Here is a 120,354-nt window from a genome sequence, read left to right on the forward strand (position 1 = left end):
GTTTTATACGCCTAATCCAAGTTGTATTGGATGACAGGTGCAAAAATGAGTAAAACCACAACAAAATAAGTGTATTGATGTTGTCTTACCTACTGTCTCCATCATGCCTGCAGCCTGTTTCTCTCTGAAGCTCTTATGATGGAGGGGTTCAATCTGTCGCTGTGTCTCCTCTCTGCATCCCATCAACTCCTCGGGGCTGAAGCTCTCCTCCTGCCGCTCCTGCAGCCCTGAGGGTGTGTCTCCTCTGAGCGGGACGGGGAGCCACAGCCTCCTCTCTGAGAGGGACTGCGTGCAGAGCCGCTTTATTTATCTGGCAGGGAGTGATGATAAGGGTTATCCGCTTAGAGAGCCTTTGTTTGGTCCTTTTTTTGACTTATTCTGTTCGACTGGTTTGATTCTGGAAGACCCTTGGGGCAAAGTTTACGCAGCGTCAACGCGGCTCAGTGGGGACAGGGCGCCCCCTGGTGGCTGAAACGACAGCTGCACATGCGAACGATCTTGGCACATCTAGACAATGATGTTGATCCCTCCTTTGCCAAATAGCTCAAGCTCAGGTAGATTGGATGGAGAGCGTCTGAAAAGCATTTTTTTATTTTTCATTTTTGATACAGATTCTTAAATCTGGCCAGTGCGGTTGCTGCATTGAGGTTCTAGTTTCTAGGTTCTAATCCGGCCATGCGATCTTTCTGAAATGTCAATGATCTCGGCACTAGTGCTGGTCTGATTCTCATCTGTCACACCAGTACAGCTCTGCCCCCTGTTTCTCATCAGTCTTCATCAGATCCACCTGCACCACTGACTATATAACCAGTCACTAGTGCCAGATTATTACGAGCCACGGGTGAGTTTAACCCAGCGTTCTGAATCCTGTCTACCTGCTGTGTGATGTATTAACTTTAATCCGTTTTTATACACTGTTATGAAGGTTCAATATACTTTTATATGCTTTTATTTGCTTTTATATGCTGTTATATGCTTGAAAGTAGAATGTGAATAGATTAGGGCAAGATGCACTGTTGCTGAGCAAGAAAAGAGAGTCTCAAGGCCAGGTCAGCAATTAGCAGAAGAGAAGGTTTCAACGGAAGGAAAATACAAATCCATAAAAGGTAAAGGTAGCTGTTAGGTAGTAGAAACTGATACTGTGTACGCCATTTGCTTGTGTGACTCTGAAATCATCCTTTGAAGTTAATAGAACTAGCCTGAACGGGGAGAGAGTCAGAGTTGCTGCCCGCAGAGGCTGGCAGGAGCATCTCTCCCTTCGCGAAGGTGAAACTGAAATCTGCGTCCTGGCTGAGTTATTGTTTTAAGTCCTGCACAACGAATTAACGAACCCGGAGAAGCAAGACGGCTTCAACACTGCCTGCCTGTTTCCTGACCTGTTCTGCCTCCTGATTCTCTGAGCCTGCCTTACCCCTGTTGGACCTGATTGGCTGCCTGTTACCTGACCTGTTTCTGTGCCCTGCCCCGTGCTCTGCCCCGGACTCTGTTTTGGATTTCCCTGGACCTCTGATCACCCGGCTTTGACCCTGGACTTACTCTTGGAATTTCGGATTCTGGTTATTCCCCCTGATAATCCTGCCTGAGGTTGCCATCACGGTTCTGACCCTTTGCCTGTCCTCTGACCACCAAACTCCTGCCGGTTCTTTGAGAAACAACCTGAGAACTTCCCTGACCGGAGTCTGGATCGCATTAAGAGTCATCAGCATCATTCACCACAAACTGGAGCCTGCACTCACTTTCCCCGCCTGTTCCCAGATTGTGAGAAGTTTAGTGATCATAGAGTCGGTGACTGCAAAATCTATCTGGTCACTAACCTGTTGTCTCCGTTGCCAGTGGTTCCTGTCCCTGACGATTCACCAACAACCCGCTGCAGTTTACCCATCATTTAACTGTCTTTAAACGTCCTCTGTTTTGTCTGGTTGAATTCTGGGCCCTCTGGTTCTGGTCATTACATAAAAGGAGTTTGCATGTTCTCCCTGTTCATGCCCTGTTCTCTCCAGGTACTCCAGCTTCCTCCCACAGTCCAAAAAACATGAGTGTTAGGTGAACTGAATAAATTACCCTTAGTTAGTGCCTATGGTTGTCTGTCCTGTGTTTCTATCTTGGCCTGTGATGGACTGGCAGTCCGTCCAGGGTGTACTCCGCCTCTCACCCAGTAAACACTGAAGTTAGCCCTCCACCCGCGACCCTACAAGGACTACATTGGGTATAGACAATGGGTGGATTGATGGATTCTTAAACAGATTAAGGTCTCTAGGCTTTGACTGCTCTAACGCTAAATGCTTTAGCTACTCTAAACCCTTTCATTGTTTCTTGGCTGTATGTTTATGGTTGTTGTCCGGCTTTAAGGCGAGTCTCCACCCTGGTCTCAAGTTTTGCTGCCTTAAACAGCTTTCCTTCAAGGATTGTCCTGTATTTAGCTAAATCTATCTTCCCATCAACAAGCTCAACGCTGAAGAAAGCCTCCCCACAGTATGATGCTGCCACCACCACGGTTTACCATGCGGATGCTGTGTTTGAGTACCTTTGGTCTCACCTGACTACGACTTATTCTGTCAACTGGTCTCCTCCCTGTTGGTGTGCAGAGATTGTGATTGCTCTGTTTAAGAAGCTGGTATTAAGGCTATTATAGATTTGTATATAAAAATATGCAAGGGTCTGAGGACATTGATGGCCAGTTAACCAGTTGGCATAACGTACAATGGTGGATTACATCCAGTGATGAATCTCAGTGCCCTCCAATAAACAGTATTCAGCATCTGCAGAGAGACCACAGGAGCGTTTGTATAAATAACCTCACTATAGCCAAGGTGAGGTAAGAAGGTGGCTGCAACAAGTTGTTTTTCACATTAAATGAAAAGCAGATTTATTTCTGTTAAGTGTTTGTTTTATTTCATTGTTTCTATAATATTGTTTTCAGTTTAAAGAGCTCCCTCTATTAAAATACAACACTTATAAGCAGATTAAATTTCAACAAGGTTATCGTGTGCAGACAACTGTAGAGAGAACAAGGACTTTTGTTTTGTTTTTTTCAGCAAGTCCCAGGTGGCACAAATTGGACTGAAAAATGTAAGACGATCAAACACCTGGGCAGCTGTTGCTCAAAGTAAACAACCGTGTCTTCGGTATAAAGATAAAGCGATTAATCAGTTGGATTCTGACCCAGATTCTTGAATAAAATGGTAAAAAGCATGGGCCCTCACACAGCGCCCTGAGGTACACCTTTTCCCACATTCAGATAACAGGGAGAAAGACCACTGAGTTAAACACTCTGCTCATGACCAGAAATATCATTTGGAAATTAGCATATATTTACAGGTCTCTGGTACAACATGTAATGAGCTAGTGTAGATGCATTGTATCAATTCAAAAAAGGTTAAAAACAACAACAACTGGACTTCTAGTCTGAAGCTGAAGAAGTTTCGCTTCACCTGGAACTGGTCGCCCGTCCCAATGGAGAGTCGTTAGGCTCATTGTTAGCCTGGCTTACAGGAGAAATGTTGTGGTCACATGAGTGGAGGCGTGAATTGGGGTGAAACTTGGCCGGAATCAAACCTGTCGCAGTGTTGTACGTTTTTCAAAGTTGAAACCTGAGCCGTCCTCCTTTGCTTAAAATTATTTTCTCTCGCTTTATGTCTCAAACCATCCGTCTTTTCTGTCCAAAATGTAAATATTTTGGTCCTTAAACGAGTGTCCTTCATCCTTGAGGTGTAGGTGGACAGCAGAGTCTTGTGCTGAGGAGGTAGCTCTCCTGTGTTGAGCGAGAGGTGGTTTGGTTTCTCCAATATAAAGATCATCTTAGGCTCCGGGGTTTTGTCTTTAGGATGGACCAGCCTCTGTCTGAGGGTCCTGTTGGGTTTAAAATGCATGGGGATCTTGTGTTTAGAGAAAATCCTCCTCAGTTTTCCAGAGATTCCAGCAACATACAGGATGACAATGTTTCTGCGCTCGTTCTTCTACCCGTTCTGTTCAGCGGTGCGTCTTTTGGATTTCTTTGCACCAGCATAGACGCAATGCACTTTAAATGCAATGTGACAACATGTGAAAAGGTTTAAGCCGTATGTAAACTTTAGCAACGCCTTGAAATTATGTGTTAACACTCGCTACAAATGGGATTTACTACCCGAAGGCTACGCAAATGAAAAATCAGTCAAGGAAACACAACCAAAAGTTTAGAGAAGGATAGAAATGCCTATTTTTGGCCACAAACAGACGAGCCGTTTCTGCTTTTTAGATGTTTCGGTCCACAGAGGGCAGCATCAGTTCACTGAACTCATCCACACTGTGGGATGTGTGTGAAATATTTCTGAGGTGGTTGAAAGACGTAGAGCAGATGTGGATGACTTTGACTAAAACATACAACCTGGCTACAACACTGATTTACTTTGAAAATGAAAGAGATGCTTCTGACAAAAATCATAAAAACCAACAAGTACTGTTTTTTTATTGAGATGCAAAAGACAGAAGAAAGTTTATACAGTTTATACAATGATCAGTGATAATGAGACATTTCTGATCTGCTACAAAATCAATGTAAACATTTCCTGGTTGGTCAGTTAGTTTTTATTATTCATGAGAAAGCAAAGAGTCCGGAAAAGTTCTTGTAAACAGCTCCCAACCTTCCTCACTGTAAATAAAACACTGTACAATGGATACGTTAAAGGCAGCCAACCAAAGCAACGAGGATACATTTATCTGTTAAAATAAAGCTTTTTTTTTTTAAAGTAACTTTTGTTCTCTTTCCTTCTGCACATTGTTTCTTTAGTTTATAGAGCCTTTCTGTACATTCACTCAGACACCAGGGGGCAGCAATGAGCCATTTTGGTGCAGCTTCACTTAGGCAGGCAGGTCAGTGTTTTAAATTTAAAATGTTAGAACATGAATGCCTGTAAAGGAAAGAAAGGCCACTTTAAAGGAGCTGGGGTTTAAACCTAAACCGAACATCTCTGGAAAGACCTAAAAAGGTCTCACAACCATCTTTATCCATCCGAGCAGATAGAAATTCAAAGTATCGGCAGAAAAGACTTATAAAAATACCAGGCTTCCTACCAATTTCCAGAAAAACATTTGGGGAACTTTTACTGTGGGTTTTATCATCAACATGTTCCGCAAATCATTAAACAACACCATGCTGAGTACGGCTTCCAATTCGTGATTATTTCAATGCTTTTCTTGACATCTGCAACAACTTGGATCCGTTCTATTTCTTTAGTTTTACGGCTCAGACCGCTCAAATCTGGACCAGATCATCATACATCCAGAGCCTTCAAATCACAGTTTGTTATCTGTGATATCTTTATTTTGTTGGTAAAAATTCCCCAAAAGTTCAGATAGCAATTCTTTGGCATCTAATCTGGGCCAAGTTAAAGAATCTCAGATGAAAAAATGTCTGTAACTTTCAAAACAAATCAATCGAGTATAAAAAATAATCTGGTTTTATTGTGAAAATAATAATAACATAGTTTTTCCATACCTATCCAGGCTTTCTATCAAATTCTATCATTTTACAGACTTTTCAAAACTATGTAGGAACCTTGAAATACCCCAAAAGAAGCGTGTAGGAAGACTTGAGACTGTAATTACTGCTAAAGCTGCTTTAACAAATTACTAAACCATGGGTGTAAATACTTAAAAACAACCTGGACCAAGAAGTGTTTGTAACAAAAATAAAGGCACATTGTTCTAAAAAGCTCTTTTTTTTTTTTTTTTTTACCTCGTTAAGATAACGTACTGCATGTGGATCTTTGAGAGAAATAAATCTACTGTAGAAAAAGTCTGTTGCGCAAAAAAAATCAAGTTAAATAAAAATAAGGGAGTAAGTGCTGAAAGTACCAAAGGTCTGAGATTACAACACAACAAAACGTAAATCTGTCCACGGTCACTTGTCTGCTGCTGGATTTTTATGTCTGTCCGCTCCGATCCAAGTTCCTTTATCTACTGTTTCTCCTTCAGTGAAAGCCTGAAGAAATTTTCTATTTGGTAAACAAATGACCCAATTTTCTTTTCGCTGCACCATTTTCTCCTGTCTTGTTTTAATCTGACTTCTCTGGTTACATTCATATGTTTGAGAACATTCATGCTGGGGGGGTGGAACTCCAGCTGGCAGATCATTAATCCATTTGATTGGATGAAGAGCGACACAAAAAACGTTGATTGGCCGCTGACGCAGAGAGCTGCGCCTCAAGGAGAACCTTTAAGTAACAAATTAGAGAAGTAACGTGGAAGCTAAAAGCTTTAGGACACACACATTTACATACATACTCATCTGTCCGCCGTCCCTCGCCATTTAAACACTGAAATTAGACTTAGACAAAAATAACAACCCCAAATAAACTCAAAATGGAATGGGAATGCTACAAAACAAACAAAATTCAGACATATTTTATTAGAGAACAGATGTGATAATTAATAATTAATGTTTTCTGGATCTACACCTTTTTCCTGCAGTTTTGTTGGGGGGCGGCGCGCCCTATTGACATGTCTCCGCTGGGTGGGGATACTCTCTGGTGACACTGAATTTAGTTGATATTAAGTGGTTCTAAATATCCAGTTTGGGATAAAGACCGTAAATTGATTGAAACAGCTTTTGCGTCAACTAAACCGTTGATATTCTGCATACTTTATATTGATGATAGTTGAGAAGAATTACAAGCCTTAACTACTAAAATATTTAGTTTTTATTTAACCTGGTCAGGAATTGGAATATTATTGGATGTAAAAGGAATATCTTTTTTAAAAATGCCAACTTTCTGTTAAATTTGCACTGTGTTTTCGCACAAGTAGCAATTAACCTCTTCTGGATCGGTTTTACAAATACAAACTAAGCCTTCTTTTCTCAAAACGGTGACCTAATACGTCCTATTTCAGGTTTTCTTTGCTTTTGATTCCCTTATAATGAGGCTGTTAATGTTTGACCATCACTCTTCATCTAATCAATCATATATTTATTTAAGTTCTTGATAGGACGCTAAACACCCCCTGACTTTTGTTATTATCTGTTGACAATTATGTATTGACCCCAGCTGCAGAAAACCTATGTTGTGCTGCAGTTTATGGCGTTGTGCAAGCAGAAACATTCACAATAGTTTGGCACGGCTGAGGGAGGTGGAGATGAATATGGAGCAAGTACTGTAGCTCGTTTCATCCAGATAACAAATGCTTCGGTCATCTCTGAATACAAAGTTCGCTGCTATTTACATCTGTGTATTGTTACCAGATGTCCTGTTTTGGTCGTTCCTGTGTGCCAGTTTGCCCCAAAAGTTTCCTTCTCTCCAGTTATTTTTGTACCATTAAAGGAAAAAAAAAAACGATCATGATAAACTCCTCATGGAGCTGCAGCACATTGTACAGTAGATTAATGATCCTTTATGCTGCATTTCGTTTGGTCTTTTACGCACAATATGTTCAGTTTTTCATCATGAATCCAAGTAGATGGAGTAGATCTGGCTGAGGCAGCGGTCCACACCTCCGCTCTGAAAGAGGAAGCTGTCCTCTGGGCACGGAGAAGGGGAGTAATTGTCCTCGACTTGGCCTTGCATGTCCTGCAGCAAGTCAAAGCCTGTGGGAATGAGAACGGGAAGCTTAGCCTTTGTGTTGTCGTAATGATGCTCAATCACAAACAAACAAAGCTGCGAAGTTTCCCGATGAGTGGATGGAAACAGACGTCTTACCTGCACAGAGAGAGGCGGGTGGGTTTGTGAAGTAACTGGCAGGTTCAAATCCGCCGTTGATTACCGGAGGAACAACCTTTCCCTCTTGATAGACACATTCTTGGAGAGCCACACAGTAGCAAACGAAAGGGTTGAGCTAAAGAAAAATATTTTTGAATTGCCTGGAGATAACAAAGCTGTCATTACCTTGTTGCTGCTGCTGCTGCAAGAACCCCAGGTGCTGGTGGTCGAAGGCTTTCTGGAAACCCTGCAGCTGAATATCGCATCTTTCTGAGGAGGACGTCACTGGCCGCAGGTCAGCAGACTTGAACATGGGCGTCGATCTGTGTCTGGTGAAAGAAAATATATTTACATTATTCCAAATATAGATATTCATATATATTACCCAAGTACAGTACCCTTCCATACATCAATTGCCTTCTGGGAAATTGATCGCCCCAGTTCATTCTGGTAGATCTCGTGATTTTGTTCATTATCCATCTTTCATGCCAATAGGTGAGGGTTGGAAATTTTTGGCTATGTAACAATTAATGGATCAGACGCGTCGTAATATGTTTAAAGTGGGTTTGCTCCACATGGAAGGGAAGACAGTTGCAGCAGTGAGATAATCTAACTTTATTACTTGTTTTAGAGTTTATATAATCATACTGTTTTACCAGAAACATTCAAGAATCTCACCATAGCATTAAGTACTGGTCAATCAGTTTAATACATAGACTTGTTTGTTGGTTGCACTTTATGTTCAACAAGGGTTGATGTCCAAATCAATTAAAAGCTGTTCTCTTGAACAATACTCTTAATAAAAACATTAAAAGTTCTTGTTTTAAATAGTCCTTGTTTACAAACATCTTTATCTACAGGCGATTTTTGTTGCTTGTGGTTAATGCAGAGAAAATTCAAAATCAAATTGCAGTTTTGGTTGAAATATATCGTAGACAGAACGCAATCATTTCTGCTGCGAGTTTAGACGCAGCAGCTCTTTTAGCACCTGATCTGCACAGCGATGAAACAGAATGATAAATTAAACAGAAAAAAAAAAATCGCATTAATTCGCAATATTAAGATAAAAAAAAATCGCAATTAGATTATTTTCCAAAATCGTTCAGCCCTACTTGGTTCACCTCTTTAGTCTCCACAACAAACCTGATCAGCGCCCGCATTACAGAAGATGACGCCACCTGATGTTTCACCTCTCCATCCAACCATCAACCGGAAACAAGACACTTTATCTCTTCTCCTTAAGGTAGACTGACCATCAGCCCAGAAGGAGAAGGCCGCAGGTCTAATCTAATGCCATGATCTTCAGTGGGGCAGATCGCAGCAGATCAGCTTGGATAAGAGTCGGTCTGAGGCTTTTGTTCTCGGTAAAAAGTGGAGCGCTCCCTCCAGTTTGAGGTGAGTCTATGCCTCAAGCGGAGATTAATTAATATGATGGAAAAGGAAAGGGGAAAAAAATCCACATTCAAAAATGTATTAATTCAAGTACCTAAATGTAAGTTAAGGTTCTAATTTTGTATTTTGCAGACTGAAAAAATAAATTGAATTGAAATTAGGAAACTGCAGGATAGAGCTGCTCCCAGTGGAGGTACTCGCCGAACAGAGTGTGTCGCTGGGGGATCTGGTGGACCCAGGGGTGCTGACGGCATTTTTCAGTGTCATTTACATCGCTGACCGCTAATTCGCCACTGAATTTGCCTTTTACATAGAAATGACATGTGAATCACTCACTTCATTCGCCTTGTTTGTATTTGGTGTGAACGTACCTTTAGTCTTTACGAATCCGGAGAAAGGTAAATGTACATAAGCGCAACCAATGTTGTTCATTTTGGCTTAGCTTTAGATTAGCTTAGCTTTAGGTTAGCTTAGCTTAGCTTTAGCGTTGCTGTAGCTAAGGCATACCAGTGGGAGACTGTCGCATAAAAACTCATCTATGTTTCTTAAGGACACAGAACCACATTGCCAAAACCTGAACCATCACTTTATTTAGTAAAGACTTGCCAGTTATTGCAAGAGCTTGTTGGCAGCAATTGTTTCAAATGTTGGCAAAATATGTGATTTGTTCACATATTTTGGCTGGGCTAGGCTGGTATGGATAACTTTTTCTCCTTAAGTAAGTGATATCATGGCTTGAGAATGGTCTTTTATCTTCACATGTTTTCTTTGTTATTTTAAAATTTGTTAAATGATGTGTGACCAAAAAAAACAACGGCAAAAAAAGTGGGCAAACATTTTTCCACCGCACTACATATTGATACATATTTATTCATCATAGATTTTGCTTCTCAAAATGGACTTCCTGAAACGCGCCCCTCAAAATGAAAACAGCCTGGCATTTCATTTAACGTAGGAAACCATAAATCATCTTTTTTTTTTTTTTTTTTTTTCTTAAGAAACACTTTTAATCTACAAACAGCCCGGAGCGTAAAAAAAAGCGTTTTCCACCTCAGAGAGCGTAACGTAGACACCCCCTGATGATTTGTGCAGAGCTGTATCCGTTGCTGAGGAGCAGGAATGTGCTGACTGTGCACAAACACCCTGACTCAACATGGAAACAAATGAGTCAGTGCAGCCAGTTCGACAAGAAGGAAGAAGGCAGCTGGATATCTCAAAGGAGATATGCAGCTGAGCCCCCTAGTATGGTATTTCACTCCCCCCTCTTCAAGAGCTCTCTCTCTACATTTCATGAGTCCTGGGACCTCTCCTGGATGATGTACTGTAGCATATTCATCCCCAGGGAGCCGAGTGGCCTTGGTTTCTTCTGGGAGGCTTTTTAGTGGGCTTCATAAACAAGCTGGCCTTTGTCAAACACACCGATGGCTTCTGGCCCAAATACAGTCTATATTTGTATCTGACCAGCTGTAAAGAAAAAAAAAAAAGAAAGAAAATGTTTGGAGATTTCTTTTTGTATCTCCCATTTATCATCCCCAGAGCACTTTATTATGGATTTCCCATGTCAAATGCTATTAGATTTAATTTAACAGCCTCTGCTTTCAGTGGAGAAACCCAATAAAAGCCTAAATTAATCAGGAGGACTTTCTGAAACCCAAACTGATATAAATCACAGATGGCTGCGGTTTCTTGAGGTAATAAAGACCATGCTTTGTATTCGATTATGTAAACAAAGTAGGCTTTGATATAGTGGGACTGTTAAATGCGCTGCGATGACTCTAAGCCCCAAAAATCCAACACGTCTCTGGATTCCCCGCCGTGGCCCCTGAAAACTTAAGGGCTGACCTTGGCTATAAAAGTCTGCTCCACAGCTTACATTCCTGTAACGCTGCAGCAACATAGCTGAGATGTTTCAGCCGCGCTGGGCTGATGTGTCGCTCTGCGGCCGCTCCGACGCATACGCTTAACGCGGTATGAGCCCATGAAGGAGAGCGCGGCTGTCAGCGGGACCTCAGGAAAACGGGCCCTTGGATCATATATTACCAGCTAACCACCCTCTCCCTACGTTTTTTTTTCCCGTCTTTAACTAGAGCCAGCTGTAGTACACGGCGTGTATCTCAAAGAGGAGTGGGCAACACTTTGTTTTTAGTGACTCATATTGATTTAGTTACAGTATTTGAAAGGTAACACTTTAAAATGATATATGGGCTTAATATGCTGTCCATTTTTATTACCTTTCAAAAAATGTAAAACTCACAACAGGGCTTGGAGTTCTGCTTTCATGACAGTAAACTCTGGCTTGCCCATACTTTTTTGGCAAACTGATAAAAAAAAATACATTGCTTAACGTTTTAAGGATCTAATGTTTAACTTATGTCATATATTGCACTTAAGTACAGAGAAAAGGTAATTACCCCCTTACAGTTTTCTTTGCCACGCTCAAATGGTTCAAGTCCTCAACAAATATCTGACTAAATAAGTAATAATATATATATTTGCTATATATATATATATAACAAATACAAACTGCAGTTTTCAAACGATGGTTAAATTTTTTAATGGAAACCAAGCGCTATCTAAACCAGCCCTATGTGAAATCAAGAAAGCATGTTACAGTAGTGAAACCCCACCAGGAGTGATCAGCCAATCAAAATTACTCCAAGAGGTCATAAAAGAAGACAGAACATCTAAAATAATTTCTGACAAGACAAAAAGGTACTTTTTTGTAGTTGTGTGTTAAATACCATCTGGTGTAAACCTAACACAGCATTTCAGAAAAAGCATGGTAGTGGTAGTATGACGGTCTGGGACTACTTTGATGCTGCAGGACCTGGATGACTTGCTGCAGTTGATTCAACCATGCATTCTGCTCTTAATTAAGCAAAAAATATTTAAAGAACATTCCTGGCCATCAGTTTGTGACCTTAAGCTCAAGAGTACTTGGGTTATACGGCAGGACATCAATCCAAAAGAGACGAGCAAGTCCACCTCTAAATGGAAACTGATGTGAGTCACAGGGGAGATGGTTTCCCTCTCTTTACAGTACAGTACAATAGATGAATAATGAATGGATACAAAAGCTTCATCAGTTCCTGTCAGCTCTGCTTCTGCTTGTTTCTCCATGATGTAACCCCACTGCCTTCACTAAACCATTTTTTTCTCCACTTTTATGGTCTGCTTCTTCTGCTTGACCCTCAAAAGCCACTGTACTTTTATAAAAAGGTAAAAAAAAAAAAAGGTAATAAAAACTTATTCTTGTTTGCTTCAGTTTCTCTCCTAACATATGAGATCGGCCATGAAGAATCTTTAATTTTTCTGGTGGTAAAATAAATTAATAGCTTCATGCCAGAAAATGAGTGAGAGAAATTTCCAGTCAACATGGAGGAGTTGCTGCTTTTTACATTTACATGTGTTGTGCTGCTTTTACTTCCTGTTTCTGCTTAACATGTAAGCAGAGGTGGGACCAGGTCACTGTTTTGCAAGTCCCGAGTAAGTCCCAAGTCTTTATCCTCAAGACCCGAGTCAAGTCAAGTCCCACATCTGAAACTTCAAATTTCAAGTCATTTCGAGTCTTTAATAATGTTGAAATAATGTAAATAACAGAACATGAGTTCTTAAATCAGTATTTATTTCAAAACGTGATAAAACCAGTGCAACTGACCTTACAAAGCAGTAAAATTAAACTTAGCTTCAAGAATAGTCCTCCTCTGAACTATATTTTCCAGAATATTCAGTAAAAAATGCGACAGCAAAACTTCATATTCAGAGCCAAACAAAATTATTCTAGGAAGCATTTTTGCCTTTAGCTTTTTTCCTTTTTTAAATATTTGGTTAATTTGGTTGGCTGTGCTGCAACTCAGGCACACATATGTACAGAGTGGGGAAAGAGAGAGACGGTCTGCGTTTGTTGATGCTGATTGAGTTAAATTAATTAATGGTGCGCACATTTTAAATAATAGATGCCTTAAGCTTTAGATTTTGGGTAAAATATCAAGTCTTTTCAAGCAAACAGGTTCAAGTCTCGGGTAACTGGTGTTAAAGCCCAAGTCAAGTCTAAAGTCAGTGAATAGTGTCATGATATGTGGTTGATTTCCCTGCATTACAACCCAACTATAAACAGAAGGAAACCTTTAGGGTTTGTTGATGCTACATTGCTCAGTTTCTTTAGGTGTGGTGAAAAATAATGAACATAAAAGTATTTTTGTGAAGTCAAAATTAATTAAATGATCATAATCAATTAGTCCCAAGCTGCAATGAAAAACTAATCTGACTAAATGAATGTTTATTCTAACAATTACGTTCTTCTTTATGAAATTATAAATAGAAATAATAAACCACAATTAAATGTTAACTAAAGATAAAGGTTTTTCCAATTTCTGGACTTACCGTTTACAAAATTAGTAACATTTGTGTCCAAATACAAGAGTAGTCTAAAGGCTTCAGATTGGATGTCGAACATGTTTTATTCTGGCCTCTCTTTTGAAACGACTTCAACACTCATTCCTAAAATGTTTGTTTACTATAGTTCAAGTTATCTTGTTTTATTTGAGGGCACCGTGATTATCCAAAGGACGCCAACTTGCCCCGTCGGGTTTTTATCCATCCACATATTTAAGAAGTTGCGGTTTTGCCCGCCCTGGAAGTGCTGCAGCAAACGCTCAGCAACATGTCAACAAAGATGCAGAACTAAAGTGAAACGAGCATCACCAATGACGGCCCTAAGAAAGCTAATTTTGTGTTGTAGTTGAGTAAATAGAAAAATATGCGTATGTGTCAAACTTGAAGTCTTGTGTCACTGAGTTTCTGCAAAGTAAACTTCACCACTTCTCTTTCCTTCGACCGGCATAACAGTGTTTCTGTGCGAGGGCCATCCTGGTCACTGCCTCCGTCCCACCCTTTTTTCCCCTCCACCGCAAAACACACAAACACTGCACATCAGAAATATTCGCTGATGGACACGGCTCGGTGCAGCCGCTGAATCCTGCGAGTATAAAGGAGGTCGAAGTGGCCCCGCTCCAGCCAGAGTAAACAGTCGCCTTGCTATGAGGTCAGAGCGGGATGCTGGCTGGGCCGTGGAGCAAAAGATGATTTACTTTCACGTGTTTAATGTGTCGCTAAGTTATTTGGAGGAAAAACAAGTGCTTGTCTGGCGTTGGCTTTGGCAGGCTTGTGGATACGATGGGCACCGGGAGGATTAATTGACTTTCATAATCTGCGAAGACACATGACATGACGCGCTGAGCTAAACCTTACTTTGGAGGAGGATGTGTTGTTGTTGTTTTTTTTAAAAAGTCGGCCGTGGCATCAGGATTCCTAACATGCTTACACTTAAAAGTTTGTCTCGAATACCACTGGTGTGTATGCTGGTCCAAACATGCTGTTTCAGTATTCAGAGCCTTGCATTAAACAAGAGACTTGTGCTTTCCTTTAAACAGCCATTAGGCTTTCTGGTTATTTAAAAACGCATTTATGAGGGTAAGTGGCTCACTGAAGGCGAAAGTAGTTTCTTAAACTCCTTCTCTATTTACATTTGCATCAAACATACCAACTCAGAGGTGACATGTTGGGCTCTGAACCGAGTTGCCCCTTTTGCAAATTCTTGCCCTGATTTCATGACTACACCTTTTTTGTTCCCCTGTTATTATTATTTTTGTTTCTGTATTTTTTTTGTCTTTGTGTGAATCTGCATGCCTCCATCTGTCTGTCACTGCTGCTACTACACCTGAACTTTGAGGCACAATGAGGGTTATATCTACTCTAAACAAACAATTTTGCAACCGTGTACTGAAACAGTGCTTTACGAGTGTTTTTCAATGTAGGTTAAATTTGTTTTAATCATTTGCAGAGAGAGAGAGAGTGCTATGAAAAAGTTAAAGAAATGCCAAATAGCTAGAAAGGTCCGACTGGTATATTTGTCTCTGCATTAGACTGGTTCTACTACAAACTGTCACTTTCTATTGGGACAGACAGGTTCTGGTCTGCTTCAGCTTCTGTAACCTGTTGCATTCCACAAGGTTCTGTTCTGGGCCCATTACTGTTTTCTATTTACATCCTAGCTGGCACCATTAAGTCTTTCTCTAACGCCTCCTTTCTATGTGGGTGACGTGCAGCTGTGTGATTTTTAGCTCTCACCGGCTGTCCATCCTCGTCCGGTTTTTACCCTGGATCAGTGACTTGCTCTCAAATACTTTTCTTGTTTCAAATGCCATCAAGACAGAGATCCCGATCTTGGCTCCTAATCTGTTACGTTTTGAAATCAATGGTCCTTTTTGTTCAGCGGCCAAGTCCAGTTTAAGAAATCTAAGAGTTTTATTTAAATTCTCTTTAAGTTTTGAATCATGAAGCATATCAAATTTCTTGTTTCTGTTTCTTTGATTTAGAAACCATTTCTTATGACATGTGGTTTCTGCTACAGATCAAAAAAAATAAATAATCTGAATGCATTCATGTCATCACGATCTGATTATTGAATTTTTATGCTTCAGTCTCGATAAATAATCAATTTTCGTGTCTCCACGCCATTCAAAATGCAGCTGCCAGACTCACTACATCAAGTAGTCAAACAACTGTTAAACACCTGTTTCATACTCTTTACATTGGCTCGTCGTGGGTTTTAACGCAGGTTTTAAAGTATTATACTCACCTATGACCATCTGTGGAATAGTTTTGCCTTTGATACTTTGTTTTGTTAACACAGTGAATGTTTTTAAAAGTTAAAACTTTTATGTCATAATTTAATTCTAAAGGGTTGTATTAGGTTTATACTGTTTGTACTGTAATTGTTCTTATGTTGTAAAGCGCGTTGTGACTTAATAAATGCAATTTATTCTTTGTGTAAAGCACTTTTTGAATTATCCTGTCTGAGAATGGTACTAAACAAATGAACTTGACTCGCCAATAAAGAAACTTAACGTACTTACTTTGTTCCCTCACATTTCTTTCTGTTTTTGTCTCACTCAAATGTTTTAGATCATCAAGGATGTTTTATATCAGATAAAGATAACCCGATTAAATACAAATATTGGTTTCCCTATGATGATTGTGTTTAATAAGAGAAACCATTGTTCCATGTTTTCTCTATTTGTGGATAATTGTTTCATGATCTGCAGGATTTTGAGTTAAGTTTGGTCATTATTGGGCCCTTTGTGGCATCCTGTGTCTCAGTGGTTTTCTGCTAATACTAATTTTCCTCTGTGCCTCTGCTTCCTTGTCCCTCACAGTTGTTCCTCACCTTTTAATTTATTCACCTGTGTAGCATTGAGTAACAAACTCCCCAGTTCAGATAGTGCTTGGTTGTCTACACCCTGTTGTTTTGCTGTTACCTATCATCTTTATTCAACCCAATCTCAACGTCCTTGTCTCTGCATTTGGGTCCCCACAATTTTATGACTTTACTTCTAATCTTTTCTTAAATCTCAGGGAATCAGGGCATGATGTGGTGATTTTTATTTTTCATTTTATTTGCCCACTACATGTTGTCAGAAAGGTTCTTTTTAAGGGCCAAGTTTGTTTTTACCCCCTGACTAAATGAAATCATGATTTGAAAACTGCATTTTATATTTTCTCTGGTCATCTTTGTATAAACTAAACATTCATTCGTCTAAACTATTTAATTGTGACAAAAAAGCAAAACCAGACATTTGTAAGAAGGTAGTTACTTTTTCACAGCACTGATAGCTCACCACCAATTCACCAGCTAATATGATCTTAATACCCTCTCAGTGGTAGTCTATAAAGAGCAGAATAAACAATATAAACAGTATATTCTGTACAATATAAATAGTATATTCTGCACAAGAAGCACATTTACTTGAAAACCACAATTTTTTTTGTGTAAGTCTACGCATCAAATCAAAATAACAAAGTTCAATATCAAGGTCATGTTATTATGCCATATAAACAGCAGCAGGAATAATGTTTGCTTTTCTGCCTTAAACGCATAATAAAAAATTGTCTGTTCCCTGTGTTATAATGACACTGTGGTGTTTTTAGGAAGATTACATAAAATGAGAATCTCATACTCACCGATGCATATATATATAACTATAAAAATAATTCTGTTCTCCTTAAACAGCTTGGTGTCATTCGGCATGTCGTTAACTATAAAGCTATTAATGCTAACTAAACTTAGCTTCCTTCCAGATTTATTTTGCATTCAGCTCTGCAAAGCTGTATGATTAACATCCAAGAAATGCACATTTTTGTTCCCTCTCTGTAAGTGATACAGAAAAAAACATAAAAATACTAATAGCTCTGCATAGTCTGTATACAACAAAAAAAAAATCCCCACAAGGATGGTAAATGACGTAGGATTTAATGAACTCCCTGACTTGTTGCTTTTAATGACGACGGCCGAGAAGGTTCTTGGATCTGTTACCTTTTTAAAGTGCCCAAATAATGAACAAATGCTTTCTGGCTACAAAGAAAAATACTCAGAGAGTGCTAAGGGTTATTTCCTGAGGGGAAAATAAGTTTCCTGAAAATGTATAAATTTCATTTCATGGAATTGAAGCTTTAGAAAAATTCAAACATTTGTTAAAATGTTATGTGGTTAAGTTCTAGTTCACTGTAAAAGTGATTTATTTTGCAACCGTGTCTCAGATTCAGATGTTTTATTGATAATCTATTTCCGCCTTTTTCTCCTAAACATTCTTTTTAAAGAAAGCCCAAAAACACCATCTGAACTGCATATGAGATTACGAGAAAACGTCATGATTTTATATTAGTTAGGCTTTTAAAATATTCCATTACTTGACAAGCTGCCATTACTAATCCTATGTTGCCAATAAAAGTTAGTTTACATGCAAAGCTTCAAGAAGCCCAAATTTAAGACCACAATATCCAGGAACCGAACCCCTGTAAACATTCAGTTGTGTCTTTTGAGGACACTTTCACACGAATCGTTTGTTTACTTTGGTCAGAATCAGTTGTTAAGTTTGCTTACTTGTAACTTTTCTGGGTGGTTCAGTTTCTTTCCACAGAAAAAACTCCAAACAAACCAAAACTACAGCAAACTACGCAAGGACATTCAGTCTGTTTATTGATCAGGTGCGTCCAGGTTGGAGAAATAAAACATAAATATACAGAAAGCAGATTATGTGTTCTGAGCTTGTAGAAAACTCTGATAATCCTTTCATTAGTGTGTTTCTGGGTACAATTTTAGGAAAAAAAAAAATCACAGAAGTATACTGAACGTTTAGAGACAATATCTTTAAAGTTACGTGAGGCTTTTGTTCGTTGTGTATTAGTTTGTTTGCTCTATTTCATCCCACATACCTGGCCATGAGTAAGACGTTTGGCTCAATCTTGCAGCATTTACCTGATGGATGTGTCACATCTGACTTGCTGAACAAAGCATACTAAAAGGGCAAAACGGACAGCAGTTTTGGGGAAAAGTTTCAGGATAAGAGACTGCTTTAAATAGAGAAACAGGGGGGAACTATTTTTATGTTTAGCATAAAATAGCTCTAGATATCAATTGCCAAAACAAAGCCCAATTCAGCTCAGCTGTATCAGGTTTGCAAAAGAAATCCCTGCAACTTAAAACTTTGCCAGACACAACAAGGGGTAAGAGGCAAAACATGTTTTTTTCTTTATTTTTGGGGGGATTTGATTGAACTGAAGATTTAGGGTTACCTCTGGGTGCATGATTAAATATCATTAAAGTGTTCTGTTTTCATGGGAAAAACCTAAGATAATAGTAATGAAATGTTAAAATATCGTGACATTTACCACGTCATTCATGAGGTTTACCCAGAGGAATAAAAAAAGTTTTTTACTGCAGCTATTACTGCCAGTAAGTCGAATCTTCAGCATCTTAAAATTAATAAAGATTTGGTCATTTGAAAATGAGATACAACAAAGGCCGTTGGTTCTGAGTTTGCACTCACCCATCTATGATGCTTCCCAGGCTTGTCATTGAAGATACTGGACTGTTAGCATCAAAGTTGCCCTCCGAACCCGGGTAACGAGAGTGGCTATCTGCAGATAGTGGCATCAGCTCTGGATTCCCACTGTTGTGTGACGAGCTTCTGTTTGAATACAAACCTGAAACAGAGCCACAGATATTTTTAAAGGATGTACATAAACTGAATCTAAAAAAAAGTAAAATCTAATTATATTTTAACAACATTAAGGTTTTAGCTTACCCAAGTAATTAATGTCCTCCAGTCTAAGTATTTTGTAAGCTTTCAATGTTATGGTTAGCGGCTAAATCCACTATTTAAAAATGGTATTTATTAGTTGTGTTAGCTTTCACCAATCCTAACAATTGCCCACTGTGCTAGCAAAAACAAACAAACATGGTATTTCTGCTGTTATTTTTGACAGTGCTAACAACTAGCTAACTAATCTAATAATAATTTTTCTGTCAGGCTTCAACAATGCTAACAAATAGCCCAACTGCTAACTGCTTTTGCTATTTCAGTATTAGCTTTCAACTATGGTAACGGTAAACTGGAAGCTGTATTGATGATTAACTGTAGGCTATTTCTGTTAGCTTTCAACAATGCTAACAGTTACCCACTATGCAAGCAGAAAACCCCCACAGTATTTCTGTTGCTGCTTTTTATTACGCTAACATCTAGCTAACTGATCTAATAATAATGTTTCTGTCAGGTTTTAACAATGCTAACAAATAACTGCTTTAGCTATTCCAGTATTAGCTTTTAACTATGGCAACAGTAAACTGATAACATTATTGATGATTAACTGTAGGCTATTTTTTTAGCTTTTAACAATGCTAACAGTTACCCACTATTGCACATCAGTAAAAAACAATTTCCATTCATTTCCAATGATGCTAGCAGCAGACCGCTTACTGCATTATCTAAAGATTGAATTTCTTTTTTTTAACGATTGTCTCTTGCACTAGTGGCCTTTATTTCAAAGTGGACAGACTGGAAATAGGCCTACGGAGGGAGGGAAGACAAAGGTCCAAATAATTGACAAGTGCATTAGAAAGAAACAGTATTTATATTTTGATTATGTTGGTCAAGTCAACAAGTATAATTTGCACATTAAAAGCTAAAATATTCAGTATCCAAGTTTTATATCAACAATCCTGTGTGCAGAATGTTGTTACGGTTGCTCATGTTATGTGTAGTTGGGGCGGGTTGGCTTGCTGCTGCCTGGATTCTGCTACCTGTCACTCACATTTTATGGTGGCTGTCATATTAGGTGAAGATTGGCATAGCAGCAGGGGTTGGGACAAGCTCGCTCGCTCTTCATGCATTCTGTTTGAAGGACAGGCATTCAGCGTCCAGTTTTGATTGTTAGAGGTGTGAACTGCAGTCTTTGAATAGCAGCTTGTTGTTCAAAATAAACCCTAGCCAATGGGACCTCTATCTCCGTGTTTGTGTAATTACAATATTAACAATTAAATGCTGATTGCGTTATCTAATAGTATTCTTGTTAGCTTTCAGCAATGCTAATGGTTAGTTGTTAATTCCATTTACTATTTTGTGTATTTATGTTGCCTTTCAACAATACTAATAGTTATTCATTACACGGTAAAAGCTAGAAACAGCATTTCTGTTAGATTTTAACAAATAACTGCTAACCACATTAGCAAGAAACCAAATTTCTATTAGCTCTCAACAATGTTAACAGTCACCAACTGTTTTGGTCGGCTATTTCTGATAGCATAAAATTGTATCAACGTGTGTGACATTAGATATAATTTTTCACTTGAAGGCCTTTGGCTCGTTTTTTACTCCTTCTGCATTTAGTTACTATTTTTGGATTTCAGACATGTAAATACATTATAGAAGTCACCTCAACCTTTGTGACCACAATTATAAAGAAAAGCTCTGGTTTTTACAGTAATCTTTTAATGTCAACCAAAATTTCTTCTGGCTGGAAAATTTTGGAGAGGCCTAGCCAGAGCTCTGCCTAAAACTGAGATTCTCCAGAGAGAGTTCAATATTAGGGTGATGGCAAGGAGGACTTTCAACTTGGAGCTCCAAATATCAATGGCAAAGTAGGCAAATAAAGATTTTTTTCATGTATTACTGAGAAGGGCATTAGTAAATATTTGTAATAAAATGTAAATTAAAGCACCTTTTTCATTGTTTTATTATATTTTAAAGAAGCTTGTCTCACTTCCTCTCAGAAACAAAATGTTTTGGTACAATGAAAATTACTTTACACCTAAATCTAAAAGGTAATGTGAATCATTTTGGGCTTAGCTCTTTCTATTGCAAAACAGTTGATGTCAGCAGATATAATAAAGAAGCAATCAGAAATAAAACATACAAAGCAAACATTACTCAATGCAATAACGAATGTGCTAATTAGCGTATGACTTTATATAGCAACACCAAGATTTAATTTTAATGTGCTTTGATTTCCTGCTGTAATTGAATGGGAATGGTTAACGATTTTAAAGAAAGAAGCAGGCCTCAGGCTTCAGACTCACCTGTGCAGCCTCCTTCAGCCAACTGGTAATACAAAAACATATTTTTTCATGTTTATGTAAAGCTTAAACATAAGCTGGCTCTTCAACACTTCGAGTTCTTGCAAAGTTTATGATAATGACGTCTGTCCCCATGAAGCCAGCAAAAAGACAAGCAATTTATTCAGAAAAATGGTTTTGTGACAAAAGTTTGTCAATTTTTTGATAAGGAGGGAGTCCTCATGGGGTAGTTTGAGAATTAAAACACTGACACGCTTGTTTCACTGAACAAACATAGCTTGCAGCGAGCTGTTTGAGGCTTTTCCCTCAAAGTCCTCGCAGTGAAACTGCAAGTAGTCTGAAGTAATAGACATGGACAGCTCTCCTGGACACACTCTCCTTTCCTTTGCCAACTCAGCCTCAGTATCCCTGACAGCTTCTTGATCCATGTTCAGCCATTGAAGGAGGGAAAAAATAGAGCTTGGCCCAAATTCTGGTGTTGAAGAAGCTGAAAGAGCGGGCGGAGCGAGGGGGGCCAGCTCGCCCGCATTCAGTGCCCAGTAATTGGACAAGGTAAACACCGGCGCAATGAGCTATCGTAGAAGGAATGAGACAGGAGGGAGCGGAAAAGGAGCAAATGAGGCCATGGGAGAAAATGAAAGAGACAGCTTAAACAGCCCAGGTGTTTGGGTGGTTACAACATCTCTTTGTTGGAGCGTAAACGCAGACATTTGCTACTGTTTAATACCTGTGAAGTCATCTAAGGCTGGTAGAGGCGAGCTGTTTTCCTGGTGGGAACAAGCCGAGCTGTGGAGATGCTGCCTCGCCAGACAATCACTCAAAATGTCCGAGTCCAACACGGCATGCACATGAGCCTGCAAGCAAGACAAAATACAGATGTTCGTCCTTAAATGTGGAGTGGTGCTTTTATGTTGCATGTGAAGGAATGAGAATAATTGCAGTGCCTTGCCAAAGTATGCTTTTCCCTACGCTGTCACGTTATGACCACAAATATCAGTGTATTTTATTGGAATTTTATGTGATAAACATCATTGTTAATAATTAGGAAATGAAAGCAATATTATAGATGGTTTCAATTTTTTTATGAATGCAGAAAAAAGGAAAATAAAAATCTGAAGAAATGTGATGTGTATTTATATTCCGCCCTCCCCCTGAGTCAAAGCTCTGCAGAAACACATTTTGATGCTGTGACGGCAGGAAGCCTTTTGAGTTTGTCTCTATTAGACTTACACATGTAGAGACTAAAATGTATATTTTCAAAACAGCTCGAGAGCTCTCAAATTGGATGAAAAGTGTTTGTAGACATTTATCTTTAAATCCTGCCACAGATTTTCTGTTGGATTTAGGTTTGGACATTGACTCGGCCTTTCTAACACATGAATACTCTATTGTTTAAATTCGGCATGCTAAAGTCCAGTCCTTCAGTGCCAGTTTTGTGCAACTTGTAGATGTGTATCTGCTTCAAGAAACCTGAATCAAATAAATAGATACTAACAGGACACTGTAGAAACTGATGACATGCTAAGAAGTTTAGCCATCATCAGTTGCATTGGAACAGGGATGGATCTAAACGTTACAGGAAGCTGACCATCGAGGAGCGGATTTTGAAAACTCCTGATTTAAATCATTCCAATATAGTTTTATTTTGTCCCATTGTACTTTGTTGTTGTTTTTTTGTACCTCTGTACAGCAATTTGGTTTTTGACTTTGCTATATAAAATTATTTGAACCGGAACTCTGTACGTTAAGGGTATCTATCTCCCAGTTTTCTGGGTGCTTTTAACACTTTCTCTCAGGATGGCCCTGTATTTCAAACCATCGGTCTTCCAATCAGTCAACTCTGACCACCTTTCCTGTCGCTGCTGAACAAAGACAAAGCATCATGCTACCACCACCTTGCTTCACTGGAAAGAAGGTGTTATCCGGTTGATATGCAGTGTATGTTTTCTTTCAATCAAAAAGTTCAGTTTTGGTCTCATCATGATCAAAGAACCTTTTTTGATGTGTTTGCTTTATCCCTTACATGGATTGTGGCAAACAGCAAACGTGACTCCTAATGGTTTCACCAACGGTTTATTTCTGACCGTTTCTATTATGGCCAGATATTTGGAGGGCATGACTAATAGTTTTCTTGTCAACAGACTCTCCCACCTGAGCTGCAGCTCTCTGCATCCCCCCCAAAGGTACCATGTGCCTCCAGGCCGCTCCTCTGATTAATGCGCTGTCATTTAGGTAGACGGTCATGTCTTGGTAGGTTTGGAAACTTTGCCATAGTAGTTTTATTTTTCAGATGATGGTTGAGCTCTGTCAGAAGTTCAAAGCTTGGGGTTTAGTTTTACAATCTGACTGCTTTGAACATCTCTGCAACCTTTGCCTTGGTGGCTTTTCATTGATAATATTCTGTAACAAACCTCTGAGGCACAGAGCAGCTGGATTTATACTGAAATTAAACTATACACAGCCGGCCTAAATGTCCATATGGTTCATTTCTGGGTATGATTGTTTGCACTGGACTTTGTTTTGGAGTATCAGTGTAAAGGAGGCTGGATGCCAATGCACACCACACTTTTCAGATTTTCATTTGAGAAAAAAAAAGTTTCAGAACCAGGTATCATTTTCACAATTATAAACTAAATTAGTGTTAGTCCATCACATAAAACACTACTGAAACACAAATGAAATGCTTGTGGTTGAAACTTGACAAAACGTGTGAGAGTTTATGGGGTATGAATACTTTTACAGGTCAGTGTATGTAAACCCTACAGCTTAGTTTTCTTTCTTATTTTGTGTTTAGGTCATGCTGTTCCCATGCAGCTCCAATTTAAAAGGACTGACTTTGATTACATACAGTAGATCAATAGAAAGCACATTTATTTCTGTGTTCTACCGTTCATTTTTCCACGTATATGAGGCCTGGTTCTTATTTCATGTTGTGCTTCAGCCTCACGAGGAACAAAACCCCGAAATCGTGTCGGGCAAGTTATTCCAAGATGTTTAGGTAAAAGAAAAGCGGGACAATTTACTTTATTATCCTCTGTTAACAGAACATCCCCGGGGACTTTCTAAAACATTTAACTGACAGAGGAAGCTCTCAGCGGCTGCCAAAGAGCTAAGTATGTATAATCAGCGGAGAAAATTTGCCCAAATCAATGTTTATGAAGATGCAAGCATCAATAGCCCCGGCCACAAAAGGTTTAAGAATATTCTAACCGTAGGGTAGTTTTTAAAATGAATGTTTATGAAGTGTGTGTTTCAAAGTTTTATTTAGCCCCAGAGGGTTTACTGCAGCGCAGGGTGTGTTGGCTTTGTCATAACACATGAAGCACATGTTGTTCTGTTTAAACCAATGATGCATCTGAAAACGCACCAAATGCACTGTCACTCATGGCCCATAGAAAACAAATAAGGCCCAGATAACACAGAACAATAGCTCCACTATTCTGGACTTCCAGTGAGTTTGTGTAATACTTCTGTTGTATTTCATCCTACTGAATAATAAGCGTGATCACTTTTTCCCCCCGTGTTGTTGATCTCCATCTCCTTGGCACAGGAGGAAATCAGACCTACTTTATAGCCTGTTAACTTCTAAATAGTTTTTTCCCCTTGAAGAAAAATAATCTTGGGGAAAGGAGATGATCTTTTTTAACCTCTTGAGATTTAAAGTGGCTTTCCACTTGCCTACAAGCCAAATGTTGAAATTTATCAGCTAATAGTCAGAAAATAAAGCATCCAGTTTCCTGCTTCTGTCACAATCTCCAGGTGTTTGAACCTTGAGTTTCTTTTCTGTTTCTTTGCAGTTAAGTTTCCTGTCGTGCTTTTATTCCCTTATGCTAATTATCTTTAGTTGCTTGGGTTTCTGTTTTTCTCCTGGTTTCGTTTTCTAGACGCTCCCATTTTAGATCACACCTTTGTGGATTAGTTGGTGGATTTAGTTCTAATTTCCTTCTTCAGTTTCTGCTCATTACACTCCTCACCTCTGCTCTCATTGGTTTCAGCTGTTCCTCATTTCCACCTGATTAGCTCTTCTTTTGTCATTTCTCAGTATATTTCCTCCCTGCTTCTCTTTGTCCCCTGCTGGGTTTATCCGTTTGATTTTCTGCTCCCTGTAGCTTCGACGCTTTGTTGCTCTGCCTCCGTTCTCTGCCAAATCTCTTTCTCTCTGTTTTGCAATTTCTTCATGCCGAGTCCAGTTTCTGTGCTTCCTCCTGGATTCCCTTGCGTTTGTAAGTCTTCATTTATTATTAAGTGTTTGCCATTACCGCGCTCTGCGCCTGGGTCCTCCTTAAACCCCATCATGACAGCTTCCTTCTGTTTGTGGTCAAGTCCCAGGCCGCAATATATAACTCAATCATTCTTATTTGTACATAAAAGTTTTTTTTTTTCACTGAATGTTTATGCAGCCAAGTGTTGTTGATGTTCCAAGATTTTAAAAAAATAAATACATGTCATATTTATACACATTTCAATCTTAAAAAGTTGATTGAATTAATATTCTCTCTGCTCAAAATATGCTTCAAACGTTGTTTGACTGTTTCTTAGGAAAAGTGAAGGAGACTGCGCACAATTATGAAGGAATGAGCAGCTTGTCAGGACCGGCCTGACGGTTGAAGGCAGCACACTGTAAGGACGAATGGATGGACAAACAAAATTAGCATTATGGCTGTTGTAGGCTATCATAATTATTAATAAACCTTTATTTATACAGGTAGTCTCATTGAGACACAGGTTCTCATGTACGAGAGAGACCTGTTAGGAGATACAGTATCTAAAAACTCATACAGAACAGAAAAAAACACAGATCACCTTAACAGGTGATTCACCTGCTCTTTAAACCAAAGCTAGTAGAGCACCTATGAGAAAAGAACATGAGTAAACCTCATCATGTTAATTTGATTTAAAAAAAATACAGTGACACATATTAAAACTAAATTTTCAGTGTGTCAAGTCTGGTTCTAAACGGTGCAACACTGCATTGGTCCAGACCTTTGCATTTTCCACCACCAAAAGCACCTTTTCAAAAAACCGACCAAACCCAAAAGAGCTAAAGGAAAAAAATCAACACAACAGTAAGGATTTATTCCAGAAATTGAACGCAGCTCTACAGAAACCAGCAGCCAATTTGAACATTAACGCAATGTTTCAGTGAATGCTGATATTAAACCTTTACAAGGTAACTATTATTTGTTATTTCTTGGCAAAGCATTCCAATAAAAACTCAGAGGAAAAAAAAAATTCATTAGAATAAACAAAAAGGATTATTCTGAAATATTTTATCATCAGGGGATTAACTGGTGTGAGAATTGAGTTTAGCAACATCGTCCATTAAAGGTTTTCAAGGGACAACAGCTTAACTTCCTTAGCCGTCATGCACATCTATCCAGAAAGTTAACCTTGAATTGTATTATGCAACCATATACTGTTAAAATGAGATGTTTACAAGAAGTGCATAAAATAAACCTTTCTGTTCTTCCTCTGACATCATATCAGACTAAACTTTTGCCTTAAAATACGTCCCCAGGTGTTTCTGCTTTTAACTTAAATGTTGTTAAATGGCTACCAGAGGCTTACAAAGCCATGGCATCACAGTTTTTGGCTTTTCCAAATGGTTAGAGGAAAAATTAACTTACTGCATTAAACGTTGTGGATTGTAAGAAAACAATAATAGAAAAAAATCATTATTTTTCTGGCATTTGATGGAAATACTTTTGGGTATTCCGACTGTGCGAAAACTTAAATCAGACAAGATATGAGCAAGAAAACTACACCAGTCTGGTTCATCCTTGGGTATAATGTAAATTTCTTATTGACTCCTTAACGTGTTAAACAATTATTCACATATATAAAAATATTTGGGATGTCCAGCTAGATGGGGGCTGATAAGAGAGTACCATTATGAACATTAAAACATTAAAGTCCTGGACAGACTGAAAGGCCGCTCAGCGAGGAAGAAGCCATTACTCCAACAGCAAGATTAAAAAGTCAGATTAAAATTAGCAAATGCACACAGGGACAAAATACTTAAATTTTTTGAAGCATATATTGTAGTATGATGAAACAAAACTTCAAGTGTTTGGCCAAGACGATGATTTAAAGGGAAAAATGGGGGAAGCTTGCAAGCCGGAGAACTCCCTCCATGCTGTGAATTACGTGGGTGGCAAAATCTTGTTGAGGGGCTGTTGCAAAATAGATGACATCATAAAGAAAAGACCATTATGAAGAAATAATGAGGCTCCTTCTCGATAAATCAGACAGGAAGTTAAAGCCTGGGTACATCAACAAAACACTCATCTGGCAAAATGAATAATAAAGGAGAATATATCAATGTTGCAAATACATCACAATCAGAATCAGAAATACCTTATTGCCAGAAACCATTAAAATATTACAGGATGAGGAAATTTCTGCTAGTTGGGCCACGGTTCAGCAGACTGCCTGCAGCGGGGAGGCAAGGCAAGGCACATTTATTTGTGTAGCACATTTCAGTACAAAGACAATGCAAAGTGCTTTACATGATTAAAATATAGGAAAATAAAACAAAATAAAAAAAAACTGTCCTGGTTTTGTTCTGGTCCAGAGGGCAACGACTGAAACAGTCTGTGTCCAGGGAGAGAGAGGGCTCAGCTGCAATCCTGGCTGCACATCTCTGGGTCCTGGACACTTCCTAGAGAGATGAGAGGTTGCAGCCAATCACCTTCTCTGCTGAGTGGATGATCCGCTGCAGCTTGGCTTTGCAGCAGACCAGACTGTGACAGATGATGTGAGAATGGACTCAACGATGGCAGAGTTGAGGTTCACCATCATCTTCGCCGCTGCCGTAGGAAGTAAATCCTCTGCTGAGACTTATTGGTGATGTTTTGCTCCATCTTGAGCTCCTGGGTGGTGGTGGTGCCCAGAAAGCTGTTGGGCTTTCCAGATTTTACCCGGAGAACCAAAGAAGATGACTGGGGGAAGCGGATGACTGCTGAAGTCCAACATCATCTCATCTCCAGTGTCTTTAGAGCATTTTCAGGTGGTTGCTGCTGGACCAGGACACTGGACGGTCCATTTCACTCATGTAGGCTTACTGAGGCCGATGAGGGCGGTGTTCTCCACAAACTGGTGACCAGATGTGCAGCTGCTGATGTACGGGGAGAGTAGAGGCGGAGAAAGAACGCAGCCTTGGGGGGAAACCCACTATTGATGCCTCACCGGCAGGTTTAACATGTAGTATTCTAATGGTGCGTTCACACCGCACACGATTCTAGCTAATTTTTCACTTCTTTCACTTGCTTGACATTTCCCAGCAATTCACATGGCGAACGGGGACAACGATCCACTCGCGTCACCAAATAGGAGGAGCTTCTATCTGCTTGCCTGTGGTCCGTTCAACTCAACAGGGCGGACTGGGATTTTACCCAGCGAGTCACGGTGCTGTATTTAATGTGGAAAGCTGAAAAAAAAACGGTGCAGGCGTTCCTTGGTCCACCAGATCCTCCATAGATGCTCCCATTTCTGGAGCATCCGCTGTGCTCCTTTACCCCTACGTCACAACAACATCCAGTCCCTGATTGGTTGACGCAACGCTGTTTGACAGAAAAGTTCAGATTTTTGAACTGCAGGGAAATTCGCGTCCTTCGCATCGTGCCTCTACAATCACTCGCGTCATTGGCATCTAGTGTGAACGCACCATTAGGAGTTAAGAGGCAGGGTTATTTCACCCTCAGATTTATAGTATCTTAAAATAATATCCTAATGCAGTCAGGGTATCATCTCTGAGATTAGAGGTGATCTAAAGTCCCCGTAAAGACAATTTTAAAAATCCCTTGGTGAAAGAGGTTGAATGTGCTAAAAGGTCAGATTTGATTTGTGTGTACTACAAAAAATGTATTCAGCATTCAAAAGATTTAGGTGTTTATGCTATTTTCTTAAAGACAAGTTTCCACTTGAATCTACACGACTACCGCCATGATCTTTGTGCTTTAAACATGCCTCTTAACATTTAAATACCTGGCGCCACCTTTACTCTTTACAGAGGTTTTGGTAAAGATGTGTATTTCTCATGTGGATGATCAGCGAGGTAATGTGAGGGTAGCTGTGGGTACCTTGACCTCCCTCTCCTGCAGGCCCTTGGCAGAATGAGCTTTGACGTGCTTCCTTAACGAGCTGGGATCTGTGTAACGCTTGGTACATCCGGGGATCTGACAGGCGTACGGCTTCTGTCAATAAAGACACAAAGAGGAAAACTCAGAAAACTACAGCAGGAACGTTTGCCTTACATGATAGCTTTACATGCTTCTTTATTTTGCTTTTATATGTTTAATCGTGCCTATAGTTGCACCAAAACCTATGAGCTGCGCAGCATTTAAAATATGGCATCTCATTATAATGCCAAATATATTTATGCATTAACCAACTGAGCCCCATCCTCACATTTCATGTAAAAGTTTAGGACAAATTTGAGAATTTTGTGGAGATTCCACAGAGAAAGGAAACATGAGTATTATTCACTCCTGACCGGAGAATATTTACCTCTCATCTGAAAGCTTAAAGGGAGGAAAACAAGAGAGAAATTCAGAAACAAACATATTTAATGTGAAAATGAGCAACAAGCAATTTATTCCTAGCAGAAAAGATGATTTTAGACCTTCATTTATGTGTATAATAGAAGTGAAATAAAGCAAAAATCTATAAGAGTGTAAAACAAACACTGGAACAGACACAAAACAGGCTCTAAAGTTTTTGTTTTTTTTACTGGAGAAATCACTCAAATATTTCACATTTCTTATTCTGTTTTAATTTAAAAGTCAGCATTTACTCAGAAAAATGCTGCACAATATATTACAACAACATCAGTGCGGGAATGAATGACTGAATATATGAAATCTTTTTTTCCAAGCATATAAATGACAAATGCCAGCAGAAAAACAATGTAATAAGAATAATAAAATAAAATAAAACCTTCATATTTCCCATATTATGCCTCTCGGTTTAAAGTATCTAAATACTTTCCACAATTAAAATTCTTCTGCATATAAATTATCTTTCATTTCACAATTGCCCAGTTTAAATTACTCACAAATATACTTATACAATGTGTGCATTATTCATATAGCAAAGAACCATTAGGAGTGCAGTAATTGTTGGCTAATATATTCCAAGTGTTTTGAAGTTGCATTTTACACAGTAATATAATATTTAGCCAGTTGGACAAAGTCTCACAGCAGCAGCAGGGCATCACTCAAAATGCTGCACTGCAAACAGGGAATTAAAAAGAAGTAACACTTTGTTGAAATAAGTGCATTTGTCCCTGATTGAGCAGGCAAGTTTAAATGATCTGCCATTGGAATAAGTTTTTGCACTTAAAAGAGATATAGCTCATCTCCATCATCTCAAAGTATATTTATTTATCTTATTTTGCTTTTTTCATGGGGAATAATTATACGACAAGCAGATGTTTGAACTTATTGTGGATTTCTTCTGATCCATGCAGGGTCAAGGTTATTCAGACCGACGAAAATATATGAATACTCCACCACCAATATTTGGTTAAATGCTCCTTAGCCCCTGGCAGGGAAACTAAGGGCTTTTAGTAGACTTCTGGGGTAGTTTGACCCGTCTTCTTAGCAGAAATAATAAAACTCATTACCATTTGTTGATTTGCTGTCACAGACCCAAGTTTTAAACACAGTCCGCCAACGTTTCACAGGGCGGAGGTCTTTGCCATTCCCTGAAATTAAGGCTAGGCTGCCTGATCCATGCCAGAAGCAGCTTTGATCTGTGTTTGGGATAATTATCCTGTTGGAACACCCAATTATGCCCGAATTTAAACCGTCTAGCTGTTGATTTAAGGTACGGTTGAAGAATTTGGACGTGCTGCTTCATTTTCTTTACTCGACCCACTTTGTCCAGTGCATCATCGCCATTGGTGGCCAAACAGATGCTCATCACTGTGCTACCTCCACCGTGCAGCTCTGTTAGGTTTGTCAGGCTCAATCTTTGTTTCGTTTGAACATAAAATTTCCCCTGAGGGCACGCATCTTGTCAGTGTGGGAATTTGCTTGTTTATGTCAAGCATGAAGGTGCCAGTTTTGCCGTGGGGCCTTCCCTTGACTTAACTCTAACTCTACATTTTCTGCCAAAAAGTGGCATACAAGGTAAATTTGCGTTTACAGTCAAATATGCTTTTTCAAACAGATCCGGATAATTTTTTAAGTTGACCAACTCTTGCATTTTAGTCGTATGTTTTAATCATTATCGATGTGATCCTTCCCATGACTTAACCCACTGTAATCGCAGGCATATGTTATTATTTTATTTGCATTACAGCGAAATGATTCGTACAAGGAATTGCTTGTGTTTGCTAATATGTATATAGATTTAATCAATATTATTTGACCAGTTAAACCCCAAATGCAGCATATGTTTATTTTGATTACAAACATACAATGACCAAAGAATATATCCCCAAAAAAAACACCAATAGCATAAAACAACTAATGATTGCATGTGGTTGTTTAGCTTCATTCGACTCCGTGACCACACACCATAGAGTAGTCCTGAAATAAAAAATTGGACTATGTATTAAAAAAACAAAACTTTACATCTTTTGCATCTGATCGGAGATTTCTGCTCTTTTCAGCTGGCGAGAAATGCAACTGCTGGGCCATTATTATAATTTTTATCATTTCCAACCCACTTTCTCATTTTAGATTACCATATGTTGTTATTTGACGTCAAAATACAAAACAACAGGTGGGGAAAAAGACACAATTAACAAAAAACTTAAGTGAAAATGATATGAGCTCTTTCCATTTGAACATGCGGGAAAACAGAGGATAATTATAGTTATAAAACGCTCTGTTGGTACCAAATATAGCAGAAACCTGAGTAAGACGAGTTCTAATACTTCTGTGAAAGTCAAAGAATGAAGCAAATTTTTCGGGCTTTCTGAGCCGCAGTTTTTTGTTTATTTTACATTTCTGTGTGCCCTTAAATTAGAGGGAATAAAAATCCCCCCATCCTGAAACTACAGCAGCGCTTTTCATGTTGTTTTATCAAACTTAAATGAAAAAAAAAATACATTTTTAGAGGTCGTTATGTTATATTCGGTAATTACTTACATGCAGACAGTCCTTTGCTGGGCCTCCAAAATGGCGCCAGAAGTGTCTGATTCCTGATTTGTGACGCAACTAAGAAATTGCCATTAACCAGAGGGAAACCACAAGAGGGAGAGACCAGCTCTCCGCTCCTGTTGTAATAACAACTGAGTGTGACATCTCATCCGTGTAATAGGAGATCTGATTCGCAGGATTACAGCTAAATCCTCATTGCTTGTCAGCAGGAGCAAAAATAACTGCGGGCTTTTGGAGTAAATCCACAGAAAGTCTGCAATCCAACCGTTCCACTGAAATGAGACTGTATATCAGGCAGAAAGGGGAGTAAGAGGAGCAAAGGCTCTTTAAATTAAACTGGTTTTATGTGCGTGTCCTTGGATAAGCACTCACAACTGATTCGATAATAATTTATAAAATATTTGGAGCTATAAAACAAAGTTATGTGTGAAAACATACACTTTAAAGCCCGTAGGACGTTTTGAAGAGTCGAAAAAACTACGGCTTTCGATCATTTGCACATGTTTAAATGATTGTTTCCTTTTTATGAGGGGTCAGATATCTATGGAGCATGTTTTATAATTAGTTAAGCAACAGAGCGTCTTGTCACGTGAGTGCATGTGTACACTGACTGTGTCCAGGTGGGTGCGCTGGTGTTTGGCCCGGTCGCTGGAGTTGCTGAAGGCCTTTAGGCAGCCTGGGTGTTGGCAAATGTATGGTTTTTCTCCCGTATGGCTCCTCAAGTGGATCTTCAGGTTCTCCAGACGTGAAAATGCCTTGGAGCAGCCTTCAAACTACAAAGATATATGACAAAAAAAAAAAACAGAGGTGGTAATATTATCAGCGTCATACCTGCATTTCATTTCAATGACACCATAGGAAGATAACACTCCAATATCACTTTATTTTTAAAAGGGACATGTGCAAAATACACTTTTTAAGCACTTAAATACATATTGCTGTGCACTTGGGAGTCTCTATGGATGCAGAAAAAATTAATGTAGTCTCTCCAGGTGCTGAGTAGATATCTTTATATTCTGTTTGGGTCATATTTTTCAATCCGGTCAGTTTTCTCTGTTCCCAATCAGAGAATATGCTCAGTATGAGGGATTGCTGCAAAGCCATGGACAATGCAGACGACTCTCCCTGTAGCTCTACGGTTCTCCAGGAGTGAATGCTGCTTGTCGGGACTTTGAAGCAATCAAACTGGTTCCCTTATATAGAAAATTTTTGACCAATCTGTATAATATGATTGATTTTGACTTTGTAAAGTGCCTCGAGATGACATGTTTCATGAATTGGCGCTATATAAATAAAATTGAATTGAACTGAATTCAACATGTAAGGCTAGATCGGCAAATCTTCCTTTGTTAACATATTTTAATCAATTTACGAATTAAACGTTTTTGCTTCACTACATTATCGTATTTCTGCTATCAAACTACAAAAATGGCTGAACAGGGTGGAGTGGAACGCTGTGCAACCTGGAGGAGGGCGGGATGTGAAGTACTTTTACATTTAAAGAGACAGTACCAAAATTATTTGCTCTCAGACGGACCTCAGAACAGGGTTAAAAAGGGGAGCAGTGGGGCAACAATGACGAGGAATTCAGACCGAAGCATTGCAGTTCCACTTTATAAAACTGAATCATTTAAGTGTGAAAAGGAGGAACTGAAAAGTATGATATGTCAACTTTAAAGGTGCGTTCACATGAACTTGAATAAGGTGAATTATTTGAGTTGATACCCTGTCGTTGGTCGCGCTCTCACAAACAATTTGCACTGACAACACAGAGAAATTTCCCCCAGCTCGCTTCACGTCATCAAGTAGGAGGAGAGTCTATCCACTGATCAGCTCACCATGGCGGACCTCGAGTTTACAGAGCGAGTCATGGTGCTGTAAGTAACTTGGGAGCCAAACAACAGCGTTGGTGTCCCTTGGTCCACCAGATCCTCCAGAGACACACCCAGTTTGGCAGGTTTGGCTAGGACCTGCTGTCCCACATCGGAGGACGGATCATCCTCCAGGGCACCCGCTACAGGCGCTCTATCCCTGCTGCAGAGCGCCTGTCCATCTGTCTTCAGTCAGTAAATCAATCAGTGCTCAATAGAAATTTATCTTCCATTTTGAATGGAAAAAAAGCTTTGTGCTTTTTTACCCTGTCACAACCAGATCCGGTCCCTGAATGGTTAAGGCAACAAAAGAACGAAGATTTGGTTCGCTCTACTGGCCCAATTCGTGTCATTCACATCGCTCAAAACACGTCGTTTGCATCGCCAACCATTAATTCGCTCTTAATCACGCCTTTACATAGGGGATAACATGTAAATCAGGACAAGGCAAGTTTATTTTATAGCACATTTCGGTACAAAGACAACGCAAAGTGCTTTACGTGATTAAAACATAGGAAAATAAAAACAGAATAAAATCAATCAACATAGGAAACTAAAAGCAAATATTAAAAACAGTTGGACTACAAACTTAAACTAATGTTTGAGTAAAACTGTTTAACTAAAACAGTCAAAGGCAATCCTAAACAAAGGTGTTTTTAATCTTGATCTAAAAGAACTCAGGGTTTCAGCCCTTTTACAGTTTTCTGGAAGTTTGTTCCAGATCAGTGGAGCATAGGAACTAAATGCTGCTTCTCCGTGTCTGGTTCTGGTTCTGGTTCTGCAGAGCAGGCTGGAGCCAGAAGACCTTAGTGGTCTGGAGGGTTGATACACTGATAACAAGTCTGTGATGTATTTAGGTGCTAAGACATTTAGGGATTTATAGACTAACAGAAGTATTTTAAAGTCTATTCTCTGAGATACAGGGAGCCAGTGTAAGGACTTCAGAACTGGGGTGATGTGCTCTACTTTCTTAGTCTTAGTGAGGACGCGGGCAGCAGCGTTCTGGATCAGCTGCAGCTGTCTGACCCACTTTTTAGGCAGACCTGTGAAAACACCGTTGCAGTAATCAATTCTACTAAATATAAACGCATGGATTAGTTTTTCCAGATCCTGCTGAGACATTAGTCCTTTAATCCTGGAAATGTTCCTCAGGTGATAGAAGGCCGATTTACAGTAGTAACTCTCTTTATGTGGAGGTTCAGGTTTGCGTCCATCATGACACAAAGATTTTGGTTCTGATCTGTGGTTTCCAGCTGTGGTAACTGAAGCTGTGCGTTAACTCTTGATCGATTCTACTTTTGACCAAAAATTATTACTTCAGTTTCATTTTTATTCAGCTGAAGAAAATGATGGCACATCCATGTATTGATTTGTTCTATGCATCTACTGTAGACACAGTTTTCCAGACGCTCCAATCAAATTGAGTGATTAACTGTTGAAACGCAGCTTTGTCGATAATCTTACTGATGAAGGGGAGGTTTGAGATGGGCCTGTAGTTCTGCAGTAGCAACTTGTCCAAATCGCTCTTTTTCAACAATGGTTTAATAATTTCCATCATTCGCTCCATTTAAAGTTCTCATTGGGTGTGAACACACCTTAACAGTGCAGGAATAGTAAAGCAAAATATTAAAATAAAACGACTGACTTTAGCAGACGCTTTTAGGCCTCAAACGTCTGAGAATATTTTGGCCATTTTGAGATATTATTGATTATCCTTTCATAAAACATAAAATTATTACCATTTTATTTATTTATTTGTTGTTTTATTTTATAAGACTTACAACAACAAAAAAACAACAACATCATGTTCCCAAGTCAATGAGGACAACAATTGGTATCATAAACAAAATACCAGGGGCTCGTATCATTACTTGTGCACAGGGGATTTTACGGACATGGGCCAGGGATATTTAATTTGTCGAGAAATGTTTTTTCATTATACATTACATTAACACGCGGGGAATAAACTAACATGGTAACAATGTAGATTGACATAATCAATAAAAGAAATACTAAAAAAACCTGAACAACAAAGAACACAGAAACCCAAACACCTGGAGATTCAGTGACATTGTAACAAATCTTGTCAGTAAACTGAACCACTTTGTAACTTGACGAAGTAAACAGATGTTGCAAACATGCAAAATAATAAGAAATAAAAGTGAAATTGATACAGCACAGACAAATGTAAACCAACAATTACCACAGCAATCTTTATATTTATACATTATTTATATTTATATATTATTTAAATCTTGCCAGCAGCAGCTCGCCTTATGACATCTTGAAGATTTGCTCAGTTTTTAGTAAGTCTTATTTAGTCTTGTGGTAAACTTATGTCTTTAATACAATAACTCATAAAGAACAAGTTTTTTCCCATTACGTTACATAAAATCTTGTTTGTCCTCATAAAAAACCCAAAGCACATAAAAATGCATTTTATGTTGTGCTAATGACAAAAACAACATTTTTATAGGAATGACATAAGATAAAACCTCACAATTTATGGTCCAAGTTTTATCCTCTCTTTGATTTTGTAAAATAAATTAACAACCAACTTTAATATTTCAATTTAATTAACAAAAAACAATCACGTTTTTCAAATTAAAACTCATTTATTAGCCATATTAAGGAAGAAAATGGATCACCACTCAAGAGCAAAATAATTAGGTAATCTTTTTCCCAAATAATCAACTAAACCAAAAACACACGTTGTGGTGGCTTGTTGTTACAGGACTCTCTGTTTTTGGCAAAATCCAGACAAGAAGCAAACATCACCATCAGCAGTTAATATTTCATACTTAAGGTTATAATGAAGAACTTTGTTAGGCTGACATGAAAGTTAAACAGCGCTGTGTATTTGCTTTTGAAAACTACTCATAAGTTCTCAGAATAAGGGCTTCAAACCTCTTCAAGGTGTGAGTCTAAGAGCAGGAAGAACGACTTTCCTCTAAACTGTTTTCCTTCCAAACATTCACTCCAGGTTTTATTAGTTCTCGCTAATGAGTCTGTAAATGTCACTCACCTCATTTATTTTAATAAGTCTCTGCGTAAAAAACATCCCACTACATCATGATGATTAATTAATGCAAGGCTTAAAAAAAAGCCTCAATGTAAAAATACAGTTCAGACCACATGTAAACATAAGAAATCCTGAGAAACGTCCACAATCAAGAAGGTGCAGCTTTGAGGCTCCCAAGCTGAAAAAACAAACATGACTTTAACTTATAAATTAACAAAGAAAAATCTTTCATTACACTTAAACTTTAATTCTAAAAAAAAAACACTTTTAATAACCTATATGTGCAGTGTGTGTGTGCGCCAGACAAACTTTTAATTGCAGCACTGCAATTTTTGATGTATTAAATGATTTTCTTAAATTCAGTCATCGAAAATTTTTTTGTTTTCTAATAAAGATAAAAACAAAACTTGATAACATTTTGACTTTTTCTACACTTTCTGTAGCTTCTTCTCATTAACTTAACTCTTCCTGACAAAGAATGGCTTGAACACGTAAACAAGTACTTTTATTTTCCAATCATTTTTAAAAAAAATAAACAAACTAATACATAAAAATAAATATATAGGAATGTAAAAAAAATATACTAATACATAAAATAAGTAAATAAATAAGAAAGTGAAATAAACAAACTAATACATAAAAATAAATACATAAATAAGAATGTGAAATAAACAAACTAATACAGAAAATAAATAAATGAATAAGAATGTGAAATAAACAAACTAATAAATAAATTAGAATGGTACATGCAAAATACCCAGACTGGATGGACGGGTATGTTTTTCTTTATCTGAAAACCCCTGTGGAGGAACCCAATTCCTCCCAGAAGAACTCACCAAGACCGTTGACTTGTTCTGTGTGAACTCTGACACCAAAGAACAACCGTAATCCTGCATATTTAAATGGTTCCAAGGATCAAGAGCCATTAAATGATTTCCAGGCAATTCATATTAGTGCACATTTAGTAGAACTTTTTATTACAATGTATTTATTTTGGCAGAACATTATCAAGGAAACCAACTTGGACATTAAAAACTATATTGATGCAAAACTGCGATTCGGTTTCACTGAACAGAAAACCTTCACTAAATGTTTTATTGTGTTCATGAACACAAAAATTACAGCATTACAGACGAGAATAATAAAGCAGTTTATGGAATTCCTTCTTCAGGAGGAGCGCAAATCAGTTTTATTTCGCCTTCAACATTGTTATTTTCTCACCAAATGCCGTAGACTACTCGGTTTTCTATCCTCAGTCCCAAACCCTTAAAGAAAATGTCATCTTTCTTGAGGTTTAAACACAAAGGGTGTTGGATCAACACAGAGAGAGCTTACAGTTTGGATACAAGCATTGACAGTTACAGGTGTGAGCAATCTTTCCCGGCCGCACAAATCTAAAATAGCCTCAGAGATATTACTCGCTCATGGGATAATTGCTGCTGTGCCCTCATGGTAATCTCACCGCAGCCCCATAAATCATGACAGCAACATGTTGGATTCAAACACACTTTGGGGACTCGTGTTTACGGCCTGAATAACACCTGCCGACGTTACGAGCTGGTAAATAAATTCAGAATACGTTAATAAACACTGACCGCATTCATGTGAAATATTCATTTTCCACTGCGGCACCAGCAGTGACTTCACCGTCGTGTCCGAGTCGGAGCGCTTTATTAAAATGAAATTACGTTATCCGTCCAGTCCAAGTGTGACTTTTTGGTGTTGATGTTGATTTAATATTAATCCAGAGTAATACGTTTATGAGCGGGCAGCGGCGCGGGGCGCAGTAACGAAGTGATTCGGTTAAATGGGAAGCGTGTGTCCCCGAGCGAAACCTTTTAAATGAATTATTAATCCGAGTTCTGGGCTGATGACAGAGGGGAATAACAGAGGGCTAGTCACTCTCAGAGACGGGAATTTGGCTCCAAACAGAAGGCCGTCCTGGTGTGGATGTGATGAGTTGAGCTTCAGAGGATGACTGCTGACATGAGTGATGAAGAGTGATGCTGCTCTGGGCTCTGATGCGATGGGTAACGCAGAAACCTTATGTACTTTTCCTAAAACATCTTGAGGTTTGCTTTATTCTTTATCTTAAAAAAACCTTTAACACATAAAGTTATGCAGCTGGTTACCCTTGGCTAACATTTCTTTGTATCTTGGCTGTATGAAGCATTTTGTGGGATGCCAGAGGACGTTTCTCTCTCACGTTGCGTGTAGTAAACCAGCACAACCCCTCCCCCACTTGTTACTGCTCAACCTTTACTAGCTGGCCTTAAAAAAGGTTAAAATCTACTTTGTGGAAATATTTCGTCTTGTTAAAAACAGCAAGGGGAAACTAAATAAGGGCTCCCCGTCATTGTTAATTAAAACATTTTTAAATTACACCTGTGAACCTATGGGCAACGTATTTGTTAAGCAGCTGAATGCAGGTTGGCTACCTGAGTCCAACTAATTAACCAGCTAGTGTTCTTCTCATTCTTGTGTTTTACTCTATAAAAGGAGCAGAACATCAAAAATGGATGCAGCACCCCTCACAAAATACCCTGAGGGACACAGTCGTAGGCCTTTTACAGATCCACAAAACAAATGCTGTCACGATCTTGGCACTGGTGCTGGTCTGATTATCCACCTGACACGCCTGTACAGCTCCGCCCCATTTCTCATTCGTTTTCACCAGCACCACTGACTATATAACCGGCCTTCAGACCAGTCACTGGTGCCAGATTGTTACAAGACACTGGTGAGTTTAATCCAGCGTCCTGAATCCTGTCTGCCTGCTAGCCTGTTTCCTGACCTGTTTCTGCCTCCTGAGCATGCCTATCCTGTCTGTCCTGTATCTGTGCCCCCTCAGAGTCTGATTTGGACTATTCCTGGATTTCTGATCACTTGGCTCTGACTCTGGACCGGCTCTCGGATTACGGACTCTGGTTTATGCCTGTTGACGATTTACCTGCAACCTGCAGCGTTTTATCATCTAATAAACTGTCTTTAAAAGCTAACTGTCTTGTCTGGCTGAATTCTGGGTCCTCTGGGTCTGTTAATCACAAATGCAGACCACAAGAGCATGACCCCTGCGAGAGTAAAGGTCTGGTCCACTGTTTTAATGGTCAGGACGAAGGCCTCGTTGCTCGTCACTGTCCTCCATGTGACAAAGCTCAATGCAAATATATTATCAATGCAAAGGCACTTATTCAACAACATATTATATATTCTTTGGAGGCTGATTTGCTTCTCTCTAGAACTTGGAGAAAACTGTTCAATTGGAAAAAACACAATAATTAAGCTGCATTGCTCTGCAGAAAAGGAAGAATCCTCGTATTTACTATGTCCTTAAAACTGTTCAAACTTCAAAAAACAACCTGTTGATAGTTGTTTTCTAAAACTGTGGAGTACCCGTACATCCCAGATTACTACATTATGTCAGTGTTATGGTTCTAATTTTGACTGTATTTTTAGATTTAACACCCGGTGGATCCGCACGTCTCCAACTGTTTCAGCGCTGAAGACACATCCTGCATTCATGCGTTCATTCAATAAAGCCCTGTTTCTTCCTCTGCGTGCATGAGTAAGGGAAACATGCTGCGTGGCAGAGGAAACGGCTCGATCATCTGCATGTCTGACAGACGGCCTGATCAGTCTGACACAAATCGAGACGAACTGAAAGCAGGCTCAGAGCAGTTCTGCTAAGTTTTTAAAAGACCTGACGTAAAGGTAAAAATTATGAGATTTGTTCGGGATAGCTCGCCTTCACTTACCCATTACTTTCAACATCAGGAAACTGTGACAAATGTTAGCTGTACGTCCCTTAAAATGGCCCCACAGTGTCAATATGACCTTTAGCAAGTTTTATCAAGTAATATGATGATGTCTAATGCGTCTACAAGCCATCACTTGTTTGGTGGCGTTTACTAACACTTTGTTGTTAGATGCTCCTGCCTGTAACACATCATTCTGCTCATGATGCCCATGGTACCAATGCCAGGTCCTGAAATTTGAATAATTCACAGTCATGTGAAAATCAGGGCAGCCTATCAATGCCTGTGTGTTTTTCCGACACATAATCTATAAGGACTTCCAGTTCAGGGTAGACGTAGACCATCTATGTCACTAGAAATCCACAGTATACCTGCTGTAAAAATCAGAAACTAGCTGGATATTTCTATTTTCGTTGTATATATTTATCAGTTACAGAGTTGTTCCTGAGTTTGAAAAAGATAATTATAATCAGATTATACTGAGCTTAATTGGATGCTTTTTCAACAGATTGTGTTTCATTGGTAGTCAACACACATGATGACCCTAAAGCAGTAAAAAAACGGGGTACATCGTTCCCATAAATGATCAAATAACCTATTCACGTAAAAAAAAATCTTTTGCTTGCTAGTGCAGACCTCTGTAACGTCTTTGAAATATCCCATTAATAATTTGTACAAATTTATCCTTTTTAATAGATTATATACTGTTCAATTTTATTCCTTTCTTGATGCATGACTAGATCTGGATGATAATTTAATAACAATATATATCAATATCAATGACAGAAAAAAGGGTCAATAAAAAGTTCAATAGAATAACTGTTTTCCTTCCTTTTTCATTCTAGCCAATCGTATAGGTTAATATTACAGTCACTACATCCTCCCAGCCAATCACAACAAAGACCCAGGAACTAAGCTCCACCCCCTTCAAAGAGTTCAGAGAGCGTGTGTTCTTTTTAATTTTTTTAAAACTTACTTTTGGTAAAAAAAAGTTGGTTGAATAAAGGGTTGAGTCTAAATTCATTGTTTGTGTGTTCTGTATCTAAAAATAAGTCCCTAAGCAACAGCATAAAATGTCCAGGGCTGCACTTAAAATATATGTTTTGAATTTGTTGATAATTATTGATATCGAACAATATGATTTCTATTCTGTCGATAAGGTTTTTTCTTCAATATCGTCCAGGCCTATGCATGACTTAGGTTAGATTTCCTTCACAGTCAGCATATCTCTGTAGATGCAAATAGGTGGTTGTTGAAATTATCCAATCTAATTCAACCTTCGCTGTTTAAAGTCACTTTTCCAAGAGTTCTGGAAATATCTCCAAAATCCCAATCTAGGACCCTGTGGACAGCATGTGAGAACTCATTAGTGGGTTAGACAGAAGAGAAAACCAGATGAGAGAAAAGATAACCTGACAGCAACAGAGGCAATCAGCAACCTATAGGGGAAAGCCCAATACATAAAGTCTGATTGGAGGATTTTATTTATTGTACTCTTTTGAGATGCAGCCTTAAAAGGAGCACAGTGTCCTCTGTCCTGCAGTTTGAACTCCCAGCATATTTTACATTTTCCTTAGCAGACACCTGCAGGTGGAGAGAAAGTCCAGCTCATCAACAAGGTTGCCAACCTGAAATGTTTAATCTTTGTCAAACCAGCAAATATCCATATCATGCTTTTTAATGCCTTCCTTTTCACACTTAAATCAAAAAAGTGGCTTTTGAATGATATGTCCCCTGTAACATAATTTGAAATTATACAAAGAAATGTTTAATCTTTTTGTAAAATATAATAAGACATGTGTATTAGTAGTAAAATGTGTATCCCTACGCACATTGACTTCCATCAATTTTAGTAAATACATTTATGCCTAAACCCAAACCATCCTTAACTCCAATGGCTACCAGTAAACTTTTAACACAATTTTATACACAACATACTTCTAAGGGTGCATTCACACCAAGAAAGTGTTTGGGTCCACTTTACCAGGCTTTATTTTAATTTTTTGTGTGTGCTGCAGTTTGTTTGACATTGTTCTTTTTGCAAGTGAACTATAATTTGGAAGAGAGCAACGTGTGTGACAATTGTTGGTGCCATATTGGACATAAATAACTAGGACGGGACATTGCACAGACCAGGAAATGGGGGGGGGGGCTTTTATGGAAATCCTGCGTGCACCACCTTGCACCTCTGCATTTTTGTACTGTTGCTACAGCTGCTAAATCATTGGGAGTGGCAAGAGCAGCTCATTCACTGCAGGTTTTGAGACATTTGAGACATCGGGGAGAACGCATCCTGCAGGTTGAAGGAGTCCCACAGCATGCTGGCAGCTAAGCAACATGTATGATTTGAGCACTACAGTTGCGTGTTTTGTGTAGTTGGGTTGGTCAGAAGTGAACTGCACCAGAGTTCCTTTGGAAGCAGACCCACATTTGGAGACGGTCTTGGCTCAGTTGCTTGGTCCAAACCTGGGGGAAATTACCTCTGGCCAGCTTTAGGTGGACCAAACATCACAGGTTTGAATACACTAAATCTAAAGTAGGCAGCAGGTTATTAAAAATACTGGAAAATGTCCTTAATAAGTCATATAAATGGCTCCTCCACACACATACATTTATTACCACCTTAAATGGTTAAAACCACAGACAGATGCACCACATCAGATGAAAATGTTTAGGATATTACTATGCAGTGTTTTGAAGGAGGTTTAAACTTTTTAGTTTGGTGCGCTCCTGACTGTTGAAGTGAGCATGAACAACCTGGTGAGGTCAAAAGAGCTGAATGGGGACTTCAAAACAGGGATTGTTGAAGTTTATGAGTGAGATTAGGGATTTAACAAGGTCTCAAAATTATTTGAAATTACACTGCAAAAATGGATCTAAAAATAAGTAAAATGTTCTTAATGTTAATGTATTTATCCTTGATTTGAATAGGTAAAATGGATTATCTGCCAATGGAATGAGCATTTTGACCCCTAAAATAAGATAATTAGACATCCTGCACTTAAAATAAGATGATGGAGATGAATTGTTCCTATTTTAAGTGCAAAAATCTTATTCCATTGGCAAATGGTCTTATTTACCTGCTCAAATGAAAGACAAATACACTCATTTTAAGAACATTTTACTTATTTCTAGTTCTGTTTTTGCAGTGTAGCCATTTGACTCTAGGGGAAACTAGTTCAGTGGTGAGGATATTCAAAGCACCTGCAAGCTGCTAAATGAAGTCTCCAAAAACCCTGAATTGTCGTCATGATACCTTCAGAAGGCTCTTGCCACTGTTGATATGAAAATGCATTTCTCCACAATTAGATAGTAGCCATGTTTGCTAATACCTGGGGTAATGCACCTCTGCTTGAGTTTTACAAGGTCACTGCTTATCTGTGCAATTATTCTAGGGAAATAATGATATGATATATGATATGATTTAATTATATCCAATTAAAACTCAAAGATGTGTTAATGGGACAGATGGTTGACATTCTGAAACTGGAGAGTTCTTGTAAACATAAATAAATAAAACTGGTTTTGCAATAGATAAAGCAAGTTAACATTAATTGCCTGGCACCTCAAAAATGCAAAAAAAGTGTATTGAAATTCAATTAAATGCTGTTCTTGAACCCTTTGGTGTAGATGCAAAAATCTTGCTATCTTTGTAAAGGTAACACTTTAAAAAAAAATAAGTTGAGCTTTTTCATAACTGTTGTCATTTTACGGTTTAATATTAAAATGTTTTAGGGGAAGATTGCCACTACTCACCATGCATTTATTGGGTTTTTCTCCAGAATGGACCCTCATGTGGATGAGCAGCTTGTAGCGAGCGTTGAAGGGTTTGTGTCGTCTGACACAGCCGGACCAGAAACATGCAAACTCCTCCCCTTTACGCTGATCGATGTGCACCTTTTCGATGTGCCTCACCAGCTCCTCCTGGCTGCTGTGGGTGGCGCTGCAGTCGATCCAATGGCACGACTGCTCCTGTTGGTCCAACATGTGGTCTTCTCCTGCTAGGCTGTTGAGGCTGGGTGAGGGAAGAGGGGACTGGCTTATGTCCTGAGCGTTGTTACCCCGAGGATGCTGGCCAAGACGGAACAGCTCCCCCTGCTGGTTATTTATCTGAAACGGCTCCCTTTTACATGGCGAGAAATTGTCCGAAGGTTCTTGTTTGATTGCGCAGTAATCCTCGTGTAGATTGCGTTGCTGTGCAGACATTTTGTGATAGTAATCAGAATAAGGCACGTGGGGCGTGAGAATTGAAGACGACGAAGAAGACGAGGAAAGGGATGAGGGTGAAGATTCAAAAGATGGAGACTTGGCACAACTGGTCAGCATGAAGGAAAGAGGAAGGGAGGGCTGAGGGTAGCAGCTGACCCTCTGAGCGTTGGTCTTTAGGTCTGTTTGACCTGTAATGACAAAATCCTCCACCGTCTTTTCTAAGTGGGGTCCTGCTGTCTTACAACTGAGCAGGGAATTGGGGTTGCAGCCCAGGGAGATCCTGGGAAGAGAGGACAGGCCTCCTGAATGTAGTGCCGGCTGGCAGAGGCCCCCAAAGGACTGCGGCGCCTGGAGCTCCTCGGCATCCTCGAACACACTGCCGAAACTGGGAAGAGTGAGCTGCACGTCTGGAGGGCCGAGGTCAGGGGGCCACATACCAGCCCCTCTCTACCGCCAAGAGACCCTGCCGATAAAACCCCCGATCTTCTTAAAACCACCTTAACAATCCTCTGGAGGCAAAACCTTCCATGGCATCCTCCAGACTTGGTAAAAGTGCAGCGGATGGCATCTTCTAGAGAGGTAATCTTGTCTCATTTGCTCCGAATGGCAGCTTGGTTAGTTATCACCCAGCTCTGTGGAAAACAGAAACAAAAATGATTGATCAGTCCCAGCTGATACAGACAGATCTTACATCACACTGATGTCTCCAGCTCTGTGATTTTAATCCAACAGGATGGTACGCTGGAAAGAGTAGGTGGAAAGGCAACGTTCAACAGATTGACGCCACAAAAGTACATTTATTGTGAGGCAGGAGCCAAATGAAGAAACAAAGCCAACATTTATTGGAAAGAAACCCGAACAGCTGCAGAAGCAAGTTGAATTTGAAGTCCGAAACATAAAATTAGACGCAACAACACTAACTAAAGCGATTGACTGACAACGACAAGGAGCTTGCAGTAAACAAAGCAAGAAAGACATATTTAAACTGAGAAAAAACAAACTACAAACAGGTGGGCTCATCCAGGCCAATCCAACTTGTAAAAACACTTTAAAATTTACCAAGGACCAAAGTGCTGTACAGTAAACAACAGAGTCAAAATAATAACATATACAGACTCAAAGACATAAATTAGATACAATACATTAAAAGTAAAAAATATAAACATTAAATATGAGCTTCAAAAGTCAATAACTTAACCTCACAGGCTAAAAATCAACATCTCACACAGTGTCAAAAGCAAAGGCAAAGAGATGAGTTATAAGAAGCGATTTAAAGCCAGAGAGAGACGTAGCGTCTTTAATGCACCTAAAGCTACTTCTGGTTTTGGGGTAAGATCAAACATACAGAGTTGATCTGGGATCGAGTCATGAAAGTAAAAAAGGAAACCAAGTTTTTAAATTAAGACAAGCTAAGAAATTGGCCAACGAGCGACTGTCCAGTTACAAATTCAAAACTGTTCTAAACGTTTTTCTGGACATGGGTCCCTTCATTGGTCCGGGTCAAGCATGGATTCCTCTACCGACCAAAGCTTTCTACGTTCAAATGTGTCTGACAGCTAAAGCTTGGCACAGAGCGGGTCATGAACAGGACAATGATCCCAAACAAAGCAGCAAATATACAACAGAACGACTGAAAAAGGAACAAAAAAATAAAATCAAGGTGTTGCAACAGTCTGATCCAGAACTCTGCAGGCTTGTCAAACTGTGCTTATATTTATATGTTTCATAGACTAAAGACCTGGTGGGTCCTAATTTCTGTCCAATGCTTCCAGAAAACAACTGCTTGAACTGATTTCTACTAAAGATAGTTGAAGAAGTTGTTGTCTCATGGGGTGTACTTTTTCAATTTGGCTTCATCTTTGTTGAATGCATAATGGCAGCAGGCCTGGGCTGGTAACTGGCATCCAGATGGGTCAAGGTTTTTAAAAAGTTAGGCTTTTAAAAGCTGCTAAATCTTTCCACCATGCCGGGTCTTTGCTTTAAGGCAGACTTATCATACAAAATGTACTTTTCTAGCTCTTAGAGGAGCAATAACTAAGAAATGTACTGCAAAATTTACCAAAATCATTCTCATTTCTCACCCAGGATGACAGTAACATTCCATATAAACAATCGGTCCTCTCCATCAACAATGTCTTTGTCACGTTTTCCTCCTTTCAAACCTAGAGGTACGGTCCGAAACGACTTCAGTTCAGTGTAGCCTGTTTTTACTTCCTGGTTCCTGAGCCAATCATATCAGAGTTCCCAGGGTTCCCAAAACAGAGCCAGCATTTGGTATTTTACTTAGGCAAAAGAGCTGCAGCCTGCTAAACATGGCTGCCACCAAGAGAAGCGGACCAGAAATAGAGGAGAATACAAGGTTATATATCTATCCTGTGGAAGTGAACATTCAATGGAGTTTCACAACAGCAGAAACAGCTTATTAGATTCTTGTCATTGGCCAGATGTTATACTGATTTGAGCCACAAGGGGTCGTTATTACTTATTGCTCCTTTAAATACATTTTTTTTGTACTTGGAGTCTCTTGGAATGCAACACTTTTAATGTAGTCTCTCCAGGTGCGGAGTAGATAGCTTTATATTCTGTTTAGGTCGTACTTTTCAAGCTGTTCAGTTTTCTTAGTTTTCTGTTACGTTTTTTTGAACAATTACGTTACAGTATTTTCTGCTGAGTTGCTAAACAAGCTCATGGACTTCTGGCTTACTGATTTCTCAGTAGTCCAAGCTGAAGGATGCCAAAACTATAAGTGGATAAGGGAAAACGTTTGGTTGTTTGGTGTATTAACCCACATCATTCAGTACACCGTCCCCCAGCATAATACAAAAGTGCCCAATTGGGTTGGAGTGCTCTGTGGTGGGGTATGAAGTGCCTCATTTAGATTTAAAGAGACGGCACCAAAATTAGTTGCTATCAGAACAGGGGTAAAAAGGGGGAACACGGGGATAAATTAACGAGGAATTCAGACCAAAGCATTGCTGTTTCACTTTATATAGACCACAGCTGGATGACTTCAATGTGAAAAGGAAGAGTTTTAAAGCACGATACGTCCCCTTTAAATCTAAATATGTCAGACGTATCAGTGAATGCAGTGTGAGAATCTCATGCGTAAATGAAAGTGTGGCGTCCATTGTGTGTTTTATTACACTGGAGGTTTGATTTAGATATACGCAAAACCTGGTGAAGTCCAGATCATTTCGATCACGTGTCAAGGCCCGCGGGATGAATCCGCCTCGTCAAGGTAATTTATCCGTCCCTCAAGAGCCAGAAAATGCATATCATGTCATAAAGTACAGGCATATATCCTTTTAAAGTGTAAAAAGTGGCTGAAACTGTGCCTCCTGTTAGCGAATGATTTTTTTTTAACTGTGTAGTAACAGCATCCTGCCACTAGATGTCGGTTTTCCCACAACACATTAAAACAACCCAGAAAAGTCCAAAAAGAGAAAAAGTGACACAAAAATTAATGAGTTTAAAGTTTAACTCACATCAATATCAACTTTGTTTGCAGATAAACTTTTAAAATGGGCCTACGGGTGCTAATTTTATGTTACTGTGAAGTCTTTTTACATTTTTTATGTGAATGAAATTATGAAATCAAAAGTGTCATCTATACAGGTGCAACCGGCCCTTTTAATTACTTCAAAGTGGCCCAATATAGGAATTAGTTTGATGCCCCTAATTTAGATCATGTGCTGTTACATAAAATCCTGCAATTATAAATGGGTGTACATTCTTTCTCACAAGACTGCCCCTAAATTTTTTTTTTTTTTGTTATTTATTTAACGCCATAATAGAAGTTAAGAGTATAAAACTCTAGTTTAGTTTTCACCTTTCTTTTTACAGTTATTTCACACAACTGCCTCAAAAGGGCTCAGAAGACAAATGTTTAAAATGTGTTTAAAGTGGTGGACTGAGCCTTCAAAGCGCCGCATTACTCCATGTCGGCCAGACTGAGTCAGGATCTTCAGAGATGTTGTGACTCAGCTGGTGCAGCGGTTTAAAATCCCCAAACGTGCAACCTGACGTGTTTCACTCTCTGACTTTTAAACCTCTTATTTTTTCAGTTTGACTTCAGCACCATTTAGCGCCCAGAGTTGCACATTTGCAGCGAGTGTAGAGACCACGCTGGCAGCCGATTGCCTGAAATTAGGATTAAAGCCCCGCCGTTGCAGGGCAGGGAAACCGGGCTGAAAATGAAGTTCTCCTCGCCCCTCTCACAAATACAGTAGCTCTACTGTCCTTCACTGGTTATTGGCAGTGACTTGTTCTCCTCCATCTGCCAGATATTGATGATCTAATTTGCAGCCGGATCCCTGCCATGTGCAATTAGTCATCGGAGCGCCTCAACAGGAATCCATGCTGATGAAATCCCGTTGATCCTTTATGGGCTATAAACCATCGCAGCTAAGAGGATGAGTAAGTTCACTTCTGTAGTTATATTAGCTGATGATGGAGTCACAAAGTGTAGGTTCAGGCCCGTGTTTCCTGGTATGCTCTGGTTTACAGTTTTATGATTCTTCCCGTAAATCGCTGGAGTTCCCCCCCCCCCCCCCACTTCCCCCCACCGGAGTCGTGTACCAGACCAGTCATGGGAACTGTGGTTGGATCTTAATTAGAGAGACTGCGATGTGTCTGTGCCTCAGCAAACTCAACGGGATTAATAGCAAAGTGGTTTGGTGTGACTGAAGAATGATAATTGCAAACCACTACCTGCTGGCTTTGAGAGCTGGAACCACTATTAGCCATTTGACAGCAAATAAAACCATCAAAGACCAAAAAAAAAAAAAAAAAAACCCAACCATGTATATAATAATCACCCAATTGTTCGTAATCGCATCCGCTCTTCCACAAATGTATCAGATTTCCAGCTGTAAGTGCAGCTGTCTGTTCTCAAAAAAACCCTTTGGTCGTGATCCAGAAAGAAGAGCCAGACAGTGAAACTAAGAAAAGTGTCCCACAGACCTTGGAGCGAGCCAGCGAGCGCTGTAAAATAGCAGCCTCATCTCTTTTGGTCTCTTTTAAAGATTCACTTGCTGAGGTTAGCTAAACACAGCTGTGGCATTTCAGGACAAGCTAATATGTACTTATCTCAACAATAAGCACAAAGGATTTTTTTTTTACATGCCTTCTAGTTTAACTGCAACGTGGGAAAGATTTTTTTTTTGTTGTTGCTTTATTATTGAAATGAGCCTAAACCCACAAAAACCAACATTTCCAATTATAGTCCTCATAAATCATACTCTATACTAATAGTTATACTCTTATTCCTCTACGTGTTAGAGGAGATCAGTGATGCTGGATGTGATTAATATCGACATGTTTAAGGGTATGTCCTCTTTCCCTCAAACGTTTTCATGTTTGTCACATTACAGCTACTAATTCTACAGGATTTTATGTGATGGACCAACAGAAAGTAGTCCATATTTCTAAACGGGAAGGAAAAAGAGAAGTTTTGTCATTTGTTTTTTATAATCTGAAGCGTGGAGTGCATCATATTCAGCCCCCATCAGCTTTTATACCCTTAAAGGAAACGTGTGTGTCTGTGAAGGCAACAATACAGCAGAAAATCCTTTAGAGTCTTTAAGAAACTGTTTTATAATGATTAATTTTGTTTTTGCCATGGAGTTGCTTAACCACCAAAACAGCAACCGTAGCCAGGTTTAGGTTTTTGCAACAAAACCACGTTGCTGAAATGGAAGATGTTAATTTCATGTATTTATAATACTTGCAAGGTCTTTGCAACAAGCTAAAGACATTAACACTGTCTTGTTAAGCGTTTCTTTATGTTTCGCCCACATTTATTTCATAGTGCCTTAAAAGCAATTGTTGAATGAAAGCCCTCTGCTCTGGTCAGATTAACTTTTTGGCCTCCAACTAATATTGCACGTCAAAAAGAATACACCATCACCATAGTAAAACATAATGGTGGCAGCATTATGCTGTGGGGAGGATTTTCTATGGCAAGGACACAAAAAGCCAGTCGGATCTTTGCTAGGAAGATGGATGGAGCTAAATACGGAGCAGTCCTGCAAAAAAACATGTTAGAGGTAACTAAACATGTAAGACGAGTGGAGATTCCCCTTCCAGCAGGAGAACTTTAAACATGCACCTAGAGCTACAACTGAATGATTTAGATCAATGCAGACTAGGCTGTTCTAACATGAAGTGTCTGAATGGCCCAGTCAAAGTCCAGACATAAATCCAATCAAGAAAATGTGACAAAATTGAATAAATGTGACTTGTAGACCCTAGTTTGAACGTTCTCTTGACTTGGCTTGAGCTACTTTGCCAAAAGAGGGTACACTTTTAAAAGTAGATGTGCAAATATGGAAGAGATATACTCCGAAAGATGTGCAGCTGTACTTGCAGTAAAATTGGTTTGAAAATAAAAGTATGTCACATTTTTCTGTTTTTAATTTGTAAAGAAAATTCTGAAAGTCTTTCATCGTTTTCTCTCCATGTTTCCACAATAAGGCTACACACTGCTTTGTTTTAGACCCTCAAACAAAATCCAAGTGGGATCCACTGAACTTTTCCTAGAGGTACACCTTAACTCAAGCCAACAATAAATAACGCAAAATCTGCCTTCAAACATTTAGAGAAATTCTCACTATAGAGTCAATTTGCCTTAAAAAAAAATGACAGGACACGTGGTGGGAGCCCAACAGATTTACTTTCACCAATGGAGCCTTACTGCTTTCGCCAAAATCGGTTCGCTTGATTTCTGTATGCAAGAAGCTTTACTGGATTTTATTCTGGTACTCTTTCATGTTAAATGGACCCAAAAACGGGAAGGTAGAATAAAGAAGAGAAAAAGATGAGACAACATGGCAAAAGTGAGAAAAGGTGAAAAATAGAGGAGAGGAAAAGGAGAGAGCAATCTAACATCCGATGAGTCTGCGTCTACAACTGCAAACAGAGATATAAAAACAACAGCAAAACCAGCCGATAAGCTATTACAGGTACAAACAGAAGAATATGCAGTATTATTTAATATGAAGTGTATAAAGTGACAGCTAAAGCTAATAATAGGGGTTTTTCATGTATAGAAGTGAGTCTGTAAGTACCCGGATCCAAGCACCTGTACGTGTTTGTGAGAGTGATTGTGTATGTAAGATTTATCAATGAGAAAAATGCTCAATAGTGGTTGTGAAGAGCCAAAGACCCGCCGCCCAGAGCACCGAGGCAGACGCCAGGGGAACCAGAACCCCAGATGCCCAAAAGGACCCCCAGAGCAAAGGTGCCCAAGAGGGACCAACAGAGGGAAAGCTGCCTCCCCATCCCAGGGCAGAGCAGAAATGAACCTCAGGAAACCCCCCATCAGCCACAATGTCGACACCACCGGCACCCAGCTTCACTCAGGTCGGATCCAGCCATGGCCCCAGGGACCCGAGGCTCAGGGGCGGCCCCCCACCTTCTTAGGAGTATGTAAGATTGTGACTCCAAGACCACAGTAGCCAAATTCCTGCTGCTTTACAAGCTGCTGTACTAAAGGTTTTCCTTTAAGGTGTTAAAGACAGACAGTAATCACCCAACACTGCAGTCCTTTAACGCTTTAAGTCTCTGTATCCTCAAACTGAGGAAACAGGGACCCAACATACTGAGTAAAGGGAAATTAAACACCAATTTTCCATATTTCCAAATGAAACAGGCTGATTCAGCGGAATCTACAGCAACAAAAAAACATGTTACATTTTACACCCATTTTGCAGCCCTCAAACTTAAATCATATTTAATCCTGCCTTTAAAACAAAAAAAAGCTGACTTCTCTGTTTACAACGCTGCACAGGTGCAATATATCAAAACAAGAAAGCTAAACCTCATAAAGAACTCTTTGACTCTGTATCAGAGAAAGAACTCGGATTACGCAACTTGTTCAATAACATCCATTTGTGTGTCTTTTTAAGAGAACACAGGAGACCAGTTTCCCAGTAACAAATAGTCGGCTGAATAGTGAGCGTTTACACTTCCCCAAACAATTTCTGCAGCAGGTTCTCCCTCAGATTACATTAATCTGTTGAAACTAATTCAGTGGGCTCATGGTGCTCAGTATTTAATCTTCTATCAGATCAATTATCTGTATGTGTCCATTTCAAATGAAAGGATTAGTGTTTATCTTGCTGTATCCTGCTAACCTTTACACAAATTTACACCATGTCATCCTGTTCTGACAGCTGGTCCCCTCCAGCTTAGATCCTGGATGAAAATATTGTAAAACAATGTGTAAAAATTTAGGCTAAACTGTCCTATATGTAATGATCAGAATATATAAGTGGGCACAGATGGGTCTTCCAAATGTACAATGACTCAAATGAAACCGTCAATTCAGTCAAAAGGTGTCTTAAGGAAAACAAAGTCAAACATTTAAAGTGGACATTACAAAGCGTCACTTTCAATCCTCGAGAATATGTGTGGACCGAGGTGGAAATGTGCAAGATGTGCTTACAAACCTGACTTAGCTAAACCAGTGAGGGGATGTTCTGCAGCTGCCCAAAACATATTTTCTAAAAAGCTTTAAAAATCTTTTTTTCTCCTCTACACTAGTTCTGTCAGAATGAATGGGACCAAATGCCAATTAACTATTTTGAGAAGCTTGCGGGAGGAACCCCAAAGTGTTTGGCCCAATTATTCAATTTCAAAGGCAATTCTACCAAATACTTTATAAATCTGTGTAATAAAATTAAAAAATAGTTCAAAAATAAAAATCTTAAATAATCTTTCAAATGATTGGGCCATTTAGCAAATATAATTTTCTCCCAGCAGCTATAAGACTCTATAACCATCCCTGATCCCAATAAACTCCATATGTTGTTTACATCCCTGGTATTATTTGTATAATTCTCAATATTCTCATAAATAATATTTTTTTTAAACAGAAAGATTTTTATATTTATAAATGATTACACATTTCTTGGAATCTAAATTTGCTACTTTTATAACTGTAGAAGTTTTCCAGTATATCTCAGTTTCATTATTATTCATCTTTATGTGTCTACGCGCTTCTGTTTGCCTTTCACTTTGCTGCTGTAATACATTAATTTTCCCAACAAAGAACAATAACAGATATTTCTATTCTATCGTAACCCTAACTGACCTCAACTAGGAAAGATTGAGTCTGATTTAATGTCAGACAGTGATAGAAAAGGGTTATGTGTCTAAAGAAAGGTTAAAAGAAGGTTAAAAAAGTAAAGAAGAGTTCTCCGAAATGAACGAAGCTGTTGCGATTTTTAAAATGAGAACATATTGTGAGTTAAATAGTGGAAACGGTCATTATTTATGACTTTATCATTGATTAGCTTATCATAAGATCAAGTTCAGTCTCATCTGAGGGGCTTCTACTGTTCAGTTCAACAGGTCCCCTAAAAACTAATATCCTGAATGAATGTAGAAAATTAAAGACAAATGAGTGTGGCTGTCTTTCATGACGGAGAAATTACGTTATTAAAACTAAATACAGTTGTGGACCAATTCATTGACAGCACTGGCAAAGATGTGCGAAGAAAACACTCTTTTAAATAAATGATTTTTTTGCCAGAGTATATTCTTCCATATTCCAAATAAAATAAAATAAAAACTGTCATTACAACTTTACCACTGGCATTATTATTTGTACCCCTCCCAATCCATTTAAAATAAATGCAACAGGGACATTTTTTAAAATTTATTCATAAACGTTTTAGGTTGATTAGAGGTTCTAGGAACTTCCAATTTTAAATTCTGTTTCCCAGGGGTATAAATATGACGTGACACAGTGACCCACTGGTTTAGCCGCTGGCCGCTGGGCTGCATGAAGCCCCATATTTATCTTGTCACCAAACACTGTGAGCTAAGTGAGATAAAAATAAAATCACCAAAGCTCACAGTTAGAGAAAAACCTTCTAGAAGTTAGAGCTTTTCAAGACTGCTTGGGTTTAAAACAAAGGATGAACATTTGGAAGAGTGCCCCCCACCGAGGGATCTGTGTTGCTTTGGGTCTGTTTCTCTTTCCAATGCTGCTTCATCGTTGCTCAGGATTTACTCTAAATACACGCAGACCCAAACATGGCCATCACATCCAGCAGATGCAAGCAATTAGCAATGTTTTTTTTGGGGGGTTTTTTGCATCACTTTGCAACTTTTCCTCTTCTCCCTAATAGAAAATATTTTCTATTAGGGAGATTCAGGCCCTTAATTTGACAAGGCACTCATAAGGAACAACATCAGCCGGAATCAGTGACAGATGTTTCTGATGCACAGCTGCAGATTGTGAAAGATGATGAAATGATTCATCGCTTTAACTGATTCATTTGGAGATAAAACAGATTTTATTGTGATTCTAAATGATTACATGTGGTTTGTGTAAATATGCCAGGTATTGGACTAATTTGTGATAATTTATCTTGATATGGTTGCATCCTGTTCTTCTTAGGTTTTCTTATTGAAAACACAATTTTAAACATCTTAAAGAACTTATTTTATTGGACAGATCATTTTAAAATATCAGTTGGTCTTTGAGAGGATTTTACTTTGTGTGAAATTCACCCGGTTAAGTTTTTTTTTTTTTTTTGTAAAAAGAGCAATGCAGGAGGTCACTTTTTTCTCTTTTTATCCTACATCTATTTTAGCATCATCTCTCACCGCATCATATTTATTTCACCAAATCTAAACGTCACAATCAGCTGTGGTTTTTCAGTATCCAAAGGAATTCGCTCTGGCTATAATTTACATAAATATCCATAAATCTGGGTGGACTTTACCCAAAACGTATGCATAATATCTGCAAAACTGTTTGAGGGCAGACAGCTGCTATCAAAGTGGTGATATTTTAGGACCAGTTCTGCCTTTGGGGGAATTTGAAGGACGTGCAAACTGTGCTTTACACGCATTTATAAGTGAAAATATTGTCAGGAAATTCCCCTCGAAGTTTTGCAGGTTGGATCTCAGCCCGGTGGCTAAACAGAAAATCATAGCTTTCATACAACATCACTGGTTTTAAAACAAGCACTAGCATTGGGAGTGACTGTGTGTGACGGGGAAAAGCAACAAAAAAAGGGAAGTTTTTAAGAAGGAATAAACAAAATAAGCAGCAACAATAACAATAATAGTTGCATTTCTTTTCCTTTGTAAAAGCAATGAAATCATACTTTTTTTTAAGTTGTTGTTTCTTGACATTTAAAAAAAAAAAACCTGTTGCATATTTGCTTCAAGTTGTCATGCCGTTAGAGTCCAACATCAAACTAATTTAAACATAAGATTTAACTAAGATGTAATTAGATTAAATCTAATGATGTGTGCATTTAGATTTAAACCTGAATAAATACACATTTCAGTTTTAAAATTATGTTTTATTAGTTTTAAGGGAATAAAGTTATCTAAGCCTTCCTGGCCCTGAGCTCAAGTTAAAGCGTGTCGTCAAAGCTGACCTGTAACGTGTGCGCTGCAGCGCTGCCAACCAAAAGGTGCACAGAAAATCTGGAGACATTCGTGCCACAGTTGAGGACCACATGACAGGAAGGTGGCACCTCGTTTCTGGGCCGTTTGCTGAGCTGACGCTCAGACTGCAGCCAAGTCAGGGAGACTGAGTTAGTTTTTCTCCAGACAGGAAACCTTAAATCTTTTAAGTGGCTGATCAGCTTAATGAAGAGGGCCAGTGTGGAGCAGCAGCTGAAACACCTGAAGAATGAGACTTTATCTAAAGATGAAGCTTAGCCAGGTGACAGAAATGCTGATGTGTGCAGAACCACAGCATGATACTGGACTGAGAAATCACAACAAATAAGAAGAACCAGAAAACCAGGAGTGAATGCTGCTTGTCGGGACTTTGAAGCAATCAAACTGGTTCCCTTATATTGGAAATTTTTGACCAATCTGTATAATATAATTGAATTTGACTTTGTAAAGTGCCTTGAGATGACATGTTTCATGAATTGGCGCTATATAAATAAAATTGAATTGAATTGAATTGAATACCCAGCAGACACTTTGATCACAACGCTGTTACACACTGAGACACCTAAAAAAAACCTGACATGGTTGCATATGGGCCTGCAAGATTAACGTGAGTTGAACTTCCAGTTTCCAGCCGTCACGGTTTAGAGACAGACACCCAACCCTTTTCTGATCAGAATTGTATAAAAGCATTCTGGATGTTTCATTTGCATCAGAAAAGAGACAAATATTAACAAGTTAATAAGTCGAACCCACTGATTAAAGTGGTTGCAAACCGTAGATTTAAACCATTACTTTAATAACAGCAATTGGTGTCCTTTCTTTAGTTTTTTACTCTGTGTGTTTTTCTGGATATATTTGCAAACAGTAAATGTTGTCTTCTTATGCATGACGCTTCTTGCTTAAAAATAGGGCGTTTTCTTCTACGTGGTAGAAGAAAACGTGCAAAAGCACACTGTGGAAGAAGACGACAGTGTTTAAAATGTCTTATTTTTGCAAAGTAATTCCAGTGTGCAGAGCCTGAACTCCGGTCAAAAAGCACCCCGTCACCAGGGCACTGGGTGTGGATCAGATTCAATACAATTCAATTCAATTCATGAACCATGTCATCTCAAGGCACTTTCCAAAGTCAAATTCAATCAGATACAGATTGGTCAGATACAGATTGGTCAGAAGCAGGTTGCATCAAGTCTCTCCAAGCAGCATTCACTCCTCCTGAAAGAACATAGAGCCACAGTGAACAGTCGTCTGCATTGTTGATGGCTTTGCAGCAATCCCTCATACTGAGCATGCATGAAGCGACAGTGGAGAGGAAAACTCCTCTTTAACAGGGAGGAGAACCTCCAGCAGAACCAGAACCAGGCTCAGTGTGAACACTCATCTGCCTCGACCAACTGGGGTTACAGAAGACAGAGCAGAGACACAACAAGACAGACAAAAAAGCACAGAAGCACACATTGATCTAGTAATCTGTTCTACATTAGATGGTAAAAGAGGATGATCTGTCTTCTCTGGATGATGTCTCAGCTAACAGAACGCCAGACCAGGTGTACCTACTATGAAGAGAAAAAAGAGATTCAGCCTAACATTCTGAAAGCTCTGGACATTGTTGGACCGTCTAGATTGACATGTCTCTTCAATGTCGCACAGAGGACCAGGCCAGCAACGTTGAAGTAGCAGACCTGAGGCGCTGTCTTGTTGTGTCTCTGCTCTGTCTTCTCTAACCCCCAGTGGGTCGAGGCAGATGACCGTTCATACTGAGCCTGGTTCTGGTTCTGCTGGAGGTTTTCCTCCCTGTTAAATGGGCGATTTCCTCTCCACTGTCGCTTCATGCTTGCTCAGTATGAGGGATTGCTGCAGACCCATGTACAATGCAGACGACTCTTCCTGTGGCTCTACGGTTCTCCAGGAGTGAATGCTGCTTGTCGGGACTTTGATGCAATCAACTGGTTCCCTTATATAGGAAATTTTGACCAATCTGTATAATCTGATTGAACTTGACTTTGTAAAGTGCCTCGAGATGACATGTTTCAAGAATTGGCGCTATATAAATAAAATTGAATTGAATTGGTCCCTGAAAGCTTACTCTGGGATGTTGTAGAGGAGGCTCTGACTGAGAGTCGAACCTCGGATCCATAAGGAGGAATGTGGATCTCATCCTGGTTGTGCAACGCCGGATCAGATCTTTACTTTTGCAGAGTTGGTGAAGGGCATCATGGGAGTATTTGTGATGCTCATGGACAGGATGTTAAGGAGCAGTCGTGGAGAGGAGGGTGTCTCAGCAACTCATCTTTACTTGATGACATGGTTCTGTTGAATTCATCAGGCCATGACCTCCAGTGGGAGGTTTGCTGCTGAGGCAAGCGGCCGGGATGAGAGTCAGCTCCTCTAAGCAACGGATCAGGCCGTCTTATAGACACCTTCCTTTTAGAAGCTCTCAGGGAAAAGTGTTAAACAACCATCGCTTTATATGTAGTTTCCAGATTGGGCCTTCCTATCATCTTTGATAGAGTTGTTTTTCGATATCGAAAATGTTCTGAACGTTTGACTTCTTTCCGGTCTAATCCTTGTACCTGATCAAGAACAGGATTTTGCAGTAAGCGAAATAAAATGTATGTTTTAAAAGCCATGTGCAGTAAAGTCACATATCTGAGAATTATTAATACATTCATCAAAGATTTACCATAGGTTCCCTCAGATGCCTCTTCCTTCATCTGCTAATGGGTTGATTTATAGGTCTATAGGCTACAGAACTATTATATTTCATATTTTCACGTGCCCAACTAGAGAACAGCGGGCACAAATTTTGTCCTGAAAAAACTGACCACAATGGGGACACGTCTGTCTCTCTCAAAAGATGACCCCCAGGTCCTAATTTATAATTTTGTGTTTTTCACAGAGACGTCACATGAAGAAGTAACAAATGCTGCTACAATTATGACAATTTTTTATTCTAATACACTCAAAAAAGTCTCATATTTCGACCAAAGATGTCGCCACTACCCGAGCGGATGTGCCAAGGCAAAATATTTTCAAGCAGCTGTGGATTTGTCCGAAACTTTCAGGAATTTCACCTGGAATGAATGGCAGAGGTTCAGTCCAACCCACAAGAGAGAGTCTGTGGACCAGAGACAGCGGCGGCGGCGGAGGGCCGATGGACCGGGTCAGAAACCCGAGCGCACTCACGGGGCATCTGTTAAATCTATCCTCTGACGGACTTAAACTGCTCTGATGGGCCCTGACTGCCTCTTTCCAAACAGCTTTTGGGTGGCATTCGGCGAGAGGGGAACCCTGTGAGAACAGAGTACGTTTCACCCGCTGCGGTTTATAGGAGGCGATGTTTGGTGGACCGTCAGGGTTTCAGGCGGCGGATCCGTCAGCTCAGCGTTGAGCAACACTTTCCAGCTCTCCTGCGCATGATATCATAGGAGGCAGTGAGTGATGAACACAGGAAGGGGTCCCTGGAGAGCCCGAAATTTAACGTTTATTTTTCCTCTGCAACATTAAATTATTAGCATCATAACGAATCTGCCTTTGCTGCCCGAATAAACAGGAGAAAGTCATGATGTCACATTGGGAACAGCCTCTGTCTCCGGGTTATTTAACCCTGAAACATACAGAAGACCCTTTAGATATTTCCATTGTGCCTTCTTTGTCAAGAATTATACTTGTTTTAGCTATTCTCAACCGTTTTCTAGAAAAATAAGCTCTTGTGTTTTTGAGTTGATGAATGAACCTCTTTCATGCAGGTTATTGATTTCTCCTTTTACCTTTTTTCGCTGCACCTACATGTTTCAGATCATCAAAACACATTTTAATATCAAAGATATTCTGAGTAACTACAAAGAAAACAGTTTAGAAATGATTAATTTATTTATGTAGGGCAGAAAGAAAGTCATATAAGTCCACCTGGAACAACCCGAAACCTAAAAAACTGCTTGTGTCCCTCCATGCTGGCAGCTACTATCATCAAGCATTTGTGACAAATGTCTATGTGTGTTAGGGCTGGACGATATAGAAAAAAAGCATGTTGATAAAATAGAAATCCTATTGATCGATATTGATAATTATCAACAAATTCAAAACATTTATTTTAATTGCAGCCCTGGCCATTTTATGCTGTTGCTTAGCGACATATTTTTAGATAAAGACACAAACACTGAATTCAAACTCAACCCTTTATTCAACAAACTTTTTACCAAAACTACAACGATTTGAAAAATTAAAAAGAACATGTGTTCGCTGAACTCTTTGAAGGGGGTGGAGCTTAGTGATGGAGCGTTCCTGGGTCTGCGTTGTGATTGGTTGGGAGGATGCAATGACTGTAATATTAACCTACATGATAGAATACAAAATAAGTTATTCTATTGAACCTTTTATTGACCCCTCTTTTTTTCTATCATCGATATGTGTTTATCGATCGATATATATCGTTATTGAATTATCGTCCAGCCCTAATGTGTGTTTTATAACAATTAGAAGGAGTTTGTCTCTCTCTTATCTGCAGAACCGTTTTAATTCAGCCACGTTGGAAGGTTTAACTGTTGCGTAATGCATGTAAGCTTGAGTTTAGAGTCACAATCTGATGGCTACACGATCTCCTACAGGATTTCCAGCTCAAAAACAGGAACCAGCCTTTAAGAAAATGGGACGGGGGGCCTTCCATCATTCGAGGAGAGCTAAAGGTAGAGTTGCTGCTCAGAAGGAGTCAGCTAGGGTGGTTCAATCATCTAATTTCTCCTGAGCACCTCCCTTTGGAGCTTTTATGGTTCATCCCACTGGGAGGAGACGCTGGGGAATATCCAGATTACGGAGGGGCTTCATCATAACCCATCTGGACTGGAAAGGTCTTAAAAATCCCCCGAACTGAGCTGGAAACCTCTTACCAGCCTCCGACCCAATCTCAGCTCAGATGAAAAGGCTGGATGGAGAAAATACTGTTTATTGTATTACTAGATGAAGTTGAAATGGGAGAAAAGGGTTCCCACCGGTGCCAAAGATCACTTCAGGCAGACAGCTACAGCTTTCTTTGAACGCCTGTGATACTTTTGAGGTCTTTTTCAACACGAATGCAGGGGAAATAGAGAAAAAAAAACATCAAAGGAAGTCTTCTGAGTTAAATAACACTGTAAATGTGGTCTTGTTTCAGGGTTTTCTCAGCACTTTGCAGCTAGTATTTAAGCTAAACCCACATTCTGACCAACAATTCCTGCTCAGCATCATTTCAAACACATTTTTTGTCCTAATTTTACCCCCTGCCGTTTCATCCGAACCTCTCTGCAGCTTTTAAAATGTGCGTTTTGCTCTATGACGTAAATCAGCTACCCTTTATTGAACGTATGAACGCTGTATACCTCTGCTGATTCTGCAATGTGGCGTCATTAATCTTGACATATTTTTATAATGTTTTACCTGCTATGTTTATTATCCATGCATGTTAGTCTTAGGTCGCTCCCAGGAATAATATTTAAGAAGAAATCCCTCAACACCAGGTCTGGCCTTCTCGTTACTGTACCTGTCCCAACATAAACGAAGATAAAAAAATAAAATAAAAATAGCACCGTGCTTCTACTGACCGTTGCAATATTTCTTTAAAGGCTTAACTTCAATTGGACCAAATACTTTTCTATTTTCTGGTGTTAAACCTTGAGTTTATTAAATAATCTGGTTAATGGGGCATTTTATTTCCATGCAGCTCCATAAATAAAACCCTGGGTACCAGCGTTCCTTTCGGTGCCACAATACAAACCTCTGCTTCATGGCTCCTGACCTTTTCATAGTTAAGTAAATATTTACCCTATACGGTAGAGATCCAAAAATAATTTGAAAGATGGCTCAATATTTATGGCAAATATGGATATTTGACACGTTAACGTCACATAATAGCTGTCACAACTATGAAATTTACCCAATCTTTCAGAAATGTTAAAAAATTATTTTAACACTGAAAGAGCTGCACGTATTTCTGGTTGGTGCTGTTGTATTCAACAAGAGACAATAATCTGCTGCATTGTTTGTGCTCTATGTCTAGATTAAGGAGTAGAGTTGAAGGCCAGGAGCCTTTTTTTTTTTTTTTTTTTTTTAAAGAAGAAGAACGACACGCCTTGCAAAAATCTCACAGGACGATAACCACTGATGAAACCAAGCTTGAACTTCTGGGTCACAATTCCAAAAGATATTTTTAGCCCAAAAACACACAGTGGGGCATGGAGGTGGCAGAACGATGGTCTGGGGTTTACGTTTATTCAGATAGAATTACCATTACCATCTAATGTAGAACAGATTACTGGATCAATGTGTGCTTCTGTGCTTTTTGTCTCTTTTTGGGTCTCTGCTCTGTCTTCTCTAACCCCCAGTTACTGGGTTTTCTTATATAGGAATTTCTTTTCTACCAATCCGAATAATCTGACCCAATCTGTATAATCTGATTGAATTTGACTTTGGAAAGCGCCTTGAGATGACATGTTTCATGAATTGGCGCTATATAAATAAAATTGAACTGAATTGAATAGAACCAGAGTTTTTGTCAAGGTGGATTAAATCATGACCGCTTTTAAATACCAGTCAGCTTTCATATAAAACCTTCAGGTACCTGCTGGAAAGCTACAGATGAAGAAACGTTTTATTCGTCGGCATCTCTGTTGGTCCAAGCATACATCCAAATATTTATAAAAACATGATCTCACGTTCTTAAGAGACGTTGAAGACGTGCGGTCAAAGTCCAAAGGCTGGGACTCGAACCCGAGACGGTAGCACCAAGGACCGAGATACATGATACATACTGTTTGTTTGTAGATATTATCAATATTATGTTGTGATATTTTAAATTACCCTCACTTTAATTTTTAGAGGTACTCTTTAAAAGCCCATCTAGGGACAAGTGCTGCGAATTATTGCACTATGACACAAACATCTCCCCCGTTCAGGCTTACAAGCTTCTGCGTTACATTAACGCACAGTTTACTGAATGTATATTGCTTCTGTATATATATCCATTTTATTCAATTTTATTTTATTTTATTGTATTCTTATTTTTGTCTGCACCATCAACATCAAGTCAAATTCCTTGTATGTGCAAACCTACATGGCAATTAAACTTGATTCTGATTCTAAAAACATGGGAGTGCTGTTTTGTTCAATTTGTCTCTGTCGATGTGCATCTGTCCCTACCAAATAAACTTTGAAATGAAATGAAATTAAATGGGTCTCGTGAAACACCCCTGCACCACCAACGTGCCCACGAATGGTGAATCCAGAGTTCAGAGCTAAATCTAACAAAAATCACCTACGGTTGGCCGTGAGCAAGAGATCTCCTCACAATACGATCAATTTTGAGATCCTTTGCGAGGTAGAGAGGGCAAATACAGCCAAACATAGATGTGGGACCCTGAGAGAGACTTATCAAAACAGAATCAATGCTAGCATGATACTCTATCCGCACAGGAAAATGGGAGCCTAAATGCGAAATCGTTCGAAGCCGGAGGAGCTGTTATAGGCGTTGTAATACTTATGCCACACCAGTGAGTGGCGCAGTAACGCTGCCACAGATGTAAAGAAGGAGGAAGAGGATGGTGAAGACAGAACGCAGGAGTAAAAAAAGTAGTGTTTGCGTGGACCACCTGGTCATCAGTGGAGGAGTAAGATGTGTTGGTGTAAAATCGGTAATAAACTGAATATTGTCTGAAACACAAGCGCACATCCGAAGTCCGCCATTGTTTGTGTTAAGGGAGAGGTGAGGTCTACTTTACCTCACATGTGCAAACACAGCAGTTTGTAGGCGGTTATGGGGATGGGGGTGTCCAGATAAGGACTCCGCGGGGGGGGGGCAACTTCAAACTTTCCCACTCTGGGAGTTGGTTTCACATGTTTTTTAGGTTTTGTGGTCGCTCTGTCTGGACAGGACCCCCTATCCACCTAAATATTTTGTCTGATACAAACCCGTCTTCGTGTGGACGGCGCCTTGGTGGAGATTTTTATGTTGTAAAAACTTGGCTACTTTAATGTTGAGTTAAAGACGTTTTAGACCAACTGTAGGATCACTATTATTTAAAACTGAGAATAGCAAGGCTTTGGATGTGAATGCCTACTACTACAGTGGAGGTGATGCAAGGCATTTCACAGTTTTATCTATTTAAACTCTTATAACTCTTAAGAACTTCCATATAGAAGAAATAATAGGAGGATATTGTATTCCATCTTTTCTATTATTTTTGCGTAAGCTGAGAAAAGTGAAGTTTTTTCAGGTCATCCTGACCTGATAAATGCTGCCAGATCTTTGGTAATATCTATCTATCTATCTATCTATCTATCTATCTATCTATCTATCTATCTATCTATCTATCTATCTATCTATCTATCTATCTATCTATCTATCTATCTATCTATCTATCTATCTATCTATCTATCTATCTGTCTATATATATATATATATATATATATATATATATATATATATATATATATATATATATATATATATATTCACACCGTCATTTATCCTCTTGACATCAGAAAGTAAGAAGAAAATCATATCTGTGTCACCAACCTAACAACCTATTGTGTGGCACAATTGTGGAAAATAAGCTTTAAAATATTTAAACTGGACGTCGTCACAATTTCCAGCTGTTTGGGTTTTGATTTTCGTTTGCAGATGTATTTTCAGTATTTCTTTGCTGTTTATTTATACTCATTTTGACAGTTAGGTCTTGTCATATTATTTCATGCGTTTCTGTTTTGGGATTTTCTGTTTATCTTTCCTCCTTGGTTTGCAGGCCTTTAATAAGGTTTTCTGCTAATTAGTCTCTGTCATGCATTCAGGTTGAGTCCCTGTGTGGCGTAGCGGTCTGAGTCAGCATCTTTGTTTTGGGTACCTGGGTTTGAATCCTGGTTGCGACCCCTGATTAAGGAGCAGCCAAAACTACTCATGTGCAATCAGGTGGTTTTTGTTTTCACAATATTTTTCTTCTTAAATATATGTTTTCTTTTCAGTTTAACTGTTTGGGGGTGTATATAACATTATACTGTATGTGAAAAATGTTTTTCAAACAATTTATATGGTCTTATGTTTGGCTCTGTGCTGCAGGACCATTTGCACTTCTCAGAGCCACAGCAGATTTAACATTATACCCCCTATTTAACCCTCTTTTGCACTCCAAATTTCATTAAAGGGTTTGAGCAACATTTCAACAAAAGTTGGACCCCGTTACTGATTTTAGATTCAAATTTAAACCATGGGGGGATAGATACACATAAATAAGTTTCCTAAATAAATTAGTTGTTCATTCATCTGTTGTAAGAACTGTACGAAGCACATCAAGTGGAGGTGAAGAACCCTGCATATATTACCCCAAAACTCATCCAATACCACTAATTTACTCCATTGCGTAAAAGAAAACAAAAGTTCTTGGACTTTCAGTGATTTACCAAGTAAAAACAATTTATAAAAGCCCCGGCTTTCAGCTATAATGCACCCCAGAAACGATGTTGAAACAGTTACCTCTGACACTGGCAGCGGTTTGTGTTACCCAGCTGTGTCACCCTTGGGTGTTGCAAAAGAGCAGGCACCCCTAGCCAGGAATAATATTTCTGCACCAAACCAAAATGAGCTCTGCCTATGGCCAATCACTGTTAATGTCCGTGAAATATATGTACGAACTGGGCAGCTAGGGAAAACGTGACAAACCATTTCATCGGTGTGGCGCGGAAAACAGCCTAACTTTCATAAACCGTCCATTCGAACTAGGAAGACAAAAAATGTGACAAATTCAGACTCCGGGCTGTTTGTTTTTTTGTCATGGTCACAAATATTTACATGAGCCAGCAAATCATTTTCTTTTCTCTTTTTTCCGTAATGAATACCATATGATCCGAGTTGTTTCTCTGCGGCTTTGAAACCTTAATTAAATGCATTAGGTCATGCTGTGCTACGTAATGTAAACACATGTATTAAACGCAGCTTAGTAACAAAGATGTTGCAGTAAATTAACCCTACTATCCACCAAAGAGAATGCCAATAGGGAGGTTTTTTTTCATTTATGTATTGGTTAGACTGAATAAAAGTTCAAAATGATAATTTATATTTAAAAAGAGTAGAGCCGTGCATTTCTCTATCAGCTGCCTTGATAGAAATGTTCAAAACTTTCTGGATCACATCTGCAGAATTAAAAACATGAAAAATAAAATTTTCACAATGGATTCACATCATGTGTTGATTTCTACTTTCTGTGATTTTAATGCGAAGGGTTTCGTTGCTCTTTTCCAGCTATTTCAGGCAGTCAAGGTGAGATTTTATTAAATGGTAAGAGTACTTGCCTTACTGAAGGTGTGTTGCATGACATTAGAAACCCTTTGAGGGTTGCTGAACGCCCTCACCTCAAGATAACACTGAATCTGTGATAGAGCTGGACGATAATTCAATAATGTAAATCGATCGATGGAATTATACCAATGATAGAAAACAGAGCATCAATAAAAAGTTCAATAGAATAACAGTTTTCCTTCCTTATGCATTCTAGCCTATCATGTAGGTTAATATTACATCTTTACATCCTCTCAACCAATCACAGACATAGACCCAGGAACGCTCCGTCACCAAGCTCCGCCCCCTTCAAAGAGTTCAGAGGGCATGCAAACTTTTTTATTTTTAAAAACTTGTAGTTTTGGTAAAAAGTTGGTTGAATAAAGGGTTTAGTTTGATATCAGTTTGTATTTTGTATCTAAAAATAGGTCGCTAAGCAACAGCATAAAATGGCCAGGGCTGCACTTAAAATATATCTTTTGGATTTGTTGATAATTATCAATATCGATCAATATGATTTCTATTTTATCGATGTGCTTTTTTTCTATATCGTCCAGCCCTAAGTTGTTATGTGAACTATAGCAAACATTCAAAATTGGAGAAATAAAACACGATATTATTGCACCACAAGCAGCCATATAGCATCAATGTTGAGTTTAGCAGTATCCATTTTTAAAAAAAATAGTTATGTTATGTTGAACCTTTTTCATGGTTGTTATGCAAAATGATACATTTTTATTGCAAAGCAGAAGCGAATATGTAACTTTGAACATATAATGAACCAAACAGCAATGATAGTCAGCAACATTACAAGCTTGTACATTTATATTTGGTTCATTTTGCAGATCCTACCAGTTCATAGTCTTGTCAGGTCTAAAAGGAGGTGAAGAAAAGGTGCAGATTTTTAACTGGTACTGAAGACCCAATACATAAACAGGTTTGGCAGAGGGAGATCCTTTCTTGTAACATTTCTATTATAAAAGGGACCAAAAGCTTCATGGCTTTCAACAGGAATCCGTCAGCTCTGCGTCTGCGTTTTTCTCCATGATGTGAACTAACTGCCTCCAATTCACCGCTTTTGTATTTTTTATTATAATCAAATGTTAAGGTTTTGTGGTTTAGCTTGTACGCCTTGATCCCGCATTTGAGCCTCCGCCCTGAGGACCTTGCAATATGATGATAGCATGATATACCGTGATGATTATGCTCTACCAGGGGTCCGTTCTTCGTACGTTGCTTAAAACATCCAAGATCAAATGAGACATCCAAGATGATTTCATCCGGCTAATCATGATCCGGCTAATTGGGTTCTTCGAACACACCTGTTGTTTACGATTAGTATCACTGGATTGAGTTATCTGAGACAACTGAGCGTTCATGCGTTTGTTTAAAAGGGGAAATGTATCGATAGTAGAAACATTGATCAGCAACGCTGCTATTGGCTGTTCAGCATGGCCAAAGAACGCCCACAGTTTTTTTCCCAGCAGAACAAAAGCTTTTAATGGAAGGTTATGCCCAATTTGAGTCATTAATTAAAACACCTAAAAATCTGTTAAAGCCAGGAGAGAGGGCTGGCAAAAAGCAGCAGACAAATTAATGTGTAAATACTGTCCATGGTAGATGTTTCTATCACTTTCTACAGTATTAATTTTTGCATTTTCATAATCTCATATTTACTTTGTTCTTTTATGTCAGAGCCTCCACGGGACCCACTAGAACATGGGGACAAGTAAAAGGGAAATACAAGAATATTCTACAAAATGATAGCCTTTAATTATTATACTGTATTTTAAAAAGGCACTTGTTATGTCAAGAGATCCAAATTTCAGTGTCATTCCTTAGATACGGGAAGTAAAGGACACGTGCAAACTGAGAATTTTAACAAAAAAAAACAAAAAAACAATCTTTATCCATAAAAAATGAAAATCTTCCTTTTCCAAGTCATCCACAGTTTACACGGTAAAACTGTATTGCTCCATGTCTAGATAATCCATCCATAGTTTTTTCTAATACAATATACGGCTCGACAGGAAGCAAGCATTTCAAAGTAAACTAAACTTCACAATAAAATGGCCCGAACAAATATTCTTACTGAATAGGATAAAAATAAAAAGCAAACCACCATACAAATAACTTAAAATTTTAGATTTATGGCTCCAACACCACTTCTTCCTCTTTAAAAGCCACTGTTAAATGATGTGTTTGTCTGTTTATAACAGCCACCAAGAAAAATCTCTACACTGTCGCGCTGCTCTAAAGGATCCTGTCTATTGCGCAATACGCGATTAATTCGAAAAAAACTGCAAATTATTCTTGCACCTTCCGCAACAGGTTGCAGTCGTAAAAATGGACATAGCTACGGCAGACTTCCCTATCTCCTCCGCTTATACAGCCGTGATCTAATCTTGTTTACATGAAATAAGCCTGCTCTGGAGCAGGCTCAAGCTGGCGCACTTGTTGCTATGACAACAAGTGCAGGAAGTCTTTCGAAGAACCAAACGATCCAAGATCATGCCAAATCGTCAACAATGAAATCCTGCTAACTGAGTTAGCGACGTACGAAGAACGGACCCCAGGGGATACCTGGATGTTTTCAAACAGTATTAGCAACAAAATACTATTATAAAACGTTGCGTCTACTGTACATCACACAACCTTATTCGGGATACACTATTCTAGCCATGAGTTGGTTACCAGTGTCAAAATATACCAAGTTTATATAAAGCTGTGGTTTAAAAACTACTGAAGCTTTCAGTTTTCAGTTTGTTTGGTTAAAGTCCTTTTGTTGCGGTGCCAAAACAAGTGATTGGCATTTTCTCTGGCTATATGGAGCATGGAGTAATGCAGCACCCCTCCCCCACCTGTTGCTGAGCACTGCAGACATAATGCGGTCAAAGCCACGTAAGATATTTTGCAAAATACTAATGATTCCTTGATGGCTGCTGGTAATTTTTTTTTATTAATTATGCTTAAATCTATTTAGAAAAATCTAAATAACATCAGTCGTACAGATACCATTATTACAACCGTAAGTATGGTATTATGTTATTGTTATATGTGTGTTGTTTGTGTCAACTTATGCTTGTGTTACTATTGATCTGTAAGCTTAAATATTACTAAAGGGCTGTAATGACGTCATAACTTCTAATTTGTTATTTACATTTAACAATGTTTACATGCTCAAAAACAGCCAACAATGAAACGACAAAAAATTCTTCACTTTGTGAAAATTGCATTTAAGTGAGTAAATACGACTGCTCCCATTAGTATTTACAAAAGCTAGAACTTTGCTGCATCTATAGACATTTTGGCCAAGGCGAAGACGTTTCTTCATCACTCATTATTAGGAAACTGCTTTAGATCGCAGGTTATTAAATTATCATTTCCACTTTTCTAAGTGATGAAATCAAAGGAAACTATTACAAAACTGTAAGCACATCCACACAATACACACATCTTGCCAGAACACGTCAAAATTAGGGTCTACAATAGCAGTGCCAGAGGGTCTACACTTTCTAGTCACATGGCTTTTATCTGTGCACCACTCAGGTTGGTCCAGCCATGTTGCAACCCCCCAACACGCAGTTTTGTTGCTTACATTTATATAAAAAGCCCGGGATTAGAAAAACAATCCACTTCGTCTGAAATGCTTTTGTTATTCTCTTTTCCTGGCATGCAGCTGAAGCGAACATACAGAAGATCTGCCAATCCAAACAAATATTTCAGGTCGACACGAATCTTGGCTTGCTGCTGTTTCCCGCTCCAGCTGAGCACTTGACCAAACAGTTTGAGCATCTGGAGAAATAATTGACCAGTCACTGGTATTGATCAACAACCCAATCAGACCCTCAAAGGCATATTAGGCACGGGCTTTTAAAAACACTGTAAATTTGGTTTTACAGCTCTTTTTTTTTTTTTTTTTACAGCCACACATTTAAGACAATATGAAAGCGGATAATAAAAATCAAATGTGATTTACCTCTGGCTCCACACACACCTCTGTGGCACAGCATCGCAATCATAAACCACAATCCCTCTGCAAAAGCATGCCAGTGATATCATGAGACTAATGATTAAAACAATCCTCCTCATCTGTTGGACTTTCAGTAAGCCAGATTTCCACCCCCTGCGCAGCACTTTTCATTCCAGCAACATTACATAAATCGGTGAACTGCAGAGGAGTGGAAAGGAAGAGCCCCCAAAGTAATAATAAGAAGAGAGGGAAAAAATATATCAGACCAAACCATTTGGGGATGATCTCACCCCAGTGTAGCCTATAGCATCCACTCCATTAATTTCACAAAACTTTCTTGCACAATCAAGGCGAGTTCTTGTGTAAGTCATCATATGGGAGTAAAGTCAGACCTGAAAACTCCTTTTTTTCCTCACCACAGATTTGTTTTCCCTCATTAATCCTGAAACAGACAGTTTTCTGGACTGCGCGTTGCTTCGTTTCTCACCTGGAGTCTATTTATAGAAACAGATGTATCCTATTATAGCAGCTGTCGCACCCGAGTCACTTTATCACCATAAAACAGGATTCTTAAAACGTAACGCAAGGTAACAAAAGCGCAAAACACTCCTTGGTAAAGTCCAAGCGCTGCGTTATAACGCAGAAGCAGCACTAAAGCACATTAGCAGAGCTCCTCTTACCGTAACACGTCCTGGCGTTCAGCGTCACTGTAACGTCTCGTCCTCGCGGTGGCTGCACGCGGACTGTAGTTCCCACTGTCACTGTCTGCCGCGCGCTCAGCTCAGCCCGCGTGCTGCATCTGCCTCACAGCGCGCGCGCACACACACGCGCACGAGCCCCCTAAACCCCCACAAGCGCTCAACCCCACCCTGATGTGTTTCTAGTAATAACACCGCATCATTAGAGTGGACCAGCTGCGCGAAGGTATTACACTAGCCCTACGTTGTCATCCATTAAAGAGCCTATTGTTTCATTTTTAGGTTAAAACTATTTGATATTTCAATTTAATATTATTTATTAGATTGACTAATGGATTCAACCCCCATATATGTGCTTATTTCAGGTATTAGTTTAAACCAGGGGACACCAACCTTTTATAAGTTGAGAGCTACTTTGCAGTGTCAGGGCTACCTACAATGACATTTGAACTAGAAGAGTCAGAGCTCACCATAACTTTATGTAATATATATATATATATGTAATGTAAGCATGTTTTTAATGAATTTATCATTTTAAATCTATGTAACTGCGATAGACTGGCGACCTGTCCAGGGTGTACCCCGCCTCTCGCCCATTGACAGCTGGAGATAAATGGTAAATGGACTGAACTTATATAAAGCTTTTCCAGTCATGCTGACCACTCAAAGCTCTGTACACTAGAGTCACATTCACTCAATAATGTGCACACATTCACACACTGATACGCAGCTCGGTAGGCAATTTGGGATTAAGTGCCTTGCCCAGGGGCACATCGACATGTAACAAGGGGAAGCTTGAATCAAACCCACAACTAACCCATCAAGCCACAGTCGCCCATATCTCCTCTGGAGATGGGCACCAGCACCCCTTGCGACCCCAATAGGGATAAGCGTGTTGGAAAATCGATGGATGGATGGATTCTATGTAAATACAAGTATGACTAAAAACGAAGAGCAACTGAATAAAATAACATTTTAGATGCAGCTCACTTGAGGGTTGTGTCATTTTTTTGAACAGGCTTGAGGGCGTCACATATGGTCCTTGGGGGCTACCTGGTGCTCACAGGCACCATGTTGGTGACCCCTGGTTTAAACAATTCAAGTTGTCCAACAGTTAAATATAGAGCTTACCAAGTGTCAGCTGTCCAAATTAAACTAAAGCTCGTGGAAATATAAAAACCGTACCAACAGTTTCATACCATGTTTTGCGTAATTTTCAGAGTAGCTACATTTTGGGATTTAATCAGCTGTAAACCATAATCAGCAGAAATAAAAAGCTATTGTTTTGATGATACTGTTTTTTTAGATGTGGACACATGTTTCAATACGTTTTCTCAGTTTAGGACGCTGGACAAAAATTAATAACATTTCACCTGCTCAGTTTCAGTTCAAACTGTTCAGTTCAAACAGATCTGCAGTCTTTCACTTCAGTTTAAAAAGCCATATTAGTTTTCTCATCAAGTTCTACAACTGTACAATCTGTTTCAGGGTTTCTTCATATTTTAGATTTCATAATTCCCTGTTTTACCCAATTTAGATTCCTATGGTCTTCTGTGCATATTTGAAGTCTGGCTTTAAATATGAATCATACACAGAAAAAAATATGGACAGACTGAGTGAATGGATGGACGGATGGATGGATGGATGGATGGATGGATGGATGGATGGATGGATGGATGGATGGATGGATGGAAGGAAAAAAAGATATTAAAAAAGAGACATGACTTAACCAACATATTTAGAAACTGAGATGTCAGGTGGTCGTATTCAGAATAGGACATAATGAAGCATATAACAAAGTTTGAAAATGTGAATGTTTCTTTTATGCTTTATTTTCAATTCCCATAGATATCCAGTGGTAACGGTTAACAGATTTAACACTCTGTTTCCAAAGTGTAGTATACAATACATGAATGAATTACAGTCTCAAATCCATTTAGGAAAACTGTGGGTATGAATCTATGATCTATTGCCAGAATTTATAGCTCATCCTTTTTTATTTTGAAAAATGTGTAAAATCTCCGGGAATCAAGCACTTCAACAAACTGCCTCCCTTCAATGGCAGAAAAGTAGTCTATAATTGAATTTTAATCAAAAAGTGCTGATGGTAAAATGATGATAAAGAGCTACTGTATAAAATGATACGTGTTAAAAATGTACTTGTCATCTTGCACCTTTTCAAGAGTGTCCTGGGTCTCCTTCTGGTGGGAGATGCCTGGAACATCTCCCAGGTTGTTCCAGGCATTCGGAACAACCTGGCTGTGACTGGCAGCTCACTCTCTGGTTACTTTGTTCAGTCTCTGCCACAATTGGCACATTAGCAAGAGAACACGGGCTAACTTCAAAATTCATACCTTTCTTACCTGGGAGGAAATTACCCCTCCAAACAAAAGATGAATGTAGTCACAGCGGCAGATGCTTTTCCTCTTCTCCCTTGCTTGTTCACAACACAGGTGTCATTTCAACTTGTCGCCAGAGGGGGTAGACATCTGCAAAAACCCTGGAACTTGGCTTTGCTCCTTTGTAGTTCATAAAGAAATGCTTTTGGTGTTTATATAGTTTAACCTGTACCAGCTGCTGTAACTACTCTATAACACTACCAAACTAAAAAATATATATATAACTTCAGGATATTCAGGGATACATATTTAGCCTCAGACTTGCTAAAGTAGCTTGTAACAGTTAGCATAGGATAATGAGGATTTAAATCAATAGTTGGGAGCAGATTTGCTTTATCTTAAGTGGTTACTGTTTTCAAACTGAAATGCTCATTATAATTGGATTTGAGCTGGTTGCAAAGAAGAAATGGGACTGTTTTAGATTAAGCTAGCTGCTGTTAGCTCCTCGGTTAACTACGCGGCTAGCTACGTGGCTAGCTTCTGGCTTTAGCTGCGCATTCATTTACAGGAATCTGAGCATTGTTTAGGTCCAAATACATCCATACTTTTCATAAACTGGACTATGATTGACCTAATTATAATTTTAACAGCTTTTAAAAGTCAAGTTGGGAGATAGAACTAATTTCTCTGTTCTTCCAGAATATGTCATGTCCAAGATTGGGAAAAATAATAAAATGGCAGCATTTTCCAGTATTGAATCTGCCATAGGTGAGTATGTTAGAGGAGCTTGGATTAGGCTACTTTGGTCTGAAATAATTTCTGTATTTTACTTCTGGTTACGTACATTTCTGCTACTTTCCAATTGAACTAATATTTTTGAAATAATGCCGATGTTCTGCTAATTTCCATTTTTGCTAGGGCTATATTTCTCCCTGAACTAACAGGATGAGTTATTTATTGCTGTGAGTACTCATGCAATAAAGAGTCTTTTGTTTTTGTTTCCAGCTGGTTCCATAGCATTGTCCCATAATCCAAACCTACTAAGGAGCTGGCAGCTAACAACCTGCAGTGTGGGTGATAAAGCACTGGGCCTGCTGGATAGCGTAAGCGTTCTGGATTTGTGATCCATTACTGGGCTAAAACTTAAAGCAGTAATGGACGTGAACGGGACAAGTAACAGCGATCAGCAGAAAACCACACCGGATGAAGAGAAAGCCCCCCAGGTTTGACAATAACATATTACAAAAACATTACCTGGTCCAATAAGTCTTAATTTCTACAAAGTGCTTCGGTGTAGGGCCAGAAATCGCATTTTAAACAACAAAGCATATAGATCCATCCATCCCTGCTTTGACAGTTTAGACTGCTGATGGCGGTTGTGGTATAATGGTGCAGTGGAAACTTTCTTGCCACACTTTGAAACTCTTCTGAACATCCTTCAAACACCACAACCCTAACCTGAGCATTGCTGCTGACCGTGCCCATCCTGTTATCCCCATACCCATCTTCAATTTGGGCAGGATCATGCACCAAATCACATAACATCAAACAATGTTAAGTCATCAAAAAAATGACTTTACTGTTTTCCAAAAGTCTCTGCATTGACCAAATCTCAAGCGCCTTTGTGATGGGGTAGAACAGGAGACTTACATCATGGATCTGACGCAACTATGTGATGCGAATCATGTCAATATCGACCAAATTCTCTGAAAAATATTTCTTACCACTTGTTCAATCTACGTCCCAAATATCTAAGGCAGTTCTGAGGGCCAACGCGGATTCAGCCCAATACCAACAAGTTGTACCCCATAAATTAAGAGCTCATTCAGTCTATGTGACTGTTAGGCGATTTATAAGTACACACACAACACAAACATCCTGCATGATGTTTTATCACTGTTTTTTCTTATGCCGTTTACTGGTATTCCTATATTATCACTGACATTTCACATGGATTATGAGTTCACATGGCTCCTCCTCACTTTATGGTATTTTTATTTCCAGTGGTTTCCCTGCAATTTTATCTCAGTAGGTTTGAGGTCTTCGGCACTGACCTCACGCTGACCACGTTCTGGTTTCTGGTCTGCACAATTTCCAGTGGTAGATCTCTCTCATCATCAGCTCTGTATAATTCGCAGGGGGGCTTAAACTTAATGACACACTTTACCCTCCCATTACTGCCAGTCCTGGCATTCAGATGGTACAAGGCTTTCATTGCTCCAGCGTTTGAAACGATCACAATCAAAGGTTGGACGCAGCGTGCAACGGGGACCTGTCAAACATCCTGCGCGTCCTCCCGTTGAAAGGAATACACAAAGGAGGCAAACGACACAAAAACATTTCATCTGGGTACATGACTGCACGGCAAAACCTGCGAGTCAGAGTTACATTTCTGGGTCTCGAGATGATGCTCGGAGCTGTAAACAAGTCCTTTGGGACGCTGCTGCTCCAAACAAAACCAGATGGGCAAAAACAATTCACAAAAGAACATATTCTCCGGGAAAATTGGGACATAGGGGTTTCTTTGCTAACTGAATGCAGAAAACAGCTGGTATCAGTCTGTTTTGTTTGCTGCCTTTTCTCCCTAATGTGGCAAAGTGAAAATTTAAGCAAGGGGTCACACGAATATTTAATCCAAAAAGGACACACCTCCTGTGAGTTGCAGCTTATTTTCATCTTTAATGGTCCAAAAGTCAAACTGGAAAGGATTTCTGGATGTTGCAATAGGTTAAAATGTTTTTTTCTTCTTCTTCTTTATGCATTTATTGGAGCGTTTTAAGTGTTGCATAAAAGCCAGGAAATGAAAGATCAACCTAAAAAAATTGGCAATTTAAATTATGTCATTGAAATAAATGTGATTGACTTTAATCTGTTCAGGTTGCTAAAGAGATTTGGTCTTAACACGGAGAAATGTGGCAATAAACGATGACGTCTAGTGCGGTTGGGCAAGAATAAGGAGCCACAAAGGATGTGAACACAACTGTTTACTACTGTCCACCTGCATGGGTCACCTGAAGGTTTTAACTTTATACAACTAACCCAACGTGCTGCACAACAAGAACAACAACAGCAATATAAGAGTAATATTCACTGAATATTTTTTTAATAATATAACATATATTGGAGAAATCAACACTCACTGGCACTTTATTAGGTACAAATTTCTAGCACCAGATTGGACTCCATTTTGTCTTTAAAACTGCCTTTAATGTTTTAGGTGTACATTCACACAGGGTTCAGGAAACATTTAGCAGAGATTTGGTTCAGTTGTGGTAGAGCTTTTGGCTGAACATCCCTGATATTAAACTCCCATTCCTGAACGTACCAAAGGAGCTTTATCGGATAGAGAATTGGTGATTGGGGAAACCACTGGAACTGGGTATCATGATGAAGAAACTGTTTGATATGAGCTGGATTTGACAAAAACCAGCTGAAAGTGGCCATCACAAGTTAGGTACACTGTGATCAGTCCTTGGGTGGGCTGTGTTGTTTAAATAATACTCAGTTTAATACTCAGTTGGTACAAAAGGGCCCAAAGTGAGCCAAGACAATACCACCCTTGACACCTCTAGACCACCACCACAAGCCTGAACTGTAGATACAGGGAAAGACGTGTTTTCATCTGAATGTTGCAGCAGAAATTAATACTAGCGGGATGAAGCAACCTTTTGTAATTTGATATTGTCTATTTTTGGTGAGCCAGTGTGCTTTGTAGCCTAAACCTCCCGTTCAAAGATGACAGGATAGGAACCCTTTGCTGCTGTAGCCAGTCTGATTCAAGCTCTGATTTCTTGTGCGTTCATAGATGGTTTTCCACATACAGTGTCTTGCAGGATGTTTCCTTTCTATCAATTTCAACCAGTCTGCCCATTCTCTTCAGACATCTGTCATCAACGAGGCATCTTCAAACACACAATTGTTAATGACTGGATCTTTTTCTCTCCCTCTTTTTCTGACCATTTTCTATAAAGCTGAGATGTTGTTGTTGTTTGTGAAAAACCAGCAGATAATCAGTGAAAAACTCAGACAAGCCTGTTTGGAAGCAACAACCATGCTACATTCAAAGTCACTTAAATCAAATTTCAGTCCCATTCTGATGCTCAGTTTCAACTTAAAAATATAATTTTTGTCCAGATAAATATAGTGAGTTAATGCCATGTGATTGGCTGATTCGCTGTTTGTGTTTCCAAGCGATCCAATGTACCTAATAAAGCGGCTGTTGAGTGTATATACAGGCAGTTTATTTCCCCGTGTCCAAAATGTCCAAAATAAAATGTCTTTCCATTAAATGATCATAACATGATCAGTCTATTGAATACTGTACATCTTCTCAGAACTTTGATTAATATTATCCAAACTTATCAAGGAGAAAACCAAACAACAATAAATAAGAAAAAAAAAATGTTGTTTTATTACTTTATGGACTAAATTGAATTTCCCAAAGAGCGTTCAAGTCCAATTTTAAATGTCCTCTGGATATTTGTACGACTCTTTTTAACGTCTCCCCTTTTTTTCATAAATCTTTCACCATAACTTTATTTATAATTCTGATTCAACATCCATGTTTCTTCAGTTATTACCGTTCAGAAACACCAACGGAGGCATCCTTCTTTATTTAAAATGCTACACACAAAAATATTTTAGGACTATTTCAATGTGTTAATTAGCTTCCTGCTCTCACAACTGTTTAGAAACATTCAAAGCAAATTAACATAGAGGACCAACCAAACGTAAACTTTTCCTGTTTCAAGCAAATCCTGGGATTTGTTTTTGAGACGACACTGCCCTCTTCTGGCTCCCCCTGGTAGCACATCATAAGCATTCTAGATTCCTGTCCAATACATTAAATTACTTTATTGTTTTGATATCATAAAAATGAACAATTTTAAGATATTACATACGTTTATGGGACTCAGTTTAATTACAATAATTTCTACAATTTATAATTATCATGATGCATGTTTTCACAGTAATGTGGTCTCTAATTTAGTTAAACTTTTAAAGTATTCCTAGATTATCCCCTTTACTTCAAAATGAAGGAACATTTTATATAGGTGCAATTTTTTATTTATAATGATACAGATAATTAATTCACCTCCGGCTTAGCATGACCAACGATCAAGATATCTTTAATCTTATTGATGTAAGAGGTCACAATAGGTATATTATTTGAGGGGCTTCTAAGGTAAACTCAATAAATGTATACTTGAAAAGAATTAAATGAATGTTTTTCTTATAACTGCCTGTTAGAAGTTTACGCACCCCCTTAAACCATCTAACTGAAACAGCTCTCTTTGTCAGGTTTTGTGTTTTAGTGGCTGGACCAGTTTGTAGACAGATACTCGGAGGCAGCTTGGTAGCATGAAAGCTGGTTTAATAAAGAAAAACAAAATATAAACTTACAGGTTGATTGACAAAAACAAGAAATCAGGAACACGGCGAGGAGGAGACCAGAACAGGGCAGCATGAATAGAGGTGGAAAACAAAAGGGACAGCATGTGGAGCCATTGAGCTCAGGTAAACTGAGTAAGGGCAATTAGGGAGGACAACGAAGTACAGGGATAAAACAGCAAAGCTTTATGTCAGTAATAGATATACAGTAGGTATAACTATGAAAGAGCATAACACAGCATTAAAATGAATGAGATACTCAGCTCCAGGGGATGATCAATTATGTTATGTTGTGTTTTGTCAACTCCATCACATCACTGGATGTAGTATTAAAGCTTTTCAATAAAATGTGGAAAGAAGGTTCAACACCAATTAGCTGGAAAAGAGCAATAACACTCCCATTAAATAAACCAGGGAAGGATCCTACTGACCTTAATATCTCACCTAAGCAAATGGATGGAGAAAATAATAGCTAACAGATTTGGATATGTTCTTGAACATAGAGAACTAATTAATGACTATCAATGTTTTTTTTAATACAGGGTGATCAACAATGGACTCATTAGCTAGAGTCAGTAATGATATAGAAAAAAAAATTCTAAATTAAATAAATAATAGTATATTTTAACATAAAAAAATCACATGACTATCTATGGAGAGATGGACTGCTCATAAAATTAAGTCAGATGTGACTAGTTCGCAGGATGTATAACAGGATAGCAAGTTTTCTGTTAGATTGGCGAGGACTGTTTAAGAGTATTTAATGTGGAGAATGGAATATCTCAAAGGAGCTCAATTAGTCCAATTTTATTCAACCTTATAATTAATGAGATTTTTTCTAAATAGAAGAGTATATATATATATATATATATATATATATATATATATATATATATATATATATATATATATATATATATATATATATAAATGTCAGAATTTAATCTATTCAATCCCAATCTTTCATTTAGCCGCATTTTTAAATGAGTAATAAAACACAATTGAAAAATACAATGAGTCAAAACTGGAAAACTAGAGCAGATCCAACTAAAGCTTCATTGGATTGTTAACAAAAACTAATATGGGACATTATTTTTATTATATCAGTTTAGATTATATCCTTTTCTATTTGTAATATTTTTATCCTGTATATATATATATATATATATATATATATATATATATATATATATATATATATATATATATATATATATATACATACATACATACACTTGCCCATTGAACACACCTCAACATGTTTTAGGCACCTGGCCACGCCGGATATAGCGACATTCTTTATGTCGTACTTTTCTCACAGTCACCGCCCCTCCAGTCTGCGCTGTGAACCAAAACCAACGCCTCCACTCACCACTGCGCCATCGCCTGTTGCGTTAGCTCGCTGTTCAAAGGGGGCGACTCGCTTGTGCACCAAAAACGACGACCTAAATTGCAATTTGACAGATTTTACGAAAAAACAAGACATTTTGCTCGTAAAGGTCGTGGTGAGTATTTTGTCCCCAGACATATTTTTCCATTTTTTCCTCCTTTTTTTCTTTTCTTTTTGGATTTTTCCACAGTGATTTTCCATTTTGCGAGTGGACAGGACAGAATGTGCTAGCTAGCGGGGCTAGCTGGCTTAGCTAACGTGGAAGTGCTCGTCCCCTTCAAAGCCAAAAACAAAACAAACTGTGTTTTTTTTTTTAGAGCCACAATATGTTGGGAGCATCTTAGATACACTTTGAACTATTTTTGCAAGTTTGCCTAGCTGTAATTTTTGTAGCGTTTAAAGAGGATGTTTTTCTTTGACGGGACTAATTTGTTTTTGGCTCGCTTTTCAGCTAACGGCGTCAGAGACAGCATCATTTTAATCCACGATCCCTTTATAGTTTAACAACTGCAAGCTTAACATAATTTTTCAGGTTTTGATTTTCGCACAAGAACTGGTCAGATTTATATTTTTCGTGCTTTTTTTTCTTTTTTCTTTTTTTTTTTTTTTTTTTAGTTGGTGGTTAGCTAAGACTAGCAGTGCTAGCCGGCATGGAGCACTACCGAGGCTAGCGCAGGCCCTGTGATTCACACTTGAGCCCAGAAGAGGGCGCTGCTGGTGTCCTGGCGGGTGTGTTGTTGGTTGATTGGATAATTTTTATTAGTAACTTTGTTTTTGTGAAGCGTTGTCTTCGGACTTTTTGTTTTTTTTTACACTTTTTTTTCATGTTTTTTTTTTTTTTTTTAACGGAGTTTTCCCCAGTTTTTCCCTCGCATGATGGTTTTTAAAGGCTTTGGATTGCAAGTTTTTATCACATAACATGATAAATACACATTTAATTAAACGTGATGTATGAAAAGTGTCTTCCTTTGGCTGTTATGTGCTTCTCTACATTCAAGTACATCCCTACACCCATTTTATGGCTCAATTAAAGGCCCTCATGTTCATGATTATTCAGTATAAATACATAACATAACACTAAATAGTCCATTCATAAATGGAGGGAGGATGGCCAGGGGAATTATTGACCTCAGTTATAATAAAAGGGATAGAGTCTGTATTTATACACCTCCACTAACAGGGCACTGGGTTGTGTTAGTGTTGCTTTTCTCATACTAGGTAACAGTGAATCCCTCTTTTTCCCTCTAACAGAGGATTTGTGCTCACAGGTTACAGGATACAGCGCTTTAGTGAGCAATTCTAATCACTTTTAGCCTGAGTCTTTGCATTTTTTTTTTTTTAGATGCCTAATAATATTAAACTTTCAATATTATTATTGTGCTGGAGCAAGACACTGACCGATGAGCACCACGGTCGCCCGTCCTTGATATTTTCCCCCCTACGAAACATGGCGTTTATAATCTTATTCGTGGAGCTTTACTCTTGAGTGGTTTTCAGATTGTTTGAATGTGTATATTAAAAAAAAAAAGCTTGCATAAAGAGTTGGTTTGACATCAGTGCTGCTTTTATTCCTTCAGGACGTGTTTGTACATGGAAGGGCGTTTGAACGTTTTATGCATTCAGGATTGAATTCGGCTCCAAACAGTCAAAACACACCTGGGTCAGATTAGGTTTACGGTGGTGGATGTTGCACAATGTGTTTGTTTTGATGTCTTAGCCTTTTGAGTTTCTCATGGTAATGCCCAGCTGTAGTCTTAAGGTGGCACGCTGTGGCTCCTACAGTTTATTTAATTATTATTTTGTTGTTGTTGTTTATGTTCCGGAGCGTTGTTCCTGCACACATTCCATCCGGCCCAGGTAAGGTTTGCTGAACAATAACCCTGCCCAGCTTGACTGAGGATGTGTTTTCTGTCGCCTCAGTAAAAAATCGCCAGGGGGGCGAAGGTGAAGGTCGAGACACCAGCCCAAACTGAGCCCAGCCCACAGTGTCACACATCAGGCAGACGAGCGCCCCGCACACAGACGATATGGAGTGAGTGATGAAATGTTGAATAACACACACACATCCCCCCCCTCTCCTCTGCCGCCTGCCTTCCCCGTCAGCCGGAGGGGACGGTGCAGAGTTACTGTCGATTTTTGCGACTTTTCCAGTTTTTCCAGTGTCTTTTTAAACATACAAAACAACAAATCACTGTTTCCTCACCGTTTGGATTAGTTTCTAAAAGAGCCACAGCATCTAAACTCGGAGCAGAAATTATTGCGTTCTGCTTACGATAGGGCGACTGTGGCTTGATTGGTTGAGTAGTCGTTTGGCAATCAGAAGGTTGTGGGTTCGATTCCCCTTGCCACATGTCGATGTGTCCCTGGGCAAGGCACTTAACCCCAAATTGCCTACCGAGCTGCGTCTCGGTGTATGGGGAGTGGTGGCCTAGTGGTTAGAGAACACATTTCATTGTAATATATGTTTCGATGTATGTTTCAATGACAATAAAGATGATATTATTGATATAACTATATATTTCAACCAAAATTGCTATTTAGACTTTTCTCCGCATTAACCACAAGCAACAAAAATGGCCTCTAGATAAAGATGTTTGTAAACAAGGACTTTTTAAATCAAGAACTTTTAATGTTTTTATTAATCAGAATATTATGAAGAGAACAGCTTTTAGTTGATTTGGACATCAATCCTTGTTGAACATAAAGTGTAACCAACAAACAAGTCTATGTATTAAACTGATTGACCTGAACTTAATGGTATGTATGATTATATAAACTCTAAAACAAGTAATAAAATTAGATTATCTCACTGCTGCAACTGTCTTCCCTTCCATGTGGAGGCAAACCCACTTTAAACATATTACTTAATTAGAATTAGACACTAAAGGACGCGTCTGACTCATTAATTGTTACACAGCCAAAAATGGCTGACCTCTGAGATTTGGAAATTGCATTTTTTTTTTTTTATTGTGATTATTATATTGAAAATGCGATTAATTGTGCAGCCCTACTTTCGATATCGCTGATGTTTTCATGTTCACATCTGGAGATGCACCAAAGGTTACACCCCCCCCCCTTTTTTTTTTTTTTTTTACGTTAGCAGGAATCTGATCTAATGGTTTCTGAATTATCTCTCTGCATGTGAAGGATCATATTAGTGAGGATGTGGAGAGCGTGGCGTTACCAGGCGGCTCAGTTGCCCCCTCATCAATACTCTACCCGTTAATATTATCTCCTGGGACAGTGAAATTAAAACAGAACTACATTTCACGCGTGTCTGTAGTGTTTGAGGTTACACAAGTTCCTTATCTGCATTTCCCTGTTTCAGGGAAATGGCGCGTTTATTTACTCTAAAAGCTTCTTTTTTTTTATGTGTGTGTCTTCAAGGGAGGAAGTGCTCTGTGGCGTCTGTTGGGTTTGCTTGAGGGCATGAAGCACTTTGAATTGCTTTTGTGTGAGTGACTGAGTGTCTGGAGGAAGTTTTTGTTAAATTCTGACACGTTCTGTGGTGGGTGCTTATTTCTAGTATTTGCATTAAGCAAAAAAAAAAAAAAAAAAAAAAAAAGGTCACTGTCCCCTCTTTGCCTCTTTTGCATGTTTTCTTTCTGCTCATTGAATTCGTCACACACCTTCAGCATGGTTTGAATTTTAAATTTAAATCTATCAGTGCGTGTTTCTGAGTTACTTTCCGTATGAAAATGATAAACAAACAAAGACGATTGCTTGTTTGTACGAGAGGAAAACGGTTTGTTCCTCTAAAAAGTTTTAGGGCAGCTGAGCAGAACGGGTTTGGGGCCAAAGACGCACCGTTTTTTACAGATTTCTGCTTTTCTTTGAGCCTCTGACCCACGAAGGGGGAGTTCCTGCAAACATTTGATGCACCGTGAGGCACCAAAAAAATTTTTTATAAAAATATTCTGCAGGTTCTTGGATAAAAGTAGCGAAAGATGTAGGAGGAAAAAAAAAAGATGATCCCCATTTAGGCATTAAAGCCTTTTTTATAAGATTTCATTGTTAAACTCAAAAGTTCATCTACTGATTGATGTGTTTTAGACCAAAAATGGTGGGAGTTCTTAGTCTGGATGTGTTTAGCTAATAGTGAAAAGCCAATTAAGTGAAAACCATCAGACTGTTGCAGCTTCAGTCTGCGTACAACTTGCTCCTTTGTTTTTTTTTTATCTGTAGGTTTTATCCTCATCTCAACTCCACAGGAAACTATGAAGTCAAGCCGGTCGGGCCTTCAGAGCGTCGAAGCGTCTTCCATCCTTCATGGAAAACTAATCTCAAACCTGTGTGTCGGTTCTGTCTCTCTCTCTCTCTCTCTCTTTCTCTCTGTCAGACGTTCATCCTCCACTTCCAGCCTCATGGCCAGCAGCAACGTCACCAACAAGACCGACCCGCGCTCCCTCAACTCCCGGGTCTTCATCGGCAACCTCAACACCCTGCTGGTCACCAAGGCGGACGTCGAGGCCATCTTCTCCAAGTACGGCAAGATCGTGGGCTGCTCCGTCCACAAGGGCTACGCCTTCGTGCAGTACGCCAACGAGAGGAACGCCCGGGCCGCCGTCACGGGCGAGGACGGGAGGATGATCGTTGGGCAAGTGCTCGGTGAGGACTCTGGTTTTTGCTCGCCCCTAAACCAGGGCCGTTTAGGTAAAAGCCTTTTAAATTGGAACTACAAACTGTCTGCGTTTCAGCTGCTTTCACATCTGTGCCTTAAATATGAGCCAAAGGACGGACATCTCCCTCCGTACCCCCAGGGGGTTTTAGTTCACGGTACCGAGATAAACGCTGAATTTATGCAGTAATCTGAGTTTTCTCTGCTTGCATGGAGCATAAGCAGACGCCCCTCCTGTTGCTGTGCACTGCTGCTCAGCTGGCTTTACAAAAGTTGTGGCCTACAGCGGAGACAAATTTAGCTGTTTTGGAAATACTTCTAATTGCAAAAGGACCTCCAGGCATCAGTTTTCACTAGAGCTGGGCGATAAATCAATTTAATCGATTAATTTGAAATTACAATTCTTTAAGATTTCAATTTTGGAAAATCTGGATTTTATTTTGCCAATACACTCATTGGGTTTCCATGAAGAGAACAGCATGTGATGCTGAATATATGTTTAGGCAAATATATTGTTAAGTAGAAACTTTTTTTTTTACCATAATACGAGGTACTTCATTTACTTATTTACTTTTTTTTTATTTAGTTTGAAGTTCACAAGTGCAGTGAAGCCTGTTCTTAGCTCAATGTGTAATACCACTAGCAGCAAATGTTTTGTTATATTTTCATTGTTTATAATGGCACGGCTGCCATCTTGTTTTTACAAGCATGTTTCACAGCTTGTTTTTAGTTGCACTTTGAATTCAGATCAACTCCCTGACAAAATGCTTGACATAAAAAGCAAGGTTTTAAAATAATTTCTTTAATTTCTTTTTATGAAAGAAAAAGGAGGAAAAAATCGATTAATCGGAATTGGTATGATAAAATCAGAAATTTATTTTTTTAATCCATATCGCCCAGCCCTAGTTTTCACGCTAAATCCTGCAGAATGAACCCAAACAGAGGACCCACAACTCATTAATCAGCTCATATCAGCTTCTTACACCCCCCACCCCACTGTTTCGGTACACGGCATAAAAGGTATAACATTTTGTCCAACGAGCTCCTTTACGCCTCAGCGGCTTGAACAGCTGATCTTGTGCTTCTGCACCCAAAACCTTGTTTATTATCTCCCTGCTTGACGTGCTTCTGTACTTTTTAGACTACTTTTTTTTTTTTATCCCCAGAAAGAAAACGTGCATAACTTGGGTTATTTGACAGGGAAGCCGGCGCTTTAACGTACACCGATGTTTTCTTTGGTTGGGTCGCCCATTCACTAGAGATAAGCCTGAGTTTGCTGCAGAATCCTATTTAATTTGGTTAAATGTCATCAAAATGAGCTCCATAAAACATGCTGATATCAACTAGCTACAGAAGCCTTAATAAACTATTTTAAAAGCAAAAAAAGCTTCTTCTTTTTTTTGTTTTTAGATAAAAGCTGTTTGATAATATCCTGTTTTTGGTATAAAATATGACATTTATTGTGAACTGATGCCATTTAAGTTGTGCTGAAAGGTGTTAAAACCAGGCGTTTAAGAAGCCTTCTGCCGCTAAACTTTTGTGAAACATAGGAAACATCACAGCGGGAAAAGCACCATCTAGTGACTAAAGCATAAAGTTTTGATTATTATAATGCTCAAATTCATCGGTTGCATTTCAGCACCCGGCTGGAAGAGTAAAAGCAGGTTTTATGAAGGAGAGGAGATGTTTGTTTGGATTGCAGCAAGTTTGCCTGAACTAATGAGCCGTGGCTTCTGTGAGCGCCGCTATCTCTAGTGTTTCCACTAATCTATCAGTCTGTATTAACGCATGCATGCAGTATCCAATATGCGATAATGATTGTTGTCTTTTCTTTCTTTATTCTGTGCGTCAAAACAAGTTACTGTTAGGGAACAGACTAGCTTCTGTGACGGTGTGGACATCCCGTCCACGTATCTCCCACACATCTGCTGACATCGGTTCAGCTCTTAGGAACTCAAGCATGAAAAAGTTCCCTGAATGTTTTAATTGGATCCCCCCCCCCCCCTCCCCCACATTGAAACATAATTACAGGGTGTTTTCCTTCAGCAGGCCAGGGAGGCATGTCAGTAGGGCAAAGAATCGATTCTTTTCTATCCAATCCGATCTCTAATTATGTTACTGGTATTAAAAACATTTCTTAGCTGTTAACTGAGTTTCATGTAGTGATGCAATATATTGATACTAGTATCAAATTACCATTTAACTGTAAATTAATGAAGTAATGATAGTTAAAATCCGTCTTCCTGAATGTTGAGACGATTGTTTTCACAAACATGCTGTGGGACAGAAAACCCAAACAGATCCAAAGTAGAAAACAGAGAACACCAGATACATCTACGGCTGCTATTTCTAATCAATTAAATAAAAAAAATATTTATTAAACCAAAAGGGAAAGTAAATTTGGACACTAACCTGGTGCATTATTAAAAATATGACATTAAAATTCACCTCCTGGTCTGGAGTGTGAAGGCTCCTCCCCCCACTAGGTGGCGCTTGGCGCTTTGTTTTGTTTTTGTCCTGCTGAGACCTGCGAGCAGAAGAAGAAACTAATAAACACACTATCAAGGTTGTTAAGCTAAAGTGTCCGCAAGTAATGCCGTTATCTTTTCTTTACCGATCTATGGTCATATGAATCGACTTTTAGGAAATAATGAGAATCGATTCATAATTGAAAAATCTTGTCTTCTTGTTTTTTTTAACACAGCCCTACAAGTCAGTGTTGACGGGAGGCTGAATGGAGGTAAACATAGGGGAAGCTTGGAAAAAAACCTTTTAGAAGCTGCAAATACCTGAGACTGGAGCTGAGGTTCAGCTTCCAGCAAGAAAACTTGAATTTGACTTTGTAAAGTGCCTTGAGATGACATGTTTCGTGAATTGGTGCTATATAAACAAAATAAAATTGAATTGAAATCTGCCTGCTGGTCCGTCCAGTGAGGGGAGGAGCGGGCGGTGTGACTGGGTTAATATTCCAGGGTCTAGATTTGCAAAGCAGGTAGAGAAAGACCCAAAAACAGCTACAGCGGTAACAACAAAGTATCAACTTAGTAGCTAAATAAAAATCCCTGCCGCACTTTTCAGATTTCTAGACGTAAAAACATGACAGCGATGCACAGTTTTTGTTTCGCTTCCACTCAGGAGATCTGCTATTTTGTGTTTGTCTGTCACTTAAAAATGCAAGTATTTTGTGTTTGTAATTTGAAAAGAGTATGATAAAGTTCAGGGATTTGAAAGCTTTTAAAAGGTCCTGGGGTGCATTTCTCATGACAAAGTATGAGAAATGCAAACAGGCTCTTTAAAGACCAGCAGCATAGCTTTGTGGCTTAGATTTCTAAATTTAACCAATTGTGTTTTTTTGGGGGGATATAAGGTGAAGCTTTCATTAGCTAATGACAAAAATGCAGCAATTTTTTCAATCAAAACTTTAAATTGAATTGCATAAAATTTCTATAATCTGAGAAATACAAGTAATTGATTCAGTTGATTGTTTCTGTCCAGGGTTTTAACAAAAAAAAGCAGCAACGTGTAAAAACTACTCTGCTTTAATGTAAATGTGAGGCTTTATTTAGAATAGATTTTACCAAGGAAACTGTCCTTATCAGTCTGTTCATGAGCCGTTCTGTGTCTGCTTTGTTTCTCTTTTATCTCAGACTGCAACCTTGCTGGAGAACCAAAACCACACCGATCAAAAACCTCCAAACGCTCCGCCGGAGACATGTACAGGTCAGTGGCTGCGACTGCCAGAGCAATGTTGGAAGTTTCTAGAGGAACAAAACAAGGTCCTCATGTACCGATGCAAAGATATGCATCCAGTACACCCTGTTGTTTTTGTTTATAAAGGAGTTAGTGAGTAATGCTACTGACAGGGTTACATATTTTCACTGACTTTATCTTCTGCTTTGCAGTAGTTCCTCGTTTGAGCTGGACTATGATTTTCAAAGAGATTATTATGACAGGTGAGTGACATCTGTCTGCCATTCAGGCTGAAAATCTCACGCATGTCGTTCCTGAATGCAAACATGTTTCACCACATTACACCTGCTCTAATTAAAAAGAAGAGCCCTTTGTTCCCAACAGCTGAGCACCGGTTCTGTTTCATTCTTGCTGCTGTTGCGTCTGATTCCAGAATGTACTCGTACCCGTCTCGGGTGCCCGCTCCGCCTCCTCTGTCGCGCGCCGTGATCCCGTCCAAACGCCCGCGGGTCAGCCTGAGCGGAGGAAGCAGCCGGCGAACCAAGAGCAGCTTCTCCTCCTCGTCCAAGAGCGGCCAAAGGACCTCGTCGTCCAGAACAAGTCAGTGTTTTAGAGTGAAGATCATCCAGACTGGTGCAGATTATTTTAATCAAAATAACCAAACCAAGTAGAGTCACAACCCAGCGATACCCCGATGTTAGGCCTGTTAGTCATCTAACATTGAGCTGACGTCACGCTGCCTTGCAAACCCACATTTTATCTGTTAAACCAACACGAAGTGGCAAATAAGTTAGCAGTAGAGGAGACTAGGAGAATTCCTGGTTTTAAAATCATTACTATTTGCTGCGATAACAGCTGCAAGCGTTTGGGGAACGTCTCCACCAGCTTTCGGCATCCAGAGCTGGAGACTTTCCTGCAACTGTCAGAGCCTTTTCACTTAGAAAGAAATCTTTGTCATTGCAATCATACATTCTAACGAAACTTGTCTTCAGCATTTAACCCATCCCTTAGAGAGCAGTGAGGAGCTTTTATGGCCCCCTGGTAGCAATCTTTGGTTAAGGGTCTTGTTCAGGAACCCATAAAATCAATCTGCAGGGACCAGACCGGGTATTTGCAGCATTTTCTGAATGCAGTTGTGCTGCTTTAACCACAGGGCCGCCATTTTGGTTGAGATGTTGACGCTGCTCCGCCATGCAGCACGGATGAAGGGTGCTCTTCAGTTTGTAACTTAAAGCCCCAATGTGTAAGATCAAGTAGTGCACTAAATGAATTACAAACGACCTCGCCGTTAAGCGCGTAATAACAACTACAGAAGAGTAATTAACAAGCATGTCCTCCATGTATCTGTTACCAAGCTGCTGCTAACAGCTACGGTCATCATGTGAAATGTTTTTGGGCCTGTTGCCAAGTCCGCTTATTATAAGCGACTTTGTGCTTGTTTACATTCCATGAGTCGTGGATTTTTGGGCTCCAAAATAAGCGACTAAAAACACAATTTATAAAGAGACCTGTTGATGGTCTCATTGGAGTGACTTTTCAGCCGATTCACAGCTGAAATATCACTCTGCTCATCCATGTAAACGCATACGCCCTCCTACCTCCTGTAGACTCAGACCATCTGAGGAAGACGAGACCAACAAATTATCTGTCTCTGTCCAGATGACAGAGTAGTTGCTGGACTACGCTGCGCTGTTTCTAACGTGACACCAACAATAAACTTCGCTCTTGTATTCAATTAACACACTTGTGCAGCAGAAAGCCTGCAACCTCTGCATACGTTTTGAATCCCCACTCCCTCATGAATTACCTCCACCTGATAAGAATAGCTGCACCCATATAGACCCTTGTTTTCTGCCGGTTATTATTTTTCTTTTCTTGGTTATTTTCTCTTCCCTCTCTCTTGGCAAATGGTATGGATGGTCCTCCGTCTCAACAGAAAACAGCAAATGGAATGATCTACGGTCGTCTTTGCTTGTTTTATACTCCTCCTTCACCGACAACTCGATTTACTCGACCTCATTTTTATTTACATGAAAAACTCCCCTTTTTCGATTACAACACGGAACATGCTTTCTTAAAAGCATCACAGATGCTAGTTAAATAAGTGTGCATATAAATATCCCAAATATAACTCAGACAATATTTTAATATTATCTGAGGTATTGTTCTCAAAATATGGGGCCCAACCAAATATGGCATCCCAGACGTAGGGTTCTCACGATATAAAAATTTCAAACTCCATATCAATACCCAGGAAAATATTCATTAGTCAATACCAAAGGAAAAAAATCAAATCATTAAAGTCATAAAAAGTATGTGTATTAACATGAAAAACTCACGTTTTTAATCTCGTGCTCATGCAAACATGCTTTCTCAACAGTGTCACTGATGCTAGTTAAATAAGTATGCAAATAAATATCACAAATATAACACAATTAGAAATATTTTAATATTATCTGAGGTATTGTTCATTTAATGTGCAAATATTCCAGAAATGATCCATGAAGTGGTTTTGTGAAGGAAGAACATACCGTGGATTTAGCTACACAAGAAGTTATTGGGATCCAGGTTTTTCCAAAGTGTTAATAGGAAGCTGATCCTCACAGATAATCTGCTACAGACTAGGAGCTTGATTCTTATACACTTGTGGAAGTGATGCAACACCTGATTTCCATTAATTGGATGGGTGAGTGAATATGTTTGGCAATATAGTGTATATATTGAGACCGTCCATCTAGCCAAGAATATTATAGGCAGAGTGTGAATGCAAGGAGCTCAAAATATGGTGCCCAACCAAATATGGCATCCCAGACGTAGGGTTCTGGCGATATAAAAGTTTCAAACTCCACATCAATACCCAAGAAAATATTCATTAGTCAATACCAAAGGAAAAAATTCAAATCATTAAAGTCATAAAAAATGTTCAATCTCGTGCTCATGCAAACATGCTTTCTCAACAGTGTCACTGATGCTAGTTAAATAAGTATGCAAATAAATATCCCAAATATAACACTGTTAGAAATATTTTAATATTGTCTGAGGTATTATTCTTTTAATGTGCAAATAATCCAGAAATGATCCATGAAGTGGATTTGTGAATGAAGAACATACCGTGGATTTAGCTGCATAAGAAGTTGTTGGGATCCAGGTTGTTCCAAAGTGTAAATAGGAAGCTGATCCTCAGATTTAATCTGCTACAGATAATCCTGTTCAGCTTCACATCTTCTGTTGATTTAGGATCACATTTTCTCTGCTTGTCAAACAGCGGTGGTACAGTTGGCTGTGTGCGGTTCTTAGTTGTTGCAGCAGCAGGATAAGTTTTTATTTGCTTCACTCTGCAACTTTAAAGGACAAAAACACATTTGAGTAACGTTAGCTAGCTAAAGATGCTAGCCATGGATGGCGGCCACACCACAACGCTGAAAGAAGTCGGTGTCAGCCATGCTTGCTTCGTTGACTGGACCAGCATCTGCAGATTACGCTCGTGTGCAATGCTGTGTTCATGTTCGGCATGGAAAACCAGCCTACTTGTTACAGTGATGCGTTTAGGTACCTAAACATGGTACCATTTGATTTTACGTGAATAGGGTGTTTTCAGCTGACGTCACGCTCACGTGACTACTCAGCGCGTCCGCCATATTGGGTGGCAGTCGTTTCGCACCGTTGACCTGCATTGTATGACGCCTTAGGCAGTATTGGAAGTGAACAATGGGGAAAACGTGTTTAATGGTTGGTTGCACGGCCCGTGGAGGTGGAGATCAATGCTCTTTCTATCGCCTACCAGCCGTAATAGTGAATCAGTGTGAAAAAAAAAAACAGCTGTCTGAACAACGCCGTCACCTATGGCTGACACGGATATCCAGGTCCGATTTGGACGGTGTTAAGCTGGAATACGCCAGAGTCTGCGGTGCTCACTTTGTCACAGGTAATTAACTGTTAAGTATTTAAAACATATAAGAAGAATATATTAATAATAGGGCTTGGGCGTTATGACTTATTACTTTCCACGGCTGTCGTGTTGACTGCCTCCGCCGCCTCTACTGCCTATTACTACCGCATACTGTACTCCCTCTCTCAGCCGTGTTTTAATTTGATTAATTTCACCTTAACTTGATTTCAACCATGGTAAACCGTTGCTGTATTGTGGGCTGTAACAGCGCAACACATGATCGCCATGGGAAAAACATAGAAACAGATTAATTTTCCACCGCTTTCCTGCCTGGAGGCGCAACCACGGAGAACAACTGTTAGCGATAACAAAGAGTCGTCGGCTCGCTTGGATCGCGGCTGTAAGTCGACCGAACATAACTTTCCACAGTATCCCGATGTCAATGAGAGTGTGTTCTAAACGTTTGAAACACATAGCAGCAAGTTAAAAGTACATTACATGCGCGAGTGGTTGTTAGCGCTAACGGTTAGCATGAGCCAGAGCCCGGCTGAGCGCAGCTTACCTTTGAACGAGTTACAGAGATAAAGAGATCGTCGGCTCGCTTGGATCGCGGCTGTAAGACCGAACATAACTTTCCACAGTATCCCGATGTCAATGAGAGTGTGTTCTAAACGTTTGAAACACATAGCAGCAAGTTAAAAGTACATTACATGCGCGAGTGGTTGTTAGCGCTAACGGTTAGCATGTGCTAACCCGTCTGTACGCAGCTTACCTTTGAACGAGTTGCTGTGTTCCCACTGTTTGTTGGCTTTATGATCTGCAGCTCCTACCGGCGCCAATACGGTAAATACAACTTAATTTTGCACTGGTCATTGTTCTGCTTAAATAATTAAAGCCGCGAGCGGCGTCGATCGGCCTTGCAGCCAAGCGCCTTCGCGCACCGCCCGCCGGCGGCGGGCGGTGCAACACATTTGCGTCGGATTGTTTACATTTTTACCATCTTATTAAAACTCACCCGTCCACGTATGATGGCGATTTCCTTGATGTACATAACCAGATGTGAACTGGTTGTGAGCCTCTAGATCCTTGTAAGCTCTCATTTCCTCAAGAGTGTTCAGAGGGTTTTCACCGAACACCAGGTAATGCACTATGTCGCCGTGCTCTACATTTGGCCAATCATCTGGATTACGGCTAAACAAGGCACCGTGGAGGGCATACGGGTCCATATGGTCGATCACGGAACATTTCCTCAGATATACGTCCTTATCTGGTCGCTCTAGCGTGCTGGCGTACTTATCCATTCGCAATACGATAATACGTGTAAGACAACTAGAGATAAGGAAGTGTGCCACCCAATATGGCGGACCGGAAGTTGGCCAGTGACGTCAGTGAAAACACCCTATTAGTTTTCTGTAGTACCGTTGAGTCGGTCGGTACCTATAAAAGTACTGATTTCGGTACCCGCCCTTACTTGTTAATTTGTTACACTTATCTACGTTCAGTCTGTTTATTGGTGGGTTGTGTCCGGGTAAATACAGGAAGTGGGTGCTGCGTTCTGAGCTGGTAGAAACACGGGAGGATTTAATTCCATCATTGCTGTGTTTCTTGGTACTATTTCAGTTAAAATGATCCAAGAAATATACTGAATGCATTTTGGAGAAGATGTCTTGAAAGTTGCTAATGAGCATAAAACTGTGCATTACTTTGTTGCATCTCCACTGCATCCCACGATGCAACGCCAGCCTAGCCACGGGGCGGCGTTAGGCTCAACTTTTATCGGATTGAGGTTTGCTCACGTTCACAACTGAAATTAACTGATCTGGGGTTCGTTTGTAACCAATTCCTCCATCTCCGAAGGGACATGGTATGGTTGTTTTGGTCCTCACCCTAGTGTGATTAATGGGTTCACCTGTACACAAACACCTCGTGTGAAAAGACCCTAAGAAGCATTCCTGAATTGCTGAGGCCCATTAACGAGTCGTTTATCTGGTTTTGGAGCAGGGATGCATCAAGAAGTTGCAGAACAATAGTTTTCAAGCGCTGCACCTGGAGACCTCTGGTCTAAAGGCTGAGCGTTTTTCCCTGCCCTTCTTTACAAAGACCTGAACCTGATTGAATTGGAGGACATCTGTGAAGAGAAATTTCCAGATCTAGCTCTGGCCGTACGTTCAGGGTCGCCATCCTGCTGGATGGTGAACCTCCGTCAGGTTTTCTGCTAGAATCGCCCGTGTTTAGCTCCAACCAGCTTCTAATAAACCTTTTTAACCAGCTTTCCTGTCCCCGCATCATGATGTTGCCACCGCCACGTTTTAGTTTCGCATGGTGTGTTCAGGGTGAAGTGCAGTAGGGGTTTTGAATGTGACCCAAAAAGTCGCATTTTGGACTCATCTGATGTGAGCTACTTCTCAAACATGTTGTCTTTCCTACATGGACTTTTTTATGGCTTCTTTTAGCCACTCTTCCATTAAAGTTTAAGGTTTGAATCTCTGCAGCTCCTCCAGAGTCCCTGTGGGCCTTAAAGCTTCTCAACTCTCTCCCTGATCTCTCTGCTTTGATTCTTAGTCTTAATGATGCTGTTTTGGTCTCTAGACGAACCTCTGAGGCCTTTACAGAACATCTGGGTTTGTACCGAGGTTAAACTGCACAAAGGTGGACTCAGTTTACTAACTAGGCGATTTTTAAAGAACAAAAGTTGCTCTGGATTTTCTGCAGGGTTGTCGGGGACAAGGGCGACTGACTGTGACTTTGTGTCAGTGCCTTTTCTGTCGAATTCCATGCAAATTACATGAACCACTGAAATAAAATGAAAAAAAGCTCTGCAGAACGTCGCTCTCCAGTTTAAGGAAAAACAAATATCTCACTGTTTTTGGTTGTACAGTGCACACACTTCTGTTTTTGTTCGTCGGAAATGTCTTTGCATAACCTGGACTACTGAGAATATGCACAGACTAAACTGTTGTAATAACAAACATTACATTTATGCAACAGGCTTTCATCCATGGAAAAGCCTAAAAATCTCAGAAAATGAGGACTGTGCGTGATCTTCTAGTTTGCTGCAGTTTGAGCCTTCTGCCTGTTTATCAGAGTCATAATAAACCATCGCTCACTTCCTCTCCGTGACATGTTCCTGTTTGGTTTTTATGATGTCCAATCAAGTGTATTTTCATTAATCAAATAATGAAAGTTCCTCATTTAGTTTCTTTTAGGACAGTAAAAAAAAGGTTTGAAATGAATCAGGAATACCTGTACCTGCAAACTATTTAACGTTGTAATAATATTATTCTCCCATATTATCCAGACTTGTTTCTTCTACACCATGTTGCCAAAAGTATTCTCTCGCGTACTTTCAGTCGTATATGAACTTTGGCAGCTTCCCGTTCTGAATCCATAGGCTTCAGCATGATGTTGATCCACACTTTGCAGCTATGACGGCGTCAACTCTTGTGGGAAGGCGGTCCATGAGGTTGTGGGGTGTTTTTTGGTATTTTTGGCCATTAATCATGTGTGAGCTCAGACACTGATGTTGGATCAGAAGTCCTGGCTCTCGTTCAGTTCAATTCAATTTTATTTATATAGCGCTAATTCATGAAACATGTCATCTCGAGGCACCTTACAAAGTCAGAATCAATCATATTATACAGATTGGTCAAAAGTTTCCTATATAAGGGAACCAGTTGATTGCTGCTTGTCGGGACTTTGATGCATTCACTCCTGAAGAAGCGTAAACTATAGGGAGAGTCGTCTGCATTGTCCAGGACTTTGCAGCAATCCCTCATACTGAGCAAGCATGAAGCGACAGTGGAAATAAAAAACACCCATTAGCAGGAAGGAAAAACCTCCAGTTCTCTGCTCTAATTCATCCCAAAGTTGGTCTATTGGGTTGAGGTCAGCATTCTGTGCAGGCAAGTCAAGGTCATCCACACCAAACTCTCATCATGTCTTTATGGACCTCGCTTTGTGCTCTGCTGCTCAGTCATGTTGGAAGAGGAAGGGGCCGTCTAATCTGAAGGTCAGACGACGTTTGGAGAGTCTGTAGCGATTTACTCCGACCTCTGTCCTCTATGCGCCTCAGCATCCACTTCCCCCGCTCTATCAGTTTACATGGCTCGCCAATTCATGGCTGAGTTGCCAATCGCTTCCTCTTTGTTATAATACCACTAAGAGTTCACTGGGGGACACTTAGGAGCGAGTAAATGTCTCGACTGGACTTGGTGCACAGTTGGGATCCTATCTTGGTCCCATGCAGGGATTCATTAAGAGTGACCCAAATGTCTGAAAATAAATTGGGAGACATGCCTAGAATCAAGCTTATACACCTGTGGAAGTGATGCAACACCTGATTTCCATGAGTTGGATGGGTGAGTGAATATGTTTGGCAATATAGTGTATATATTGAGACCGTCCATCTAGCCAAGAATATTATAGGCAGAGTGTGAATGCAAAATATGGTGCCCAACCAAATATGGCATCCCAGACGTAGGGTTCTGACGATAAAAAAATTTCAAACTCCATATCAATACCAAAGGAAAAAATTCAAATCATTAAAGTCATAAAAAGTTTTCAATCTCATGTTCATGCAAACATGCTTTCTCAACAGAGTCACTGATGCTAGTTTAATAAGTATGCAAATAAATATCCCAAATATAACTCAGAAAATATTTTAATATTGTCTGAGGTATTATTCTTTTAATGCGCAAATAGTCCAGAAATGATCCATGAAGTGGTTTTGTGAAGGAAGAACATACCGTGGATTTAGCTACACAAGAAGTTTTTGATTTCCAGGTTGTTCCAAAGTGTAAATAGGAAGCTGATCCTCACAGATTTAATCTGCTACAGACAATCCTGTTCAGCTTCACATCTTCTGTTGACTTAGGATCACATTTTCTCTGCTTGTCAAACAGAGGTGGTGCAGATGGCTGTGTGCGCTTCTTAGTTGTTGCAGCAGCAGCAGGATAAGTTTTTATTTGCTTCACTCTGCAACTTTAAAGGACAAAAAAACATTTGAGTGACGTTAGCTAGCTAAAGATGCTAGCCACGGCTAATGGCGAATAACAAAAAAACAACCAACATTAATAGAGCAGCAAGCTAACGCAGCTAGCGCTCCTTGTTGTGTGATTAGCTGTGGCTAGCATGCTACTGGGGAGCGCTAGCTGCGTTTAGCTTGCTGCTCTATTAATGTTGGTTGTTTTTTGTTATTCGCCGTCGCGCTAACATCATTAATACATTTAATATATTAAGTTAAATTATGAACGGTAACTTTAATTTACCAACTTGTCAGACTTCCTCATGAACGCCAGGGGTTGTCGGTTCTTGAGATGTTTGGCCAAGTTTGTTGTGCGGCTCGATGCACCACTTTAAAGCAACCCTACCCAGCCATCATTTGTAACTCTATGTTGTGCAGCTCTGATTAAAATGTTTCAATGATGGTTTAATCTTGCATTGTTTAAAAGGTAACAAGAAGCAGTTGCATTCGCTCAAACTGTTTTTAATATACTGGAAGGCTTAGGATGAGTGCTCAGCTTGTAGGAGATTGCCTAATCTCTCACTTCTTTAACCGCAGTGAGAGTGGACGAGCTGCAGACCATCAAGCGTGAGCTGTCGCAGATCAAAAGCAAAGTGGACGACCTGCTGGAAAGCCTGGAGCGAATGGAGAAGGACCACAGCAAGAAGTCTGGTACGATGGTTTAACGCCAGCAGCCTCAGTGAGAGTACGGTCTTTAACTCCATCTTAATGCAACGGCTGAGTGACTTTACCTCTCGATGTTTGTTATTAGCAAAGAGCCTAAAGCCAGAGCCGGGCGAGGTGACTTCACCCCCACACTCCAGCAGCAAGAAGAGCGATGGAATAAAGAGGGATAGGGAGAGCCACGACATGAACAACTCTGATGACGAGGAAGAGGATGATGACGACGAGGAGGAGGAGGAAGAGGAGGGAGACCTTCTGGAGGAAGAAGAGGTGAGAGCAAGTTCGATCTGGCCGTGAACCGATTGGTCATCCTGTTTTTCTAGTACAAGATGCTGAAAGGAAGTGAATTTATCCTAGCTTTTGAAATTTTATGTGTTTACAAAGTTAATCCTGACCTTTATTCCCATCTTTACAATAATAATCAGTAGAATTATTTAAAAGAAATGCTCCAAAGTCCTGGATCCTCTTTTTCTCTTGTCTCTTAAGCTTCCACTGTGAGGTTTCTGTAGGATTTACTGAGTTTCTTCCCAATAACCTCTAATGATTTGGCGTTTATTTCTTAAGTGCCTAGTGTCGCTAATTGGCATCATACCCAACTTTCACTAATTGTAGGGGCAATGTTAAGATGAATAATCTCTAATCAATGTAACACTTGATTAGAGGTCAACCGATATGTTGGCCGGCCGATGATTGCATGCATGCGCCGAGCGATCAGCGTGTTCAGCAGCCATGCGTTGAGATCACATGAAGCGCGTACATTGCTGCTTCCTCCCTGGCAGAGAGCTGCTGGTAACGTTGTAAGGCTGAGTGCCAACAACAAGCGTACGTTTTGAACGTTTAATGTAGTGTCTGATTTAGCTGTATCTGGCCTTTGAACGTGTCACTGTGAGCGAGAGGGAACCGCGGTTTGTGTCTGTTTGTTCCCATGGAGAATCATGTAGCCACATAAAAATAATTACCAATCAGCATCTAACGTTACATAAAATAATGTCCATTTACGGCAGCAGTGGGGGTTTTTTTTCTCTCCTCCTCACCACTAAACTGAAGAAGCTCTTCAAAGCGGCGCTGTAAGAGTCGTGACTAATGTTTTTGTTTTTTTTGTGTACCTTTTTTAACTGCGGTTTGAAGATGACTTAATATTAGATTTAAACGCAAGTTTTTAGACTTGTGTAACATTTTGTTATCGTCGTATCATTTTATCGTTTATATGGAGGAAGAAAAACAATATTGGATTCAAGAATAAGTTGAAATTGGCAGCACATATCAGGTATTGGTTAGACTGTCAAAATAATCGGCACCAGCCTTTAAAAAAAAAAGTCCATCTCTGCACATGATTGCCAACAAAAACGCATAATTAAATTTTTTTTATGCTTTTGGATATACTCAGGCATTAGAAGGTTTTAAACTGCATGGCTGTGGCTGCAATTATAGTCGCCTCCATTCTGAACAGTATGATGGACAATCTCAAGTATTTACTTGAGATTATATATATATATATATATATATATATATATATATATATATATATATATATATATATATATATATATATATATATATATATATATATATATATATATATATATATTTAACTGATATCCGTATACCAAGGATGAACCAGACTTGGGGACTCTTCCTGATATCTTTGCGTTTTTTATTTGAATTTTTTTTTTCCCCACAATCTCAAACAAAAAGGTGTGTTTGAGGTGTTTTTAAACAACATCCTACATTTGCTCCTTTAATTAACTAAGATGTTGTGTGTTAGCCTCACAGAACCTTCCATGCATGTAAAAAAAAAAAAAAAAAGGTATGATAATCTATGTATACGTTGGGTTTAAGGAAAGCAATAAAAATATTTCTGGTATTTAGCAAATACAAATAATTTTGGTAATCCCAACTGACCTAAAACAGGAAAAGTTTGGTCCGTTTATTTTCATGGTTTTTATGTTACACCCCCGTCCTCCGCTCCATTTTATTCATTTCAATGTTGCCGTTCTGCTCACAACTCTTGTTTGGCGTTTTAGGTGAAGAGTCAGGAGAGGGAGGAGGAGGAAGATGAGGAGGAGGAAGGGGAGCACGTGGAAGAAGACGACGGCGACAGCATCAACGGCGACGACGACTCGTAGACCGGGTGGGGGGGGGGGGCTACGCACAGCTTCCAGACGGAGCTCCTGTTTTTAACACTCACGGTGTAGATAGAAACACAAGGCGTGCACAGAAAAACACAAGCATGGCGCGCACACCTTACTGTCATGTCGTCCCTGAAGATTTCCTTTTTAGTTTTTTTGTTTAGTTGTCCAGTATTACTGTAACCGGAATATCTAGCTGTAGGTTTGTGTTTATTGTTTTTGTTTTTTTTGCCCGTACTTCCGAGGGAGACGGGAACATGAACTGGTAATGTTCTCAGAGACAACAGCTCGACGGACATCTCTTAAAGCGAGGACGGGAACTCAGTCACACATTAGTTTTTAGCTTCTCCCCATTTTCCTTCCTTCCTCAGTGAGTTTGTTTGACTTTGTGTCTGTTTATGTCAGTTTTTTATATATATATATATATATAAACACTTTTTAGTTTAACTGTAAAGAAATAAATTGCAATAAAATATTAAAATGAAATGAGCCAACTTGTTTTTTTTTTTTGTTGTTTTTTTTCTTCCCTTGAAACCCTGTTCTTCAAAAAGCTAGTCTGGGACATTTAATTCAAGCTTTCGGTTTCATTTACTCACCCCTGCGTTGGTACATAGACTAAAAAAAAAAACATGCTAAGGCATCACAACATACGACAGGTCGAACTTGTTAAAAGGCATCTTGTGTGTTTTTAAGTGTGAGAAGAAGAGCCTTTTAAAAACATACGCTACATGTCCTGTAGCACCAGCGTCAGAAATGTCCAATAAAGGAATACAATAAACCTGTACAGGTGTTAATTTCCCTCTCTGTTGGATTCAAGGGAGCAGAAATGGTTTAGAAAATAACATTTAAAGCACTTTTAGGCGTCTATGATCAATTTAATTTTTCTCGTGTGTTTTTAACATGGCTGAGTTGAAGATTCAGCAAGACTAATGTTCATGTAACTGATATATTAAAATCTTTTAGTTTTTTTTATTATTATTTATTTACTCTGCCTTTTCCTACCTAAAATAGGTTAATACCACTAATTAGTCCCTAAACGGAAAACACGGCTGTAGTTTGTCAGAAGCCACTGTTGCGCAACATCTACCTCGGCTGCAATGTTCTCAGATTACTTTATTATGGATCCTAAAGTTAAACCATAATCTAGGCTTTCCAGATGAGCTGCTGCTCCAACAAACCACAAAGTCCAAAATATGTTTGTCTCCTCTGCTGGTAGAGTCTGCTCTGACCCTTTTCCTGTATGGAGCATCCTGGCTGTGACTCCAGGTGAGTTTATTGTGCAGGTGAACACTCGGGCACTTATGAGAGGCCATTATCTCAGTGTCGGTGTGTTTGGTGTTAAAGCAAAACATCTGACTGCCATAAATATTGTTGAGGTGTTTGAAAATGGTCTATATTTAATGTCTATTGTGTTTAAAAGTACTTTTTCTTTAATCATTTAAGTTGCCAGATTAGTACGGCCATTTTTTTTAAATGCCAAAACAAGATGAAAGCTACAACAATTACATTTTTTTTCTTTACTTGCTCAAAGAAGACTTTGCAGACATCAAATTACCAAGTTTGATTTCTAATCTCACTGTCTGTGTTTCTGTTGTAATATGATGTTAAAGCATCAAGTAACTGAAGTTTATCTTGAGAGTAAATCATTCTAAATATTAAAGTGACCAAGAAAAGGCTAAAAGGCTTGGATGTTTAAAGTTTTGGGGGTGTCTGTAGATTTTCATGGGGCGGAAAAAAAACACCTAGAAATTTAATTTGTTAGGCTTGTGGATTTATAGGCAAAACCAGGAGGAACATGAATGTGACATTTATAGCCATAGTGTCTTTTTACCACTGGACAAATGTCTATTGCATAGAGAACAGGAAAGCACTTAAATGTCTTCTGATGTACAGCATATGTAGTAAAAATAAGGTATTTTAAGCTGAAGTTGTTTTTTAACCAAAGATCTTTTATAATTAAATATTTGGAGCCCCACAGGGCTCAGTGTTAGAGCCCCAATGCATCCTGGGACGGTTATCGGATGCTTTACTGTCAACACAGTAATCAATAAAGGTCACAGATAAAGGAAGTTGGCCTATTTTGTTGTAACAGCAGTGAACGAGTTATCTCACATAAGGACACGAGCTGAAGTGACAGACAGGCAAGATAAAACATGTATATCTTTGGCGATAAGAAATTATGTGTCAAATGTGGGATATAATTGGACACTTAATCAAACAAACTCATAAAAATACTTTTAAATGTTTATTGTCAAAAGTACAAGTTACAAACAGAACTGTTGATATTTCTATTGTTCCTTGTTAAATGTATCGTTCCTTTTTCACATTGTTTTATATCTCGTTAGGATCTAGTTAGATATGTGCTTTATGTTCATCATCTGCTTTGTTGAACATATTATCAGGGTTCAATCATCTTTCACATCCTCCAAGTTGCACAAGGCGGCAACTTGTCCAAAGTGTCTCATCGGATGACTTGTTTCTGTCTAACCGTAACGTGACGGAAGGAGGAGTTGACTAAGAAATTCAGAATGTCGGTCGACCACAAACGACATTAACGCGTCGCTTTCGGTTTAGACGTTTTTCAGGTAAATCGAGTTTGGCCTGACTGACACATGCCTTCATCTACTTCATTACTGCAAACCCAACCGTCCAGAGATCGGTGGGCTTCCGCTGAATGAACGTTGGACGACAGATTCAATACAAACACGAGACCTGCTCACATTTCACACAGCAATAAAACCATTTAAAGATATTAATTAAAGGCATGACTGATTGAAAACGGCCTTCATAACAGCCATATTTACAGTATTTAAAAAAATATATACCTTAGATCAAAGAACAGTTTTCAGAACCTGCATTATTGGTTTCTACATTTCTAAGTAGAACAATTACAAACAGTGCAAAATAAACAAATATTTTCCTAAAACCACTTTATAAACAACATGACACTCAGCTTCCTTCACTGTGTCTGTTGGTTTAGTAATAGCTTCGTGTCTGGACTCGATCAGGCGAACTTCAGGATGGACAAAGTCAGGAAGCTCAGCAGAGGCAACACAGCTGGAGGGGGAAAAAAGTCACAAAATGTGGGAGTTAGAGCGGCTGAATGTAAGAATCACAAAGAACAGGACAGATTTAAGTAATCAAAAATAGAAAAATATTCTATCAATAAGTAATTTCATGATGGTTTCAAACTCATTTTGTATTAAAGTGCAGATTTACTTGATCTAAGGGTGTTTACAGAACTGTACAGGTCTGCTAGCTGCATAGGAACTGGATTAAAGTTTCTGGTCTCTGGGCACAAACTTGACAATTAAAGTTGATTTTTTTTTTTGTTGTTGAGCAGAAATTTCTATAGTTCGATGAAAAATCTGCGTAGAATTATTTTTATTTCCTAACCCTATTTTTAACATAGGTATTTTAAATATATGAGGGATTTAGAGGCAAGTCTTTATTAAGTAAATGCATAGCTTACCATTAGAGTAAAGGGGGTGGTTGGCCCCTGATGATGGTGTTGTGGTGTTTGTGGAGTTTGGCAGGAAGGCTGAAAGATCTATGGCGCTACTGTTGCGAGCACTTGTGAAGGGTCCGAGTCGATCTAAAAAAAATTAATAAAAAATCATGGTTATTAAATCATGCTCTATAAATATCCTAATATTGTTTCCTTTCAAAGTTGAAAACACTGAAACAAGGAAAAAATATACAATGAAATATAAAAAAAAGTGTCTTACCGCCGGTTATCATTCCAGACCCGATGACCACAAAAAAGGTGCTGTCTGCGGCGGCCCTGGTTTGTGAGCTGGTGGCATTCAGACCAGCAACGTTAAACGTACACTTGATGTTTTCACCCTCCGTGCTGTTCGCAATGTCTGTCATGTTCTGTAAACCCGAAATCAGAGTCATGAATGCTGTTGCAGAAAGAGTTGGCGGTTAAAATTGAAGACAGAATGTGTTGCTCCCAGTGTGAACATTTTTTCTAAATATTTTGTGGTGGTTGCCAATTTACAGATGTTTTTTTTTTTTTTTTTGTTAATATGTCTCCATTGTGTTTCTGTTTACTTAACAATTATCTGTTTTATTGCCAGCACATGGTGCTGGAATTAATACATTTGAAATTCATTGTATGATTGCTGCATTGACCTGTATGATTCACATGGATTTTGTTATGAATGTTAAATACCCCTACTCTCCCTTTTGGTTTAGAAATTGTTTGGTTTAAGTCATTTTCCAGATCTGGGAGCAGAGCGACGTTAAAAAAGAAGTCAAGGTCTTACCATCATCAGCATGCCCAGTGGCTCGTTGGGGTTGGTGTTGTTAGAAGTCATTGACGCGGTGAAGAAAGTCCCGTTGTTACCACAGATAAAAAGCATGGTGGAGCCCTGCAGAGAGAAGCAAAGGTTAAAGGTTAATAATTCACAGACAGTCAAGAAGTAGAAGAGGAGAAATGTCTTCATTAGTCTTCCATAAGTGTCTCCACTAAAGCCAGCCCTCTTCCGTGCTAACGTTCAACACAAGGTTTTCGCTCTTGTCTTGCACGGTTCTGCGTGCTTTTAGTTATTTGTCGTAGAATTTTATTTTTCTGGTATTACAATATCTAGCACTAACATTAATTAAGTTTTTATAATAATATGTTTTTGGTTGTCACCTCCTACAAATAAAAGTTCAGCATTGCAGTAGTTTGCTAATTTAATTAGAATACTAGAAAGAATTGCTTCATGTAATCAGAACTTTAAAGCAGGAGACACCTTTTTGTATAGTGTAGTCCACGATTTATTGCCTGAATTAGTTACTTCAATCTTCTTCAAATAATACCTGTTATAACTACTACAGACACAATTTGTGCAGATTTGGCTGGATTAGCTACCCTAAATAAAGTTAAAGTTAACCGAGCTAAGCTAACGTAACTAAAGCTAAAAGTAAACCGAGCTAAGCTAACCTAAATAAAGCTAAAATAAAATAAGCTAACCTAACCTAAATGAAGCTAAAGTAAACTGAGCTAAGCTAAATTAACCTAAATGAAGCTAAAATTGACGGAGTCAAGCTAAATGAACCAAAACCGAGTTAAATAGGCTAAAATAAGATAAATTAAGCTTAACCAAGTTTAAATAAGCTGATCCAAGTAAAATTTATATAAGTTAAGATTGATTAATTTGATTAGTTAACATAAGTCAGTCTGGTTTGTTAATAAAACTTGGTTAACTTTAATGTAAAATACTTTAGAATCAGTCTTTTAAAGCCAGGCTAAAATAAACCAAGATTAAACATGATAAACTAAGCTAACCTTTACTTAGCTAACTACTGTCACAGCTAAAAATTTTTTGAAGAGTATTATAAAAATTACACAAATCATAAAACTATAGATGTTATCCAAAACATCAACTGTCATCCCCATTTTATAACTATTTTCTAGACATAATCAGCTAATTGTGAAAAATGGATCAGAGGTTAAAAAATAATATTGTAATGAACATGTTTTATCATTCTGGTCAAAGGGTTTCACAATATTTTTGTTAAAAATCTTTAAAGTTTTAAGTTTTCAAATGACTTTATTTATTACATAACAATAATATATGTTATTATGGTAGCAATATACCAAAAATAATATAATACTGCCAAATTATTATCATATCAACTAAAGACTTTAAGTGATCATATAAAAGAAATTTGTTGTACACTTTATGTATACTGTCTTCATACCAAAACAAAATATCCTTTTCATAAAGCTTTCTTAAAATAAACAGAAAAATTCAACCAGAATTGGAAAAAATGAAAAACAAAGTTTAACCAGTTCTTATATTGCATTGTTTATTATGGGTTTTGTTATTACCTAATAAGTAATATATTAAGCCCATAAAGGCCTGTTGCTATGTCCTTTTCACCTGTTGTTTGCATTTGATTCCTGTTACTATTGACATAGATCAATAAAATTTCAAATAAAGAATTGTGCTAATAGGAACAGGTTCTTGCATGGATATCCATCTGTCTGGCTACGTGTAATATGTGCTTGTTATATCATCCCTCCATTCAAATTCGGGGACCAATAAACCTCGGCATCTGAATAAACCTTTGCATCTGAAAGCCACACGTTTCTGTGAATTCTTGTCTTAATAAAGCTACGACTGTCATGGATTATGCATACCATTTAACAAATTTGTTTTTTAGAAGAACATACTTTTATGTTTCCAAAAAGGAAAGGGCCGCGTTTGCGTGTTTTTATTCTAACAAACACCTATTTACATCCATCTCTGAGAATCTGATGTCATGTCTTACCATAGATAGATCCTGGGTGAGACCTACAGCGATGTATCCCGAAGAGTTCCCGCTGAGTTCGAAGGACACGTCAAGGCCGTTCGGGACGTTCAGGGCGGTGGGCTTCAGAGAGCCAAAAAGACATGTGGCGTTTGAGGCGGGGTCACAGGCTTGAGGCTCCTCCAAGCAAAATTTGGACATGCCACATCCTGTCCTGGTGATGTTGACCTAATGGAGACAAAAAAACACAGCCAAAATTAATAAACAGTCCACAGATTATTTAACTTCTTTGTTCTGGGTGGCTTGAAGGAGATTGCAATTAAGGAGATGGCTCCTTAATTGTAAAGCTTTAATGTGAACAATATAACACCATAGATGATACTTCTAAGGTAATTAAACTTAGAAGAAACTCAATTAGAGAGGATTGGTTCTGTTTTATTGCTCAAAAGGTGATACAGCATTGAGCACTGAAAGTCGTCTTAAGGGCTCAGGGTTATGGGTAATGGGTAACTTCTTTAAATCGTCGATTGGTGTTTCGCTCTAAGTAAACCATCAGTTACAGTTTAACATGACCAAATCAAAGCATTTTAACCCTTCTTTACTGCCCTGTTTTCACTCGTGTTTTATTTTTTTCTGTGAGTTTATCCTCTGAGTCTGTGAAAGGTTATTCAAAGAGCGTTGTACAAAAATCTTAAAATTACCAAGTCAGTGTAAATTTGAGTTGGTGAAACTGAATTGCGGACATTTTTTTAAGGTTCAAATCTACAACTAACCATAAAACTTTTTTTTTTCTCATGTAAATATATCACAGTTGGTGATTAAAAATGTGGCTTAAATGATGAAAAACATGATATTAATGAATACTGACCTGTGACAAAACTGGCTGAAAATCCAGAGTCAGGACAACCATCATTGTGGCGATAAGCTGGATCATTGTACGTGCCATTTCTGCCAGGAAAATAAACGTTATTTACACAAACCAGGTAAAAAAAAAAAAAGACGAAATCTTTGTTTTGAGTATTTCTATTGTTATAAAATTGAAAAGATTAGAAAAGTGGTGCATGATAATAAAAATGACCAACAAGAATTAACATTATGCTGTACATAAAGGAAAACACACATAAAATAAGTAAAAAAAGGTTTGTTCAATTGTTTTAGTGAAATTTATTTGCTTTCAAATATGCTGCCTAATGTTTAAATGATTAAAACCAAGCAAAGCAGTTGTTGTAAAGAAAGAGATGAAATAAAATCTTGACTTACTTATTGTGAAGTGAGAAGGTTAAACGCTGGGTTGAAGCTGTTTCAGGCGTAGCAGCAGAAGTCGATGCTGATGCTCAGGAGTTGTGTCTGTGCGGGGGGGAAGCAGGCTGCGCTCTTTTTACATCCACCTGTAAGGGGCGGGGCTTTATTGCAACACCTGTCTGATGGGTACCAGGATACAACAGGTTTAGTTTCTGGTCGTTCTGTGAGCGGAAAAAGAAACAGGTTCTGCCACGGAGGGAATTTCTGCTCTTATCAAACACATTTTTTTAATTCTTTAAAAGGTTTGTAATAGTCCGCAGTTTGGATCATCACACGTAGAACGGTTTGAAATATAAATACAGCGACAAAAAACCTTCTGGCTCACCAAAGATTAGATTAAATAAAATGTTTGGCTTTTAATTTTGTGGGTACTGCCAGCACATCTGATAAGGATTTGAAATCAGCTCAAAGAATAAATGCCCAGAAGTCTTGGGACCATCAGGCTGTTTGTTATGGGACAGGCCTTTCTGTCAGCTGTAGTTTGGGTCTTGAAATCCTCTCCTGGAGGCTATTTTACCTCCAATCTCTTTCTGCTTGTTGAATCGTGATCAATTACCTTGATTAACTCAAACAACTGAAGCTTTTAGTGTTTTTGATTTTTGTTCTGGGTTCCTCTGTGACCTTCTGGATGAAACGCTGATGCACTCTTGAGATCCGTTTGGCTGACTGGCTTTCATTTCCATTTAGGTAAGAGCTGAAATTTAGCTGAAATATAACCAAATTTGATTAATCACTGTTACTTCTTGATTTAAAAGAGTGGTTATGATCACATTTTCACAATGTGTCGGGTTGGATTGGATCGCTTTTCAGCCTAATAATGGAAATTTTATACTTTGTCAGTCTTTCTGATGTTAAAATGACAACAAAAGAAAACCAATATAGGACCATGTCTGCTATAAAGTCTTTTTTTTTTTTTAAATATATGTTATTATATCACATCATAAGGGGAAAAAAGTAATATTTACTGTAGTTGGACTGATATAAGTAATGAAAACCACCTAAAAAAACCTGTAGACCAGGATCAAATCTAAAACATTTGACCCCATTACAGTGACTTCTGAATGTTTTACAGGTGATGGAAGCTCGTGATGATTAGTTCATAACTTGAAGAATGCGACACCAGAAACTAAATAATAAATGTTGACGTCATCGCCTGAAGAAAACTGGATGGGTTGGTGTTGTGATCCAAATGGGGAGGGGCTACATTCCTTCCTAGTTGAGTTCTTGTTTTACCCAAGACAAAAAAAAAGCTTAGTCACTGGCTTACCTGATTTTTTTCAGATTGTGTCATCCGGATTTAATGCTGCTTGAATTACAATGAATAAAAAAATAGTAAAAGAAGTGAGACAGTTGTTCCTTTGTGTCGTAGCTGAGATAGACACAGTTACATCTACAGGAAACTGACTCGACTCCAACATGATCATCACTAATGTTTAAAGACTGATGATCATGTCCCTCCTACAAAACAGCTTGGAAACGTAAATATTACTGCAAGCAAAAATCTAAACAACATGTCATACACATAGAGGGTCTTTATATATTTAAATGCCATCCTTTGTCCGTGAAGGAAGTTCAATTTGTTTTTCCGTTTCTCTTTTTTCCTTTAAATTTAATCTTTTCCTTACTGGAAGGAAACAAGTCATCAGATGATTGTGACCTTTTAATATCTTCTCGTAAAATTAAAAACACGAATTTCCTTGTTTGTTGGCCAGCTTTTTGTTTATTCTCAGAGCAAACATTATCTGATGTTATTTAGTTTTGTAAGGGATCCCCTATTACCTGAGAAAGAAAAGACATTTTTGAAAAGCAAGCTTTGTGTTTCAAATCTGCTTTAAATGCTCCAATCAGTGCACTGTATTTTATTAAACTGTCTTCATTAATTGTCTGTTTGGATCATTTTCTGGATATAATATGATTCCTGTTTTTTTTTTACCTGCTTGGTCAACTTTTGCTGTGTTTTTTTTTTTTTTTTGGTTTCTGAAGTTTTAGCAGCAGCTCTGGTTGAAGGTAAACTTAAAAAAATAAGTTGAAACCAATACATTCAAGTTCAAATAGTAAAAGAATAAAGAGGTAGAATAAGGTTAGATCATTATGAACCTTTTTGAATTCAGCTGGAGATGCTTGTGAATACAAGTTATTGGTTTTGGAATATTTAGGATAGAAAATACGAGTTTAAACTAATGAAAAAGGTAAAGAATATGTAAAAAAAAAAGTATATTACTACACCACCCACCCATAAACTATTTTTGTCTTGCAAAAATACAAAATAAAACAGTAGAAATAATCATTTAAAGCTTTCAAAGCCAGCTGGACATGTATAAGTGACAATCATCATTAAATTGGTAAAGCTCATTTATTTGCTGGTTGAGTCTTGGATTAAAGCGACACAACATTTTGTTGTACAGCTTTTGTTTCTGTCAGGGGAAGTTCAGACTTGTTCTGTTATGTTCATGAGATTGTTGAGTTTTAAAACAGTTATTGCTCGATCCTTAAACCAACAGACTGTCTGCGCTTTTTGTTTGCTCTTTTCTGCCTCTGGAGCTCTGATCTCTTTGTGGCACCGTTTACTCATGACGACCGAGTCATGCCTGTGTTTAAAGAGCCGCAGAACAATAGGGAGAAAAGCAGAGTATCAAACAACAAGGGAACAATGACACTTTTCATTGACATAACGTCAATGTCATTACTGGTCTGAGCGACCCTGGCTCCCCATGGAGATGGTATTTAAATAAACGTGGCCATTAACCTTTAGTTTTGCTGGTGAAGATTCGCAGTCATTCAGGTCATGGTCATTCCCAAAAGAGTAAAAAACAGTTGCTTTGTTTTTTACTCTTTTTGGAAACGTTAGTATTGTTAGTGTTTATAACGTCAGGGTATATATGACTAAAAAAGGACATTTTTATGGTGAAGTGCTTTTTCCCTACTCTTTTGCTCTTGATCTTAATCTTTTGGGGCCAAATGTAAGAATCCACCCGGCTCCAGCCTGCTGTTTGCACAGCAGGGTTGGGATCTAGGTCAGCTCAGAGGCCGCCGCCTCTGTTTAATGTTCCATGATGGGAACTGATGCTTCACCTCGCCGACCTTTTTATGACACAGCCTTGACTCTCAGTCTCAACCAGTTTTACAACCATCTACCCCCCACCCCCCACCCCACCCCCCCTGTTTCTTATGACCAAACACCTCAGGTGTTTGCCTGGTCGTTGACCATTTCATGACTGCCAATGACCTTATAATGGCCCATTGAACGAGTGGGTGGGTCCGCAGCCCAACTGTGGTATAAATATCTCAACAACAGGCCTGACACGCCTCCCCACCCCACCCCCCTTCACAAAGCCTTTTAGATTAAACACAAAAGTCTAGTTCAATTCAATTCAATTTTATTTATACAGCGCCAATTCATGAAACATGTCATCTCAAGGCACTTTCCGAAGTCAAATTCAATCAGATTATACAGATTGGATCAAATTATACAGATTAGTCAAAACATTTCCTATTTTAGGAAACCCAGCAGGTTGCATCAAGTCTCTCCAAGCAGCATTCACTCCTCCTGAAAGAGCGTAGAGCCACAGTGGACAGTCATCTGCATTGTTGATGGCTTTGCAGCAATCCCTCATACTGAGCATGCATGAAGCGACAGTAGAGAGGAAAACTCCCCTTTAACAGGGAGGAAAACCTCCAGCAGAACCAGAACCAGGCTCAGTGTGAATGCTCATCTGCCTCGACCCACTGGAGGTTAGAGAAGACAGAGCAGAGACACAGAAAGCACAGAAGCACACATTGACCCAGGAGTACTTTCTATGCTATATGGTAATTGTTGATGATCTCCCTCCTCTGGATGATGTCACAGCTAACAGAACAGCAGACCAGGTGTACCTACTATGAAGATGAAAATGACAAAGAACAAAAACTTAAAGGCTGAAAGTTCTTCTTAAGCAGTTGGGATGAACACGTTATAATAGACTTTGCATGAAAACCGGACGCTCCTGAAGCTCAAATCGTGTTCGGTCTGAACGTGCCATTAATTCACAAATTTTTTTTTTGTTCCCAGAGAAAAAACTCCTGCCGCAGTGTTTCCATGTCAAGCTGTGTCCCACGCGGTCACCTGTGGATGTTTTGCTTTTAGTCTTTAATTCTGTATACTTTGTTCCCCCATCCCTTGGAAGTCATCCTTTCATAGAGCTATTGTTGTCATTCGTCCGACTCTTTTACTTTCTGTCCTATAGAAAGGAACGTACTCGCTCAGTGCTTTTGGTTTTGTTGAGTCTTCTTTCAGATGAACCAACTGGTGGAGCAACTGCTGCCATTAACTCTGTGTCCTATCCAAGTTTCTGTCCTTCCCACAGAAACCACTCACTGTTTTGTGTGTTTAGAATCAGAATCAGAATCCTTTATGTCGTTGTGCAAACAATGCACAACGACATCTAAAAATAGCAGCTCTCGAAAGCAGGGGAAAATAAATAAGAAAATAAATAAATATATTTAAATAACTATGAAAAATAAATAAATAGTAGAATTAAAAAGCTGCATGTCTTAATTCTGTCATTAACTTGGACCTCTTAGCCTCGTGAGGCGAGTTTATTCATACGGCACATTTCAGTAACAAGACGATTCAAATGATGCGTGCCGTCAAATTACACCGGTTGTAAACTGGCATCGTCTAAATAAACACAACTCAGTTATGTGACGTAGCGAATGAACTATTTTCAGATTCTTGGATGGAGATGGAGAAGCTCTGGCAGTCACCTGCCAGATGTCACGAGTAAAACTGGTTCAAAATGTTCCGCTTTGAAAAGGGGGAAAACGTCACTGACCACAAGAAACGCCTGCAACTGCCAAGAAATTCCTCTTCCATAAAAACGACTCCAAGCCGATCCAATATGTTGAGAAACGAGTTTTGTAGCCGTTGGCTGTTGACAGGCCAAATTATTTTCTTAACGCCTATTAAGGAACAAAGAAAGTAATATGAAGGTGACTAACTTGAATATATTGAAAATCATTTAACACAAAGGTGTGACAGTAAAGCTCCAAGCACGATTCTTAGCTTTTTGTGTAACTGAGTTTTTAACATGAGCCTAAATATACAGAATTTAAGCACATTTTCTTAGACACTAAACCTAGGAAATATGCATATTGCTTTTGGAATAGTGCCTGTGCATTGGGATGAAGGATGTAGAATTCAGTGTTCTCCTGCGTAATGACAATGTAAATTAATTTTGCTTAGATTTTTTTTTTTTTTATGATCACCTGACCATCTTGGGAGGAGAGTTCGAAGCTCCATGATTTACACCAAGTAGTCGGATAATTGTACGTGGAATCAATTAGAAGATGTAGCCAACTCCCCGGCCATGTCCCTCCACTGGACTATGAAGCCTTTTTAAATCTGTACTACTCTGCAAGGCTCCATCAGGTACTCTCAATGTTGTTGTTTTTTTTATTGTAATTATACGATGGTAAAACGCACAACTATACAACTGTCAAAAATAACAGCCACCAACAAGAATAACTATATTACAGCGACCAGAAAAAACGTATTTCCAGATGGTAACCAGGAAGGTTTTAGTTTTCCTTTGCACCTAGTGGCGATCAGTGGCATTGCAGTTTAAAGTAAATCCTCTTGGGGATAAATAGGGCAAGGCAAGGCAGGGCAAATTTATTTATATAGCACAATTTAGTACAGAGACAATGCAAAGTGCTTTACATGATTAAAATATAGGAAAATAAAATAGAATAAAAGCAAGTAGGGATAGAATGTAGAAACAAAAAAGAACATTAAAACAGTTTAACTCGAACAGTCAAAGGCAATTTTAAACAAATGTGTTTTTAATCTCGATTTAAAAGAACTCAGGCTTTCCGCACTTTTACAGTTTTCAAAACTGGAAATAAGACTTTGTATGAATCAAACCAAAACAACACCTAAAATAAAATCAACAATTAAAGCTTTACTTTATTTATTAGGGAAAAAACTATTAGAACAAAAACACGCTGATTGGTTTTAGGTTAAAAAAGAAGAAGAAGAAGAAAATAAGCAGGTTTAAGACAGACATCAAGTCATCAGGAAATGTGAGACCAGAGATCAGACACCTAATGAAAAGCAGAAGAAGTAGGCAAATAAGATCTGAATGGGGGGTACAGTTACTCAAAAAATAAAAAGTTCTCCCCCCATTTTATCTTTACAACCACAAACCTTAATGTATATAATGGGATTGTTTGTGATGGACCAATGGCTAACTGTTAAGTAGCAAAGTAAAACAAACATTTGTATTCACTCCCCTTTACGCTGATAGCCCTAAATAAAATCCATCAAACAATTCCCCAAGCTTTTGAACATCTAATGGAGCACCATTTTTATTCTCACTGGAAAAAAGCAAACCTACCAACAAATGAGCGTCCACCTAAACCTAAAGAGGCAGATTAAGGAGAGCATTTATTAAAGTAGAAGCCAGGGCAGCCGTGGTAGCTTTGGGGGAGCTGCACAGATCCACAGCTCACGGTAAAACGCATCAACAGGATGACCATCAGCTACACAGTCCAGAAATCTGTACTTTAAGCCTTGAAATAAAGTCAGAAGAAGTCCCGTCTGCACTGGGTTATAGACTAAACACAGCAAACATGTGGAAGACGGTGCTCCATCAGACTATATAGGTACATTTATTTATTTATCTAAATCCTGGTGGCAGGATCATGCTGTGGGACGCTTCTGAGCAGCAGGGAAAAGGAAGTTAGTGAAGAAGTTTGGCAGCATCTTTCAGATTTAAATGTGTAAATAATATTAATAATAAAAAACTTACTTAATAAACCCACAGCTAAATTTAAAATCTTCCCGGCATCTCGCCCTGACCGAACGCTGACCGTAAGTTTAGTTTCCACGAATAAATGTGTCTTAATTCTGAAAATGTTTTATCAGTAGCAGGAATGAGACACTTTATTCTTTTTTTTTTTTTTGTCGTGTATTCATGGATCACTGGAATGCTTTTGAGCAACAGGTTGGGACATAATTGTTTTTTTCTTTCCACCGTGTCACAAATACCTTTCCACACATTTGCTCGTCGTTCTGAGAACATCGCTTCCACTCCTGGCATCTGATCACGTGAGATAAGAGCGAGAACAGCTTATAAACGTTGTGGAAAATACTTTTATGCCAAACTCATCACCAGAAGATGACGTTATGATATTCTGTCTGCAAGTATTTTGTCAAATCGATCACATAGTTTTTGTAGAGGCAGCCTTCTTGAAAGGACGGGAATGTATTAGAAAAAAGGGACACGACAAAAAATGGGTTTTAGTTTTACTGCTTTCTTCTTTGGCAAGTAAAATAAAAGCAGTTTTGTATAAACGCATCCCGTAAACGCTCTAAACCTTTTCCAATTCAATTCAATTCAATTCAATTCAATTCAATTCAATTTTATTTATATAGCGCCAATTCATGAAACATGTCATCTCAAGGCACTTTACAAAGTCAAATTCAATCAGATTATACAGATTAGTCAAAAAATTTCCTATATAAGGGAAAGAGTATCCAGAGATAAGAAAGTAGGAGGCTGTGCAATCGAAAGAGCAAAACCTTTGTTAAATAAGCCGCAACCTGAATGTAAAGAAAGCTTCCCTTGTTCATTTGTTCCTTAATGCTTCCATTCAGGTTTATGTCCCCGTGTCAACACTGAGGAATATTTCTTCAGATTTACTGGTTCTGATAAGAAAGGAAAACAAATAAATCTGATAGGTTTTCCCTTCACACTCTGCCGGTCAGAGGGTGAATATGTTGATATCTCAAAAATGAGTTTGCCTGATGAAATATCAAAAGACAGAGCTGTGACTGATTTGTTTAATTAAAGTGGTCCAGGGGGATGAAACACATGGGGAAAGGAAAATTACTTTTTATTCTGAATCTTAAGTATGTTTGAATAAAAGGAGTACTTTTTTTTTGCAAGTAAATTGTACGTAAAACCCAGGATCTTCTTGCTGCAAGGCAACGGTGCTAACCAGATGCACCAGCGACCCCTCACAGGTTGGCCCTCCATGTGGGCATAGAGAATAGATAGGGTGGATGTATTTGAGCCAAAACTGTGGTGCTGAAATGAGGGGTTGCCAAACTTGTATGCAGTTTATTTATATATCGCCAATTCATAACACGTCACCTGAAGGCACGTTACAAAGTTAACTCTGTCAACTCATTCGGACAGATTGGTTACAAGGTTTTCTGAGGAAACCCAGAAGATTTTATCCAGTCATAGACTTGCAAGCCTGGATGAGCATGTGGCTACAGTGGACAGTCGCATTTCTGTTCATGGCTTTGCAGCAATCCCTCATACTCAGCATGCATGTAGCGACAGTGGAGAGGAAAACTCCCCGTTTAACAAGAAGAAATCTCCAGCAGAACCAGAAACAGTGTGAACTTCGTGTGAGATTAGACACCTAATGAAAAGCAGAAGTAGTAGACAAACAAGATCTGAATGGGGGGGTACAGTTACTCAAAAAATAAAAAGTTTTCCCCCCATTTTATCTTCTCTATATTTTGCTGAGTTACAACCACAAACCTTAATGGATATAATAGGATTGTTTGTGATGGACCAATGGCTAACTGTGAAGTAGCAAAGTAAAACAAACACGTTTTCTTATTTGTATGCAACAAAGAATCTGAAGTGCACAACCTGCATTTGTATTCACTCCCCTTTACGCTGATAGCTCTAAATAAAATCCATGAAACAATACCCCAAGCTTTTGTACATCTAATGGAGCACCATTTTATTCTAATTGGAAAAAAGCAAACCTACCAACAAATGAGTGTCCACCTAAACCTAAAGAGGCAGATTAAGGAGAGCATTTATTAAAGAAGTAGAAGCCAGGGCGGCCGTGGTAGCTTTGGGGGAGCTGCACAGATCCACAGCTCATGGTAAAACGCATCAACAGGATGAGCATCAGCTACACAGTCCAGAAATCTGTACTTTAAGGCTTGAAATAAAGTCAGAAGAAATCCCGTCTGCACTGGGTTATAGACTAAACCCAGCAAACATGTGGAAGACGGTGCTCCGTCAGACTATATAGGTACATTTATTTCATTTATTTATTTATTGCATAATTTCAGCACCACAGTTTCGGCTTAAATACATCCATCCACCTATTCTCTATACCAGTCATCTGCCTCGACCGACTGGGGGTTAGAGAAGACAGAGTAGAGACACAGAAAGAGCACAGCATTGACCCAGGGGTACTTTCTATGTAAGAAAAGTAGCAGAGTAATGTCAGTACTGCATCTGTAAGTGGCCTCATCAAGAACACAGCCCCCACTGGTGGTGACAAAAAGAAATGGCAACCTATCGTCACAACAATAACTTTATATTTGTCTTGAAAAATAAAGCAGTGGGAGGATTGTTGCATTTTTCGAAACAGTTAAATTGTTTAGGCTGTAGTATATGCAAGGTTGAGGGAAAAAAAACTGAAGAATCTAGAAGAAGACATTTTTAAAACACTGATTAACTTTTTACTTTCAAGAGCTGAACTCAGACAAATTCCACCCTTTTTCTTTTCCTTGTAAATAGTTGTATTGTGTTGTGTGTAAATTGCGTAAACACTGTTGTTGGTGTTAAAGGTGTTAAGGGATAGATTTATTTTAACCCCACGGCTTTTTAAACATGCTAGAAGAAAATGGACCATTTGAAAGGAGCTGAAAATGTTTACACTGAAGAATTATGAAGCTTAAAAGAAAGTGGTGCATCTAAGCTTTTAATCTGTTTTTTTGTTTGTTAATAACCAGCATAAAGACCTAAACATCCGTAAATGTCATCCTTTGTCTTGGTTGAGTATTGTCGGGCTTGACTGGCTCAGCTTTTGATTGGCTGTTCAGGTTTGCCTGAGGACTCCAAAGGTAAAGCTTCATCTCTGCTCTGATTGGCTGGACTTCTCCAATCAGAGAAGACGGAAGTTTATTTAACCCCAGATTAATAGTTTTAAACTTTCTTTGGGTGTTTTGACTGACATAAACTGAGCAGTTTACAATTTGTTATTTTTGTTTAAACCCATTCATCATCATCATTATTATTATTATTATTATTATTATTATTATTATTATTATTATTATTATTATTATTATTATTATTATTATTATTATATTTAGCAGCAGATTCCTTTTGCCAAGTTTAGTTTAACATTGAGAGGCACCTGTTTGTCAAAGTATTTTTATGTTTCTGATTGTAGCAGATAAGTTCTTTAAAAATTACATTTTTATTGTTGTGAACATGGTGCTCTTCCTCTACTTTCTACTTTTTTATTGTTCCTATCTGTGTTTGAGACACTAATCTGGTCTGTAACTCTGATGAAGATGATTCATTTGTGACCTTTGGACATTTTATTTTGATAAACTATTATGTCTGGTGTTACATCTCTGAGCTATCATGTAAACCATAGATATTAAATAGGTAGACGCCTCACCAAGAAAGCCCAGCAGAGGATGTACTTCCTGCGGCAGCTGAAGAAATTCAACCTGCCAAGGACAATGATGGTGCAGTTCTACTCCTCCATCATTGAGTCCATCCTCACCTCTTCCATCACCATCTGGTACTCTGGTGCCACCGCTAAGGACAAGAGCAGACTGCAGCGAGTCATCAGGTCTGCAGAGAAAGGTGATTGGCTGCAATCTTCCATCTCTCCAGGACCTGTTCGCCTCCAGGACTCTGAGGCGTGCAGAGAAGATTGTGGCTGATCCCTCGCACCCCAGTCACTAAATATTTCAGGCACGTCCCTCTGAAAGGAGGCTGCGGTCCATCAGGACCAAAACCTCATGCCACAAGAACAGTTGCTTCTCATCTGCTACCAGCCTTATCAACAAGGCCAAGAGCCGCCCGTGAAACTGGACACTGTCTCTCTCCCCCGTTCATGACTTACAAGCTTTTGCGTTACATTAACGCACAGTTTACTGAGTGTATATACAGTAGCTTCTGTATATTTATCCTTTTTACTTTTTATTTCACTGTATTCTTAATTTTTGTCTGCACCATCAACACCAAGTCAAATTCCTTGTAAGTGCAAACCCACTTGGCGATTAAACTTGATTCTAATTCTTATATGGACGCTGACTACTGGAGCTGACGTTTCAGCGCGGCCGCCATCTTGGATGGGTCTCTGACACGCCCTCAGTGCATTTATTTGCACTGAGGAAACTGTTTGCCCAGCTAAAATAAATCACAACTCTGATTTTTTTTTAACCCAATTTTCTCATGGTTTGGTTGTCATGGTCATGGTTTGTCGTTTTGTTATAAACGACAGAGATGTGGTTATGATACAGAAATCTGTTACACATAAAAAAACGTTTTAATGCTGAAATACATTGGTAAAATAAGCGTATGTTTATACTTATTTTAACAATGTATTTATGACATTCAAATATAAATACGTGATTTCATACTGAAGTACTTTGTTTTATGTTATTTAAGAAAGACAGACATGTGTTTTGGCATATTATTAAATGTGTAAATATTTGCTTTCATGCTGAAATAATTGTTTTGTGTGCTCTTAAACAAAGAGACATGTGGTATTACATATTGATAAATGTATATCGTACATGTAATAAACAAGTTGGACCGTTCATTTAAATTTATTTCACTCACATATACAATCTTGAGCCTTTTCTACACACCAACAATAATTTCTTCATATTTCTGCGTGTTGTGCATACACACAGTTTTTTTTAAAGGCCTGAGAAAGGGTTCTTTAAAATGTCCAGGTCATTCCAGTGTCTTACACTGCCCTGCTCCCAAATATGGCTGGAGCTTAAGACCCTTGAAAAAAAACAAAAAAAAACAAAAAACGTTTTGCACAGCTTCCTGCATGCGCTGGTACTCTAA

The 120,354-nt window shown here is 38.9% G+C and overlaps 4 protein-coding genes across 11 annotated transcripts in view; 1 reads left to right on the top strand and 3 right to left on the bottom strand.

Moving 5' to 3' along the window:
• si:ch211-106k21.5 overlaps nt 1-364 on the bottom strand; it is a 10,703-nt gene extending 10,339 nt beyond the window's left edge. For 3 of the 4 annotated variants that reach the window (XM_021310228.2, XM_021310230.2, XM_021310229.2), the window contains exon 1: nt 90-364. The gene's annotated coding sequence lies outside the window, so the exon portion shown is untranslated. Of the gene's footprint in view, nt 35-89 lie in introns of those variants that run through there. The other variant, XM_036138539.1, reaches the window with a different exon arrangement.
• Nucleotides 365-4,419: 4,055 nt separating this feature from the next.
• On the bottom strand, nt 4,420-71,888 carry LOC105917155 (zinc finger protein GLIS1). The gene is made up of 9 exons (XM_012851872.3): nt 71,820-71,888; nt 44,990-46,074; nt 33,197-33,358; nt 29,556-29,669; nt 22,202-22,328; nt 18,950-19,106; nt 7,857-7,999; nt 7,671-7,769; nt 4,420-7,558 (listed from the first exon to the last, which is right to left on the bottom strand). The coding sequence occupies exons 2-9, from the start codon at nt 45,875-45,877 to the stop codon at nt 7,416-7,418; spliced, it is 1,833 nt and encodes a 610-aa protein (XP_012707326.2). The 5' UTR covers nt 45,878-46,074; nt 71,820-71,888; the 3' UTR covers nt 4,420-7,415.
• A 9,040-nt stretch (nt 71,889-80,928) lies between these two features.
• On the top strand, nt 80,929-101,270 carry LOC105917156 (heterogeneous nuclear ribonucleoprotein C). Of its 5 annotated transcripts, none has more exons than XM_036138540.1 (10): nt 80,929-81,686; nt 82,878-82,989; nt 85,297-85,610; nt 88,280-88,315; nt 89,223-89,295; nt 89,478-89,528; nt 89,699-89,865; nt 98,715-98,828; nt 98,929-99,110; nt 100,865-101,270. In XM_036138540.1, the coding sequence occupies exons 2-10, from the start codon at nt 82,985-82,987 to the stop codon at nt 100,964-100,966; spliced, it is 1,044 nt and encodes a 347-aa protein (XP_035994433.1). In that variant the 5' UTR covers nt 80,929-81,686; nt 82,878-82,984; the 3' UTR covers nt 100,967-101,270. The 5 variants fall into 5 exon arrangements, with proteins under 5 accessions (XP_035994433.1, XP_035994434.1, XP_035994437.1 ...); XM_036138541.1 differs by having other exon boundaries at nt 80,929-81,072; XM_036138544.1 differs by having other exon boundaries at nt 80,930-82,989; nt 85,297-85,565.
• A 1,931-nt stretch (nt 101,271-103,201) lies between these two features.
• LOC105917157 (putative ferric-chelate reductase 1) lies at nt 103,202-108,587 on the bottom strand. The gene is made up of 7 exons (XM_021310231.2): nt 108,476-108,587; nt 108,084-108,163; nt 107,237-107,443; nt 105,241-105,345; nt 104,698-104,845; nt 104,442-104,564; nt 103,202-104,026 (listed from the first exon to the last, which is right to left on the bottom strand). Exons 2-7 carry the CDS (start codon nt 108,159-108,161, stop codon nt 103,974-103,976), a joined length of 714 nt encoding a protein of 237 aa, XP_021165906.2. The 5' UTR covers nt 108,162-108,163; nt 108,476-108,587; the 3' UTR covers nt 103,202-103,973.
• Nucleotides 108,588-120,354: the final 11,767 nt, after the last annotated feature.

Source organism: Fundulus heteroclitus, chromosome 6 (assembly GCF_011125445.2).
Source record: "Fundulus heteroclitus isolate FHET01 chromosome 6, MU-UCD_Fhet_4.1, whole genome shotgun sequence".
NCBI lineage: Eukaryota > Metazoa > Chordata > Actinopteri > Cyprinodontiformes > Fundulidae > Fundulus > Fundulus heteroclitus.

Excerpts from the sequence above, each read along its gene's own strand:
- LOC105917155 (XM_012851872.3), bottom strand. The coding sequence starts at position 45,877 with ATGTGGCCCCCTGACCTCGGCCCTCCAGACGTGCAGCTCACTCTTCCC. Across the intron at positions 29,670-33,196 it reads AGCGCACCCACCTGGACACA|AAGCCGTACGCCTGTCAGAT; the intron begins GTCAGTGTACAC and ends CTTTATTGACAG. Across the intron at positions 7,559-7,670 it reads ACCCGCCTCTCTCTGTGCAG|GCTTTGACTTGCTGCAGGAC; the intron begins GTAAGACGTCTG and ends TCATTCCCACAG.
- LOC105917156 (XM_036138540.1), top strand. Across the intron at positions 85,611-88,279 it reads CCTAAACCAGGGCCGTTTAG|CCCTACAAGTCAGTGTTGAC; the intron begins GTAAAAGCCTTT and ends TTTTTAACACAG. Across the intron at positions 99,111-100,864 it reads ACCTTCTGGAGGAAGAAGAG|GTGAAGAGTCAGGAGAGGGA; the intron begins GTGAGAGCAAGT and ends TTGGCGTTTTAG.
- LOC105917157 (XM_021310231.2), bottom strand. The coding sequence starts at position 108,161 with ATGGCACGTACAATGATCCAGCTTATCGCCACAATGATGGTTGTCCTG. Across the intron at positions 107,444-108,083 it reads TTCAGCCAGTTTTGTCACAG|GTCAACATCACCAGGACAGG; the intron begins GTCAGTATTCAT and ends TGTCTCCATTAG. Across the intron at positions 104,846-105,240 it reads CACTGGGCATGCTGATGATG|AACATGACAGACATTGCGAA; the intron begins GTAAGACCTTGA and ends TCGGGTTTACAG.